This window comes from Coenobita brevimanus, chromosome 61 (genome assembly GCF_032717465.1).
Source record: "Coenobita brevimanus isolate Jiangsu-jjx chromosome 61, ASM3271746v2, whole genome shotgun sequence".
Lineage (NCBI taxonomy): Eukaryota > Metazoa > Arthropoda > Malacostraca > Decapoda > Coenobitidae > Coenobita > Coenobita brevimanus.
This window is the reverse complement of record NC_137014.1, coordinates 40,511,012-40,635,910: the sequence shown is the minus strand read 5'-3', so window position 1 is coordinate 40,635,910 and position 124,899 is coordinate 40,511,012. Positions and strand designations below refer to the sequence as shown.

Genomic DNA, 124,899 nt, shown 5'->3' with positions numbered 1-124,899 from the left:
GGAGAGGTATATGAGAAAGGGGGTTGTGAGTTGGGGGCAGGGCAGTGAAATGGCGGGGGACAGGGAGACATGGAGGCGATTTGCTTGTGGACACCCCGTATGGGATTGAGGCGTCTGGCAACAGATAGGTAGATAGATAGATAGATATAATGTGTATATATATATATATATATATATATATATATATATATATATATACACATATATACAGTACCCTCGTATCCAACACGCGTTTGTCCAGCACGGAGAGCAAAAAATGAGTACGATTTAAGTACTGTAAAACAGGTGCATCAGCATAACACGGACGGAGCTCCGAGAAGTGGGCAAAATCTGCAGAGTTCGCCTCTAGCACGTTCATCCCTGGTCCAACACGCTCATCCGTGACGCTGACAGCCAATCAAAACTTCCGATCAAGTAGCCTCCCCCGCCCGCTATCGTGACGTGATCGTGATGCTGCCCAATTAAATACGCTTCTGCTCTCACGTGATGTTTTGTTTAAATTTCTCCCGCCACAGCGCCACTCAGTCGCATAATTCACATTGGACGGTGCTTTTTTCTTGCTGCATTTTCTGCCCTTGCTACTGCATTTTACCCTGCTCATGATGCCTAGGAAGCCTTCTGAGAACCCCAAGAAGCGGCAGCACCTCCCTCAGGCCACCAAGCTAGAATTCATCGAGAGGCAGAAGAAAGAGGAGAGGAATTTCAAAGGATGTATGAGGGAGGTTGAGGAGGAGCAGCAGCCATTATCCACTAGTGATGCCAGCAGCCATCCTCCAGGGACCCAGTAGGACTACCTACAGCCTCGGATACCACCTTCCATTCCCAGCAAGCCCACCAACACTATCCTAAAAGGTTAGTTATCATTCATAGTACAGAACCATTTATTATAATTACTGTAGTACCAATATATGTATAGGTACATGGTACGTACTTAGGGTGACTTTTCCTAGAGTTGCTGACATAATTCATTTTTCCCCATAAGCTCTCTTGTTTGTCCAACACGTTCTTGGTCCAACACGGGACCCACGCATGACAATATTACCATGTTGGATGCGAGGGTACTGTATATACCTATATATATATATATATCATCATCATCATCATCAGCCATTACAGTTGCACTGTTGAACAAAGGCCTCCCCCAACCTTAACCACGAATTCCTTGAGTGAGCCAATCTTTGCCATGTTTTCCCTGCAAATTTCTCTATCTCATCCCTCCACCTCCTGTCTGGCCTTTTTCTACCACACTTACAATCTCTTGGTGTCCGGTCAGTCAACCTCTTGTTCCATCGATTATCCCTTACTCTTGCTACATGGACTGCCTACTTCCATTTCTGTTCTTTTATAACTTCTATAATATCTTTGACTTTAGTCTGCTCTCTCACCCAAGTTGATCTTTTCCTGTCTCTTAAAGATATTCCCAACACTGGGCTTTCCATTGCTCTCTAAGAACAAATTAATTTATTTTCCATCGATTTTGTCAGGTTATATGTCTCACAACAATACGTCATAGCTGAAATTACACATTCATTATATACTTTTCGTTTTATACAAATTGGCAAGCTGCTTTTCATAATGTCCCTATGTTTACCAAAGGCTTTTCATCCAATTGTAACATGTCTTTTTATTTCGCTATCATTATCTTTCATTAATTTTAGTATTTGTTCCAGGTAATTGTACTCCTCAACTCCTTCAAGAATTTCTCCACTTATTCTGACGACGCTCTTTGGTGTTTGTGGATTAAACGTTACTTTAGTTTTACTCCGGATTAAACATTACTTTAGTTTTACTCCGGTTCATCTTTAGCCCTACTTTGAGACTTTCTCTGTTCAGGTCATTTAACATTTCTTGCAATCTCTTTGCTGTTTCTGAGATTAGGACAATGTCATCTGCAAATCTTAAATGGTTTAGCTTTTCTCCATATATATATATATATATATACAGTAAGACCTCACTACAACGGACTAACTGGGGCCCAAACCATTCCAAAAAATGCGAAATTCCAATAAAAGCAACATCCGGACTTCCCCCCATTAAATCAGACCTTTTCCAATATATCAGACATTATTCCAGATTGCAAGAACAGTTTTTAAACTGTTTTGACTACCAATGCAGTACTGTACTGTGTTATAACTTCACTACAGTAATCAAATGGTATAATATATATAATAATATTGTACCATACACTGAGAAACATGTCTTTTATTTACCTTATTGTGGTGAACATAGCTGAAGTGGTCAGGCAGTCCGGACTGCTTCTGGCTTTATCGAACTTTTTCTGATATGTAGGAATTTAGTCCGGTAGCTCCTCGAGTCCAATAAAAGCAAATTCTGGTCTACTGAAGTCAATTATATCGAGGTTTTACTATATATATATATATATACTGTATGTATATATATATATATATATATACAGTTACCACAAATTGACTTAGGACCTCCCCCCACAAGGAATTAAAAAAACACAGAAATCATAGTATATCACAATGTTAATGCTATTCATTGATATGAAATCATGATTTTCAGAACCAGTTGGATGCATTTTGGCATGGAATCACTTAGATCTCTAAAGTAATCTAAGGACATTTCTTTGCACCAAACATTTGTCAGTTCAGTCTTGAGGTTGTCCAGATTGGGTGTCTTCTTCTTTGCCATGATCTTCTTCATCTTCACCCTGCAGTTTTCTATCGAATTTAGATCCGGACTGTTGCCAGGCCAGTTGAGGACGTCAATCTGATTATCCTGAAGTCATTTTGTCGCCCTTCTTGACTTGTGATATGGAGCTGAATCGTGCATGAAAAAGTCACACCCATAAAGAGCACAAAAGTTTAATACATCATCTTTCAGAACTTGAATGTACCAGCCACCATTCATCATCAAGTTCTTAGGAAGAAGGTAGAGGCCTCCCTTTCCCATTTCACCTGAGAAACACCCCCATACCATTACTGACTGTGGGTACTTAACAGTCGGCACCGTGTAAACAAGGTCATGTCGACTACAGGAGGCAGGGCGACGAACCTTGGCAGAACGTACCAGCAACACTTGAAATGTGCCTTCATTGGAAAACAAAACTTTTCTCCACTCATCAGTGCGCATACTTCTTGGCAAACTGAATGCACTGCTTCTTCATGCGGTCAGTAAGAAGCGGTTTCTTGGCTGCGGTGTGGCTTGGAAATCCCAGCTCTTTCTGCAAACAGTGTTGGATAGTTTGAATTGTGACGTCTTGTAACAGCTGGGGATGCATTCTCTTCAAATGTGCTGCTGTCAGTCGAGGATTCATGATTACTTCCCTCTTCAGAAACATATCTGTACCTCTGGAAGTCGTCCTCTTCTTTCCACTGCCGTGCTTGTGCTCTGGTATGACATCAGGTGGCAGGCCACGCGCTGCAGCAAGAATCTTCAAGACGGTCAACTTTGCGCGTCCAGTACATTCGCAAATCATGTTGAAAGGGACATTATCCTGCTTCCATGCAATTATATGGACCTTCAATCCCCTGAGCAGTACTTTCCAGGCATGACAACTCGACTCTAGGAAAATAACAGGGCAAACAGTAATGCAAACGAAAAAAGTGGGAGGTGCAAGCTTGGAGCGACGGGAACATATACTCCCACTCTTGCTTCTGGGCAAGCACTGACATGCTGAGTGTTTCACGACCTCCCGCCAATACCAGAGGAGTTGCCAGTTACTTCTTGCCCAAAAAATTCACTTGGTAGAGGTGGAAACACAAAGCAAAGATAGACACCTCTCCCATTGCAATTCTGTGTGTGTACATCCTAAGTCAATTTGCGGTGGGTGTATACACATATATACAGTATAAATATATATATAACTCTACATGAACAAGCACTACATTTTGTTTTTGCAGGAAGGGCAAGAAAAGAAGTGCAGAAAACTTCCACCCATGCCTCTCATTCTCTCCACAAATCAATATACAAGTTGCAAGAGGAGTTGATCATAAGTTTACTGGTGCATTGGGACCCTTACCACCACTGTAAATCCTCACTATATTTGATGGTAAGTTTCAAAATATTACAAATTTATCCATACAACTGGTACTGTACACTGGAGGAAACATGCAAATCAGCTTTGCAGGTTACAATGGAATTTTAACAAGGACTTTCATAATTTACTGGCAAAAATATATATATATAGATATATATATATATATATATATATATATACACACACACACACATATATATATATATATATATATAATAAAATAAAATTACAAAAATAAAAAAGTAGCAATACAGAACGTTTCACAAATATATCCACACATCTAGTAACGTATGATGGAAGAAATTGAAATACAAGCTTGTAGGCAGCAATGGAACTTTGACAAACTATTTTTTTTTTTCTCTCCAAATTACTAATGACTTCAAGGCTTTTTAACATGTCAACTAGGTTTTATTGAGGACCTACATGGTAAAGCCAAGATTATGGGGACTTAAAAGGTGAGTGAATCGGAAGTGTGGCTCATTCAATTAGGCAAACTTTGGTTAGAAACATCATTTGATGCTTTTCTAGCTTTCTGGACCCTACGTCACAGCACCTCGGGATGGGAAAGGAAATCTGGACAACAATGCCGCTGCTGCTAATGATGCCGACTTTGTGGATCATACCTCCAAGGCACAAATACTCCCGGCTCATTGCATTTGCCACTTACCACAGTATATACAGGTTGTCCTCACTTTAATGCCCTCATTCTGACTTTTATCTTATTCTTCCTATTTCGAGACTAGTAAATTATATTCAGCTTAAGATAGATTTCAAACTGGGTGTTAGATATAGCCTTTATTAGGCCCTTTACTTTAATGATATCTTTTTCCTACTATTCTTGACATCTTTGGGCGAGTTCATTTGGATCAGGAGAAACTTTTCAAACTGAGGGTGTTAGATACTAACCCCTTCACTACTAGGGTGTTCTCGTATGCTTAATTAAACCATCTAGGGAAAGCAAAAATAACATCAGACACATGTACTCAAACTGAAGGAGTTATATCTAGGAAGTATTCTTCACCAAAACTTGTTCTACATATGATAATGTAATTATGAGGGAAATGGTACTGGAATTTTATTAGGAAATTTTCCTGCTAATTTAAAAGAAAAAAAAATCTGAAAATCTACTTATAATGAGAATTTACTGTAACATATGATGGTAAATTAACCTTTTCAAGCTGATGATGTACAGGCATTTATTTAATTTTTACTGTTACCAGAAAACATTATTTGGGTAAGGTGAGCCCTCTGGTAGTGAAGAGGTTAGTTATGGCTACATATAACTCCTCCAGCTCAAAAATTCTCTCAAAAGCTAAATAAAATGACTACAGGTACCAGGGATAAATCAAGAACACACACCATCAGACTGAAAGGGTTAATTTGTAAGAATAAAAATTGCAGATCTGTCCTATTTTATTAGAAAAGTTTATGCTTTCCTATGATTAGTAAACTGAACAGAGCTGCAAATAATCACCACACTGCTGAGTAACTAATGCCCATATTAGATTCATGAGCTGAACATTTCAATCTGGTGAAATACATTTTTTGTCATTCTTGATATTATCAGATGGTTTTACCGTGTTCAGTTTAAGGGGGGTGTCCAGTATTGATGGGGTAATAAATTCTGTATGTAATACCCCAAGTTTGAAATGTCTCTCCATTCATAATCTAACCCAGTGTTGACCCATGAGGTGCATAGGAGTCTGGGGCTAGGCAAGTTGGTCCTGACACTTAAGATGTGGGTGACCAGCCTCACTCATCCCTGAGTGGTATTATGTGTGCAATATGCTCCAACCATCCCCTGGATATAAACCTGCACAGGCTCAATCCAACTGGAGCACCTTAATTGCCCACTAATCCACCAATGCCATAATTTGGTTCTATGGTTACCACCCAGCATTGTAAATGGTTTCCTGGTGTACAGGACACCATTTGGCTTGTCATTCAGTGTAGAGTCACCCATAGACAGAAGGAAGAGGAAAGAATGAAGGAAAGAAAGATCTCTCCTACGCTGAATAAAATAATTTGAAGGTGTCAAATTTAAAATGAAAAATACATCACAGAAGTGAGATTAAACTGCTTTACACCTAGTTGCTATAAAAATTATATGCACAGATGAACAATATATTGTATCCCCCATATCATAATTATCCATCCATCCATCATATAATAATTATTTTGATCATTAATGAAAAGGCTTTATATGGTTCAGAAGAAAACAGCAATCATCCATGAAAATTATGTCAATACTTTCCACCAAAACAGTTCCATTCTTCATTAGCATTATAGTAACAATCAATTCAATGCTGAAAGAGAATGTCCTATAAAATCAGATAAATAAAATGAATTTGCCAAATGAACAACATTATCAGTAATAAATTGAAAAGTGAAGTACATGGACTGAATATGGTACTTTTTCAGTTAATGGCTAACACAATGAAGAACAAAATCATTCACTGATTATGTGCAGCTGAATTACAGTATTACTCTCACCAGGGACTTAATTATTTATTTAGAAAAACTATCCTCCACAAAGTAAAGTAAAGAACACCACGAGGGGCTGGACTGCAAAGTACATTTAACTCCTTTAGTATAGCGATGTCCCTTTCACAGTATATTATTCCTGCTACAGTACCACCAAACACGTTTATCTGGTTCAGGAGAGGCCTCTCATAATTAAAAAGTTTAGAAAGTTTCCACTAACCCTTTCAGGACTGTGACACACTTTTTAAAACTTCATTGCTGCTACTATCAGATGGTTTTATATCAGCATAAAAAAGACCTCTAACATAAAGAAGTTAACGAATCAAGAGGCAAATCATACAAGTAAGCAAAAAGCACATCAAGCACAAAGTGAAGAATCACTGTTAAAGAACTAAACAAAGCACAAAATTAATCATTTTGATGCTATGGATGCACTTAATAATGAAGTGTTCATCTGGAAAAGGCACCAAAGCCACGATTAGACACAGTCTGTATTATACCATACCTTCTATGATATTATTTTCTGCTGTAAAATCCAAGAGTCAATAACAGAACAATTATTCATTACAAGCAATGACGGTTAAATGGTAAAAGAAATGGTTCAGTGACCAACATGACGTAGGTTTAATCCTAGACTGGGACTGGGAATAGTTTGATTGTATGAATTTCACTAAAGCAAATATTATTTATATTTCACATGACCCAATGACACGTTATAAAAACAAATAAAAAGTGGTATTAACATTAAAGTGGTGACATGTAAAGCTATATCACACTGGACCGCTGGGCCTTCGGTAGACTAGCAGAGTGTTCTTCCTTAAAGTCACTATCTTTGATGCCTTTTTGCCAAGAAGTCCACAGTATTTAAAAAAAAAAAATTGCCTAGTAAGATTACACTGGTCATCATCATCATCATCATCCAGACCTCCTTTCTCACCCTACAGCATGGTAACGAATAGCAATGTCCAGACAGCCAGAGTTTGCTCAGTCCAATGGGCCACGCTTATATTCACTCATCATTCAAGCCCCCGGGATCCTGGCTCTATCTGATATGCCAAAAACTTTCACCACATTCTGCAGCTTCACATAAACATATCCTATAGTCAATCCAGACAATGTCATGTTAAAAAGGGGTGCCAAATCCCTGATCGTGCACTTCTTCTCACAACATTCATCCTGCCAGCTCAATCTCTTGTCAGTCCCCGAGCCTCACCAACTTCCATAACTGTATTCCTCACACACACATCAACTATACCCCTCCACCTTCTCCTTGGCCTACCTCGCCTCCTCCCTCCTTCAAATTCGCTCAGATATAACTTTTTCACCACTCTATCATAATCTACTCTCTCCACATAACCATACCATCTCAGCACTCTCTCTTCAATTCTGGTGTCCACAGACTTCCTCACCCCCCATCTTACACAAATCATATTATTTCATATCCTACCCACTTTCTGTACTCCACATAAATTCCTCAGCAGTCCCATCTCCACTGCTCTCATTCCTGACTTTTCATCTTCATGCCACATGAAAAAGCATGATTTTTTGGAACACATCCCTGACCTACAGTATAATGAGGACAGCCTGTATATTTATTTGGGTCTCCTGTTTGCTTCCCACCCTGTTTTATGATTCTTCATCAACGCACCAACAGCTTTTGTATTTAGCTCTTGCCACTGACAGATAATTATATTTATCCTAGATCTCTGACAGCGAAAGAGATAATGCCAGATGAATTTGTTACGAGAGATCCTAGTGGTCAAAGACTGTTCTGCTCCGCAAAGAGAAATCTTTGCAGTCAAAATGTTAGAAATCAGGAAATATGTGATGGAAGAGTGCTGCAACTATGAATAAGCAAGAAATCTGTGTACTTAGAAACAACACTGTCAAACCCTGCATGAATTATTGCCACAAATGCTACACTGTAACAGCTGAGATGCAATTCATGAACTTTCTTATATTACCTATATATCACATGATATTAACATCTATTGGTGGAGTAAATTATAGGTACAGGTGAATGTTCAGCAGCACCAGTGAATGTATCCAGACACTGTTCATTCCACAGCAGGTGTTTTGTGTTCAGACAGCGTACTAATAAACAAGTGGTTTGTTCAGGAATTTCAACGATGTGTTCACACGTTGTGCTAGTGAGGTACTCAATAAAAACAGTACCATTACCCTCCTTAATGCACTGAAACCCTTCACACACTGAAACCCAGGATGATCTCAACCCATCTACCTATAATCAGATACATCAGTCTCATAAGGGGTGACCACAAACAAACTGCCTCCATATCACCCAGTCCCCTGCCATTTTGCTGCCTACCCCCCAACTTACACCCATCTTTCTCATATACCCTTCTATTCCATCTCTCTATCTCATCCTTGGTCTCCCCCTCCCTTGTCCCTCCTCTAATTCACTCACATACACTCTCCTTGCTGGTCTCTCACTCTCCACAGGATGATGATTTCTTTTAATACTGTTCTAAATATTCCCTTTTATTTTTAACTGTATATTATATTCTATAATATCATCAGAAGAAAATAATTTTGCATTAACATGTAATCTTTAGTCATCGTATACAGACCATGAAATCTGAAGAAACATACACTGATTAGGTAAAAAGTCATCAAACCTGAGGGTAATGGTACTCACTGTGAAGCATGCCAATGTTTGTAGTGCTGGTATACTGCTGCTACAGTCTGTATGAATGATGATGTGGTAGAAGCTGGTACACTTGTAGGTTGTGGTGGTGCTGTGTGCGAGAGTGTAGGTTCGTGTGGTGTTGCTGTGACTGACAGGTTCAGTTATGCCACAGCCAAAACTCCAAAGGGTAATCTTTAAGTGGGATCAGGTGCCTCCATAACAATAATGTTAACAGTCATGTCCTGTGATGAAATAAAGGTACAAGTCCCTGCTTATACAAACTCATCTAAAAATGAAATTATAAATTCACTTGTATAAAGAAAGTATTGTAGATAATGTATTTACATTACATAAGTTCATGCTATACAGATGAAAATAAATATTTTGTAAAAAATGACATGTATTTTCTATGAAAATATTTATGAAGTTTATGAAATGGAAGAAAGCTGTATTTCAAAATACAGTTACCGGTGATATCAAACCTAACCTACACGACTGTAAGGAGGTAAAGCCGGGAGCTGGATGAGTGTGAGGCAGCCTAAGAACCTCCTGTCCCTTGTAGGGCTCAGACACACTTGTCCAAAACATATGAGTGACAAGAAAAAATAAGACATAGGATTCCATTGAAGGTTCAGGCTCTACATGCATTAGGACTAATCCTTTGCTTAGTTTCTCTTCATCAATCACATTTCATGCAAATGTGTTCATGCCCTCATCCGGCCATATCCCCTTGACCACCGTGTTAGGGCACATGAGTTACGTAGGTCCGTGGTGTGGGCCTCGTCACACACCAGGCCAATTATACACTGGCATTGTCAACATAGCAGTGCCGTGTCACAGTGTATACATGCAGCAAATAGTATCTAAAGTATTGCAGCTTCATTCTGAGGTGTAACAAAATCTTGGTATTAATTATATAAAATTAGGCATGTGCTGTGGTTAATGTTTGTACATATGTAAATTGTATGTACTTTGCTTGCATACAGTATATTCTGTGTGTAAGTACTACTGGATATGCATATTAACAACTGTGAATGAAACATATTCCATCTAATGAAAGATTCCATGGGTATCCTCTAAATTCCTTAGTCTCTAAAAGCTAGAGAATTTTGTGACATAGTACATGCAATGATCCAGTAACTGTATGACTACGAGCATAAACACTTTACACTTACATTACTGACCAAGCTGCCAAGGCAACCAACTCACTTAGGCAGCAAACATACAGTAAGAAAATATAGATTTTACACACAAGCCACCAAAGTCTGGAGCTTCACAATATAAATAGTGAAAATTTGGACTATATATACAAATACAGGCAGACTGCACACCTGCAACATGATATGCAAACAAACAATTTTCATAAATCACTGTTCAGGAATCAATGTCTACAATAACTTATTCCAACATGAACCCAAAGTGACGTTATCTGGAGGTAGTATAAGCACCCAACCCTCTCTCTGGTTCCATGCACCTCAAAACAGACTTAATGAAATGGCTGTGATGAAAGTATGTAAGGCATGATTAAGGTTTGCTACAGCCTTCCACTGTAATACATTAATAATGTTTGGGTTGGTAGTATATGTCATCATCATCATCATCATCATCATCCAGACCCCCTTTCCCACCCTAGGACAGGGTGAGGAGTAGCAATGTCAAGACAGCGCAAGTCTGCCCAATCCAATGGGCTACATTTCCATTCACTGGTCATTCAAGCCCCTGGAATCCTGGCTCTATCTGATACATCAAAAACTTCCACCACATTTTGTAGCTTCACATAAATGTATCTGATAGTCAATCAAAACACTGTCACGTTAAAAAGGGGTGCCAATACCCTGACCATGCACTTCTTCTGACAATATTCATCCAGCCAGCTCGATCTCTTGTCAGTACCTTGGCCTCACCGACTTCCACTCCAGTCTTCCTCACACACTCATCTACCATAACCCTCCATCTTCTCCTTGGCCTTCCTTGCCTCCTCCCTCCTTCAAATTCACTCAGATATACCTTTTTCACCACTCTATTGTTATCCATGCTCTCCACATTACCATACCATCTCAGTACTCTCTTCGATTCTGGTGTCCACAGACTTCCTCACTCTGCATCTCTCACTATATCATATTATTTCATATCCTATCCACTCTCTGTACTCCACATACATTCCTCAGCAGTCCCATCTTCACTGCTATCACTCTTGATTTTCATTTTCACGCCACACCATAGTCTCACACCCATTTGCTAAAGTTGGCACTAATGCTCCTTCATGTAAGCTTCATGCAGCTGCAACACTCAAGCCTCTGTTTCTTTCGAGGCCTTCAAGGCACCAGCTACTTTCCTTCCTTGTGTCATGCTACTTTCCACTTCGTTTGCACATTTTCCTCTCTTTTCTAATACTGTACCCAGGTATTTGAACTCTCACCAATTCCAGTCTCCTTCCATTCACTGTAACATCATACTGGGAGTCACCTTCTCTCTCAATTACCATCACTTTACTCTTTTCTACATTTACTCTAAAGGCACGACACTCACAAACATCAGCAAAACTCTGCATTACTCTACTAAGTTCTTGTCCAGTATTTGAAAGTAGTACTGCATCATCAACATACAACAAATTTGCAATATTCCAACCATCTCCATTCATTACCAATGCCATCCCTCTCTCCATTACTCATGTTTTCACTTCGCTCATCACCCCATCCACAAATACATTGAACAACCATGGGGATATCACGCAACCTTGTCACACGTCCGCAATGATCATGAATCATTCACTCAGATGCCCATTTACCATTACACATGTCTCACTACCATCATAAAAACTCTTGACAGCACCTAGCGGCTTACCATCTACACCATACATGTGCAAAACCTTCTACAATCTTTCTCTGTCTACTTAGTCGAATGCTTTTTCCAGATCCATAAATGCCATATACACCTTATTGTCCTCACAAGCCATCTCCACTATCTGTCTCACTGCAAATATTTGATCCACACATGTGGATGTATGGTAGTATATGTACCCAGTTTATATCCCAATAATATAAAAATAGAAATTGATTTTTTTTTTAATTATCCTCATGATCTAAATGAGAATACTGTACTGTACTCAGAAAGGCAAAAACAAGCACTTACAAACTACAAATGAATGCTCACATACTCAGGGACTGCCAGTCATGCTGAGCTCTAAGACACCAATTCACATATTAATGATATAAATGATTTTCCTATTTATACACTGATTCTTGTACTTACACCTTTGATATTAAAGCATACTATTTCCAAGATTGTATGAGTTTATAGTGATTACACAGGAAACATCTGAGAATATCTTGAAAAACTTCAATAAGAAATATCTACATATTGCATAGTTTGCAGCTTCTGCAAAATTACTTTACATCTCTTCTATGCCTCAGCAAGTTCTTTAGTAATAACCCATGGATTGCACAATTACCTTTTTTTATCCCACCCAGTGGTGCGCAGAGAATGAAGGAAATTTTTTTTTTCAAGTTTTTGTTTTTAAAAACTTGAAGATAAACATCCAGGGCATCATCTGGTAACAAAAAACAATTTTTTTTTTTTCTCTCTCTCTCTGTCTTTGCGTAGGGCAATGCGTAAGTTTACGTAGGGAAGTACAGTAGTAAAAAAAGAAAAAAAAAGTTTTTGTTTATTATAAACTTGAAGTTATACATCCAGGGCATCATCTGGTGAAAAGAAAAAAATCACTCTCTCTTTGTCTTTGCGCAGCGCCATGCGTAAGTTTGCGCAGGGGTCGAGTTGTTTACCGTTATGCATGGCCAGCACAGCCTGAGCTGTGGCTTGCAATGCGACATTACCCAGCCTGAGCCGTGACTCGCAATCCACGGGTTAAATTACCATATTATCATGACGAACAAATACATACACTGAACTACCATTTCAAAGTTAATTTCCTTAAAATACTGCAGATAATAACGGAAAATCTTCTCAATCTGATCTAAAGGTACAGACAACATATGAAGTAAACCAGGGCATAAAGCAGGTAAGATTACTAAAGTAGCCTAGGCACTTTCTCTGTTATGGTCAATGACTATCAAAGTCTTGGTGGAAAAGAGATGTCATGAGATACTGCTTGACTAATGGAAGAGACATGTCATGAGATACTGTTTAATTGACTGATCTAAACACAGCACAGCATTCATACGATGGAAAATGCCAAATGATGAATTCACACTGAAATCTGTTGTTGGTGAGTGAGAGTCATGCAGATGATACATTTCCTGCAGTGTGGTAGACCAAGGACAACCTAGCAATTTAGGTCTACATTTACCTGTCTTGCCAAGGAATGTGCTATATATCTGAATGTTTATGCGTCAGATTTAGCGATGAGAGGATGCAACAGGATCCAATTCAAAACACTGTATCATCAAAATTCAAGTGTATAACACTATCCAAACCATTACAGTAAATCTAGACCCAAAATTTCAGTTTTCCTGTCTTTATAATGAGGTCTCCACCAGGAAGTAGGGAACTGAGAGAGGGCTGAATACTGGGAGGGTCTCATGTCTCATAAGAAAAGTATTTACATGTTACACAATCTCAGATCTCCAGCTGCCATGACATACAAATTATTCTCCATTTGACAACTTTAGATATTAATGAGCATCTCTCAATTACTAAAAAAGTTCCTAATCTAATTAACTGAAGGTAACCTTAGTGCAGAATCAACATACCTTTGTATCCTATATACACCTAAAAAATAGCTAGAGTGAAAATAATTACATCTAAGCTCAGGTTCCCTCTTAATATCATTCTTTACATATATGATTAAACTGTCATCAGATTTTTAAAACTTGTACTCTTAATAAAAATGCTTCCTTTCAGAATTACCATCCCTTGATCACATGAGATTCATTTCATAAGTCAGCTTAACATCAAAAGTGGTAGTACCGGTATTTATTCAGTTTAATTAGGTCAATCCTTAAGAAGATTTTGGCAAACAACACTCACTCTGAGTGATTACATAACATGTATCAATTATTTATTGTGTGGGATATTCTGGACACAACCTTTCTAAATTCTGACAACTATTGCATCTTGAAGTATCAAAGGCACATCTACCCTTAAATAATGTCCGGATAAGTGCAGACTCATAATAGTAAAAATAATACGGTATTGCTCACAGCATAATAATTACACGGCAGAAACATGTACAAGATTATGGCACTATGACTAGATAAAAAAATTTGCACAAGATCTACCGTGTAACATCAAAATTTTCCCAAAACGAGATATTGAGTTAGGCGCAGCAGACATGCTATTATTATTAAACACTGACCTGAATTTGCAGAGTGAAGCAAAACAGATGTGCTTATATTCAAAACTGAACTGAGTTTTGTGTGTGAAGTGCAGACATATCCAACTTCTGCACTACACTGACAGGGTGAGTGAGGTGCCAACCTATTCTAGTACTGCACTCACCAGATGTGGTGGGTGAGATGCAAACAAATACAAGCTCTGCATTTTCATAGGAGATGATTATGGTGAAATGGAGTGGGTAAAGTTAGAGATGTACTGACTTGATCTGTTGCACCATGACACTTTTTGGATGGAGCGTGGGGTTGTCCTGGTAGCAACGAGAACAATAACCCCCAGTTGAGTAACTACCATAAAATTTGCACTCCCTTGTCAGGCAAGGGTGGCAGGGGCTCTCAGATCGCTCTCCACCTCTTAAACTGCATTCATCCACAGGAGTAAACTTGTCTGTATTCTGGCTGGCCATGGTGGTAGTAGTGGTGGTCGTGGGCATCTTGACCCCTCCTAATGCCTCTCTGCTGCTTTCACAGGTTGCTATGGCTGTAGTTGCTTTTGCCATGTTGTAACTGGGGACGGATGCCACATCATTGTAGAAAGTGGAGTTTGAGAGGTAGAGAGTACTATCCTTCTTGCTAGAAAGGGGCTGGTGAACTGGGATCTTGGAGGCATCCGACACTGATGTAGCATCCAACTCAGTATAAAACTTTGATCTGCCAGCTCCATAGTGAGGCCCATCACAAGCTCTTTGATGCTGTGGCTTGGGGGAGCCAGGACCTGTCCATGTTTGCCGTTTATACTCCTGTTCCTGTTCACGCTGCTTGGCAAAACAGGCTGAGCACATGTAAGAAGTGAGTGCAGTGCCATACATAGAGCAGCCAGGATTGATGCACTGAACAGGCCCTTCTGCCTCCACCTGTCTTTCCAGTTGCTCCCGCTCCAGCTGCCGTACTTCTTCTTCTTGGCGGCGGCGTACTTCCAAGTCCTTCTCAAACCTCCGACGAGCATTGTTCAGGTAATTACGCACCATCTCCTCCTGATAGGCATGCCGTTTTTCAGTGTGGATTTCTGCAGCTAAAATATAGCTTTGGTGTGTAGACACTTTGGGTCCACGTCCATTCTTTCCCAGACCACAACCCTTGCCATAATCATCCTTCTTCTTAAATGACCCTGTCCGGCCCAGCTTCGACAGTGTGCCCAGGTTTTTCTTAATCTTTTTGGACATGGTCTTGCCAATGCTACCAAACTGCTTAGCCACAGTCTGCAACTGCTTTGATGCCTTGCTCTTAACAGGGAAGATGGCTGCCACTCCATCAGTGTAAGGAGGCCCTTCATCAGAGTCAAAGCTAGATTCTGATGATTTCTTCTCAATTTCTGGGTGATAATTCTCTGGGGATTCTACTTCCTCTGTCCCCTGACATGCTTCCAGGTATGACAGTGGAATACTGACCTGCCAAAATAAGAACTGTTCAGTATAAACAACGCTGAAATGACTACAACAATTTTATACACAGTGACAAAAGCAGTCCCTTCCCTGGGTCCTCCCCTGCACAAACAGATAGGGTGTGCGTGCATGCACGCACGCACACACACGCACACACACACGCGCACACACACACACATGGCAAGGTAATCAATGAGACTAAGGCATTCTAACCACTAGACTTTCAGGTACCTGACACGACACAATAACATAACAGACAATTAACATACCTGAACAACATCTAAATACTCATTAAGAAGCCCAATTTTGTCATGTGTAGTGATGGTAAGCTTGTTTATGACGGTCTCGTTTATATCATCACGACCCCATACGAAGTCCTCGCCTGGGTCAATGACAAATTGGATGGGCAGCAGATCATGGCAACAATCAGTCAGGGGAATCACCGCTGGTGAGAAATAAAAAAAAAAATGCTTTCAGAATACTGCAGCTTGAGTTTGTCCACCTTAACTTTGTGGAGGTTTTAATCCATTTGTGGTTTAATTGCCTCTGCTAAATGGCAGATTATGACAATATGACTCAATTTCTATTGCACTTCTCTGTAACTCGAGTTATGTACTTGCTTTAATCTCTTGCAATATTGTAGCATTAAAAATGGAGAAATGACAATATTAGCCCAAGTTAAAGTGAACAAATTACTATACAGCTAGGTGGAAGGAAAGTGCCAAAAGAGAAGATCAATGAACAATCAATCAAGTCTACTTTTAACAGCATAAGCCTAAAATATTTCATGTATGTAAGTACAGTATATGTGTGTTCTGAAATGACACAAATGAATAATAAACTGTACCAGAAAAGATGTCAGGCACTGCAGTGAACATCTGAAATTACTTCAGTAATCTACTGATCTAAAACCTTCACTTACCAACCACAGACTGCTCCAACTAACCTGGGAGGCTGGAGGGGGAACAGTCTGCTTCCATCACTACCAGGGCAGAAAAATGAGCTGCATCATATGTGAGGAGCAGTGGGGATCTCTGGCACTCTCTTGGCGGACACTCCAAAGGTAGATACACCCCACCAAATGGGATTGGGGCTAAAGGCTCTCCACTTACATCCTGAAATATCAAACAAGACTGTGTATCAGTAAACAAGTACAGTCAATCTTCGTATAACGCAGTATTGTATAACACAGATTTGTACTTATGCAGTCACCTATAATGTGACCAACAAATATAAACTGCAGTCACAAACAGATATACCGCAGCAAGCTGTCAGGCACTGGAGCTCAGACGGTCCACCGAAAGTCAAATGTCACACATGATGACGTTAGGCGAGCAGTGCACTGTGACTGGTTGCATGACGTATATCCATATGTACCTCCATTGGCTGCTGGGGGTGTCCTCCATTGATTTTTGGTTGACAGTGACTAAAGAGAATGGGGTCTGGGAGTGCCAGGAACAGTGAGTGTGGCCAGCAGAGCCAGTCAGGTTAGTGAACCTTTCTTATGTATTCTTAATATCCTCGGTATGGGCACCTGAATGAATGTCCGTAGAATGTTTTTTTAATAGTTTGGGTAGGATCTGGGGTGAAAAGGGCAACTTTGGAAAACATCCAGTCTAGGTTAACCCTTTATAATGGAAACACACGGAACGTATAACGTGGAAAAGTATAGTGCGGCGCGTTGTCAGTCTATGTTAGCTGTGTTATAGGAGGGATGATTGAACTGAAAGCAAAGTTTTCTAATGAAAACCAAGTTTTCTTCTGGCACAGATCTAAGAAACGCATGCACACAAGCACGCATGCACGCACACACACTGGCAGAGTACAATTCAGAGTTTAAGAGCATTACTACATAGAATGGAGGAGAAATTGGAAAGAATCATACTAACTGGAGATTTTAATACAAATATAAATTGGAATACTTTAGATATAATAAGCCATGAAAGCTGTTGGGACCAAAAGCTCCTGGATCTCGTGCAGGAGTTTTTCTTAACGCAACATGTAAGGGACCGGAAAGCACCAGAAAAAAGAGGACTTGATGTTCCCTCAGTACTAGAGCTTATATTCACTAGGCAAGAAAACGATATTGACAATTTAATGTATCACCTTCCATTCGGCAAAAGCGACCATGCAGTACTAAATTGCGACATCAGAATTGCATAAGACATAGTTAACACCAATGAAAGTTACAAAAAGAGCCTAAATTATTATTAAAAAAAAAAAAAAAAACTAACATGATCTAAAGAAGTACTTCTTAGAAGCAGATTGGGTAAAGGAGCTAAGAGGACAAGACTTAAATTTTATATATAAAAAATTTGGTGAACTTTATGAAATAGGAGTCCAGAAGTACATTCCACAGCACAAAGAAGCAGAAAAGAAAATACAAAAATGGTTTAATACAGAAAGTAAAAAATCAAAAGAAAAGAGAGATTTGTTGTGGAACAGATATAGAAGACACAATAGTGAGAGGACACATAACAACTATAAACAGGCAAGAAACAATTATACAAGAATAAGGAAGGAAGCCCAAAGACAGTTTGAGGAGGATATCATAAATAAAAGTAGTGATCAACCAAAGCTATTTTACAGTTACATCAGAAGCAAAACCAAAGTAAAAGATAAAATACAATCCATTACGGACGAGGGGATCACCTATACACAAGAGAAGGATATTTGTGAAGCACTAAATAAGAATTTCCAATCGGTTTTTACAGAAGAAAATAATTCTGAGGGATGATATGGAACATGCATGCCCACACATATTACCAGATATACAATATATCAGAAAAAGAAATACAGGTGGAGTTAATTAAATTAGACAGAGGAAAGCAAATGGTCCTGATGAAACTTCATGTTGGGTGCTACATGAATGTGCAAAGAAGTAAACCATTATATTTAATATTCAAGGAATCCTTGAGACAAGATAAACTACCTGATATTTGGAAGAAAGCAAACACTGTTCCCTTATTCAAGAAAGGTAACAAAATCCACTCAACTACCGACCAGTATCACTAACCAGTGTTGTAAGCAAGATATTAAAAAGGCTGATAAGAAAAGTTTGGGTAAATCATCTACAAGAACACAATATGATAACAAAAAGACAGTTCGGTTTCAGAAAGGGAAAATCGCTTGTTACTAATCTGTTGAGCTACTATGACAGAGTAACAGAAACATTACAGGAAAGAGAAGGATCGGTGGACAGAATCTATTTAGATTTCAAGAAAGCATTTGACAGAGTACAGCACCAAAGATTTTTATGGAAACTGTACCATCAAGGAGGAATCCAAGGCAAACTGTATTGTTGGATGCAAGATTTTCCACCCCCCAAAAATGGAAATGAAAACAGTACTAAGGGGAAATTGCTCATCATGAAGGGAAGTGACTAGCAGAGTTCCACAGGGCTCAGTGCTGGCACCAATTATGTTTTTAGTGTATATAAATGACACAGACAGCAACACTGGAAATGAAAGCTATCTAAATATGTTTGCTGATGTTGCAAAAATACAAAGGAGAATTACTAACACAGACACTTGTAAAGAGCTACAAGAAGAATTAAATAAACTTCAGGAATGGAGCAATATATGGCAAATGGAATTCATTGTGGACAAGTGTCATGAAATCAAATTTGGTGAAAGTGGAAAAAGACCTGATTGGGATTATAAGTTAGGAAGTAAAGCCATACACATGTCAGAACGAGAGAAGGACCTAAGTGTGATTATCTATAACAGACTATCTCCGGCTAACCACATCAGTGAGAAGGTATGGAACATGTATACACTGCTAGCAAATATGAGAGTAGCATTCACATACATAAATGAAGACATGCTAAGGAAGATAATAACATCAATCATCAGACCAACCCTGGAGTATGCATCAGTAGTCTGGAGTCCTCATCTCAAAAAACACATAGATAAGACTGAAAAAGTTCTGTGGGCCACTACAAGATGAGTACCAAGCTTAAGGGATCTAAGCTACAAAGAAAGACTAGAAAAGCTGAATCTACCTACACAACAGGAGAGAAGGAAAAGAGAAGACATGATTATGCTATATAAATACATATCAGGGAAGGAGAAAACAGACATAAATAATTACATAACCTATGGGGATGCATCAGCAAGAAGACACTGCAAAAAACTGCATAAAAAGATGTGATAAAGATGTAAGGTAATTTAGTTTCCCAAATAGGGCAACTGATCAATGGAAAGCACTACCGAATGAAACAGTGTGTGCAAAAACAATTCATAAATTTAAGGATATGTACGATAAAAATGGTTTAAGACATGGGACAGTACGAGCTTGACTCATTCCTGTAAGATACAATTAGGTAAGAACACACACACACACACACACACACACACACACACACACACCGCTTGCTGGTGCAGTGGTAATGTTCTCGCTTGCCAACTGGTGGACGGGAGTTCGCGCCTCGCTCAGTTTGCGAAAAGTTTCACTGACGAAGTGGGTGGTTACTGTCCCCCTTGAGCAAGGGGATGGGTGTGTGCATGTGTGAAGGTCACAGCCTTGCCCTTAGATTGGACTATATGAGCTCTCAGCTCCCTTCCGGGAGGGTAAAAACTGACGATCACAACCAACAAGTGATCCTGACCGACCTGGTGAATTACACACACACCGCTCGCTGGTTCAGTGGTGACGTTCTCGCCTGCCATCTGGTGGATGGGAATTTGTGCCTCGCTCGTGTTGCGAAAAGCTTCACTGATGAAGGGGGTGGTTAGTGTCCCCCTTGAGCAAGGGGATGAGTGTGTAACTGTGTGAAGGTCACATGCCTTGCCCTTAAACTGGACTATATGAATCCTCAGCTCTCTTCCAGGAGGGTAAAAGCTGATGATCACGCCCCCATCATGTGATCCTGACCGACCCGGTGAATTTCACACACACACACACACACACACACACACACACACACACACACAGAATGTTGGCTAAGGGCAATCATGCATTACTATTATTATATCTATCTATTTATAGCCATACACCTTAATCCCACAATAGGTGGCCACAAGAAAATCACCTCAATGTCTCCATGTCCCCTGCCATTTCTCTGCCCTTACCCAACTTACACCCTCATCTTTCATACACTGTACCTCTCTATGCCATCCCTCCATTTCATCCTCAGTCTCCCCCTCCCTCTTCCCCCTCTCCACCTCAATCAAATACACTCTCCTTGTTAGTCTCTCACTCTCTATCCTCTCCACATGGCCAAAACACCTCAGTGTATTTCTCACTTCGCTTTCTATCACATCAGCTTTCACACCACAATACTCTTTCACTTCCTCATTTTTCAGTCTGTCTCTCATGTAATTCCACATGCTCAACTCATTTTCATTGCTCTCACTCTTGTGTCCTTCCAACAAGCTCCAAGCTTCACTTCTATATGTTAGAGTGAAGATCACAATACAATCATACAGCAACTTTTTTTACTTCCATGCTCACTACCCTATTTCTAATTACTGCTTTCAATGAACCAGCAACCTTTCTTCCCTGATGAACCCTTTCTAGCACTTGATCCTCTAAACTTCCATCCTTACTCATCACACTACTCAAAAACTTAAATGCACTGACATTTTCCATTTTCTCACAACCCAGCCTCACTACAGTATGCATTCAATGACTCCATTTTTCTCAAAGACCACAACTTTCCTCTTCCCTACATTCATTCATTCCATTTCTTACATACTCTCCCAAACTCATTCACTAAGCCTTGCAGTTCCCCTTCATCTTCACTTAATAATACAGTATCCTCTGCAAACAACAGAACAGGATGTTTCCAAATGCTGCTGTCTATCCTTAGGGCTGCTACAACATTCACTGCCCTACCTTTCATATCTTTTATAATTCCACCCACATACACACTGAACAACCTTGGTGACATGACACATCCCTGTGTGTACAGTGTCAAGTGCACAAAATGGATGGGAGGGAAACACAAGAAAAAACTAAAGTTTCTTTTTTCTACCATACTGTATCAAACAACATAGAGCCCAAATTCAGAAAGAATGTATAAAAATGTCATTGTTTTTTTCTCTGACAATGGGCTTTGTGTAGTCTCAATCTTATGAGAAACTCTTTCCTGTGTTTCCCTTCCATCCAATTAATCCAAATAAAAGTGTGTCTACCTTGAGAGTGAGGTCAGCCACAACAATGATGGGTCTTCGTAGGACATGAGCTAATGCAAGTACGTGGATCTCCTCAAGGCTCTCATACACACGCCCTACACATTCTTCACTATCACCACTGCTGAATCTGAAATATTGACATCAACAATGTCATTCTGGCTTTTTTCCACCTAACCCCTTCATACGAGTTTTGTCCTAAGATGAGTAACACTGTCTGAAGGCTTCAAGTTACTGTAACTTCAGATCACATATACTGGAACACTTACTAAAATATTACCCCAACTTTAGCTGCAGAAATATGTACTTTATTGCCAGCTAAACCAATTGTTAGATGTCATATAAATTTTCTTCTGGTTTCACCCTGAGAAATGTATTTAGCTGAAGAGAGTCTCTTTACCAAAAGGGGTCTGAAAGAACACCTACTCACCACTCCCATCAGATGATGTGGTATTTACTTCAAGTCTAATAAATGGCATATTTATTCAGCTTAAGAGAGAGAGATATGAATGATGGGGCAAATGTACTATAACCTAAACTGGTATGTCATAATATACAGTACAAAGAATCTACAAAAGGCAGATGATCTGAATACATCAAAAACAAGGTAGATCTCTATTTTCACAATAACCTTACTTTTCTTTCTCCATCCTGGTTCACAAATGCAGTTTTATCAGATATTGTATGTGAAAGATAATCCATCCCTCCATCATCCAATCCTACATTGCCCCATATGGAGCACAGGAGCCCGGGGCTAGGCAGTTAAAAAAAAAAAAAAAAAAAAAAAAAAAAAAAAAAATTCAGCCCTCTTTATGCTTTACCCACACAAGTAGATTCCACTAACAAAGTTAAAACTGACTTTAAATGCGTTATAGATACACCTCAGTTGCTCAACATTCTCCCTCAGAATAATTACCCAAAAGCTTTGTATCTCACTGATAAATGAAAATACATAAATAAATGCCCACAGGTTCTGGTACCACACTGATATATGAAAAAACAAATTACTGCAGTACTACTACTGAATGATAATGCAAATTAACCCATTCAGCCCAACAACAATTATGTTTTATTCCTGCTGCTGGAAGATGATTTTCACCCGTGGATTGCAAGCCACAGCTCAGGCTGGGTGGCGTCGCATTGTGAGCCATAGCTCAGGCTGGGTAGCGTCACATTGCGAGCCACAGCTCAGGCTGGGTAGCGTTGCATTGTGAGCCACAGCTCAGGCTGGGTAGCGTCGCATTGTGAGCCACAGCTCAGGCTGGGTAGCGTCACATTGCGAGCCACAGCTCAGGCTGTGCTGGCCATGCATCACTGTAAACTACTCCACCCCTACGCAAACTTACACAGGGCGCTACGAAAAGACGTAGAGATATTTTTTTTCTTTTCACCAGATGATGCCCTGGATGTTTATCTTCAAGGTAATAATAAACAAAAACATTTTTTTTTTTTTTTCACTACTCCTCTATGTAAACTTCCGCATGGCCCGACACAAAGACAGTTTTTTTTTTCTTTCTTTCTTTTTTATTACCTAATGATGCCCTGGATGTTTATCTTCAAGCTAATAATAAACAAAAACTAAAAAAAAAAAAAATCTTCATTTTTTTTGTGTGTGCATTACAGGGTGGGATCAAAAAAGGTAAATGCGCAATCCATGGGTTCATCATCTTAAGAGAGCATCATAGCAGTTAAGGAATTTAAGAAAGGTATATATAGCCCCTCTCATCTGAAGTGTCTCTCCACTGCTGATTCAAATCATCTGGAGATAATAAAAATAAGCAAAAAATAATTTACTGAAGTGAAGAGGTTACAGAATAACCACTTCCAATCAAAATGAATATCTCACCCATTACTGAGTCTCTTGTTGGCTGCTGATGTATCCACCTTTGATCCCCCTCCAGTGGCTTGGCACTTGGCCTTCTGTCCACTGTCCATCTCACACCCACCTCCACCAACAGCTCCACCATTCCCATCCTGGCCTCCCCTTGGGGCACTTGAGGCTAGACGCAGTACATTGGCCCATTCACTTTCCCATTCCTCTCTGCTGTATACCAGCCCTGTAGGAAAAGATTATAGCTCTAAGCCACTTCCTAAGCTTTTTGGCATCGCAACCTATTCTGATGCCAATGGGACACCTCTTCATGGTAGCACCACATCCCAAAGGATCTCCTGGAGCCAAACTGTTCCAACTATCTCATCCAAGTAGGCACCTCACCCACAAGGACAACAGCCAAGGTGCACATCTCCTACTGGATACCTGATGAGGACGATAGGTTCCCCCATTGCTCTGGTGTTCCACCTCAGTGACACCACGAGCAACCCAAAAAACAACAGCAGCAGCAACCTACTCTTCTTCTTCTTCTTTCTTAAATGAACTGCATTTTATAATGTCTATATTTAAGTTACATGAAAGTTTTTCAAGAGACTGATATTAGAGAAACAAAAGATGTAAAGAAACATGGTACCAGTGTGACAAAGCTCAATGAGGTTATACTCTCAAAACACCACTACCATAAAGAGTTAGCAGTAACTGCAGTGAATAATAAGCTACAAATTTCTAGAATACACAAGAACAAGAGATAACAAAACTTTTTTCTCACCAGTTTCCCTGTTCTGTTGTGTAACTTGCCAGCGCCACCGTCGCCAAAGAGGCCGACTAAACTGACTGCGAGTAAGAAATTCATGAAGGGCCTTTCTCAGTGTCAAAAGCCGATCATGAAACCCCCACATTCCTGCAATGATAATAAAAATACTGATGCTTGGGTTCCTTTTCCACAATTATTGTTTCTCATCTCAATCAACACTCACTTCTGCTTTGCAGTACAGTTACATACAAAACTAAGACAAGCTAGCAGATCTTTCATCACTAAACATTGGTTCTTTATTTATGAAATCAACAAATCCAGAGATGGTTGGAAGAATTTTACAAGAAGGGTTTGGCACCTGCTTTTTTTTTTTCCCCCTCTCAATTGTGATACCTGTTGGATTGATTCTAGATGAGAGGTAATATAAAGTGTGGATGTTTAAGCCTGTGTGGTGGAGTAAGGATTTCAGTGACATGAAGAAAGAGTGAACGAGTACCGTATGTTGCCCATTTAACTGGGGAGACTTTTGCTAGTGATCTTCCATCATGTATTTTCTTGCTCTCTGGACCCTACTTCACCCAATTCTTTGTTAGGAAAAGAAGTAAGGATGATGAAATTCGTATACTTACACACTACACTGATGACTCAACTTTTCTTAATTGAAGACACCACTGAGTCATTTCTATATTCAATCACCCCTACTGTCCATTTTAAGTTCCTTCAATATACAAAGAAAAAGGAGTCATGTTGTAGTACTGAAGAACAGTGAATTTCAATTCTCCACCACATTCACTGAATGTAACAATACCTCATTTATGCTACATACGCACCAAACACAGCTTTATCATTCCTAAAAAACACTTTCTGTATGCATTCCACAAATTCTCTAAATCCATATGATCACAATTCTTTGACTAACTCATCGCTCTAGCTGAGATGAGTTCATGAGGCTGAGGGTAATCAGAGATTTGGGAACTAATCTCAAAAACTGTCCCTTGCTGGTGCTGTATGAGACTGATTAATGGCTAATACTTAAGGCAAGTTTTTATATTTCAAAGAATATTAGTATTTTCAGTGAATAACCCATTTAATGTGAGGATGCTGCATTATGGACATAATTCCAAATGCAAGCACTCTTTCAACTCTGTATCTTGAGCTTTCTCAAACTTTGCTTAGAATGTAAACATCATAAAATAAGCAAACTCAAAGCTTTGTGTGCTAGGCAGGTTGGCTTTAAATTCCTCTATTTCTCAAACAGTTTGTCATGCAATTTTGGTCCTTATGAAATACTTTAGCAAAGTATGCCCAGTTGTGAAATGTTAAGGAAAATACTGTATATCAATTTACCAATTACTAAGAGCAATATGCCACAGTTTACCACCACAAAGAATACTGTACCTAGTGAGGCAGCATGAAGAAGGCAGTTGCCATCACCCGTTGTTGCAAGGGGCCAAAGTCGCTGTGATGCTCCAATCAGTGCCCACCAGTTAAGTCTGCCAGCACTTTCCAGAGAAACCAGTGTTGATGTTTCTATAAGATCACGCTCCAAAAATGCTCGAAATTCATCTGCAAAAGAGTAAAACTTACGGCTTCCTAAAAAACTTGAACACTATGTCTGTGTAAATCCCATAATTTTAATGAAACCAGATAAAATATTTCTAGTGAGAAAGGGAGTAATGTTGTTCAACATACATTCAATCCACACACAAAAAATGAGGCCATTCTTCCTCTTATGGAATCTACATATTAATGGATGGCCATATTACAGCTGAAGCTTTGTATAGACTGGTAGCTAATCCATATGCCAAAAGCAGCTAATTACTTCACAACAGTTGCTGGAAATTGTTGGGGGAAAAGAAATCTTAAATGTTTTAGAATATTTGTAACAATGTTAGTTTGTAAATTGACTGAATGTCTCCAGCCTGAGAATGATGATATGTGTGCCTAGTTACCAAACTCAGTACCCACATTTCAATATCATGATAACCATCTGGGTGAATGATAGCCCTTCCCCTCACAAAAAAAGTGAGCCCAAAAGGGCTTGCCTGTGCATACATAGCCAGATAATTTAAACTGTATGAGACTGCCTCACAGCACATCCTTAGCAGTGCTTGGATGATATAATAATTTCCAGCCACCTCTCAGATTTGAACCATGGTACAACTCTCCTTTGACTCAAGTGCCAACCAGACACTGTATCTCGTGTACATGATGTTAGTGAACAAAACTATACAAACCTGGAAACACTGAAAATGATTAAGGATAAGGAACAAAAACTCATACAGAAAAGAGACGAATTGTACTTACAAGTATGCAAAAGGAAACAAGCCTGATGAAACTCTGAGAATCAGATATCCACCATAAGAGGGATTATGACAATCATGATATGCAGCTGCCAATCACTCACTGGCATGGTAAACAAGCTCGAATATTGGTAACATCACAAAATTGCAAAACAAAAGTTTGAAGTGAGACCCTGCAGTGAAATGGCACTATTCTAGTTACATATGTGGCAGTCTACATTTTTACGTTAATACATGATGGATACGACGGTAATGCAGTAGTTCTATTCAATTACCATGTTTTCAAATAAGAATACTATATCACCATATACTGTATAGAAAATATAGTCCCCCGCCCCCCCCAAAAAAAGGCAGTGTGTTCCCAATTACTGTAAGCTGCTTCAATGTACTGTAAACACTACAGTACAGAGCAAGTAAAGCTAGTTTTACCATTTATAATACCTCATAACTTTATACTGTAGTCCCCAACACCGGTAAGAGGACAACAGCATGACATTTCTGAAACACAGGAGCTTACGCATGCCGTAAATTACAGCCTTTTTTTTTTTTTTTTTTTTTTTTTTTTTTTTTTTAAAGGCATGAAATTGCATACAAAGGGTAGAAGCCTGCAAAACTGTTCCATCTAAGAAAAAATAAAAACAATTGAACACAATCAAATTCAAGATCCGATCACTTCGAGATTCCTGGACACATTACGTTTAAAAGACTGATGGTCAAAGGCAGTAGGAAATACTGACAGAGGGTGACAGTTCCAGCATTGACCTGTTGCACATATGAAGGACTGGGAGTAACAGTTAACTCTTTCATCAGAGAGCTGATAAAAAAAGGATGAAGTTTGCTGTAGACAGGTGCTCTGCCTTCCTTAGTGGAGCAGGGATGCAAACAAACAGTTCAGAGGAACAGTGAGCAATGAAGCAGTTATACATAGAAAACAGAAAAAGATGCAACAGTGCGTTAAATAGACAAGAAGTTGAAGGGAGCAAGTAGGAGTAAAGTCAATGAGAAGGAATGCATTTGATTCCACCTTGTTAAGAAGAGTATGTGGGGAGCCACTCCACACATTAGAGTTGTACTCACTAAACACATGGTTAGATAAAACCCTTGTATAAAGTTGGTATAATACTCTCCACCTTGCTCTGGGGGTAAAAACATGAATTTTACAGCTTCTCCAGTGCTTCATTCTTCCCTCTGTCATGAACCTCTCTCACCTCCCTCCTGCACTTCCACCATGCCCCAGTAGCAACAAGTGACAGGCGCAATGTGCACTGACTTCCAGCTAATGTAAAACATTATATTCTTCCCCTCTTCAAAATAAAATGACACTTTGCAAACAAAATATAAAAATAATGGAACTAGTATCCTGACTATATTTACAGTATGTGATGAAATAATACATTTGTCTCGAGATTTTGGCAGACCTGTATGATTATTCCTTAGAACGCAATACAGGATATGCATTAGGTATAGCCTACAAACAAGACAATATATAAATACACAGTCAAGCTATAAGCATCAACCTCAGGATAAAATATAATCATCATACAGCTCTGGCATTCTGACTTCTCTCATTGAACTACCCTCGACACTTAGGCCACTTGAAGGAGTCTGTACTGTTATGGGGGTTCTGGATTTTCCCTCACACATATCTCATCACTGTCAGTAGCACAAAAATTTGAGTCATAATATTTCTTTATATATGACACATTTCTCTTGACTTCACTCCCATAAGCAATTCTTATGCTTGCTTCCCCTCCTTTCGTTGATATGATCTCACCTGGATCAGGGCAAAAGTTTTGTGTTTATCTGCTTTAGCCTGCCTTATTAATACCTTGTCACCTGGCTTCAGTGACTGCTCTGTTGTATGTATCCTGTCACTGACATACATCTTCCCTGTCATCTTATTAAACCAGTCTTCTTCCGTAACTGCCTCACCCTGAACTTCCCTATCGGGTCATACTTCTGGTAGTTTGGTTCTCGTTTCTTGTCTGAACATCATCTCAAATGGGGTGACCCCTGGAGATGCCTGGAGTGTTGACCTGTATGCTATTATAAACTTCAACAATTCCTGCTGCCAATCTTTACCTTTGACCTGCACTACTCATAAGGCTTTTAATATTGTGCAGTTCTGTCTTCCTACCTCTCCATTTGCCTGTGGCCACAGGGGTGGTGTTTTCCTACATTCAGTACCACTTTCCTCAAGGAAAGCCTCAAACTCCTCAGATATTAATTGAGTCCACTGTCTGTTCTTGGCAAATTGGATGCACCAAACCTGGCAAAGATTGGCAAAGTACTTCAATTACCATCACAACTGTTATTGACTTCATAATTACAACGTCAAAAAACCTGTTACAATAGTCTATTACAACAAGCTAATGTTCCCCTGATGGCAGTGTGCCTAGCACGTCTGCCCAACAGTCTTGCCATGGTCCACTGGGTGGTATGACTCTAAACACTGGCTCTGGTGCAGGGTAGTCACCCACATCTTGACAACCAAGGCATGTCTTACATTTGTTCTCTGTTTCTACATCCATCTTAGGCCACAAGACCTTGGTCCAAAACCAGTATTTTGTCTTTACCACCCCCTGGCGACCTTCACGGGCCAGCTCTAATATCCTGCCTCTTAACCCCTCAAGACCAATGCCACACGACAGTGCTTTTGCATAATTTGACACGCCAGCCTATCCCGCACGATCGATAAAAACACACAAAAAAACGGGGGAGGGTAACTCTGTCCCTTTGGTGACGTATATGGGACCAGACCAATGAGAGCTAGAGTGTCTGGGGTGGTATGGCGTGACTGGCCCCCTAAGGTAGGGGAGAAGGAACCCCCCCTCCACCACCGTCACCTTACCTGTAACCCTCAGCCCCAATGCGTCATCTCCACATTGTCCCCTCCCAACCAACCATAACCCAACATACCCCCTACAGCAATGTGTGTGCATAGCATCCCTTCTCCCCTCTCCCTCCTCCCCCCTCCAGCCATACTCACTCCACATTCATTTTTCACCTGGCTTGTTTTGTTGCTATGGGCTTATGCCACACTGACATTTCATGCTTAGGGAATGCTTCACATTGACATTAATTATGTATATATAATTATTTACCGTAAAGTATGCATTTTTCTGTACATTTTCTATTTTTGCCCATGGGGGATTGGTAACTTTTTTGCAGCTTTGATGGGCGATTGTGCGATAACTATTTGGTCAACCTGGCTGAATCATACATTTTCAGGTGTGTAAATTCAGTCTCTTGAAATGTAGAAGAAAAATTTTTACCTTGGCGAGAGTCAAAAAATTGACCCTGTTTTGTGGCTGGAGGGACAGACTTGATGAGCAAATTGCATATTTTAGGGGTTAACCTTTGTGGAATCACACTCTGGTTGCCCTGTAACAAAATCTCCCCATTCTTCTCTAACCAGGAAGAATGCAGTAGCCTTGTTACTGACTCATTTTCCAGTTTTAACACTAGCCTCTACCTACTGCATCTCATCTTTAACCAATTCTCGCTCAACCTCTCTTGCCATCAGGGCAATTGATATATGGCTTTCCACCACTGCACGACCATAATCATATACAGTCATCCCTTAACATCCGCAGTTTTAACATACAATACACGGTTTAGAATATCTGCGGATGGCTACAGAAAAAAAAATATATACAGTATATCTTGCTGAACCCTGCTGACACTGTAACATTATTCCATCCACAATTCGTGGCTGTTTTAGTACAATAATGGCATTATCCAGTGAATGAAATACACTTTAACACTCTTCCTTTTGGAGGGAGCTAGGATGAGCACAGTAGTCAGAAGAGGCCATGCAGGAGTACACTATTCATTATTTTTAACTTTTAGTGTTCTTGTACTAAATAAAGTAGCTGTTTAGTGTTCTTGTATTACATAAAGTGGTTGTAAACATGCACATAGGGTTTTTCTTTAGTTATAAAAGGAAATGGGGGGTCCAGAGGTGTTTTTAAGGGGGGGCAAAAGATATCCACGGATTTTTAACATTCGCGGGTGTCTCTGTTACCTAACCCCAGCAGATGTTAAGAGATGACTGTACCTCACCACTATTCCTCTGCTCACGTGTAGTCAACCTGGACAATACATCAGCAATATTACTTGCTTCGTGGCTATACACCATCTGAAAATCATTTGCCTGCATCCTGAGAACCCACCTTTCAATTCTTGCTGATGGCTTTGACCTAGTTGAAAATATGAATTCGTGATCTATGGTCTGTTTCTAACTCAAATTTTCTTCCAAACACACTTAAGTTAAATCTCCCACAAGCCCACATTAGTCCCAGTGCTTTCTTTTCTGCCTGACTACCTATGCTCAACTTCTGACTTCTGGATGCATATGATATAATCCTGCAACTCTCATTTTGCCGCTGAATAAGAACTGCCTCCAGACCAGTTGATGATGCACCAGTTACAATTCTTGTCCTACAGTCTGCTTAAAATTGGCTGGCATTTCTGTGAATGTGATGCACCCCTTCAATTCTGAAAAGCTTCTTGCCTACACCTCACCCCACTCAAAGTGTGCATTTTTCCTAGTCAGTTTCTGGATTGGCTCCATTACTGATAACAAAATTTGGTATGAATTTTGCAACTGCACTAAACCCAAAAAAGACTTTACTTTGCCTGTGTTCTTTGGAACAAGGTCATGAAATTAACCAGACAAACTTTGGGCCTACTGAGGAGAAAATTGGAGCATTTCTTTACTGGTGATAGGAGTCAGAGTCAGGGTCAAGACTTTTGTACTGATTCCGACTCTGACCCTGGCATCATCATAATTGCTTCTGACTCCGACTCTGACTCCAACTCCACAGCCCTGCCTCAAGTTCCACTTACATTATTCACATGATATGACCATACATGTAAAAGATGTAGAATTTCTGCAATAGTTTTACATAAAATAGTTTTCCCTGGTCCATCAACAACTACAAATTCAGCCATACAACACTGCTTGTTCACATCACATCGAACCCCAGCAGCAAATGTTCCTAATGTTGGCAGAAGTCTGGTACTACCAAAGGTATACAATTTCTAAGCACCCCTTCAGGATTTACATTTCACTATACGAGATTAAAACCATTCCCAGGTGTCTCTACCCATTATGTTTACTGTGGCTCCTGAATCAAAAAGGATGCCCTCAACAATAATTCCCCCAATTTCAAATGCAATCACCCCAAATCTCTGCTGGAGCCTTAAATCTGTCATGGAAAAATACGAACTCGAAGTCCCCTTCCGTGAGCTGGTTGTACTCATTTTCAATTACGTGTATGTTGGCTGTCCCTTTTTTCCCACACTGGTGTTCCCTGTAAGGATCATATCCTCCCTGAGTGCAACACAATCTTCTGAAATGGCCCATCTTGCCACACAGGTTGCACCTTCGTCCTCTTGCTGGACAAGACTCATGCTAAGCAAAGTGACCAATTCCTCCAAAACAATAACACTCCATGCCTCAGTGACTCGACTCCAGTCACTAACCTCTGTGATTACAAAGTCTCTGTGTGGATTACACCTCTGCAGAGCCTTCTCGTTCCCAACTGCATATTCACCCATGTCTGTTTGGTCTGGATACAGATTACCTTCCAGCAGATTCTTCCCCTGTCCAGCTGAATCTACTCCTGTTTCAGCATCAGTCATCATCACATTGACATGGCTCCCATTTTCTCCCAATACCTCCAACTGCTAGTCCACTGCTTCCTGTGCTCTCACCATCTGCTGCAGTTTCTGAAGTGTCGCATCACCTTCAATTTCCAAAAACTTTTTTTCTCAATTTTGGCAAGTAACACTAGTCTGTTACTTGGTCCCTGATATACTCATCCACTTTGTCCCCAAAATCACACATGGCACTGCACTGCCTCAGTCTGCAAACATACTGGCCAAGTGTCTCTGTACCTGACTGGCTCAGCTGTCTAAAAACATGTTTCTCAAACACTGTTAGCTTTGGGCATGAAATAACCATCCAGCACCATAACTGTGTCCTAATGCTATTTTATATCAACCCTACCATTCACAACACAATATATTTCTTGAACAAGCAACAAGTGGCAGATGCAATGCAAACCGACTTCCTGCTATTATAAGACACTACAGTAAGAGTTATTTAAATGAAGTTTCTCAATATTTCACTTATGGGATGTACAATGCAAGGTCAAAAATATAAAATACATAATAGCAACTTTCATGAGCCTGTAATCAGTGTGCCATGACCAGAAGTTTATCAATAATCCTCTGCCAATGGTGCCTTGTCTCCTATATTTCATACTCCTCCTAAAATGACAGTGTATTTTCTGTTCTCACACTCCTTTTTGTGCTTCATATTTGTCACACAAACAGGGTTCACAGAACACCCAGCACTGTCCCCACAAGCAAAGGAGTGTCAGAGAACTTCTGCTCATGCCTGTGCATCGGTGGTGGCAGTAAAAGACAAATAATTCAATATCAAACAAAACTAGATGGGTATTTCATCATGCAGCTATGTCGGGTGAAAAAGGCTGAAGGTTAGGTATACAGACTCAACAGTGTAACCCTTGTTTACCCACAAGTAGGTGTTTGCCACAATGTCTGTTCATGCTACTCTCAGGATATATGGCAGGGGTGGGGAACCTTTCTCCTATTAAGGGCCATTAGGATATTTTTAACATCATTTGCGGGCCATACAAAATTATTGACTTAAAATCAACTTAGTCCAGTACATAATATATATATATATAATAATTTGGTTTTACGCCAGGTATCCCCGAAGGGCTAAGGCGTTGCCCCTGGGTAGAGGACTTTTGGACTGGAGCATGTAGCATTTTATGACCAGATGCCCTTCCTGATGTCTACCAATGACCCTTGGGTGGATTTGATCCTCCGACCCTTCGGTCAGAGTGGAGCGCTCTAACCCACTGAGCCACGGCTGCTACAATATATATATATATATATATATATATATATATACAGTACTGTATATACAGTACCCTTGCGTCAAACACAGTAATATTATCACGCATGGGTCCCGTGTTGGACCTAAAACGTGTTGGACAACAACAGAGCTTATGGGGAAAAATGAATTATGTCAGCAACCCTAGGAAAAGTCACCCTAAATACCTACCATATACCTACACATATATTGGTACTACTGTTATTATAATAAATGGTTCTGTACTATGAATGATAACTAACCTTTTAGGATAGTCCTGGTGGACTAGGAATGGAAGGTGATATCCGAGGCTGTAGGTAGTTCCTGTACACCAGGAAACCATTTATTACGATGGGTGGTAACCACATAACCAAATTATGGCGCTTGGTGGTTTACTGGGCAATTAACCCTTCATTAGTCATGTTGGGTGTTTTGGCACCCATTTTATTTTTAAAAGCTTATACTGTATTTCCTAGCCAGTAAATCGAATATTTTTCACCTTTCCAGTACTCGCCTGATTCAGCAAGGGGAGAGAGAACGTGGACTGGTTTAGTCCTGCCTCTGCTGTAGTAAGAGACAGAAAGAGAGGTACTTTCTTCCCCCCCGGGATGTCCAGTCACCCTACCAGACTAACCATTTAGATTATATTGTGACACAGATTGTTATTTTATCTTATTTTTGCATATTGTTTATCACATAACTGATAAAAAAAAAATAGCTAAACTGTATTGTTCCATGGTGTTTACCTGATAAATGAGATTTGAATCCATATGCTTTCTTTTTTTTTTTTACTAATTTTATAATTAATTGCAATTGATTATTTAAAATTAATAAACACCAGCTACAAGATATTCAATTTGATCATTAGTGATTGCAGAGATATACTGAAGTGGCAGTATGAAAATACTTTTAAGATAGTAATACTACATGTATTTTTGTACTGGGCTGTTGTAACACCCCACCGGACTAATGATTTTGAATACCCCACAGGACCAATGAAGGGTTAAGACGCTCCAATTGGATTGAGCCTGTGCAGGTTTATATCCAAGGAGTGGTTGGGGTTCACTGCTCACGTAATGCCAATCACGGATGAATGAGGCTGGTCACTCTTATCTTAAATGTCAGGACCAACTTGCCTAGCCTCAGGCTCCTACGCTCCTCATGGGGTGGCATAGGATTGGAGGATGGATGGATGAACAAATGAATAAAATCCTCAAAATGTTGAACTTCGCTGCATATGCATTGGCAATCTACACTAAGTAACTCATTAGATACCGTAACTGTAAACTGCCACACAACACTGTGGGGAAGAAAGGACTCTACTGACAGCCATGTTTGACTTACCTGAGTATATGCTTAGATCAGGCAAAGTAAAAGTAAAAACTGGAGTCTCAATAAAGAACGGGGTGCGACTGGCATCTATTGCTTCCCAGATCTCCTGGGCAAACTCAGAGCGAGCCTTAGAGACGAGATTCACATTGTCTGTTGCCTTGGAAATCCCACGACTCAGCTTCTTATCTGTAACCAAGTGCTGGCATGAGTGCTGTGTAGGTAGGAGGGACCTAGTTTTGACATTAATATTACAGGAATATCTGTACAGTACCGTACTGGTTTACTATGAGCATGCAAACATAGGTAATAATGTTACACTATGTTATGGCACTCCCAAGAGGTTAGATGACTACACATCACTGCACAAACTAACTATGGTCCATCTATTTTATGAAGAGCATTGGGACATTGTCCCTCTTGGGAATTTCCTAGGCTGCCTCCCTGCCAAACACGTACACCTCTCTGTCTCATGTCAGCTATTTACTACTTCTAAATGAAGTTTATTTACAGTATATATGTATATATTTATTTCTAATAAGGCTATATAGTATTATAAATGCCTCTTTTTTCTTTTGATAACAACTGCTTTTTATAAATACCACAACACTTGGAAACGTTGCTTTCCAACGTTGCCACACTTGTAAGGGTAGAGTGAACATGTTAATCCAGGTCATTTCCACTTGGCCGCCACCTGAGATGGATGCTCTTACTCCTGCCACTTGCTCTAGTGTGCTCCACAGTAGAGAAAAAGAACTTATTTACAACGTAATAAGTATTTTTTAAAAGAGAAGGCAAGCAGAGAACCTATAACTGTTCCCTCAAAAGCTGTTATAAACCACAAATAAACATAACACTTTAAGGAGAAAATCACAGTCATAATAAAAAATAATGTTAGAGAGACAGACAGACATACAGACAGAAACAGAGAGTAGGGGGAATGGTCATGGAGAAAGGGAATGAATAAGAGCACAACAAGGCAGACAGACAGTCAGTCTGGAGGCTTTTCCTCAAATTCTAAAAATTCATAAAACTGTATAGACTTATAGTAATAAATCTATAAAAAACGCAATTGCTATATGCAGAGAGAGAGAGAGAGAGAGAGAGAGAGAGAGAGAGTGGTGTGCTGGGAGGGAGAGTTGTCAATAGCGCCTTGTTTCTAATCCGATTAAGTTGCCCAGTACAAAGTATGGCAACACTGTGGGACGAGGACTCCCCAAGAGGGACAACGCCCAAATGCTCTTCAGAAAATAGACGGACCATAATTATTTCAAAAATATTTAAAACTCATTGTGTCTTCCAAGTACTGTGGTAATACAAGATATTACTGTACTACAACTTCTTAATTTAATGGTACGGTACTTATATAAACATTACCAGCTACTCACAATAGTCATACTCTTCCAGGTCTACTGCCTCTGTCTTCTTCAGCATTGGCTTTGCAGGGGAACAAGGAGCAGAAAGAGAAGCAGGTCCAGCTCCAGCCAGAGACACAGTCACTGACACATCTGGCCGGAGAATTCTGTCCACTTCATCATCTCCCGCATACTTCCTCTCTCCTCGGCTGCTCCTTTTCATTTCTTCCGCTGGTGCTGAATGTAGGTCTTTGCTTGACTTTTCTCTCTGACGTACCTCTTGGCAGTCACAAGTGCAACTGTTATTTTCCCAGCCACTTGGAACACTAACCGGGTAATCCTGACTAATACCAGTCTGAGTTCGAACAGACTTAGAATCTCTTAAATGAGTGTCTAAAAGAGCTGAGGTGGTGTCTGGTAAACTGACGGTGATGGTTGAAGGCACGGTTGAGGGTGAGTGTATTGAGGAGGACTCTAAGGAGGAAGAATTATAGGTTGTGTTCGTTGTTGTTGTTGTAGTTGTAGTTGTGGTTGTAGTGGTGGTGGCATGTGCTGATGGGAGAGGTATCTGGGAACCTAAATTGTTGATCGAGGATGCAGAGTAGTCATCTAAGTATAAGTTATTATTCTTGTTGGTATTATTGTTGTTGGAATTATTGACAGTAATGATGCAACTTCGGTTAACAGTGATTACGGAAGGACTGGAAGTGTGTGGGAGGGAGGAAGCTCGGGTGAAGTGTTCGTGTGTTGGAGGAGTTTTGTGCCCCTCCTGTAAGCTAGCTGATGTGCCCCGAACCTTCTCTATGAGGAGAGCATTTTTCGCATTCCCACTCTGTGACTTTGATGAGGATTTACTGATACCAGGCACTAATGGCGTGGGAGCTGGGGTGCAAAAATCAGATCCAGGACACTTCTGTATTGGAGGAAGGCTGCTAACTCTTGCTGCAGTGGCAGTTTTCTGATGGTATGGTGGTTCAGACAATATGGTGGCCACAGGAAGAATTTCCTGAGAAACTGGTGGTAAAACCGGAGCTACCATCTGTCCATTCTTAGGTAAAGCTCCTGCAGCCTTCCTTGCTCTCGGAGGTGGAAGCGGAGCAAGCTTGGATGTGGCAACTGGCAGCCTCCCATCAGCAATGAGGCGAGTGTCAGAGCCAGGCTTGTGATCAAAGATGGGCTTGGGGGCAACTGGAGGTTTGATACACCCACTGAGTTTGGAGGGAGCAGATCGCACCGGCCCTGAGTGATGGAAGGGACTGGCCCCTCTTAGCACCGAATACATGTGTACACCTTCCTCTACATCCCAGTTCACACCTGAAATTGAAACAACTGTGCATTAATGTATCAGCGTACAATTTATCTAATACTATGCGCCAATGCTCTGCAACCATTCTTATTTCATGGCACATTATTCAAGTTGTTATTCTTGCAGAATACTTAATAAACATTTGTCATGATAACTGACAGAATTCCATTAAGTTATTTTTACTTTTGCTAACAAATTATTAAAGGAAACCACAAACGCTAGTTGTACAGTGCTGCGTATTTAAAGTAACATACTAAGTTTTTTAGTGCATGGAATTTACAAAACTAGGAAATGAAGATTATTTTGAGTGCATGCAAGGATATGCATTTGCTTATTACACATGGGATAACTTCTCAAAATGATGTACCTCCTCAGATGATAAACTGCAGTTTTACCAAGAATGGTTACTAACTGAACTCTTATAACACTGGTATTTCGAGAGCCAAGTAATATCAGTAAAGTGCGCTTTGTGAGCGTGTGATGAGCGAGTGAGCACCACGTTATCACAAAATCCCTGATATATCATTTCTTCATGATGGTAGCTGAACAATGAAAAATATACTGGAATGAAAGACATTCTCTCATATACACCCACAGAGACACAGAAACACACACATACACTCCCTTGGAAAACACAAGATTCCAAGGGGTTCCTATGCCTTTATGGGTGAGTTTCCAGTTGATAACAAAGCAACAAAGCTTACTGATCGAATGTATCACAAGCAGAAAGAATTTCAGCTCTACTTCGCATAGGAGTAGTGTTATTAGCTTCTGCTTATCGTTACAGGCGGGTCAGGCCGGGTCGTGTTGGGCCACTAATTTCTAAACTTAAGTGAGAGTAAACATTGCTTGCTTGCTCACAGTTATAATTTTCATTGAAATTTTCTGTACTAAATATAAATCAAAATGTTCTTCCCAAGAAATAAATATATGTGATACTTTCACTGAAAATTAGTAAGAAACTTTTGTCTTTTTTGAGGAACACAGTTTCTTACTGTTTACTGTTTAAGGTTACTTCACTGTGTTATGATCAATCTTGATATCCTGACATTTCTCTTGTGCCATTAAGGACAGAAAATGGACTGATGTTTTGGCAGCTGCAGCAAAGGATCAACAAGCCAGTTACACTAGTTTATATACACAACCAAGGTTTTTATTACAATATTCCTTAAAAGTCAACAGCTTAATATCAGGGTAAACTCTATTAATAACAGTACTAAAACAAACCAGCAGCCAAGGGTCCTACAGGTGTAAAAGTTCCAGGGGCCAAGGTGCACCACAATGAAAGACTGAGGCATGCACTCCAAAACATTTTACCCATGCCTAAATGAGATTTCCTGGCAATAGTTTTGTACATAACCTACTCATAGTACAGAAATGTGTGAAAATGAATGATAAATTCTAATACATCCGTTTATTTCCAATAACAACTTACGCAACCTACATTCAATTATAAAATTATTTACTTCTCGTAATTGTTATAATTGTTTTAAAGACGCGGAGGGTAATGCACAACAGCACACCAGGATGCTTTTGGCAGCACAATGGTTGTGGAACATTGCTGTAGATTACTGTATACAATATTATGGTACAGACAGTACACTGGTATGAAAAATAGTTCTGCAACACAGAAGTACTGTACTGTAAACTAATGTCCAATCAATTAAGTCCAGATACAGTGAGCCTACATAAGGTGAGCTGGCAAGATGCGATTCACAACTCACTTTGAAGGATCTGTCGGGCAAGGATGGGATCCGCTTGAGTGTGGGAGATAAATTCTGTCACTTTCTCTCCCTCCATCCTGCACCTGCATTAAATACAATACATTAAAGTCCAGAACAAAGGGAAAAGTAACACTTCCATATGAACATAAACATACAAACATCCATCCATGCATCCATCATCCAATCCTATGTCACCCCATAAGGAGCGTAGGAACCCAGGGCTAGGCAAGTTGGTCCTGACATTTAAGATGAAAGTGACCAGCTTCACTCATCCTTGAGCGGCATTACGTGAGCAATAAACCCCAACCACCTCTTGGATATGAACCTACACAGGCTCAATCTGACTGGAGTGCCTTAATTACCCACTACACCACCAGGCGCCATAATTTGGTTATATGGTTACCACCCAGCATGGTAAATGGTTTCCTGGTGTACAGGAAACCATTTGGCTTGTCACTCAGTATAAAGTCACTCATAGGCAGATGGAAGTGGAAAGAATGAAGGAAAGAAAAACAGAATAGGGAGTGTAAAGTCACCCGTAGGCAGAAGGAATAATAAAAGTAATGTGAGTATAAGTGGCTGGGTGAAGGAGGGAGATAAGGGAGGAAAAGATCAGTAGGCTGGAAGTAGTGAAAGCAATGAAGAAAGTCAAGATAGGGAAAGCCCCAGGAATTGATGGAGTGTGTGGTGAAATGCTTAAGAACGGGGGAGGATACCCAGTAGCAGTAGAATGGATATGGAAGATGTGCAGACTGGCCTGGGAGGATGGTAGAGTCCCAGAGGATTGGAAGTCAGATATAATAATTCCCCTGTACAAAGGAAAGGGGGAAAAAGAAGTGTGTGATAATCATAGAGGTATTTGGCTTCTTAGTGTGTAATAGGAAAACTATATGGTAGGATACTTACTGACCAAGTTAGGAATATAACAGAGAAATTAGTCTGAGAAGAACAAGAAGGTTCTAGGAAAGGAAGAGGTTGTGTAGATCAGATATTCATTCTTAGGTCTATAGTGGAAAAGTTTCTAGAGAAGGGAAAGAAGTTGTATGCAGCCTTCATGGATTTGGAGAAAGCATATGACAGGGTGGATAGACAAGGATTGTGGAAAGTATTAAGAATATATGGAGTAAATGGGAAGTTGCTGAGGGTGCTAAGGCTGCAGCGAGCGTGGACAGTGAACTGAGTGAATTTTTCTGTCTGAATGTTGGACTGAAATAGGGATGTGTCATGTCCTCATGGTTAATCAATCTGTATATAGATGGGGTTATTAAAACATATACAAGGTAGGGCAGTGGATGTTGAAGCAACCCTAATAAGAGAGGGCAGTGTTTGGAAACTCCCTGTACTGTTTTTTGCAGATGATACTGTATTGTTAAGTGAAGACGAAGGGGAACTGCAAGGCTTGGTGAATGAGTTTGGGAGTGTGTGTAAGAAATGAAAATTAAAGGTGAATGTAGGGAAGAGTAAAATTATGGTCTTTGAGAGAAGTAAAGTCACTGGATGTACAGTGAGGCTGAATCAGGAGGAAATGGAAAATGTGAGTGCGTTTTGGTACTTATGTCGTGTGATGAGTAAGGATGGAAGTTTAGAGGATGAAGTGCTTGAAAGGGTACAACAGGGAAGAAGGGTTGCTGGTTCTTTGAAAGCTGTGATAAGGAACAGGGAAGTGAGGATGGAAGTAAAAAAGTCCCTGCATGATAGTATTGAGATACCGTACCAACTCTCACATGTCAAGAGTGAGAACACTGGAAATGAGTTATCTGAGAGGAGGATGTGGAGTTACAGCGAGAGACAGACCGACAAAATTTAATGAGGAAGTGAAGAAGCGCAGTTGTGTGGATGTGATAGTGTTAGGAGAAATACACTGAGGTGGTATGGCCATGTGGAGAGGATGGAGGGTGAGAGACTAACAAGGAGTGTATGCGAATGCAGTGGAGGCCGAGCATGAGATGGAGGGAGGGAGTAGAGAGGTATACCGGTATAAGAAAGAGGGGTGTGAGCTGGAAGCAAGGCAGTGAGATGGCACTGGATAGGGCGACATGGAGGCAATTTGTTTGTGGCCACCCCTTACGGGATTGAGGCGTCTGGCAATAGACAGATATATAGATGTTTTGTAACCTATACACAATGCAGGCACCAATCTCTTATTTTTCTAGTCAGCTATAAACAAGATTTTCTTCTTTGAACATACAAACACAAAGTACTGATGTTTCTATTAGCTTCATCAAGAACTATGAGAAAGGATGCAGTAATATCACTACTTTGTTCACCTCAATAATGAGCAATTTCCAATGTACATATAAATATACTGCACAACATACATAACTTCTAACAGTTACAACAAAATCGACCAAACCAAATACACCACAGGTGTTATATATCATACTCTCATTGCATCACTGTGAGAAATCGGTGTATGTTAAAAATAGGTTACACACACTCACTGATGTAAGGGAGCAGAGGATGTTTCCGGACTTAAAATGCGTTTTATAACTTTGACAACACATCAGACCACTATCTGTCTTTCGCATCCTTTAAAATTGTACTCAGTTCGGGGCATATTCAAATAACAACCTTGGAATTACATCCAAAATAACATTTTTATAGGCGTCAGAAAATCAAAAACTCATCTCTAAAAATAGACCGTCATATAGTCAGGTTTAAGACTCAGCTAATAACTGAGTAACTTACCTTCGCTTATGAGTAAGGCAAGGCTTGAAGCACCCTCTAAGATTATATCTAGGTCATCGTTGGTGCAGGTACACTGGTCAGACGCCACAGTCGCCTCCATCAGCTGATTCGCGCCTGTCAGCCATGTTATGCTTTACGCTAGTCTACATTTTTATGACATTTCAAACAAGTAATTATACACATCTTTATTATCTTCTTAGTACATAAACAAGTCATTTTTGTGAGACATATAATAGAGAAAATTATCCTCTTGCATTAATATTTTTCTTTTTACAAAGAACAATGAGCAGAATGTGAGTTACAGACAATTGGGTCTGTTCCTACAATACTCTTACTCGAGATGCATTATTTATTCTCTTCATCTAGGTGTCTCGGAGGAGTGCAACTGAGTTAACAGTTACCCGAATGATATTCTATTTCTATAAGATGGTTTAGGAAAAGAATCACTGAATACCGAACTACGATAACAGGCGACACAAATTATGTGCAACAAGCACAGGCAACAAGCAACTATCGCTCTGCATGCTATTTTCTATCTTAAGCGTGGAATGGATTTTGAGACTAGCATGTAAATTAAAAAAAATAGGATTTCTTAATAAATATTTATTTTAAAGGCACAAATGTATGCTAGAGGGAATCTTTTTTTTTTTTTTCTTATGAAACATAACTCCCTGCCAAGGTGAATGCATCGAAGCATGAATCCGGCAATGAGTATCCTACTGTATGGTGGTAAACAGAGAAACACCTGTAATGGGAAAAGATACTCTTTCAGAGTTTACGATGGGCAACATCAACAAAGATACATCCCAGGAAAGCTAGGGCAGGAACAATGCTACCCGTGTAGCCTATTCTTCGGGCGGCTTACAGGACGATTAAAAAATGACGGGAGTGCAAGATCGGAAAGAACTTTTGCGCATCTCTTCCAAGCCAACTTACTTAAATTAAGGCCTCTTTTAGATCATGCAGGCTTCCAGGGAAAAGTATAATGTTTACCTATGATATTAACAATTGGGTTATGCATATACACATAGGCTAACTAGAGGGTGGCCAAATTATTAGAACCACCTACCCCTTAAAAGCACAACCTAACTCTACAAATTAGTAGACTTAGAGCACAACTTTTCATTGATAACGTACAGTACTCTTTTTTTTTTTTTTTTTTTTTTTTTTTTGTATGTGCAGATTCCAGAGGATCCATACACACCAACAAAGATGTCTTGACAATACTTCAATTGAGTTAACATTAATATGCTTTACCCATTTTCCCCTACACCACTCAGTGGAAACAAAGTAAGATTTGCGTTTGAATCCAAGTGCACTGTACCTTACGATGGACTGATTGAGTGTAAAATGATACACAATGAAATTATATACAAGAATGAAGGTGGCAGGTCATACCACACACCTTCAACAAACAGAGAACTGCACATATCAAAGTGAAAATAGGATCCATGACTTTGGATTTTTTTCGAGGGGGGGGGGTTACAATACATACCGTTTGGTCTTCCTTTGCACTTAAGAAGCTGACAAAGGTACGAAAGGGAGTGCCGAAGTAGGCCAAGGGAAGGGAAGGCAGTGGGGAAGGAAAACTCTACTGACCTCTATATATTGCTGTGCTGGCAGGATTAGGTTAGTGGTTTGTATCTGAAGATGTAAGGAACACTCCAGAAATTTCGACATGTGTTTTTGATTCTGTAATGCTAGGTGTTTCAGGGTCGGCTTCCCGTCCCTCTAACGCCTAGTGTGTAGCTGGGTTCTCTTTCTAGACCGGTCGAGCTTTGACAAATAGGAGAGAGGCAGGACACAAAAACTCAAGGCAACAACCTTACATGTGCATTACTAAATTCTACAGTGGAACGGGTAGATCTCACGAATACAGATACATTGGACAATTATAATTCTTAGGCCTAGACATGAGTTATTAGTATCGCGCAGGATACTATACTCATGTCAAGGTCGGGTAAGATGAATAGCACTTAGAGCAGAGGTTTATATACTATTATTGCAGGAAGTCCAAGTTATATATATGTAGAGTGGGTGGTACTATTTCACTGTTGGTCCCGAGGGCTGCGGTCCCCGGTGTTTGGAGACGCCGTCAGGAGGGGCCTGTGGTGTCAGCCTACATCGGGGTCCGTCAGGCGAGTCCTCTCCGGATCCGGCTGCAGGGAGAAGAGCCCGGTGGAAGTCGCGAGGCCTCTCCAGTACTCCTCCAGGCTGGGGGCTCCCTCTGGGTCGTAGGTTGATGAACAGCAGTCAGCACCTGATGGAGGAGCAGCTACCAGCTGTCTCCTGCCGTAGGGCCCAGCTACTGGCCGTGGCCTTCTGGGGGCGCGGCTGCAGGCCATCGCTAAGGCCCAGCTACTGGCCGTGGCCTGGGGGAAGGAGCGGCTACAGGCTGACTCAGGGGCACCAGAGCGGCTACAGGCCGTCTCCTGATGAAGGCGGGAGCGGCTACAGGCCGTCTCCTAATTCCCTCTGGAGCGGCTACAGGCTGTCTCCTGCAGGAGGGTTGAGTGGCTACAGGCCGTCTCTCGAGGGGCACCTTCAGAGCAGCTACAGGCCGTCTCCTGATAAAGACGGGAGTGACTACAGGCCGTCTCCTGATTCCCTCTGGAGTGGCTACAGGCTGTCTCCTGCAGGAGGGTTGAGTGGCTACAGGCCATCTCGTTTGGGGCACCTTCAGAGCGGCTACAGGATGTCTCCAGTCGGAGGCGGGAGCATCTACAGGCCTTCTCCTGTTTTCCTCCAGAGCGGCTGCAGGCCATCTCCTGTAGGAGGGTTGAGCGGCTACCGGCCATCTCAGGGGTGGTGACTGGAGCTGGAGTTACAGCTCCACCCCGAAGTTGGTTGGGGACAGCTTGCCCGAAAGGTAGTCTTGTATTCCTGCTATGGTGGCGGCGGGTGAGCTCCAGGTCATAGGGGCGCGCAGCCCGGGCAGACTTATGTCGTTGTCGCCCTGAGTCCCGGCGCGCTGTCGGTGCTCCTTGGTGGGCTCCTTCTGGGGGTGTTAGGTCGTCCTCTGTGGCACTATACTGCATTTTAGATTCTCTGTGTTTTTACCTGAGGAATTAGTTCTTGTCATTATTAATAATATTGTCTAATGTTTATGAAATGATTGGTGGTAGGTAGGGGCACTCACCATCCACTCACTTGATGTAGTGCTGCTCTCAGGCGTCTGCCCTTTCCTCTCCTCCATCCTTCTTTCCTTCCATCCTCTTCTGTCTTTCCTTCATTCTTTCCTCATTCTTCTGCCTACGGGTGACTTTATACTCCCTCTTCTGTCGTTCTTTCCTTCATTCTTTCCTCTTCCTTCTGCCAGTGGGTGACTAAATTAAGTGACAATCCAAATGGTTTCCTGTACACCAGGAAACCATTTACTAGCTGGGTGGTAACCATATAACCAAATTATGGCACCTAATGGTTTAGTGGGTAATTACAGTGCTCCAATCGGATTGAGCCAGTGAAGGTTTATATCCAAGGGATGGTTGGGGTTTATTGCTCACGTATTGCCACTCAGGGATGAGTGAGGCTGGTCACTCTCATCTTAAATGTCAGGACCAACTTGCCTAGCCCCGGGCTCCTAATCTCCTCATGGGGCAACGTAGGATTGGATGATGGATGGATGGATGGTCTATGAAATGATAACAATAGAGGGCATGATAACAGCAGACGACGACATGACACCCCCAGGAGGCAACAACAGAGGGGTAGATGCAGTGTACGGGGTGTCTGTGCCATATAAGCACAAGTCCTGGGTAGCAGCGTGCCCCTACTCCCCGGAACCGACCCGACCCGTACACCTCAGCCTGGGCGCACTACCTTCTCACCAGCCCAGCCTGCATCAGGATTGGGGTGGAGCTGAATCCTACACTCCTTACAGCCCCACAGAGACGGCCTCAAGCTGCTCCACTTTAGAGACGGCCTTAAGCCGCTTCACTTTAGAGACGGCCTCAAGCCACTCCACACCCGAGACAGCTGCCTGCCGCTCCACTAACGAGACGGCCTCAAGGTGCTCCACAAATGAGACGGCCTCCAGCCACTCCACAAACGAGTCGGCCTCAAGCCGTTTCACTAACGAGATGGCCTCAAGCAGCTCCTCCACTAACAAGACGGCCTCAAGCCGCTCAACTATTGAGATGGCCTCAAGCCGCTCCACAAGGATTACCTGCAGAGTCGGTAGTTGTCCGGAGGACAAAACACAGCCAACGGCTTCCAGCTGTGCCCACAGACAAGAGACGGCCTCTAGCTGCTCTACGCCCGCACATCGTCCTCCTGTATCCACCTGCCATAGTACCAGCCTCCAGCCAGGGAGTCCATTACTGACAGCCTGGTGGCAGGGCCTTATAGTGTCACTGGGGCTATTCTCCCTGCAGCCGGGCCCTGAGGAGGACCTGCCCCTGACGGACCTCTCCCCAGAATGACACCGCAGCCCCCTCCTGACAGCGAAGCATCCCGGAGTGGACCGCAGCCCCTGGGTCTCCGAAAGTGCCCTCAGCTCCCTGGGGAAAGAACCACCTAACTCCCAGTCGAGGCGACGTGGATCCTCTACCCAGCGGCTCAGAAGGCATCTAGAGGAATTGTTTGGCCCCTTCCACACAAGCCAGACCTCTGTCCCCAGCCCCCAGCACCTGGGGCCTTTCATCACGCCCACGGGGGACGACCTCAACCTCCCTGGACTGTAAAGTGATTCAGGTTAGTAACAGTACGAGAATACATAGTGAAAGTGCCAACAGTGAAACCATTAAGTGACCGTGACCAGACAGTGACTTGAAGTGCAGTGTGATAGAAGTAAGGCTCCCGTACCCGAAGTAGTGATATTAAGATTCAACAACCCCCACCTCTTTTTTTTTTTGCACTTGTACCAACCTAGATTCTCACCTCCCGCCCGCTCTGTGTGCTCCCTGCAACAAAGTCAAGTCAGTGTCCCCCCCCAGTGATCATCACGAGGTTGGACTTACGGACTCTCAGGCAACCCATAGCCAGTGTTCCTGAACTGTACCACCCTATACTGTGAACTGTATCACCCCGTACTGTGAACTATACTATGGACTGTTTGGACTGTACCACTCTGCACTGTGAACTGTACTGTGAATTGTACTCCCCTGAATCGCAAACTGTGTCAAGTATCCTGCCAGATACGCTCACTCCCATTCAGCAGCCCCAGAATTGATGAGTCAATAATATTGTGAGAAATCCTATTGCTCTTGTAAACCCTTAGTGAATATACGTGTATAGTGTTGCCTTGAGTTTTTATGCCCTGTTCCCCCTGTATCTGTTGTATCGCCCAGGTCTTGAAAAGAACCCAATACTAGACCAGGCGTTCTTACGATGGGAAGCCGCCCTAAAAACACCTAGCACAACAGCTTACGTAAATGCATTATTGCGTGATAAAATGTGTGTTCTCTCCTAGGCACACCAGAATAAGCATACTGCATGAGAAAATGAGTTCTCTCCTAGGCTGTGGAATAGTCTGTGCTGTGATAGTGGTAGAATCGGGGGTATTTAAAGGGTCTGCCCCTCCTAAGTTCTGGGAACAAGAGTGACGGAAAGTCAGTGACGGGCAGGGAGTAGCAAGGGTGTGTAGAACTGGGGTTGCCCACTAACCTGTCTCTCCCTAAAGTCTCCCCATGGAGACTATAGATTCATGGAATTTCACATGGATATGTGTCTTATAGTGAACTGGTCCCTTTTGATAGGCAGAATGCTGTCTTATTTGATTTCTTTCGAAAATAATATAGTAAAAATTTTTCCAGAGATTTCAATAAGGCCTATGCAAGGAATCTGAAGGGCCCAGGTTATGTGTCCTCTATGCGTTTTCCTTAGGGCCTGGGCACATTTGACCCCAAACATGTGGTCATCAAGAGGAAACGAGGCTCAGGGTTCCGTTCAATGTTCAGACTCAAATATTGAAGCAGCTCTAAACCAATCCTTTGTTTCATCTAGTCGATCACATGTTTGAGTCATGGGTGACTGGGCCCTTATGTCCACCTTTAAAAGAAAAGATGGGGAGAGGGGGGGCTAAGGACCATGGTCCACTGTGCAGTTAAAATATATAGTGTCATGGCCCACTGCTCAGCTTATGTAAGCAACAGAGAAACAGAAACAGCAAGCTAAGAACAGTGTTCTAACAAATATTTCAATTCAATTACGTTACTATGGTGGATGCAACAAGTGCAGGTGTTTCAATGTGGTGGCCAAAGTCACACGCTTGCTACGGAGATAGCCCCTCCATATTACTGCAGACCTTTTCCAGTGACGTCTCAGAAATCACGTGGTTCTGTTTACGACTTCATTTTGGACAACAAACTCCTCGAAGTAATGGCTGTCCAGACAGGGCTGTCAGAGACTGAACTGTTAGATATATGCAGAAATCTGGATCAATGCCACCAAGCATGGAAAAGATCTATAGACCCTATAGGGCCTCTACTTTTCCACATGACGTCATAGGTCATGTGACTTTTGTTTACGAAGCCATACTGGACAGCAAACTGTCGGACGTCTAGAGAGAGAATTGCAGATTCCGCATTGGTATTCCGCTGTTGTGCCTTTGACTGTAAGACATGGCAAGGTGGAAGTAGAGTAAACTTCTGCCGGTTTCCAGTCAATGAGGAAAGGCAACAGATGATGGCTGCCGTGAAGATGGAGAATTGGCAGGCAATGGCCTACACCCGTCTCTGTAGCAGGCATTTCATATCAGGTGAGCCATCCCCCACCTCCATCCCCCCACTACCACCCAACCATCTCACACACACCCCACCCCACCCACAAACCCCCACCACCCTCCCACTGCCACCCCAACTCCCTGACCGCCACCCCGACCCCCCGCTGCCACCCCCACCCCACCAGTCCCCCACCACCCCTCACTCCCACCCCCAACAACCCCCAACCCCTCACTTTTGAACCCCCACCCCCCACACCCCAACTCCCCTCCACAAGCCCCCTAGCCCCCCAAAATACCCCCCACCACCCAACCCCCTTCCCCTCCAACCAAACCCCATCCCACCCCTTACCACCCATCCCCATCCGTCCCCCACACCCCCATCCCACAAACCAACCCTAATCCCACCCCCCACAGCATTTCAAACCCCCCACTCCCTCCACCTCCTTCCCCCACTCCCACGCCCCCATCCTCCATTCATTCATCAGCTACTCGATTCCCAGTCAGTGTACACAATCCCTCCCCCCTTGGCCCCACGTCAATAATTTACTAATTACCATGACAGTTTACATGTACCGTATGTCAGTTCCAGCTAGATATATTACACACATTTACCTTGAGAGATGCCCTGGTGAACTTTCACGGGGTGTTTTCACCAAATAGTGATAAAGATCACCATATCTGAGATCTGGTTTTGGTCTCCCGTACTTGAAATGTGTGAATTTCTTCTTAGATATGGTGTAAGCGTCCAGCCTCAAACACTTTATCTTGTTCCTGTATAGATCTTTGGTGGCGTTGATCCAGATTTCTGCATAAATTAGACAGTTCAATCTCCGACAGCCCTGTCTGGACAGCCATTACTGCTAGGAGTTTGCAGTCCAATATTGAGTTGTAAACAAAACCAGGACCAAAACCACGTGATTTCTGTGACGTCACTGGAAAAGGTTGTAACCATCCACTAACTGTAAATAACTGTATTTGGTCAAGATGTGTGGCAACACTCACTATCATCTTTTGTTGTATAAGTACTCTTTATACCTTTACAACATTAAATATTTCAATCAACCGTTGCTTTATATTGATTTTTTTCTTCCTTGTTGCAGTGCCTGTCGTGCGTTTATTTACCACCCCAAAACAGGAAGAACCTATTCGGTAAGTTGCTTCTGTTGCTTGAAGTAAAGCGTATGTTTACCACAATTTTTGGACTGAATTTCAGATTATCAGGTTTGTATGGATTGAAGCTGTATGGTTTGCAATTAGAAGTGCCGATTCGGTAACGCGTGCCGATTACTGTAAATAACTGCCGAATCGGTATTTAGTCGTCGTACTCCGTGAACTTGAGTGATTCCTGGACGGTGCCCAAAATCTTCCAACTGGAGACTTTCTGGGGACTGTCAGCATTATTTCCTCCATCAGTCACCTTCGTGCTATTTGTGAATCGGTTATTTAATCAGTTTCATGTATTATGATTAGAGTTTCGTGAAGTTCTTTTTCCAGTGTTGTGGGTGTTCCGGCGTATTTTTCTGTGCAATTTTGGTGGGATTCAGCAATTCAATATTTGTTTTATCTAGCTGTGATAATCCAGTCAGGACAGAAGCAGTCAACGTACAGACTACATCACTTATATGTACTGGCTTTGGTGTGTTTCTGTTGATGATACTTGCAAGGTTTTAATGTGGTAAATGAGATTTTCCCAAAGGCATGGATTTTTTTTTTTTTTTTTTTTTTTTAATTCTTTACCAAACGGGTAAATGAGCATTTCACAGTTTATGTGTTGTTATTCCTGGATTACCACAGCTACTGGGGAGTTTTATAAGTTTACCTCTGAAAGCTGTAAATGAGGATTTAGAATGCATAAATATTCCACCGACGTCTGCCAGTAGCCGGCAATACTGTATTTAACGTTCCTAATGCGCATTTTTAAATTTGAAAGCTGGCTGTCAAATGCAAGTGAGGTTAGGTTGGATTAGGTTTAGTTTGGTTAGGTTAGGTTTGGTTGAATCATTGAATTTCCCATAGCTTTAACATGGAATACACTGAAGTGCCCAGTTGGACCAATGGTTGGTAAACAACACAGCCAGTCGGAGAGATCATTGGTAAACATTGTCGCGGGCAATCTGGCCACTTCCTTAAATACCCCAAAATTAGTATATTTTGTCTTTTTCTAATCACTTTTTACAGTCATAATGAAACAGTTAACTGTGTTTCTTATGTACTAGAATTACTTACTGTGAGATCATGAGTTCGTTATAGGTGGGATTGCCGCGCCCATTTGGTACAGTAAAGAATTATTATTAATATATTTTTTCTCATGTTCATCATTCAGGACAAAGTCAAAGGGAGCTCGCATTTGATTTGAATGTTTATTTTTGTAAATGTATTTAGAGTACAGTACTTATACAAGAAAAGAAGGTGATGGGTCTTGCCATATACCTTCTTCAGCAATTATAGTTGTATACAGTTAGTGGTTAGAAAATCATGGGTATAGTCACATGCCCTCTAGTAAATATTAGCTACGGTATACTATTTGTTATAAAATGTAACGGAATGTTTAATTTACAAATGTTGACAATTTTAGTGCAAGGATTCAGTTTAATAATCAGGTAATTCATTTATGACACTCAGATGCTGTGTAAATGACATATGCGATACAAAGTGCAATAAGGTTAGGTTATTTACACCAGTGGTGTTGTTCTCTGGTATCAACAGGTTGATTTGGCTCCAAAACTTTTTAATCTCCAAATCGTAATGGCCAGGTTTGGTTACATAAGGTTAGGTTGGCTTAATTTAGGTTTTAAGTTAGGTTTGGTTAGGTTGTTAGGTTAGATTAGGTTATGTTAACTGGGATGAAATGACCGGCATTTCATTGAATCGACCCAAGAGCCATCAGTGGCAGTCACACATTTTGCGTTTCTTTGAAAAATTGGTGAGGTTTTCAGGTGTCAGCCCTTTCCTCTCCTTCCTACCTATTCTGTCTTTCATTACTTCATTCTTATCTCATCCTTCTGCCTACTGATGGCTTTGCACTCTCTATTCTGTCTTTCTTTCCTTCATTCTTTCCTCCTCCTCCTGTCTATGGATGACTCTACACTGAGTGACAAGCCAAATGGTTTCCTGTACACCAAGAAGCCATTTACTATGCTGGTTGGTAACCATATAACCAAGTTATGGTGCCTGGTGGTTTATTGGGTAATTACAGCGCTCCAATCGAATTTAGCCGGTGAAGGTTTATATCCAAGGGGTGGTTGGGGTTTATTGCTCACGTAATGCAAATCAGGGATGAGTGAGGCTGGTCACTCTCATCTTAAATGTCAGGACCAACTTGCCTAGCCGCGAGCTCCTACACTTCTCATGGGGCAATGTAGGATAGGGTGATGGATGGATGGATTATCATTAGTACTGTACCGTGTCTTCTAAATCATGCATTTTAACAACTTTTTAAATGCATCACCATGATCATTAAGTTATAGTTTATTGATAAAAAAAGTACAGTTGTAAATTTTATGCTTGAGCACTCCAACACCCTCACCATTATTCCAAATAGATACAACTTAGATTCAGTATTAGTAATAACATAACCCACATGAGCTCTTATTAAGATGAGCAGGCTAGGTGAGTAACAAAAATGCTTTCTATTGTTAGGTAATGAAAGTGAAATGTTCATAGTGGCAATCTTTTATTCATTTATTTTTTTTCAGCAGGAAGGTTTGGTTAGGTACTTCCAGCTGCCATGGCAGATAATTTTTATAAAAGATTTGTGGGCTGTGCTGTACTATCATTTTCCAAGCATAAAGCCACAAATTTTCTGTAGACTGAAGTGTTGAGTGGGGATAAGGTTATCGTGCTAAAATACAGTAGTGGCATCATTAAATTCAGAAAGAGTTGTTCTAAATTAGAACTGGGCAGCCATCCCATAAAAGAGGGTATGGTATCAGAATAGAGTTGTGATCTAGAGTAGGTCTATGTAGTTCTGTAATTGCATGGATCAACATTTTAGTGTACCTGATTGTGTGGTAGCTGTGATATGTAATTAGAAATACCTTTTTTCCACATTTTCTCTAAAATCACTCTGTTTTACAATGTAGCTACTGGTCAAGGTATTCACCATTGAATGTGTAGGACAAATGCATATGGAGGATCCTAATGTTAAAGTATGGTATTGGTATGATACAGTGTTTGATTTTTAGTCAGCAAATGAAAATGGATAATGGTTTTGCTCTTACTTGGTATGCAGTTTCTAAATGCATCTTCTTAACCATGTGTCATGTGTGCTCTTTTTGTCTCCAGCTTGGATGCAATATTTAAGTGTTCCCATTAAGAAAATATTTGGAGACAAAAATCCTTAATGATTGATACTTTCAGTTTTCTCACCATGGCATGCATTGCCTATACTATCTGCCACTGTATTATAGTTCCCTGTGTTGTGGTTTGCTGATTAGCTCCTTCTTGTTTCAATGCATTTACTGATTAGCAACTTCTTGTTCAAATGCATTATCAGTCCTTTGTTTTTTTCTAGATGTTGGGGCAAGGAGTGTGGAGATGGTAAGTCGTCTGGATCAGATTTACCGAAGTATCCTCCTGACAAAGTTCTTCGTGCGAGGATGGGGCAAGCCAGAGAACCTGCGTCGCATCTTTGCCTTCCGCAAGATCCTGTCCAATCGCGAAACATGCCAGCATCTAGTCAGCAAGGACCATCCAGTCACCATCACAAAGGTTTACTATAATGTGGGCTTAGTTTGGAACAGACATTGCACAACTAAGAGGAGATTGAAAGAATTTTTGTATTTATTAAATAGCTGAATTATCGGCATTATGCCTCAAATACAGGTACACCACTGATTTTCCTGTACCCGTGGCTCCTGGTGATCACACGTCACATAGACTGTTTCAGTGATAATTGAACAAAGACTAACATTGGTCATGTGTAATAATTCAACAATGCACCTCTAACCCAATAATTATACACCTCCCGCCTCTCTAAAGCACCATGAAGCCTGATTCATTATCATGCTACCAGACAAGTCCACTCCTGTCACTCCAGTGCTGTTGAAACTCTTCCATCATCACTCAATCATGCTCAAAACTCTTACCATCTTTCATAGTTCTCCAAATATTCATTTAGTTCTTTGAATCATTGTCTGCATAGAATTTCAGTATTTTTACAAAGTGTTTGTAGATATGGGGTTTTATAATTGTGAATCTTATTGTGTATAACTTTGAATTAACATAATCTGAAGTGTTTTATTTTAATAATCGATTGTTATTTTACTGTTTTGTGTGATTTCTGTATCAGTGTCTCCTGTTGAAACAAATATTTGCTTTACTAGCACATTTTCCTTTGTCCTTCCATGGTCGTGTGATTATTACCAAATGTACCATTATTACTGAACATTGTTTTTGTGCAATACTGTTTAGGTGTAATTTTTATGTAGCTAATGCACATTTTAGTCTCCACATTGTGAGGTTGGTTGTAATCGATGGGGGGGGGGGTCTTGGGGTGTGAAACCCCTAGTTAGGTTTCAGTAGGATTAAGACATTTGCTGATAGTGGGAGGTTAAACTGTGCCAGGTGGTGTACAGTAAGGAAATGTACCTGTAGTACTTTACATTGGATTCTCAATTATCCATCATAATTCAGCCAGAGCCATGTTGGATAATGCATTTTTTCAGATAATGCAGTACAACCCCCACCAGCCCCTCTATGAGAGGCATAACTGCAATGAAGACCCTGTAATGTACTGTATAACTTTTTGAACATGAAAAAAAAAAAAAAAGTTTTTCTGATAAACAGATGGTAGGTGGGGGCGCTCACCATCCACTCACTCAATATAGAGCCGCTGTCGGGTGTCTGCCCTTTCCTCTCCTCCATCCTTCTTTCCTTCCATCCTCTTCTGTTTTTCTTTCCTTCATTCTTTCCTTGTCCTTCTGCTTACAGGTGACTTTACACTCCATCTTCTGTCTTTCTTTCCTTCATTCTTTCCTCTTCCTTGTGCCTGTGGGTGACTCTACACTGAGTGACAAGCCAAATGGTTTCCTGTACACCAGGAAACCATTTATTATGCTGGGTAGTAACTATATAACCAAATTTTGGTGCCTGGTGGTTTAGTGGGTAATTATTGCGCTCCAATCATATTGAGCCGGTGAAGGTTTATATCCAAGGGGTGGTTGGTGTTGATTGCTTATGTAATGCCACTCAGGGATGAGTGAGGCTGGTCACTCTCATCTTAAATGTCGGGACCAACTGCCTAGCCCCGGGCTCCTACGCTCCTCATGGGGCAATGTTGGACTGGATGATGGATGGATGGATGGAGTACAATAGAGTATATTACAGTAAAATGTACGGCTTCTATACACTGTATTCATCATACTTTACACTGTAAAAGATTTGGTTGATATTCATGTGTGGTTAGGGGCATGCTGTTGGTTAATGCTGTAAAAAACAAAGACTGTACTGTAATGCATTACTTCAGCCAGATTTTTGCTTGTTGAATATTGGTGTTTCGTATCATTTATCAAGGGTCCAGCATGCTTGTATGCATCAACCTTGGTCACTTAGTGATGGCTCTCCATGCGGCTCAATCTTTGGCAGCCTCCCTATTCAGTCCCATATCCCTGAAGTTAGACTTTGTGACTTCTACCCAGCTGTTTCTTTGGTTTGCATCTTGCAGCCGTACCCCTGACATTAACTCTTCACCATTTGCACCCAGTTGTCATCCTCCATCCTTTCAGCATGCCCAAACCATCTTAATCAACCCCTTCTCATCACAACACCAATACATTCAAGTCCCATCTCTCCCATCTCTTTAATGGTCCCATCTCTTTAATTGTAACCCCACCCCCCAAGGCCTCATTTGTTGGTTAACTTTGTACCAGATAGGCCTAATCAGAAGTTTCCTGTAATACCTGAAAACAGTAATGGTATGCAGATGGGCTCTATAGTAGTCTGTAGTAGTAACAAGTATAAAAAACATTAACCACCGTTTTCTCAGTCACCTCGGCCTGCACACCTGAGGTCGTCTGCTAGCTCCCGAGAACGATTTGGTTTTCTTAGTGACGTTTCCGAGGCCTGCAACACGGTCATTATTGGAACAGTCAGGTGGAAGCACCCGACTGTTAATCGAGCAGGGTACACCGTCCGAGCTCGGCAGGCTGCTGTAAAATTTATGTTTATTTTTAAAAATAATATATGAAAATACGTCTGGTATGTACTGGGTAAAGTCAGTACATAGTATTTCGATGTTTTGGTGCAGAGTATTGTTAAAAATTTGTACTCTCAAATGTTTTACAAGACTATGGTGCAGCCACAATAATACTAGCTATCGTCAACAAACCAGCTCCATTGTCTGCCTTGGCTGTAAGTCACCATTGCAGGCGGTTGGAAAAAGTAATTTGTACCAATTGTACATTCAGATATATGCTTAAAACAATACCAAATCATGTTTCCTGCCTTAATTAAGATGCCTTAAACCATTGGTAATGGTAAATGTTCTGGGTGAGTGACCTTGACTCCTCTTGCTGACCAATCATTCAAAACACACTTTTAAAATTATTTTGGCCACGCAAAACACTACCCAAAATATAATATACCTATATTTATGCAAAATTAAATATGATTGGTCCCTATTTGGTAGTAAAGTACTGCTTACTACCACAGGCAGGCCTGGTCAGTATTGCCAGCTCAGTGCTGGTCACTCAGGCGCTAGGTTCCAAGGCTCGGGCGCTCGCACCCGAGAAATTCATTGACTGAGAAAACCAATCTCAGTTATCGGGTGCTGGCGTCCGAGGCTCGGGAGCGGGTGCCCGATTTGGGTGCTTAGGCGACTGAGAAAACGGCTGTAAATGTATGAAGATGATGGGATGGCACTGCACCCAAATTCCACTGAAAAATGATCAGTAAAATGACAAGTAATCCCATCGTTACATTTTTTTTTTTTTTTCTATGGTGTATTTTTGTGTATTGCATGGTTTGTTAATAGTTATACCATTATCATGATGCTGTTTGGATGCACTTATGGTACACCATAATGGCACTTTCGAGGAGGAAATAAAAAGATGTAGGGATGGGATTATATACTTGTCATTTTACTGCGTTAACCTTGTTCTGATGGTTTTTGATATAGTGCCATCCGTACATCTTCATACATTTTATGTTTTTTATACAGCACTGTACAGTATTTGTTTTACTGATTTTTAAAAGACTCTGTGTAAGAAAGCTCTTGTGGATTTTGTAAGTTATTCAGCTTAAGAGTGTCTTAGTAGTAGGTAAGGGATTAATGAAGTCTGTGACTAACTCACTTAACTTTGAAAAGTCTCCCAAGCTGAATTTAATTTCTGGAGAAAGTAATTGAAAAGGAGCACTGAGAGAGTGCATCACCCATGCCTTGCAGTTGGTCTATGACCAAACTTTTCATCTTGACTTTTGACTGATTGTTCTCAAAGTTGAAATACTGTACTTCATCCTTGAATGACCATGAACCCCTCCACCAAGTTTGGTTCAGATTTGATAAAAAAATCTTGAAGATGACTTCATCCTGTGAACTTGACCTATGTCCTATTGATCTCAAAGTTGGACAATTTAATCAATGTCTGATTCCAAATTGGTCCACCAAGTTTAATCCAAATTGAACAGCAACCTTTCGAGTTAAAGGTTTGAAAGTTTTATGCTGTCCAGTGACCTTAAATTTTGACTGATTGTGCTCAGAATTTAAACACTACAGTATTTACCCTGCTTAATCCCGACTTGTTGCCTTTGACCATTTTCAGGCAATATCTACCATGTTTCTGACCCATTGGAGAATGAAACTCCTATGTGAAATAAACCAAAGTAATGGATGTAGCCATTTTGGAGCTAGTGGGGTCTAAGAAGAATATGAAGAAATCATTGATTTTTGTCTTGTTTTTTTAGAAAGTTAGTGTTACGTTTTCGCTCCATTGAGGGATGTTTAGGTCATGAAGATTAAGGTTAGATTCTTTAAAACATTTGATACGTACTGTACAGTACATCTGTGTTCTGGAGTTACTGAAGATTATACTTGTTAAAGCTTATGGGCATATTGGCATCATCCCTGCATAGCATGTCTACCAACACTTTGATAGTAACAGCAAACCTGGGCTCATCGGAATGTGAACCTGGTAGGCTACAGGGGAGAGGTGCCCTTCTTATGCAGTCATTCATCCTTACTGCAGTACTTAAATAAATACCCATTGCTTGTTGATTGATTAATCTGAAGTATCAAAAGCCTTGATAATTGCACTACCAGTAATTATAAGTGAGTCCAGTTGTCAGTACTGTACTGTAAAGTATTGTAAACAATGTGCACTCCAGTCGGACTGAGCTTGTGTAGGTTTATATCCAAGGCATGGTTTGGGTTTATTGCTCACTTAATGCCACTCAGGGATGAGTGAGGCTGGTCACTCCCATCATAAACGTCTGGGCCAACTTGCCTAGCCCTGGGCTCCAGCGCTTCTCATGGGGCAACGTAGGATTGGATGATGGTTGGTGAAGAATAAAGTAATAGTCAGTCCCTTGTTACCCTATTTATCATAGTAGGACCTGAGGCTAGGTTATCGTAGTATTGCAGTGTCTTTTTCTCTCTCTCTCTCTCTCTCTCTCCGTAATGATTAGTTTGTGTGTGGTGAAATTTTAAAGATGAGGATTGTGAAGAAGTCTATGGTTAGTTTTTCAGTTGCACATGTGTGAGTAGATTGCAGTAAAATGTGGTACCTGGTAACTTTGAAGTCCTATACTGGGGGGGCAAGGTTTACAATGGAAGAGTTAAGAAGTAGAATGGGATTGGAGTGTATTGATGTTGTGATGAGGAGAGTTAGATTGAGATGGCTTGGGTGTGTGGAGAGGATGGGGGATGATAATTGGGTGCAGAAAGTGAGAAGTGTTGATGTTGGGGATAGGGTAGCGAGAGGCAGATAAAAAAGACCTGAGATGAGGTCATTGAGTGTGACATCAGGGATAAGTGACTAAATAGAGAAGCTGTCAGAGATCGAGCAGCATGGAGAGCCACTATTAGGTGACCAATGCCGATGCATGCAAGCACACTGGAGCCTTTAGAAACAAAATGAAACGATACTGTATAAAAACTAGTGGTAGATTTGGGTGCTTTCCTTCTCAGTCACACACACACACTTGGTTTGAAAAATTCTTTTAGTTTTTGGTTTTGACAACCTACCATTTGTAGTGGTAGAATTGTGTGTGGGCTCCATCCATCCATCATCCAATCCTATGTTTCCCCATGAGGAGCATAGGAGTCTGGGGCTAGGCAAGTTGGTCCTGACATTTAAGATGAAAGTGACCAGCCTCACTCATCCTTGAGTGGCATTACATGAGCAATAAACCCTAACCACTCTTTGGATAAAAACCTATGCAGGCTCAATCTGACTGGAGCACCTCAATTGCCCACTCAACTACCAGGCGCCGATTGCCTGCTTAACCACCAGGTGCTATAATTTGGTTATACGGTTACCACCCAGCATGGTAAATGGTTTCTTAATGTACAGGAAACCATTTGGCTTGTCACTTAGTGTAGAGTCACCCATAGGTAGAAAGAAGAGGAAAGAGTGAAGGAAAGAAAGACAGAGGAGGAAGCGCAAAGTCGCCCTTCTGTCTTTGTTTCCTTTACTCTTTCTTCTTTCTGCCTGTGGGTGACAAGCCAAATGGTTTCCTGTATACCAGGAAACCATGTACCACACTGCGTGGTAACCATATAACCAAATTATGGTGCCTGGTGGTTGAGTGAGCAATTAAGGTGTTGTGTACGCTCCATCTTTAAAATTAAGATGGACTGAATATAGTTTTGGTTTAGTCCAACTTATGTGTGATACCTGTATGTGATTCATAATACTGTACATGTATAAGCACTGCAACATACAGCATTGAACTTTAGTATGTGATGCTGAAGGATGAAGTGAGAATAGGCCTATGCATTTGTCCACAAGAGGGTTACAGCAATAGTATAAAAATAATAGTACATTACTCCGTTCATTAAATACTGTACCTCGAAATTTAGTACAGTACTCCATACATTAAATATTGTACCTCGGCATTTAGTACAGTACTCCATACATTAAATACTGTACCTAGGCATTTAGGATTCTTACCTAACAGCAATTTGCTGGGGTATAGCATTTTTTTTTCTTGCATTTTGTCAGTGAAAGATTATCCCTTTATATTAAGCTAATGGTCCCACTCCATATTGAGGAGGAATAATAGTTATGGAATTTATTTTGCATGATAAGGCATATAACTTGTATATTTAGTTTGTATTTTTTTATTGAAGGTTTGTGTAAAGCATATCTATAAAAGAAAAAGAAAATGGGTAGGACTAAGGTAGTTCTAGCCTTGATGCAGTGGTTCTCACTCTCATACTCTTTCTTTGTTTCTAGATAACATCTTACCTCGTTATAAGGTGGAAAAACAAGGTAGGGATGATGATGATGATGATGATGATTCCTTCAGGAAGTGGATGGAGGTGACCATCTAGTGTGGCAGGGGGAGTTTGTGTCACCATTTGTGGACCATTTGCCGGGTCTCCTGCCACGAGAAAGCCAAGTGGCACAGTTTCAGATGCTTTTACCCAAGTCCTGGCACTCTCCACTCAAACCCACCTGTCTTCATCTGGCTGGCACTGGTGACCATGTGAGTCCTTCGGGCAAATAGCTGTTACAGCCAGTCTTTTTATATCATATATATTGGAAGTGTTGAGTTGAGGACTAGGCTTTTGTAATCAAGATTATTGAAGCAGTAGGAGACCACCTCATGTCCTAGGGAGCTTTAGATGACAGAAAAATTTCTGGCCACCTTTGAGATTTTAACCATGGGGAGTAAGTTCATTCCCTCATCTGAAACCATGCACAAAGGTGTCAAAGAAACCATTCAGTCTTCTATAACAATACATTTAGGTTAATCCTTCAGTACTGTGATATTTTTCTAACTTACTATCTTCCTTCTCAGGGTTTCTGGCGGCGGAAGATGCTGATGGCGAAGCCTTTGTTGGATGAAGGAAGAATTGCATCCATCTTGTTGGAAAATCCATTTTATGGCTGCCGCAAGCCCAAGGACCAAGTGTAAGTACGGTATAGCAATTAGATGTGTTTGTGTACAGTAATCTCTTGATTTTCCAGACGGCCATTACCTAGACAATCCATTACCTGGACGCTGTGATCTGGCTTGTCAAAACCATTATACGCACATTTTTTCTTAATATCCAGACAAAATGCATGCATCCAAGTAGATATTATGGTCACACGAACAATTTGTGCCTGCCAGGGGTGGAATATCCCAGTGGCGTTGCCCTGTCTGGCTGGGTAGTTCACCCAATGTCCATTAGAGACCTTCTCGTTCTCGGTCGTTCCCAGTTCCTGTTCGACAAGAGTGTAGTAAACAGCTCCTCTCAGACAGATGTTATGGCGGTGCACATGGTGTTTTTTGTGGTTGTTCCTAACCTGCCAGGGGTGGAATATCCCAGTGGCGTTGCCTTGTATGGCTGGGTAGTTCACCCAGTGTCCATTAGAGACCTCGTTCTCGGTCGTTCCCAGTTCCTGTTCGACAACAGTGTAGTAAACAGCTCCTCTCAGACAGATGTTATGGCGGTGCACATGGTGTTTTTTGTGGTTGTTCCTAACCTGCTTCAGGCCTTGCTATTCCTTGCATGTCTCTTTGTTGGGTTTGTTATGATGGCCCTTGCACCAGGGAAAAGGAAGAAGGTATTGCTGCCTCTTTAGAAGAGGGAGATCATGGGTAAGATTGATGCGGAATGATCTAATTGTGAGTGTTGACACTGATTTTAGTTTACTGTGCTGTACGATGATTTTATTCTATTTTACCATGATTTTAGTCCATTTTACTATTATATTTTGTGTTCTCACAGCATATTTCTTGTGTAGCCAGTTTTTTCATGTTTTCATGTCACTGGAGGGTATGATGGCCCTGCAGTGGTGATTGCTTGTCTGTGGTTGATGGGTCTGCTTGACCATGGTAATTGCTTGTCTGTGGTTGATAGTTCTGCGTGACCATGGTAATTGCTTGGCTGTGGTTTATAGATGTGCATGACCAGATAGTGTTAAACAACAGGAACAAGTGTTGTACATTGTACTTTAGTGGCCTTTTACACTGGCATTCAAAGTTAGGTTATGTATGAATAGGACCCAGGAGAGAAGTCCATTATCCGGATGGAACCATTACTTTGGTTCTGTTGTGTCAGTTTTCGAGGGATTACTGTATACTGCTTGTCCATTTTCACTGTATGTGTGTATGCTGTGTGTGGCTGAATATGCTTCTGCTTGTTTGTAGGGCAGCAATTCTTAATAATATCTTTAGTCTGTTTGAGGGTATTAAGCACCTTTACTTTGTTAAAAATATGGTCAGCTTACCTGTAATCCAGCAATTTGGTTAACAACATGCCAAATGTTATGGAAAATCATGTTATGAAAGACACAGAACCTATGGAAAAAATGGAATTTGGTTGGCACCTTCTCTCGTCTCACCCCTGCTGGCCCGATGTCATTGAAGACACTGAACCTTTGGAAAAAATGGAATTTGATTGGCATCTTCTCTGGGCTTACCCCTGTTGGCTTCCCCTAAACCTACCCTAATCATCCCCAGATTGACATAAAAGTACCAATCATTCATAAATACAGTATATAAGCCAATGACATCTTGGTAAATACATGTATAATCACACTTTTTATACTTAAAAGGAACTGTGATGGTAGATGGACTTGGTGTGGAGGAGGAGGAAGAAGTAAGAGAGGAAGGAGGAAGAGGTGAATGGTTGACCTCTGAGTGATGACATGCTGCATATTATGGGAAGAAGGGGCATGCAATGCCCGGGAATGCCACACAGTATTCGGCCATGTTTGGACTCGCATTACGTGTTAGGTGCATTTTGAAAAGATGAGAGCCTGACCAGCAGCCATTATGAAAAAACTTGTTATACGCAGGCTGGATGTACAGTGAAATGTGCACAGCACTTGTTCATTTGACTTTAGGATGTACTGTACGTGGTCAGCTGTTCAGTTTGTGACATTGTTACACTGTACATGTTTTTCAGAGTACATAAAGATCCCCATGTCTGTCGGCTTGAGACTTTCACCCTTGGCTGTTATACATTTTGCAAGTATTGGTTTAGGAGATGAAAAAGAAAAAAAAATTCTGCCCCAAATTGGAGGACTGTGATATGACTACTTATAATAGAAATATTCATTGATAGAAAATTAGCTGGGGAGTCTCATGTAACCAAGTTTGGGAGCTAGCCATGCATACAGTGTACCATGAGCCCATGGCTATCTCCCATCCCAGAATGTGCCTTGGGTCAGTGACTCATTTTTGTTTTTGTTTTTGAAGGCTCCAACATGCTTGCATGCATCAGCCTTGGCCACCTAATGGCAGCTCTCTATGCTGCTTGATCTCTGGCAGCTTTCTCACTTCGGCCCTTAACCCTGAGGTCACACTCAGTGACCTCGTCCCAGGTCTTTTTCGGTCTGCCTCTCACTACCCCACCCCCAACATTAACACTTCTCACATTCTGCATCCAGTTATCATTCTCCATCCCTTCCACATGCCCAAACCATCTCCATCTACCTCTCCTCATCACAACACCAATACACTCCAGTCCCATCCTACCTTTCAACACTTCCAACGTAAACCTAGCCCCCCCCAGGCCATGCGCTCAAGGACACACTGCACATCCTCCTTTTGAAGCATTCTGCAGTTTCTGTACCTTTTTTTTTTTTTTTTTTTTTCCTGGATATTTAGTAGTTGCAGTCATGACAGGACCTTGCATAGCCTTGCTTCATTTAGCAGTCTGATTTTTTTTTTTTTTTTTTTTTTTTTAAATGCCATGTATTGTAGTCAAGCATTGTTTGCCTATATATTCTCAACTTACTTGCTAGTAGATGCTGGAAGGGGACTGACATCTTCACCCTGCAGTCAATGGGTTCACATTTCAAATGATGTAGAGCTGCAGCTGCTATCTACTAGTGCATACTAGTTACCATACATATAACATCATAATTACATAACAGCTTCTTGTAAACATTTCATATTACTGGTGGAACTATGCACTGGTATTGTATCGGAAGATAATATGAAAAGTGAGTCGAATTTGATGTATGTTTTTAATTCTGCACAGGCGGTCCAGTTTGCACAATGTATCTGACCTGTTTGTGATGGGTGGCTGCTTGGTGCTCGAGTCCCTTGCCATCTTCCATTGGTGTGAACGCATGGGCTTTGGGCCACTTGGCATCACTGGCATCTCTATGGGTGGACATGTGAGTTATTATTTATTAATGTTTAAGAAGTACAGTAGTTACTTAGTTACTCTATTAGTCCCTTCATGTAGAGGGCCTGTTTTTATTTCTGCTCTAATTGCCACCTTCCAGTCAGCTTATTTGCTATAGGGGAGACGTATTAAACTAAAAGGATGAGATGTAGCTTCCATTAAGTCCTCCATTACAAGACATCTCCCTTGAGTTAAATTGTCTTATATTAACATGAATTTAATTGGCATCATATTGAAGGGGTTAATAGTAATTGGAGAAAACTGTAAGATTCAGGGAGGTTGTGAATGGAGCTACTTGTATTTTAGTAATTATTAATGGTGCTTAGGGTTTGGGTTTTTAGGCTGGCATTCAGAAATGAGGACCAGAATACTTTTACGTAAGAGACAACCACTGCTGTCAGTTATTGCTGTAGTTATTGCCCACCTTTTACAAGGCAAGGCGATATAGTTTTTGGTCATTGTGTGTGTATGTATCTCCAAATATCTTGGAAAGTTGTGGACAAATTTTCACCAAACCTTCAGGCAATATCAACCATGTGGATGTGCAGAAACCTATTACTCCTGCTGAGTATTTGATCAAAGAAGACCAAATGTCAGCTGCCATATATTTTTACCTGTGCCTAAGAGGTTATGTTTTACCCTGTGTTGGTTTGTTTGTTTATTTGTCCATCTGTTAGCAGGATTACTCAAAAAGTTATAAATGGATTTTGATGAAGTTTTGTGGAAGGGTGGGCCATGGAGCAAGGAAGAAATGATTAAATTTTGGGCTGGATCCAGATCTGGATCTGGAGTATCCCTCACAATATCTCCAAAAGTTGTCAGTGAATTTCAATGAAATTTTGTGGAAAGGTGGGCCATGGACCAAGAAAGAATTGATCAAATTTTGTGGTGGATCTGGATTCAGATCTGGGATTACCGAAAAAGTTATGAATGGATTTGGGTGAAATTTTTTCGGTTGGGTAATTGTGGCTCTCCAATCGGATTGAGCTGGTGAAGGTTTATATCCAACGGGTGGTTGGGGTTATTGCGCACGTAATGCCACTGAGGGATGAGTGAGTGTTTCAATTATTTTATGATGCAATGAGCAGCTAGAAATAAATTATTGTACTGCTTCTAACTGTGGATGTTCCTTCGTTCCTTTCTTCCTCTTCTGTCTTTCATTTCTTCTTTTTTTCCTCTTCCTTCTGCATATGGGTGACTCTACACTGAGTGACAAGCGAAATGGTTTCCTGTATACCAGGAAACCATTTACCACACTGGGTGATAATGATATAAGCAAACTATGACACCTGGTGGTTTAGTGGATAATTAAGGCGTCCCAGCCAGATTGAGCCTGTGTTGGTTTATAATAAAACCTTCTGCCTTTGGGTGACTGTACACTGAGTGACAAACCAAATGGTTTTCTGTACACTGGAAAACCATTTACTAGGATGGGTGGTAACCATATAACCAAATTATGGCACCTTATTGTTTAGTTGGTAATTAAGGTGCCCCAGTTGGATTGAGCCTGTGCAGGTTTACATCCAAGAGGTGGTTAGGGTTTATTGCTCACGTAATGCCACTCAGGGATGAGTGAGGCTGGTCACCCTCATCTTAAATGTCAGGACCAGCTTGCTTAGCCCCAGTCTCCTGCGCTCCTCATGGGGCAACATAGGATTGGATGATGGGTGGATGGATGGGAATCAGGGAAAGATGAAGATGATGATGATGACGATGATGATGATGACGATGATGATGATGATGATGATGATGATGATGATGGACTCAGCAAATCCAGAGGTAGTTTGAAGCTTAAAAAAAAAAAAAAAAAAAAAATGGGTACTGGAACATATTGTTTCCAAATTTTACTGTGAGAGTCTGGGAGTGATTTTAACTTAAATTGTAGAAAATTCTGATTGCGTTCAATACTAACACCTTTCATTTGAATAATTTCTGTGTTGTCCCAGATAAAAAGTATGGAGCAGAATTTTGATATATATTCTAAAATAAAAATTTGCAATTGGTGATAATGAGACTGTCCCTCCCAGATGGCCTCCCTGGCAGCCACCAATTGGCACAAACCCCTGCCACTGGTGCCATGCTTGTCCTGGAGTACAGCATCAGGAGTGTTCACTCAGGTCAGTCAGTAAGTGTGTATGTTTGCTCAGTTGGTGGTGGAGTGTCGTATCACTGATTCTCACTCCCCTACCTCCTCCCGAACAGATGGACTCCGGTGACAGTAGACCTAGTTTGGAATGGAAGTGAAATGTGGGCAGGTGGTTTGTGGTTTGTGTACTCATGCTTGGAGTAATGTTTGAATGTGTACCAAAAGTGGTGTCATAACTAAGTGTATCTCTGATGTTAGCTGTAACAATAGCTTGGCAGCTGTCAGGATTAAAATTAGTGTGTGAAATTGTAGGTTTATTTTCCTATACTTACAGCTGCAGAAGAAGATACTTGGCTGCCATAGGCTAGGTTTAGATTATGGTATTAATTTATTGAGAAAAATTTTAGTTCATTTAGAGAGCAAGTTTTGATGTATGTACCATAATTACTCCCACCACAAAAAGTATTGCAATACTCCATATTTTTTGTGACAGCTATTATATGACGAAAAGCATGATAAAGTATTACTAACTTCTCAGTAAATATCTGATGGCCCAGGCTTTATTGTGTATGACTTTTTGGCATGGGATTAGACAGACTCTGAAAGTTTTCTACTCTATAGTCTTGCATGCAGAGCTTCTTCATGGTTTATGTTAGGTGGGACATGAGGTGTCCTGAGATTTAAGGTCCTTTTTCACGTATGACCAAGCTTTTTCAGTTGGAATCAGGTCTTAGCTGTTCTTCAGCCATTACTTACTGTATAGTGAATATTGTCCATCCATCCATCATCCAGTTACTGAAAAATATTCGAGCATGTTTTTGGACCAATGACATGGTGCACCATCATTCATAAAGATGTTACCATGAATGTCATAAACTCCATGCAAATGCTTTCAAGCACCTGCAATTACTGATCACTGTTCATTGTAACATTCTGTGGGAGGAAATACAAGCTACTTCTCCCCATAACATCACTAAAAGAACCCCAGGTCATAAAATAGTTTGGGTGTTTCATAGTTTTCATGGTACAGTTTAACCTTACTATAATGGTCTAATTGGGGCCCAAGCCATTATGAAAAAAGCGAAATTCCGATAAAAGCGACATCTGGATTTCGCCCTGCTATCCTGGACTTTTTTTGATATATTGGACATTAGTCATGATAGCACCAAAGGTTTTTGAACTATTTTCACTACCATTGCAGTGCTGTGCAGTATTGTACATTGACTACAATAATCAGATGGTATAATATATTGTAATACTGTACTGTACACTGATTAACATGTCTTTTATGTACCTTATTATGGTGAACATAGCTGAAGTGGTCAGGCAGTCTAGACTGCTTCTGGCTTTATCAGACTTTTTCACGTCTAAAAATTTAGTCCGGTAGCTCCTTGATTCCGATACAAGTGAATTCCGGTCTATTGAAGTCTGTTATATCGAGGTTTTACTGTATACTGGGGATTATCCCTGCCGACTTCATGGATACCTTCCCTTAGCATCATTAACTTTAGCACATTGGAATGAGCTCTTATCACACCATATGATTTGTTCACTGCTGTGGTGCCCAAGGGGAATATATGTGAGCATGTCCAAGCTGAGCCATTGCATTTTTTCTGACATTATGGCAACAGTCCAGTTCATCTCATTTTGGAGATGATGTTGAATGATGTGGTGTGATACATTCCCATGATATCAGAGTGGTTTCTTTGTAACTCTGTTACAGTCATGCCAGGGACTAGAGTATTTCTTACCTCAGAAGATTATGTGGCCTAAGAAATCTTGTGTGGCCGACCAGAACCCAGATTTGTGACCCCCAGTCTGCAGTGTTAGATTTGCAGTCTGACAGTTTCTTTAACAGGGACCTTTTCTTTTTTTAAATTGAGGATTCCGACACCATGATCATGTGACATGCTTTTCCCAGGCATCTTATACAAGGACTGGGAAAAACTAGTGGGGGATCCACAAAAAATAGTTTAAAAACCAGGGCCCCTATTCAAAAACGTTCCTAGGAAAGTCCTAAGAACTGCTCTCAGCTGGGACTGTGTCCTGGGAATCGATTCATAAACACTACCTAGGACGTACATGGCAATTCCTACGCAGGAATTTTCCCAAGTCCCAGACTTAGGAAAAATGCTAACTGTAGCAATATTTTTTTTCGAAAATGCAGTTTTTGGCCAAGATAGAGAGATATATTATTTAGTAAAATACTCTAAGTCATAAAATGGTTATAGAAATAATGTAGGTGGATTTCTTGATGAATGTAAGTATCTATTTTCCAGTTACATTTTCTTTTTTCTGTGGACGCTAGGCTATCGTGTATTGTAAACATACAGACGACGCGGGAGCATTCAACCTCGTTTGGCAACATATTCAGTACAGAAATGGAGACAATGGACATAATCTTCAACAGCACAACTAACATTCTTTTAAGTCCACTTTCACCGAGTATCCTAGCATCATGCACTGACCCTGGCCACTTGGCCAAACAGTTAATAATTCTGTACTTGGCATCAAAAACAACTTGTACATTAATGTTATGATACCGCTTTCTTTTCACATATTCTTCTTCAAACTCTTTTGGGGCTATTATTCTCATATGTGTCCCATCAATTGCTCCAACCACCCCTGGGAAGCCAGCAATCTCCATAAATTCGATTTTTTTCCTCTGTAGTTCTTGTGGGTCTGAGGTTAACTTCAATAAACTACACATTATTTCACGTCTGTAGAACACATTTAATGTCTGTGATATAACTCTGCTGACTGTAGGCTCTGAGGGTCCCAAATCATCACTGCTGCATAGTTGCATTTTACCTGTGGCCAAATATCTCAACAAAATGATCACTTTCATCTCCGGGGTGAGTGCCTGGTTCCTCTCAGATGGACTTTGCAGGACATCTCTTACCAAGTCAGTAACAAAAATAATTCCTGCACGATCCAAACGGTATCTGCTTATCAGTTCTGCATCACTTAATTCATTCAACACGTCCCTACGTGGGCGAAAACTTCTCTGCTGACGCCTCGGAGCTTGTTGTTGTTCAGCCATTTTCAGGTCCTAGGAATATTCCTAAGTCGTAAGTCACCTCCCTGGCTACACCTAAAATCTCCGTGTCTTAGGACCAGTCCTAGGACGTGGGAGCGTTTATAAACAAGTCCTGCGACTTGGGATCAGTTCCTACGACTTGCGACTAGTTCCTAGGTCCCAGGACCTTTTATGCATACGGGCCCAGGTGGGCAGGGCTGGAAACAGTGCACATGCACTCTCCTGTGATGGGAAATTCATGAGTACTAAAGGCTTGTAGCAGTTATTGTGTGACAGTGGTTCTAGGAGAGTCACCAGATGTGGTCAAACACTAATCATTAAAATTCAGAAGCAGAAAAAAAAAGAAGTCAAAACTTTCCACTTCTTTTGCATGTTTTCCTCTCTTTTCTATCACTGTACCCAGGTATTTGAGCTCTCACCAATTCCAGTCTCTCTCCATTCACTGTAACATCGCAGTGGGAGTCACCTTCTCTCTCAAGAACCATCACTTTTCTCTTTTCTATATTTACTCTCAAGACATGACGCTCACAAACATCAGCAAAACTCTGCACTAGTCTACCAAGTTCTTGTCTGGTATTTGCAGGTAGTACTGCATCATCAGCACACAACAAATTTGAGGTATTCCATCCGTCACCGTTCATTACCAATGCCATCCTCCTCTCCCCCTCTGCTTAATCTCCCCCCCCCCCCACCATCCTCCTCTACTTAATTCTTTTGAAATAATGTTTCCAGTAAGTTGATTCTCAAAAGTTCTTTTGAAAAAATGGTTTCAAGAATGCTCCCCCATTATCCCTGCTTGTCATATGAGGCAGTTAAAAGGGTTGGTGGTGGGTTAGTGCCCCACCCTGTAAAACGAACTAACTAAACAAGTGAACAAAGCACCTCGGACCAGGACGGACCATACGTTGACGACCAAGGAACGGACAAAGGACATTCCAAGGATGGGAACTTGGAATGTGAGAGGAGTGAATGATGAAGTGAAACAGAGTGAGATTGTTCAGGTGCTTGAGGATGCAAGAGTGGATACATGTGGATTGACTGAAACTAAATGGAAAGGTGAAAGAGCGAGAGAATGGGAATATGGTTTAGGAATATGTGCGGGAACTAATGAGAATGATAGGGCAAGAGAGGGAGTATGTCTGATGATAAGCAAGAAGTGGAAGGAGACTTTAAAAGAGCATGGAACAGTGGGTGCAAGGATTGTATGGATGAGGATGAAAGTAGGTACACAAGCTCGGGCGATTGTATGTGCGTATGAGCCAACAGAGGACCGAGTGACAAGAGTGAAAGATGAATTTTGGGCGAGTGTAGAAGCATGCATAGATAAGTTTGAGAGGAGCAAGTGAGTGTTTTTGATTGGAGACATGAATGGCAAAGTTGGGAATGTATGAGTGGATGGAATGGTTGGTCAGTGGGGTATGCCAGCTGAAGTAGATGGGAATGGTAGTATTTTGGTGGACATCTGTGCTAGTAAGAGGTTGGCAATAGCCAACACGTTTTTCCTGCATAAGATGATCCACAGGTATGCATGGAGAGTCATGACGAGGATGGACGGTGAACTTGTTGAACGAAAGGCAATGATAGTTTATGTGTGTGTGTGGATGAGCAAATGAGTAGACAGGTGTTGGATGCAAGAGTGTGGAGAGGGTGAGGGAGTGGAATCTCTGACCATCATTTAGTGATGGCCAAGGTAAGGCTGCAAAGAAAATGGGTGAAGAGATGAAGGGAAAGACAGAGGAAAGAGCTCCTGTGAAAAGAGTGGAGAAGTTGCAAGAGAGTGAGAAAATGGCAAAGTATAAGAGCATAGTGGATTAAAGATTGGGAAGGTATGAGTTAGAGCACATGGAAGAGGTGGAAGAAGTATCCAAGATATTCACGGAAGAGATTGGTGCGGCGTGTGAGGTGGTTTGTGGAGTGAGGAGAAGATGCAGGGGTGTGCAAGGGTCAGCATGGAGGAATAATGAGGTGAAACAAAAGAAGAAGGCATATAGTGACTGACCAGCAAGTATAGGTAGGGGAGAAGATGAGAGAGAGAGAAGAGAGAGGTATATGTGAGCAGGAGAAGGGAGGTGAAGAGATTGGTAAAGGAGAGTAAGAAGAGAGCGGATGAAGTGTTTGGCAGGAATCTGAGTATGAAATGGAGGGAGAGTAAGACATTGTTTTGGAAGGAGGTAAAGAAAGTAAGTCAGTGTGAAAGGGGAAACAGTAGGGGAGTGAAAGATAGGAATAATAGTGTTGGTGGAGAAGAGATAGAAAATGAGGAGATGGAAGGAGCACTTTGAGGAGTTGTTGAATGTAGAGAGTGACAGCAATGTGGGTATAGGTGGTTAGGGAATGGCTGGGAGAAGAAGAGATGAGAGGAGGGAGGAAGAGATCAGTAGGGCAGAAGTAGTTGAAGCAGTGAAGAAGATCAAGATGGGAAAGGTCCCAGGAATTGATGGAGTGTGTGGTGAAATGCTGAAGTATGGGGGTGAGATTGTTGTGGGGTGGATATGGAAGTTGTGTAGATTGGCTTGGGAAGAGGGAAGGGTTCCAGAGGACTGGAAATCGGGTATAATTATTCCTTTATACAAAGGAAAAGGGGAGAGAGAAGTATGTGGTAACCATTGGGGTATTTTCCTTCTTAGTGTGATTGGAAAAATATATGGTAGTATACTTATTGATAGGGTTAGGCATATAACAGAGGAGCTAGTTGGAGAAGAGCAAAGGGGATTTACGAAGGGAAAAGGGTGTGTAGATCAGATATTTGTTCTAAGATGTTTAATGGAGAAGTATCTAGAGAAGGGAAAGAAAGTGTATGCTGCCTTCTTGGACTTGGAGAATGCATATGACAGAGTAGATAGGCAAGGCATGTGGAAGGTTTTAAAAATATATGGAGTGGATGGGAAATTGTTGAGTGCTATGAAAAGTATGTACAAGGGAGTTAGGGCTACGGTGTGGGGGGATGGTGAGCTGAGTGAGTGCTTTGATCTAAATGTGGGACTGAAACAGATATATGTGGTGTCTCCATGCCTGTTTAATATATTCATGGATGGGATTATAAAGGAGGTGCAAGGTAGGGCAGTGGATGTGGGGGTGACTCTAATGAATGAGGGTGAGGTGTGGAAGATTCTGGTGGTGTTGTTTGCTGATGAGACAGTATTGTTGAGTGAAGATGAATGGGAGTTGCAAAGTTAGGGCATATAGTGACTGACTAGCAAGTAGAGGTAGGAGAGAAGATGAGAGAAGAGAGAGGTATATGTGAGCAGGAGAAGGGAGGTGAAGAGATTGGTAAAGGAGAGCAAGAAGAGAGCGGATGAAGTGTTTGGCAGGAATCTGAGTGTGAAATGGAGGGAGAGTAAGACATTGTTTTGAAAGGAGGTAAAGAAAGTAAGTCAGTGTGAAAGGGGAAACAGTAGGGGAGTGAAAGATAGGAATAATAGTGTTGGTGGAGAAGAGATAGAAAATGAGGAGATGGAAGGAGCACTTTGAGGAGTTGTTGAATGTAGAGAGTGACAGCAGTGTGGGTATAGGTGGTTAGGGAATGGCTGGGAGAAGAAGAGATGAGAGGAGGGAGGAAGAGATCAGTAGGGCAGAAGTAGTTGAAGCAGTGAAGAAGATCAAGATGGGAAAGGTCCCAGGAATTGATGGAGTGTGTGGTGAAATGCTGAAGTATGGGGGTGAGATTGTTGTGGGGTGGATATGGAAGTTGTGTAGATTGGCTTGGGAAGAGGGAAGGGTTCCAGAGGACTGGAAATCGGGTATAATTATTCCTTTATACAAAGGAAAAGGGGAGAGAGAAGTACAGTATGTGGTAACCATTGGGGTATTTGCCTTCTTAGTGTGATTGGAAAAATATATGGTTGTGTACTTATTGATAGGGTTAGGCATATAACAGAGGAGCTAGTTGGAGAAGAGCAAAGGGGATTTACGAAGGGAAAAGGGTGTGTAGATCAGATATTTGTTCTAAGATGTTTAATGGAGAAGTATCTAGAGAAGGGAAAGAAAGTGTATGCTGCCTTCATGGACTTGGAGAATGCATATGACAGAGTAGATAGGCAAGGCATGTGGAAGGTTTTAAAAATATATGGAGTGGATGGGAAATTGTTGAGTGCTATGAAAGGTATGTACGAGGGAGTTAGGGCTACGGTGTGAGAAGATGGTGAGCTGAGTGAGTGCTTTGATCTAAATGTGGGACTGAAACAGGGATGTGTGATGTCACCATGCCTGTTTAATATATTCATGGATGGGATTATAAAGGAGGTGCAGGGTAGGGCAGTGGATGTGGGGGTGACTCTAATGAATGAGGGTGAGGTGTGGAAGATTCTGGTGGTGTTGTTTGCTGATGAGACAGTATTGTTGGGTGAAGATGAATGGGAGTTGCAAGGTTTGGGGAATGAATTTGGGACAGTGTGTAAGAAGAGAAATCTGAAAGTTAATGTAAATGAGTAAAGTTATGGTATTTGAGAGGAATGAAGTCACAGAATACACAGTGAGGTTGGATGGTGATGATATGGAGAATGTGAGTGCATTCAAGTACTTGGGTAGTGTGATGAGTAAGGATGGAAGTTTTGGAGATGAAGTACTTGAAAGGGTATAGCAGGGAAGGAAGGTTGTTGGTTCACTGAAAGCAGTGATGAGCAATAGGGAGGTGAGTATGGAAGTCAAGAAGTCACTGAATGATAGTATTGTGATCCGTACCCTGACGTGTGGAAGCGAGGCGTGGACCTTGCTAGAGGGGAACAAATCAAGAGTGAGAGCAGTGGAAATGTTTTACCTGAGAGGAGCATGTGGAGTGACATGGAGGGACAAGTTGACGAATGAAGAAGTGAAAGAACGTTGTGGGGTGGATGTGGATGTGAATGAGAGAATTAGGAGAAATACACTGAGGTGGTTTGGACATATGGAGAGAAAGGAGAATGAAAGACTGACTAAGAGGGTGTATGTAGGTGAAGTGGGAGGAGGGAGAGGGAGGGGGAGACCTAGGATGAAGTGGGGGGATGGAGTTGAGAGGTATATGAAGAGGGGGAGTGAGCTGGGAGGAGGGCAGTCAAATGGTGGGTGGCAGAGTGACTTGGAGGCGTTTTGTCTGTGGCCACCCTTTGCGGGATTAGAGCGTCGGGCTATAAATAGATAGGATTTTAGGAATAGCTTTGTATTGGAAAGAGCCCCACATTAAGACCTGTATGGTGCAAGTCTTTGACATTTATTTATTATTTCCCCAAAGGGGTAATGAAGGATTGGCTATTACTATGTTTGTCTTTTAAAGTTTGTGTTTAGTTGCCTGTCAGTGTTAACAGATGTTTTGGAAAGCTTCAGCCTGAGGTTGTTTTTTCCATAAGGTAGAGCAGTACAGTAATGGGATTTACTAGAATTAGATGCAGCCTGTTAACTGTTAAAAATTGCCGAAGGGTATAGGACTCCCTTTCTTCAGGAAATTCTGTTAAAAGAGAAACACTGGTTATGACACACACTAATACTGTACTACCTGTCATTGCTTTACTGCACTCTGCTTAATGTAATACCTGAGGGTAGATTGAAGCATTGAGTCATAAGAATGCCCACAGATGGCATCAGTAGCTGCTTCCAGCTGGCATAAGCCCTTTGCAGCCGTGCCCTGTCTCTCTTGGACCACTGCATCTCAGTGCTTCACACAGGTATCTGCAGAGCTGTCCCTCACATCCTGTTTTCCACATAAAATAATTTTATCCCCAAATTTATTTGTTTATTAAAAAACATGTAAGTATAGCATAGTATCATTCTTGCAAACTATGGCACTGTATCTTTACGTTTTGTTGTCAAGGTCATTGCAGTTTTTCAGTTTATGATTTGAAACTATGATCAAGAACAGTTCTGTATATATGGCTTATCAGGCAGCCATCATCCACCCACTTTTTGTAGTGCCGCCTACTTCTTTTTTTTTTTGCCTTTCTCATTCTTTTTCTCTCTCCTCCTCTCATCATAATTCTTCCAACCTTCCTGTTGCTTGTATTACTCATCTTTCCACTTCAGGTGGCTCTATACTTGAGTGTCAAACATGGTGGTTTCCTGTAATCCAGGAAATGATTTTCAACACTGGGTGGTAACCATATAACCAAGTAACGTGGTGATGTGGAGCCTACTATGTGTCCTTGTTAGCTGGGTGGAAAGAGACAAATGCACCGTTCGTCTGGGAACCAAACCCTCAAACTCTTCTCTGTACCTCGCAATGGTGAGACCCAGTGTGCTGTAAGGGAACATCAGTTTACTGAATGGAACAACCCTGCAGGAAGGACTGCTTTCTTGTGGCTGATAGGTCTGCTTAGCCAGAGAAACTAGGGTTACTCAACAACAACAACAACTGGATCTTGTCATGTAAACACAAGAGCAGTTTTCACTTAAAATACCATTGTAACATACAGAATGTTACAGGTACAGTTTTACAGTTGGGATGAGCATTGAAAGGTCAGGGTTCATACAGCTCAGTGCAATATTTATATCAACATCATTTCTTGAAATAACATGGAATTTTAACATGCAACTCATAAATATTCATGGCGCTCAGTCACAACAAAAATGTTAAAAGATCTGTTTTTGCCACGAATATGAATTTTTAATATTTGGGAAGATAATTTTCATGCTGGAACAAATCTTCCTCATAAAACAGTTTTCATTTAACCCAGTGGCTATTAAGAACACTTAATAGTGTTATTTGAGCAGTCACTATAAATATAAAGAAATAATTTTACCATCATCAAACCCAGTTTTGTATGTAAATAGACTGAGCTTGTTCACAAGTTTCATCAACACGTTGCTTAGTGATATCACATGATACATCCTCATCCAGTCAACTAACTCAAGCAGTCTTTTGATTATATGGTAATTTTTCCATTACGATTCCAGTAAGAATTCAGTATTTAGCTTATGCCTGCTGAAGCTCAACCCTGTTAGATCGGGTAATGTGTCTACTTTGCATTAAGTTATTCTCTTGGTAATTTGATTGAAACTGGGATATTTTTACTATAGTGGGACTGCATTACAATACAATTTGGGGGTCATAAGTGATTTAAATATCTACAGATCAAGTGTGTAGGGAAGTAAAGAATAAGGGATACCAGTTAAGAGAAGTGCAGTATGAGGTCTGTCCAAAAAGAAATGAAACTTTTTAAATAGTGTACCAACTAGCTGACGTAGTGTGATCGCGACAGGAGCACTGTATAGCAGCAACTTTGAGGCTTAGTCTAGCACTAGCTGCATCACACTGCATCACTTAGTCATCGAGGTACACACGCTTGAGTGAACGTGTGGTTGGTGCACTTGGCAATCTGTTGCAAGTTTAACAATGAAGGAACTTGAAGAGCAACATGTTTGTGTGAAGTTCTGCTTCATATTGGGAAAGACTTTTACCTAGACTTCAATGTTGCAACAGGCATATGAGGAAGGGTGTTTGAGTCAAATGCAGTGTCACAAGTGGTTCCAGCAGTGCTACTCGGGAAGAATGTCCACTGCAGACGATCCCAATCTGGACTCAAGAGATGGTGATCACATTGAGAAAGCGCGTCCTGTGATCCATGAAAATCATCACCTGACTCTTTGTGAAGCTTCCAAAGAAGTAGGATTCTGTAAAAGTTTGTGCCACACAATTTTAACCAAAAAACTGAAGATGCATTGTGTTGCTGCAAAATTTGTGCCACATCTGCCGACAGATGAGCAAAAAGAGAACTGTGCCACAGTCAGTCAGGAGCTGTATAATTGTTCTAATGCAGATGAAAACTTTGTGAAAATGCCATAACAGGTGATGAAGCATGGGTGTATAGGTACGATGTCAAAACAAAAAGGCAGTCATTGCAGTGGGTTGGAATATTGTTACCGTGACCAAGTAAAGCACATTAGAGTCACTCAAATGTGAAGGTGATGTTGGTTGTCTTTTTATTATTGGAAGGGCATTGTTCTTCGTGAGTTTGTTCCACATGGTAAGACAGCCAGTAAAGAGTTTTACTTGGATATCCTGAAGCATTTGAGGGAGGCTGTGCAAATGAAGAGGCCTGAGGCATGGACAAACAAAACCTGGATGCTGCACCATGACAATGCACCTGCCCATGCTTCGCACCTTATCTGTGATTTTTTGGTGAAGCATAAGACTACTCTATTCCCCCAGCCACTCTTACTCTCCAGATTTGGTCCCTATAACTTTCTTTTTGTTCCAAAGTTGAAATTCACCCTGAAAGGTCACTGATTTCAGCCAATAGAAGAAAATCTGACTAGTGCATTAAACACATGTTCAGTCAAGCATTTGTACCTTGATGACTAAGTGACATAGTGTGATGCAGCTAGTGTTAGACTAAAGATCAAAGTTGCTGCTACACAGCGCTCCCATCACAGTCATGCTACACTGGCTAATTGGTACACTTTTTAAAAAGTTGGGTGTCTTTCTGAACAGACCTTGTATTATTTCTTCCCAAATGCCAGACAATGTAGTTGTGTCTCTGATGTCCCCCCCCCCCTTTTTTTTTTTTTTTACTCTCTCTCTCTCTCTCTCTCTCCAGGGTGTGCTGAGTGGTGCTATTAACTGGGAGATGCTCAAGAATCAATATTTTTCCAATGCAGTCTTTCGGGAGGAACTCTTCAAAATGATTCACAGTCCTGAAGGGGTTAGTATTGGCAATGGGAGTTGTTGGCAGCAGCAGTTGGAATGAGAATGGCAATCTATATGCTTAGGCCCTAGTCTGGGGTGTCTGAGAGTGTGATGAAGTCACATTATGAGTCATATGTTTTCTGGAGTACAATATGCAAAATTTTTTCACTTTAAACTGCAACAGTGCCTCGCATAGTTTCAGTGTTGTTAACGTCTTCACCTTGATGCCATCATATAATGAATGATGTCTATATGTAAATAGTTAAATTTATTACATTTTTGTAAGCATATTCTCTGATGGCCCCTTTTTAAAAATTTTAAATATAAATGACCATAATACTTGCCATACTTAACCACATACAGTACAGTAGACCCTCAATTTATGCAGTACCAAATTGCACTAAACATGTTTCATGTGGAAAGATAAATCCTGACCTGGTCCAGTAAGTGTGTGTGTGTGTGGGGGGGGGGTGACAGTTTGCATGGGAAAATGTCAGAAGTCAGCCCCTGTCCATGACACCATTTGAAGGTTGTGCCTGGTGACATATGCCAACATAGTGCCAGCTATGGCCATCATTCATGTGCACTCTTTGCCCTCCTACCTCTCATTCTCCCCATTGTCTGTGTCAGCCAGCCTTGAACCCGGGCATCCCCACTTGCGTTTAAATCTCTGTCTGTCGTAGTGCCATGTATATATCTAGTTCAGTGCTCTTTGATTTGTTATGGCTTCCTGCTCTTCTGCTGCACCCATCAGTGCTGCTGGAGAGAGGCCTTGTTGTGTGCCTTTCTCTCTCAAGAGGAAAAGAGAGATTCTTCATGAACTTGTTGCTTAGGAGTGCGTGGTTGACATTGCAAAGCAGTTTCATATAAACATGAGAGTGCACACAGTGCGAAAATGCTGTGAAAAGATCGAACATGGATTCAAGTTAGGAGGTGATTACGACACAGGAAGATGTACCTGTGTGAGAGATTGTGTTACAGAAAACAGTGAAAGTGCTTTATAAGTCTGATTGTGCTTGGAAGGAAGTGAATATGGCAGTGGACATTTATATCATTCACCAAAAGGATACTGAAATTTCCAGGAAAGTTGCACAAGTGATGAAATTTGAAAATCCTCCCCCCCTTCTCTGCAAGCAATGGCTACATTGCAAGCTTCTCTGCAAGCAGTGGCTACATTGCATGATTATGTAAGCACAATGAACTGCGCCATGCATGGGTATGTGGTCTTGACCAAGGTTTTCCCTGCATCCTGTAGGAAAATGGTAGAGGACGGAAGTTACAGATTAGATCGGGTGTTCATTGTGGAGGAAACTGGTCTTTCTTAGAAATATCATCCCTTTTCCACCTAACTGACTTGGGAGGAAAACATGGCATGTGGGTACAAGGCCCCCGGAGAGCACCTTACCATACTGTTATCCAGTACTGCCACAGGCAAATGTAAGGAAAAACCTTTTAGTGATTGATAAGTTTGCATGGGCAGTGCAGCATGAAAATTTAGATCAGTTTGGTGTTCATTGGGTGCATAATGCCAAGAGGTGGGCTAGTTTGTTGTGTTTGCTGAAGTGGTTTGATAATATTTTTGTCTCTACAGCAGAGAGAGACTGCAGAGAGAAAAATCTCATTATTAAATTGACCCTGGGTGTGGATAATTGTCTGGGCCATCCGCAGTATCCTGTTGACTGTCACCCAGCTGTTGAAGTTGTTTTCCTACCACCTAATATCACTAGTGTTGTTCAGCCTATTGACCAAGAGGTCATCGCTGCCAACACCTATAAAGCGATGAGAGAGGCAACTGACCGGGGGACTGGGGTGGCAGCAATGGCATCAGAGGGCTGGGCAGGCCTTGAGGTTGGCTTACCAGCACCTCTGGCAGTAAACCCGAAAGGAACGACAATAAAACATTTTAGAAAGCATTGAATATTAAGGATGCCCTAAAAAAAAAAAAAAAAAAAAAAAAAGTTGCTGCCTGGGATGATGTTTGCAAGGAGGTTTTTCAGCACAGGTGGTGGAAGCTGCTAGCTCATATTTACCCCACTGTGTCAGCAACGTCAGTCATGACGTGCTGCACCAGGGAATAGAGGTGGCCCAGGAAGTGAAGAGGAAGGGGTTTGCTGCCATCACCAGTGATGACATCCTTCATGTTATCAATGCTGCTGTCCTCAAAAAGTTTGAGGAGGAGGAGGAATGCCTGGCACCTGAGGCCACATAGCAGCATTAACATCAGCCTAGCGACAGCATGTTGAGTAGCCAACTCGTCAGCAGCTGAGCCTGGAGTTAGCAATTGCTGATCGATGCAGGGACACCCAAATGATGGTGATGCACAACACAGAGAAGCTACAGTCCCCCCAGAGTGAAATGGACCACATCTTATGGGAGCAGAGGAAGCAGCATGTGAAGAAAATTAAGGAGTCATCCCAAACACTCATCATCACCCTGACCCTCATCATCCCACCCCCAGTCCGAATGTCTGCCCCATCATCTCAGGTTCCCCAACCCAGCACCCCTGAGAAAGCTTGACTCCCCACAGCCTTCTGATGACGACAATTGGGGAAGCAACTTTGAGGGGTTCCAGGCCTAATCTTAGCCCAAGAGTGGTGAGAGGCATTTCTCATTCTCCCTTCTGTAGCCCTTCAGCCTTGGATACCCCCTTCCCCGACACAAATATCACTTTGTTCCTTGTTATGGTAGATGATCAATACTTATTTACCACTTTGTACACTATAATTTATTTTATCTATTTTGTTTTTTCAATGCCTAGTGATGCTCCTAGAGGTTGTATGTGCACTTCAGTGTATGTTTGGTATGATCAAGAGAGAGAAAATTGGTTACACTAGTGGCTCTATCTCCCTTTAAATGACTAAATGCATGTCAAAATACCAGGCATGGGTAGGGGATGGATACGTCATGGATGGTGGGTAGTTTTTCACTAGTGTGGCCGAGACAGTAATTAATCTAAGTTTTTGTTGGTACTGTGGGTTGCTTTTGTTTGTTGGCTTGTTTGGAGCCAGAAAAGTATCTTGGATTAGAGTGACCCTTAGCAGTCCATGGCTAAAAGTGTTTTTTTCAAGAGGCCAAAAGGGTGTAACACCAGACATGAATTTTAATTTACCAAATTGCTTTTTCAAGAGGGCAAAAAGGCGGTAACACCAGACATGAATTTTAATATACCAGTTTCAGTTATTTCACACACAGAAAGTTACCTCTCAGCTTACTGTCACATGCAGCACTGTTTGTTGCATACTTGCACTGTTATATGGCAATAGCAATGGTCTTTTGATGGCTTTATGCAAGTGAGAAGGTTAAGTAAAGAGCACAAAAGAGATGATCACAGATGTGGGATATGTGAGCAAGATGGGGTCTTCAAAGGGGTAATGCAAATGAGTCCTCATGCATGGAGGTCTGAGATGGGGGTTCCTCACTTGTATACACAGGGCAGCCATTTTGGGTCGGACGTCTGACTGTCAGTTCATGTGCATCACCTTTTCTGCACGAGACTTTTGTAAGTAGGCATCACAAATATAATTCCAGTGAATTCACCATCATTTTGCCATCGTTATTCTGAAACTGGGTCTAAGTTTTTGTTCATCTTTCAAGCGATTATTCACGTAGCGAACAAACATATAGCAAGGCTTGACCATGTAGTATCTGTGTACTGATGTATATTTATAGCTATATGCAATAGTTGTCTAGCTGTTTTAGGCTGTTTTTATTCTTATACCACCGCCTGATGTTATTTCAGCATAGTAGACTTAATGCCTTAATTCAGTATTTTCTGTTTTCGTTTTTAATCGTTTTCGTTTTCGTTTTCGTTTTTAAAGGCTCCAACATGCTTGCATGTGTCGGCCTTGGTCACCTAATGGCGGCTCTCCATGCTGCACGATCCATTGCAGCCTCCCTGTTCAGTCCCTTAACCCTAAGGTCACACTTAATGACCTCGTCCCATGTCTTTCTCGGTCTACCCCTCATAACCCTACCCCCAATATTAACACTTCTCACCTTCCTCACCCAACTATCATCCCCCATCCTCTCCACATGTCCAAACCACCTCAATCTACCTCTCCTCATCACAACACCAATACACTCCAGTCCCATCCTACCTCTCAACTCTTCCATTGTAAACCCAGCCCCTCCAGGCCTTGGACGCAGGGACGCACTGCACATCCACCTAATCATTGTCATTTCTGTACGTCTGAGCCGGCGAATGTCTTCCTCCTTCACTGCCCAGGTCTCACTGCCATACAGCATTACACTCCTAACACACGCTGCATACAAAGACCCCTTAGCACGTAGGGAGAGCCCCCTCAATGTCAGGAGAGGCAAGAGCTCCCTGAACTTCTTCCAACCACTTCTCACCCTAGCCACAGAGCTAGCTCCAGCCCCACCTCCAGCACACAACATGTCTCCTAAATAACAAAACTCTTCCACACACTCAAGAGATTCACCAGCAAGTTCAATTCTTTCACATCTGACGATCTCCACCTGCTCACCCCGGCACGCCGTACACATAAAATCAGCATTATCTCGCAGTCTACCTCTGATACCACTACATCTCTTATGCACCCATTTATCACACACACCGCACAAGATGGAATTACTTCCCACTCCCTCGTGGCAAACTGCACATGGCCACTCTCCCTCGTCTTTGACAGTACCGCCACCAACCCTAGATATCATCACTTTTGTTTTATCTGCATTTACCCTTAAACCCTTTTGCCCCATACCATCTCTCCACTTCCTAAACCTTTCCTCCGCCTCCCTTTCATTCTCTGCAATCAACACCAAATCATCAGCATACAACAACTCCCACGGGAGTCCGTTTCTAAAGTCACGTGAAAGGGCTTCAAGTACCATGATAAACAACATGGGACTCAAGACTGACCCCTGATGCACACCAACATTCACGGAAAACTCATCACTCAAATCTCCATTCACTCTCACCTGGGTGTGAGCACCCACATACATGGCCATAACCACCCTAACCAGCCACTCCTCCAAGCCAAGCTTTCTCATTGCCCACTTCACCACCTCTCTAGGGACTCTGTCAAAGGCCTTTTCCAAATCAACAAAAACAAAATAAAGATCCCTTCTCCTACCAATATATTTTTCCTGAAGCTGTCGAACAATGAATATGGCATCAAACCATGTTAAGTTTTGCAGTATATATTGTAATTTGACCCTTTTTTTTTTTTTTTAATCATTATTGAGCTGAAAGGCATTTGTATTTATTTGTTTTGGTGTGGTGGGTGAGGGCATCCACTATTCACTCACCTGCTGTAGTACTACCTCCAGGTGGTTTTACAGAATGACAGGTCAGATGGTTTCTTGTAGCCCAGGAACCCTCTTATGACAAGGGTAGTAACCATACACCGGTAACAAACAGATGCCTGATGATCTTGTGAGGTGAGGTGCTCCAATCAGATGTGGCCAAAACCAGGGTTTACATTAAGGAATGGTTGAGGTTTGTTGCTCAAGTAATGCCATGCAGGGATTAGTGACTGGTCACTCTTGCTGTAAATATTAGAAAGAGTAGCTTAATTCTAGGCCCCTATGCTGGGAATGAGGCAATAAAGGATTGGATGATGGATAGATAAATGAATTCTGGAAATGCACTGCTTCAGTGGTATAGTCTCACCAATCTAAAACCAAGGTTTGGGTGGAGTCCAGCCGGGGATTTCCCAGTGGAAACACGTGACAGAAGCTTAAATCTCCCTCCAATGGATCAATTCCCAGTATGGGCCTGGATGTTGCCGCTCGTGAGTGTTTTAACTTATTTATATCTATTAAGAAAATAGCGTATGTTCTACTGATTGCTTCAAATTATATTATAAATGTAATTGTTACATTACTTACCCAACTTAGAACTACCGTGAAAGTCGGTAAAAGTAACTACATTTTTTTCAGCAACACTGTAAAATATGTATGCCACGTTTCTTTATTGATGTACAAGAGCCATATGCATCACAAGTTTACCTTCCTTTGATATGCTAGAATAATTACGTTTATATTGTATTAGTATGTGTGTACCTATCTGTGATGCCTATTACACATATAACAGAATTTACTCATCGCTCGTTTAGGAAGTATGGCATGGCTGCACCCAGCGCCAGACCCCACCCAAACCTTTGTTTTAAATTGGTGCGACTATAGCTTCAGTGGTGTGTGGTATGTTGGTAGATCAGTCATCTCTAGGGTTTGAGGGATTTAAATCGAGGTATATAGTTCTTAACCTGCAGGCATGAAGAGGCTTCTAGGTAACTAATGAAATCATCTTGCATTATGCAGAGTTAAATAGATCTCATCCTCTAAGGCATAAGGGTTAATTAAGAAATCTTCCTTTCAACAGGACTTTCCTGTTTACCATGAAGTAGGACAGAAGTTTGCACGAGACTTCCCTGGCAGTCTTTCCCATGTGGAGCAGTTGATGGAGGAAGGTACACAGGATGTAAAGGGGCAAAGTCAGAAAGGCAGGAGCTTACACATAAGAGGAAATTCTAACAAAAATATTCTTGAGACACTTGGGTTATCCAAGTCTAAATTAAGTAAACAAAGAATAAAAACAGACAGTGTTTTGACAGGGTACCATCAGGCAAAGTCAGGTGTTTCAAACCCAGTTCGGGAGCTGACACCAGTAGGGTCCCGATTAAAAACACAAACAGAACAGGCTGGAACTAAGTCTGGACCAAAAAGAGCTCACTCAGAACAGGTAGCAGCTGATTCTGGGCATGTAGCTCAGGCAGGACAAATGCAAGCTCAGATGGGGCAAGGAAGAACTCAGGCCAACATGATGGGTACTAAACCAAGCCAGGTGAAAAATCAGGAAAAGAAAAATGGAAGGACTTTGAAGTTTGAGCCATACATGAAGGTGCGTGATGCTCTGACCTGGGAGGCAGTTCAGTTCATGCGGGGCATCATGGACGAGTGTACACACCTCGGCAACTTTAGTGTTCCTGTTGACCCTTCGCTTATCATCATTGTTGCTGCTCAGAATGATGGGTGAGTAGTTTAGAGAACTGTTTTCAGTAATGATGGGGATCTGTGATAGCAGTTAGCTTGTAAATCCCTGAGGTCAATTGACTGGAATGATAAATCACAGTGTATATATGTTTGTGCAGCTTTGATGAACAGGAAACTAATTTTCATGGATTTTTCTTATATTTACCTTACTGATTAGATGATGTGTATATGTATGATGAAACCATTTAGCTAGGAAACTGGCAGATACATTGTGTGCATTATAATGCTGTGTTAATATAAATTTGCATTTTGAAATAAATAAAATCTTCCATAATGTTAGTCTAGAAAAGTTCACATGACTGCTAAGTGAGTACAATACTTATGCATAATGGTACTTAAGGAAATAAGAATTTTGTTTTTCTTGCGAAATTGCCTTCATTGTGTTGATAGTACTGTTAGATTTAATATTGTAATACTGGGAAGGGTGATGACCCAGGTATATTGTGCTTGTTATAGTGCTTGAAAAATATTTATTTTCATGGGTCAGTCAGGTGCCCCATGTTTGTCATGGTGCGTGATACTCAGTCATATGACTTCAGAAATGAACTACCATGGGAGACGTTATACTCAGATGCTGATGACTTGGTGCTGATTGCAGAGAATGAAAGGGAGGGAGAGGAAAGATTTAGAAAGTGGAGAGATGGAATGGGGCACAAGGGTTTGAGAAAGTAAACTTAGATAAAACAAAAGTGATGATATCCAGGGCTGGTGGCAATACTGTCAAAGCAGAGGGACTGTGGGAGGTGCAGTTTTCCACAAAGATATGGGAAGAAACTTCATTTTGTGGAGTGTTTGTGATATGTGGGTGCATAAAAAATGTAGTGGTATTAGAGGTAGGCTGTGGAATAATGAAGATTTTGTGTGTGTGGTGCATTGGGGAGAATATTTAGAGATTGAGAGACATGAAAGGATTGATCTTGCCAGATAGTCTGTTGAGTGCATGCAGGAGTTTTGTTATTTGGGGGATATGTTATGCACTGTAGATGAGGCTGAGCAACCTCTGTGGCTAGTGTAAGGAGTGGTTAGAGTAGGTTCAGGGAACCATTGCCCCTCTTAACATTGAAAGGGCTCTTTCCTCCATGTTAAAGGATCCTTGTATTCGGCACTTGTTTATGTGCATTGCTGTACAGTAGTGAGACCTGGTCAGTAAATGAAGAGGATATTTGTAGGCTCATACATACAGAAATGATAATGATTAGATGGATGTTTATTGTGTCCTTGAATGTGGCTTGGAAGGGGCTAGGATTGCAATTGAAGAGTTGAGAGCAAGGATGGGACTTGAATGTATTGCTGATGTGATATGGAGGGGTAGATTGAGGAGGTTTGGGCATGATGAGAGGATGGAAGAACACCATTAGGTGTGGAAGGTAAAAAGTGTGAACATCGAGGGTACAGTTGCAAGAGGCAGACCAAAAAAGACCTGCGATGAGGTCATAGTTTGTGACCTCAGGGATAAGGGATTGAATAATGAGGCAGCCAGAGATTGAGGAAAGTGGAGAGCTGCCATTAAGTGACCAAGGCTGATGCATGCAAGTATGTTGGAGCCTGTATACTGTGAATGATTGAGCCAGTGAAGGTTTATATCCAAGGGGTGGTTGGGTTGATTGCTCATGTAATGCCACTCAGGGATGAGTGAGGCTGGTCACTCTCATCTTAAATGTCAGGACCAACTGCCTAGCCCCGGGCTTCTACGCTCCTCATGGGGCAATGTAGGATTGGATGGTGGATGGATATGATACGATACAACGATATGAGTATGAACATGAAAGGTGGATGTGTTGTACTCTTATAGTTTAGTGGTTAGTATAAAAAAGGGATTGAATCTTCACAACATAAGAATTTATACTAGTTGCCTATTTACTTTTATCTTGATTACATATTTACCCTGATGCCTACAGATACATGCCACGTGATGGAATCATACCCCTGACTCAGCTGTGGCCAGGCAGCGAACTTCGGTTTCTCCCCACTGGCCATGTTTCGGCATATCTTTTCAACCACCAGGTCTTCAGGCAAGCCATCAGGGACTCATTTGACAGGATGACTGAAAAATACTACAGTGAGGAGACTAGGGCTCAGGAAGGGTAACCATTTTAGAATTATATGTTTATACGATATGTAACACTGATAAATGATTGATTACCTTGCCTTAAGCTTGGTTTAATGATCACATCAACTTTACACTTGTTATCACTTTAAAGATCAGTTAATTGACACCGTGATTGCTGAGTGGTTATTCTGGGTGTCTTCAGTGTTTCATATGTATTGTTGCCATTTTTTGTATGAAAAACCTTAAAGTGGCTAATAAGAAGTCTGAGTCATCTACAGTTTTCATTTTCTGTGTATAAATAAACAAGCCAGAAATGCATATGCATGTCAAAAGTACTGTATTCCACTATAATGGTGTTTGCATCATTATAAGAACTGTGATAGTGTAGAAGGATGAACTGTCACAGTGTCCTTGAACATTTTTCCATTGAATCCATGTTATACATGGTATGCTTTTTTTTTTTTTTTTCTTCTTCTTCCTCTATAGGTTGATTTTTGAGCAGTGCATCCCAGTCATTCAATACGGGAAATCTGTGGAAATGAGGAAAATTTACATAAAGGTAGGATCACCTGTATAGTTGCCATACTAATGCCTTCACTCTGGTGACATAATGTTTAGTATGACCAGATTACTTTATTCGGCCTTGGAGAGACTCCTTATGGAGTGTTTAGGTCCAGCCTTCAATAACCCCTTCATTCTTAGGGTGCTTTCCTGTATGAAATAAATTTATAAGGTAGTAACAAGAATAAAAAATAAATTGTCATTGGATTGAAGGGGTAAAGCAAGGCTGCAGTTTCAGTGAAAAAAGGGTAAAATGGTATTTATGGTAGTGCCTTGCAAGTGTCCACCATAACCCCTTCAGTCCAGTAATGTTTTTTTTAACATTTTTTTCTTGTTATCTCCTGATGATTTTATTCCCCTTATGATAGATATAACAGATTCAAGAGGTAAGATATAACCTTCATGAATCCCCTTCCCTATGTGATGTCTGTGCAAAGCTGAATAGATTTATTTAATGGTACAAAGAATAGTAGAAAAATCATGTGTTGTCAGATTGAAGGAATTAAGTAAGTTATTCTAGTTACCCAATGAATACTGTACTTGTGTTTTGTTTTCTTAGTTTGGTTTGCAGAACTAGAAATTATGTGAAAGCGCCTAGTTGCCTTTTGCAGGCAGTGCTTCAGCATTTATAATTCCAATAATTTAATAAGTTTCATTAGTAAACTTAGGGCTTTGGTTGCTTACTTTGTGGTAGCAAATGATAGATTTGAAATAATCTGAACTGTGTGAACTCTTGAATCTGGGTTGTAATTTGCAGTATGCACAGTTGACCAGTCATGCACAATGGTTGTCATCATTGCTCTCTCCATCTTTTGTCATGTACTGTAGCGATATGCCACAGTTTTCTAAAGAAGACTCTTAGTTTAATGAAATGTTACTTATAAAAAGTGTTTTGGGTGTGCAACAATCTGTATTGATAAGTTTTCACATCAAAGGTTAGTTCTTGGTGTATAGTCAGTAGAGAGTAGTTGAGTTTACATTCAAAATATTCCTGTAGATGTAATAATTTTATAGTTTTGCTACTTTTATATAAAAGCTTATTGTATACCAGAGATGATAATCGAGAATAAGATAGCTCTAGCGATATGAAACAATGTTATATTACCATGATGAGACAGATGATTAAATGAATATTAGCATGAACAAAATAGAGCATACTGTGTATGCTTGGCATTGAACCGTTAAAACTTATTGAGGAAGGGTAGATTGAGGTGGTTTGAGTGTGTTGAAATGATGGAGGAAGACAATTTGGTGTGTAAGGTGAGAAGTGTGAACATTGAGGGTAGAGATGCAAGAGGCATACCAAAAAAAAAAAGACCTAATACGAGGTATTGAGTCTGACCTCAAGGATAAGGGACTGAATAGGGAGGCTGCCAGTTTGGGCAGCTTGGAGAGCCACCATTAGGTTATCAAGGCTGACACATGCAAGCATGTTGGCGCCTTTGTGAATGATGTGATACGATACAATTCGACAGTACAGTATTTGATTGACAACTTTTATGCATCACAGTTGAAGAGTCTCAAGAATGTAGTAACATGGCAAGGCTGTAGTAATTGCAATAGTGTGGTGGAAGTATCCCTGATTGCTCAGATATGGATATACTTCATAGTCAAGATCAGTATGCATGTGCACAAAACTTCGTGTATACAGTAGAGTACAGTACGCTTGAATTTTGAATGTAGCCAGTTGATATTGCATAGTGTGATGTATCTGGGCTTCAGGTGTAGTGGTTGTCTATGCTTCTTTGTAAGGTTGACTATGAACCCACATCTGTAGGTACTATGCACTGCCAAAGGGGTTACACACAAAAATATTGACTATGTTGACAGCTATTTTGCTACAGTTTATTATAATGCCAGGCTTATTTTTTCTTGGCTTGCTTCACAATGCAGAATTCTAGTAACAGGTGTAGCTCATTATTGCTGTCAGCTAGCTAGGTGTACCTGAAGTGTCAAATCATTGCTTAGCACTCATCTGTGACTAAGAGAGACAAATATATGTCCACTGTGAATAATTTTATTGTGGTGCTGAGCAATTAGCTTTCTCAGAGTTATGTACCATTTTATTGTAAATAGGAGCACAAGTTCCTGCTATGTAGCATTACTATCCTATAACATTTAAATATGTTTTGAATTGAGCTTTGTACATTTAAGCCTGTAAAGTAAAATTTTTAATGGCTCTTCTTGTTTTTTGTGTAATTGAAATACAACACCACTAAGTACTGTATGTTCATTTAATCATTAAGCAGAGTCTTAAATGGTTTGCCTTATATCTTTTCATAACTGAAGACCAGAACTCTAGAGAGGGGAGAGATGAAGCAGAGGTATTGAGTGGAAACTGCCTCTGCTATGTTAGAGACTTTTTAAGTTGATAGGAAAGGAAGTTACAGAGGATGGTAGAGGATATTGACAATGAATGTGAGAAAGGAATAATTTTGAAAGTGAATGGGGGTAAGAGCAGAATAGTGGTGTGTGAAAGAAGCAAAGATTTTCAACGTAGTATAAGGCCAAAGGATTCGTGAGTGTAGAATGTGGAGATGCTTAACCTCCTTCAACCTGAGGATTTATTTTACTTAGTTGAAATGATAGTTTTTGAATTGGAAGGGTTACATATGGCTTTAATCGGCCCTTTTATTGCAGAAGTCATTGAATAAAATCAGATGATGGTAATGTGATGAAAAAGCAATTACTGGACATAGTCAGAATATAGTGGCTAAACAGACACTGTAGTGAACAAAGATGGCAGTACAACTGATGAACTGATTTTAAAAATGCAGCAAAGAAGGTTGTGCTTGGTGGACACAAAATAAGTGACTTGTGTGGAATGAAATTAGCTCAGAAATGCATGTGACATGATTTTGAGGGATAGATAACTAAGTTTTGAGAAATGAAGCATTGAAAGTGGTCATGGAAAATATACCTGAATATGGTTTGTGTTAAGTGCAGCTAGAGTGTTTAGGAGAGTAAGGTACAGGAATGAGATTAGATAGCATAAACAAGAGGATATTGTGGGAGTGTGCATAAGGAAAAGCTTGAAGGTAAAATTGGAAGAGGCAGACCTTGTCATATGAATAAGAGGGAGTGCAGTGTATTAGTGAAAGGGAAAGTAGAGGAAGAGGAGCTTTTGAGAGGTATGAGAGGATGAAATAGGCTGCAGGTGGTTTTCCAATGGCCATTCCCTGTCTGAGGGTTTGCAGGAGGAAGCAATAGTGATGGTACATAAGAAATGGTGTGATACGGGAAAATTCATTACTGTGAAGGTTCTTTTGCTGAGTTGCCCTTATGTCTTGTCAGGTAGTAGATAAATAGAAAGACAAGTGTAATCACAGCCGTTTACCATTGCAAAGCTACCTGAGATAGGCATTATTAAAAAGTGAAGAATGTTTTGAAAAAATTGGATGATTGAATGAATGTGTGGTTTATTTCATAGGGCACTCTCTTGAATGTTAGAGTGCTTTTCTGTTCCTAGATTTCTTCCATCCATCACTCAATCCTATGTTGCCCCATGAGGAGCGTAGTAGCCCGGGACTAGGCAAGTAGGTCCTGACATTTAAGATGAGTAACCAGCCTCACTTATCCCGGAGTGACATTATGTGAGCAGTAAACCCCAACCACCCATTGAATATAAACCTACACAGGCTCAGTCCAATTAAAGGGCCTTAATTACCCACTAACCCACCAGGTGCTATAAGATGGTTATATGGTTACCACCCAGCATAGTAAATGGTTTCCTGGTGTACAGAAAACCATTTGCCTTGCCACACAGTATAGAGTCACCCATAGACAGAAGGAAGAGGAAAGAATGAAGGAAAGAAAGACAGAAGAGAAAGGAAGAGAGGAAAGGGCAGTCACCTGAGAGCAGCACTATATTGAGTGAGTGGATGGTGAATGCCCCCACCTACAACTAAATTATATAGTTACTGTACAGTATATTAATATCAGTATCTTTCCTCTTCTGTCTTTCTTTCCTTCATTCTTTCTTCTTCCTTCTGTCTGCGGGTGACTTTGCAATCTCCCGTCTGTCTGTCTTTCATTCATTCTTTCCCCTTCCTTCTGCCTATGGTTGACTCTACATTGAGTGACAAGCCAAATGGTTTCCTGTACACCAGGAAACCATTTACTATGCTGGGTGGTAACCATATAACCAAATTATGGCACCTGGTGGTTTAGTGAGTAATTAAGGTGCTCCAATCAGATTGAGACAGTGCAGGTTTATATCCAAGGGGAGGTTGGGGTTTATTGCTTACATAATGCCACTCAGGGATGAGTGAGGCTGGTCATTCTCATCTTAAATGTCAGGACCAACTTGCCTAGTCCTGGGTTCCTACACTCCTCTATGGGGCAACATAGGATTGGGTGATGGATGGATGGATATAACTACAGCATATCATGACTCATCAGTTCAAAATCAGTTATTGGTACCTGTTGTTGCCAATAGAATGACAGTTTACACTGAATATTCTCGTGTAGAGAGCTCTACTATGTTGCTGTAGGTGTTACTGTCAGTTTCATGTTATCGTAACTGATATTAACTTATTTGTACAGTTTGATGCAGGAAACCCATTTTCTTTGTAATGAATTAAAAACACTTATTATGACTGATTTATGTGAACAAAGAATAAGTTTTATTGTGATGGCAGCATCTAGGATATAATTTTCATATTCTTTGTAGGCATTTTTGTACCTCGGTCCCAGGATTCTTTAACCCCTTCAGTCAGATTATATATTTAAAAAAAAAAAAAAAAAAAAAAAAAAAAAAGCAGACATTGAGCCAAGGAAAAATTAAACCTTAGATGTAGTAATCCCCCCCCCCCTCCCTATGTGCCATAAAAGCAAATGATGGGATTACAGCATCCATATACCAGTTAATTTGAAATGAAATTCCTTTCAGTTTGAAAATGATTTAGCTTAATGAACTTCCCTATCATACTCAAACATTTTTCCCACCATCCACTCACTTGATGTACTGCTGCTCTCGGGTGTCTGCCCTCCTCCCCTCCATCTATCTTTCCATCCATCCTCTTCTGTCTTTCTTTCCTTCATTCTTTCCTCGTCCTTCTGCCTACGGGTGACTTGACACTCCCCCTTCTGTCTTTCTTTCCATCTTTCTTTCCTCTTCCTTCTCCCTATGGGTAACTCTACACTGAGTGACAAGCCAAACGGTTTCCTGTACACCAGGAAACCATTTACTATGCTGGGTGGTAACCATATAACCAAATTTTGGCATCTGGCGGTTTAGTGAGTAATTACGGTGCTCCAATCAGATTGAGCTGGTGAAGGTTTATATCCAAGGGGTGGTTGGGGCTTATTGCTCACATAATGCCACTCAGTGATGAGTGAGGCTGGTCAGTATCATCTTAAATGTCAGGACCAACTTGCCTAGCCCTGGGCCCCTATGCTCCTCATGGGGATGATGAATGAATTAACTGTTGTCATATAAGTCCATTTGCCATTATTTCATTTGCTTGCAACTCTTAAGGTAGCCAGGCCTTGATTTATTCAACTTTGTAACTTTAATCTGAAACATAAAGTATCCCAGGTACCTCAGAATTTTTCATTGATTGTCTTGTTATATGATTTACTCATTAATATGGATATGACTTGTGGTAGGTGGGGGTGCTCACCATCCACTCACTCGATGTAGCGCTGCTCTCAGATAGCAACCCTTTCATCTCTTCCTTCCTCTTAAGTCCTTGTTTCCTTCATTCTTTCCTCTTCCTTCTGTCTGTGGGTGACTCTACACTGAGTGACAAGCCAAATGGTTTTCTCTACTCCAGAAAACTATTTATCCCACTGGTTTGTAACCATGTAACCAAACTATGGCCTCTGGTGGTTTAATGGGTAATTAAGGTGCTCCAGCCAGATTGAGCCTGTGTCAGTTTATATCCATGGGTTGGTTGGGGTTTATTGCTCACAATTTGCCACTCAGGGATGAGTGGGGCTGGTCATTCTCATCTTAAATGTCAGGACCAACTTGCCTAGCCCTGGGTTCCTATGCTCCTCATGGGGCAGCACAGGATTATATGATGTGTGTACAGTATGTATGTACAGTATTTACTGAAATTACATTTTTTTTTCTTTTACCTTAGATGAACGTTTTTATTCAGCTTAAACTATCTTGTTAGATATGTAACACTAAATAACTTTTTTCTTTTTTTAACGTCAGTACATTGTGAAACAGTTTTTGGTTTTATATACTGTAAATAATGATATAATTATGAAATTTTTTGTTGCTAGTTAATAATGTCATCAATTTCTGCTTGCAGGCTCTATTCTGTGGATGTCAGTTTTCTCTTGCGGTATGAATAGGACTCTTAGTTAATGACATATTTCCATATTAGGTACAAGTAAAGTAAAGCTCTTTGTTGGTGATGAGATTTTGAGGTGCCAGTAAAAAGTGCATACAGTAAACTCTAAAAATATCTGGCATAATTCAGCCAAGCCCTATGCCGGTCAAAGTAAAATGCCAGATATTGCATAGTACCCCCATCAGCTCAATATTCATTGTCGAGTCGAATATTGCGTTACTATCCATCTCAAACTTCTATAAAAACTTTCCCATGAGTAAAAGATGAAAATTAAGCATAAAATACAATAAAGTAATGATACAATACATAAGTACAGAGCCAATTGGCTACAATTTATGAGCCTGTTAATACACCTCAACATCAGATATTGCATAGATACGCCGGTTATGTCGCATTTTGGCGTCGGATATTACATAATTTCGCCAGATACTGCTTTAATAGAGCTGAGTCAGCAGCGCCAGATATTGCAGTGGGCCAGATGATGTGAGAGTGGATAATTGAGAATTTACTGTGCAGTACTTTTGTATGATAAAAGATTATTATCTGTTTGAAGCATAAAACACTGAATTTTATTAGCCAAGATAGTTACATAATGTTTAACAACTTTAAAACTGAAATGCCAGAGGTTTGCTGAACATGTGTAAGCATTTCATTTTGTAAATTATCTATCAGAAAAACAGTGAGCAGCATCATGTCTGCCAGTTACATTGAGGAGAACCAGTGCTGTCACTTAGAATGGGAGTACTAGCAATTTATGTTGAAATGGTTATTTTACAGCTAAGTTTTGCATTAAACATTTTTAAATATGAGATATATTGGTATATTTGATGACAACAAGTGTATGCATCTCAGAGCCTTGGTAGTGGAAGTTTGTGATGAATTTTCTGTTGAAAATGGTAAAGTGCATTGCTTCATTCTTAAAATTTAAGACTCTTTGGCACTGATGATCTCCAGTCGTACTTTATCATATAGGTACACTGTTCATTACCACATTAAGCATTTACAGTATAATCCATGCAAGCTCTTTCATGCCAGTGACATACTTTATATTTTGCATGTGCATTTCCAGAACTTTATTCAACTTGAGATAGACTTTTCACACTGGAGGGGCTAGATATAGCCTTCATTAACTCTTTCACTGCCATGGGGCTCTCCTGAGCTCAATAAAATTGTCTGGTGAGGAATACTACTTCATGTGATTCAAAAGGTTACTGTGATTTTGTTAACAAGCCCTCTAATTGGCTCTGACCCAGTTTACACGGTTGAAAGAAAAAGTTTAGTGAAGTCCTACTCTTGTATCATCAGTGTGATTGAGAGTTTTATGTACTGTAGTAGATACATAACACCAAGTATGGAATTCCCAAGTGCCATAACCAAGAGAATGAACTTGTATTATTCAGTCATGTACTATACTTTTTGAATTTCTTACAGCAATTACACTACACAGAGCAGAGATGCATAAGATAGTATAAGAATATTGAGAATCCCATTGTGATATGTGTAAAATGTATTTCATAGCAGTTTACAGTATGTGCTGCATACGTCTGTTTAACCACTTCACTCAGATGATGTATTATTTCATTTTATTCTTGCTGTCTTCCAACCCATATAATTTGTATTCAGAGAAGGATTGATCTTTTGAACTGAGAGGTTAAACAGAGGCATCCTTAACCCCTTCATTACCAGGGAGTCACTTGTAAGTTGAATGAAATCATCTGGAGATTGCAAGAATCAGCTTACCAATGCATCACCATCATAGTTAGTGGTTCAGTTGTGTTGAAGTTCATATATGACACCATGATGCTGCAAGTAGATTCAAGATACATGAAGTAATGTACAGTGCTAGCATGAATTAAATCCATAAATGATGGTAAAAGATCTTTATTTCTATTTTGGATTTACTGTATTTTATGTATACAGTACTATGTATGTACACTGTTTACATTTATTTTTTGTCATTCATGCTTTGTTAAATTCATTTAATCTTTATGCTGTTAACTCCTTCAGCAGGGGATGTTTTTCAGAGTTTGTTCCTGCTGACAGATGGTCAGGAAAGATTTGTTTTTATGTTTAACCTTCAGTAACCCCTTTTCCCCAGATGTCTCCCCACAATTGAAGAAAATTAACTGGATAGAGCAAGAATATTTTAAGAAAGAAAAGTACAGTATGTCGTCTCATTAACTCTCCTCCTCCTACTGACTCCCTTCAACCTCTGTCTCTTCGCCGCAGTGTTGCATCCTTATCTCTTTTGTATCGCTACTTCAATGGTCACTGCTTCTCTGAACTGTCTGCTTGCATTCCTTCACCTCTACGACGGGCACGCAGCACCTGCCTAGCAGCAAACTCTCATCCCTTTTCTGTCCAGTTCTCTAATGCAAGAGTTAACTGTTACTCCCATTCCTTCATTTATGCAACAGATCAACTCTGGAACTGTCTCCCTCTGTATTTATTTCCTGTTAGCTATGATCTCCAGTCTTTCAAACGCAGTGTGTCCAGGCATCTCGAAATGATCAGATCTTGAATTTGGCTTTCTCTTGTATTTTGTTTTTCTCTTGGAAGGAACAGTTATTGCAGGCTCGTGGCCTTTGGTTCCTTCTTCCTAGCATTAAAAAAAAATATATATGTAAGAGTTTGCTTAGTTTTGGGTTTCTTTTTCAAATTGTGCATCATATCTGGACAGCTGGTGTTTTATTGAGGTAAGGCATTCCAGCCAGATGTGACCTATAAGGCTTTACATCTGTGGGCTGGTCAAGGTTCAATGCTTATGCGATACCACCTGAGGGCAAGGGAATTTTCACTTGCCCTAAATGTTGAATAGCCTAGACTCTTACCCCTGTGCACCTTTTGGGGCATTACAGGATTGGATGGTAGATAGATAGGTAGATAATGAGAAGGAAGTATAAGGCAGCCAATATGTGGTTATGTGGTTGTAGTGAGTGAAGCTTTGAGAGTAAGTAATGACAAAACCAGTGCACATCCTGAGCTGTGGCATATGGAGCATATGTTCTGTGATGTGGACATGTGTATTGTTAACCTGTAATAAACAGTTTTGTGGTTGACATTGAGTTTTAATTATATGCCATAATTTAATGATGTTTTTATACAGTAGTCTTATGAGTGCATATCGGTGATGTGAAGATTTTAAGACTACTTCTTTTAATACTAGTGTAAAATATCGTTGACGTCATCATCATCATCATCATCATTATCAAGACTATATCTCACATATAATGTATGTGGGGGAGGGAAGATCCAGCAAGAGGAAGAGAGAGACAAAAGCGTAGGCAAAGGAATGACTTGCTGTTGATGATGATGATCAATGAATAGGAAACTCTTATCCATTTACCCATATGGAACAGTATTCCAGTTAAGCCTGTGTCCCATATTCAAGTTCATCTTTGAGAGCGGCCCTGATCACCACGATCTTAACATTGAGGTACGATCTTGGTGAAATGCCACGATCATACCTCAAATGGTAGACCTAAATGGCCATTTCACGACTCAGTCACATTAGTGCTAAGACTCACAAAGACATTGTTACGACATTCCACAACACCCTACAGAAGCGTCATGTTATCCTGATGATGCACTACAATCATCCCTCAAGCCCCTGTCACACACAAGTGACTGAAAGTCCGATATCGGCGTGACTCAAGGTCGTGTCTTAGTTGGCTCCCACGCCTTCTGACTGGCCCCGAATCTGCTCTGCTCACAACTGCCTCATGACTGCGTCACGACTGCCTCACGACTGGTCGTGCTGTCCTCAAGAACACGACAAGATTGTGAGGCGACGGAGCTATGAGTCTTCAAATTTGAAATTTAACGGATTTTTGTCAGCCACACCCGTGACACGACTGCCCACGAATGCAACACGACTGCGTGATGTGTTTGGGGGATGCACCCCGACACCCCCATGAGCCACCCAAGACCGACCCATGGGGCGGGGCATCACACGTGGACCGCCAATGACACCCAGCATGGGATGGGGCATCACACCTGGACCACCAATGACACCCAGCGTGGAGCAGGGCATTACACCTGGACCACCAATTACACCCAGCGCATCACCCTGGACCTCTCCTGTGCCCCACACACTGTCAAAAACAAGAGACTGCTCACGACACGCAGTCGTAACGTTGTTTTCTTTTTTCAGTGACAGCATCACAACAAGCAACAACCGCATCACGACGCATCCGATTGAGCTAAGACTGCGTCACAACTGACGTACGACACTCCCTACTGCAACACAACTGTGACATGACTTTTGACAAGTCGTCAGGCGGCCACGATTTTTTAAAGCGTTAAAAAATCATGAGGCGCAACGAGTCGTTCCAGCAGCTCACGAGCTCCCTAAAGAATCCAGGCTTTGGCGGTGAATCAAAGGATGATTGACGAAAAAATGCATTACGACCGTGACTCGTGTCGCGGTCGGCCCTTGAGTCGCATGTGTGTGATGGGCTCCAGTTAAAAAATGATGATCTCTCTGACTCCATGTCACGCTAAGACATTGCCACGACACACTACGACAAGCTGCAACAAGCTATGACACGCTATGGAACCGCTAAGTTACCACTAAGATTATCAGGACACATGACAATACATGACGATGACCGGGATCTTTGGTGTGAGGCTATATATAGGAGGGTGGGGTTTAGGAAGGTATCAGTGTGTCGTAGCTGGTCTTCGGGATCCGAACTCCAAGTTATTGCTATGACACTTCAAGTCACACCTACGAGAAGCTACAACCTACGACAAGGTAAGACAAGCTAAGACACGCTAAGTCACAGCTAAGATAAATGGCATTACTGTCACGACATGTCACGTTCTCTTCCTTGTCGGCGCCCACGCTGACAATTTTTGAACATTTCAAAAATTGTTGTAGCGCCAAGAACCACGAAGAAAGACCAAGTTCTCCACGTCAGCTCTACGTCATTGTTAACTCACGCCTCGTTACTCATGACAACATGTGACGACACACGAAGACATGAAGATCGTGGCGTGGCGTGGGAAAGTTCGTGACAGTGGGACATAGGCTTTACTGTCACATGGTTATATGTATATATAAATAACGTTTCACTTAATGACAGTACCAGTATTGATGGTGAATTTGTCAGGTCGAAGATAGTGATGGTGTCAGTAATGGTTGTAATAGTGACTAACAATGACAGTAGCGATAATGATGATGGTAGCAATAATGGCAATAGAATAATAAATACCAGTAATAGTAATTGCGGTAAGGAAGTCATGGCCACATTAATAAAGGATCTCAGCCGTTGTGTACAATAAATTGTAGTAGTTAATTATTATGAATCTGTTTTAGACTTTCAGCCATATATTTCACATTATTCACTTTGGGTGTGAAGTGCTTGATATCTTGGTGGGACAGGATGCTTTGTAGGATCTCTTTATTATTTATTTTACATATTACACATGATTGTTTTCTCATGTTATTTTTATTGTAACACTGACAACTGTTGTTGCTGAGTATCCCTGGTCTGTTTGGCCGCGCAGACGCATCAATTGCAGGCAAATAGTTGCTCCTGGAGGGCCATCCCTTGCTGTGAACTGATGTTCCCCTGCTGGAGACAGCATTTTGGTGGGCCATCCCATGCAGTGAACCGATATCCCTTTGCAGCAGACAGTGCCTCACCACAGCGAGGTGTGAGGACGGGTGCGGAGGTTTGTTTCCTGGATGGACCCCACATTTGCATCATTCCATCCCGTTAACAAGGGCACCATAGCAGGCTCCACATCACTCCAATATGTGATTACTGAATATGGTTACCACCCAGCAATGTAAGTGATTTCCTGGGTTACAAGAAACCATTGGGCTTGCCACTCAGTATAGGTTCACTGAGAGGCAGCACTATATTGAACGAGAGGATGGGAACCCTCACCTGCCACCCACAACAACATAGTTTGCATCCATAACAAGGTAAGAGGATGTTGAACTGTAACAATGCTAAGTTGGTAAGAAAATTTTAAGACATCTTGTGTTATAGAATACAAACCGCTGATTAAGATAAATGCATAAATAAACGATCCTATGCCTAGCTGCTTCATGTTTAAGACGATGACTGATAATGATGACTGAGGGTAGCACTAATGACAGCTTGGTAATTATGATAAAGAAGACGGGTGGGATATATTTTTGATGGTGATAGTACAGTGTACTGTAATAATGGTGGATGATATTGACGGTCAATGTGATGATGCCAGTATTAATGATGGTTAGGTATTTATGATGAAGACAATGTACTTTCAACAGTGATAGTAATATGATGATGATAATGGCGGGTAAAGCAACAAAAATGATGGTTGATGAAATGGAGATGATGCCATTGATAATGGCAGTAGAAAAAGGATTAACCATTTCTCTGATGATGTATTTAATATTATTTATTCACCACCAACAGATAATTTCAGACAGCTAAGGTGAGAGCTCTTGCAATGAAGGGCTAGTGAGGGCCACATCTAACCCCTCCCGCTCAAAAGCTCTCTCTTAAACTGAATTAAATCATCTGGAGTTAGCAAGAATAAAATAACCTTAAATCTTTATAACAGAGTTACTATTAACATTTGCAGCCAAAATTGAATGAGGGGAAGGGAAGTTCGTAAGGATCGGGTGGGGGCTACATGGCAAGTCTTCGTCATGTCACCTTTTTTTGGCATTTCTTTTTGCTATTATGTTCACAGTTGTAATGCTAGGTGTTTTAGGCTCGACTTCTCGTTCCTAGAACACCTAACGTGTAGCGGGGTCCTCTTTCTAGACCAGGGCTTAGTACAAATAAGAGAGAGGCAGGACACTAAAACTCCAGACATTAACATTAACACGTGTATTGCTGTCAGACAAGGGACAACAGCAGATGTTACAACACAACATTATATTTTGGTCAATTACAAACACTTATAACTAGGTAATCAGTATTTCGCAGGATACTATGGTAGTATGCACTTGAAATGACACTCGAGGCGGAGTGTACGTGGAGAAGTTAGTGGTGCGGCTCACTAGGGGAGGGCGTCAGGCACAGGCGGAGGGTATTGGTAGCGCGTTCAACTTACAAGCTCCGCGGGGTGGGTGTTTCTCTGATTTCAATACAGTCCGAGGTTTCTGTGCGCGTGGAGGAGTTAGAGATAAGGCTCACTAGGGGAGGGTGTAAGGCACTGGGGTCTAATTGTATTTATGGTAGTATGAGGCTGAGGTTATTGATAGCGTGTTCGATTTATTATTTCCTGAGAGCAAGGGGGCTCTTTGTAAATTATTAATACAAACTCCACGGCTTGGGTATTTCTCTTATTACAATATGAGGGGTGTTGCACATGGGTCTTATTTACTATCACTTAGATTCTGCATGGGTTATTCACTGTTCCTCCCTGTCGTATATTAGACCATTATTCCAATTTCACGTTAACACTTGGTCTGGTACTATGAATGCATTTTATCGCCTTGTCACTGTCACACTACACTAAGGGCGCAATCACTGTCTCATAAGTCACTGGGAGGAGGGTGCGGTGGGGAGACACGCCGGCGACCGTTCTGCCGGGACAGGAGCACCGCCAGGTGAGGTCGTGCCGAGAGGGCACGGGACTACACGCAGGGGCGTCTTTTCTCGTCTGGGGCTGCAGGTGGCGAAGGGGCCCGTGGTTTCCGGGCTAGGAACAGGAGTATGGCCCTCAGGATTGGGGCCGAACAATTCCCTGAACCTCTCATTCAGGTCTTGGCCGGAGGTAGAGGTCCTCCGCCGTCGGGGCATATGGAGGTCCCGCCCAGGTATTCTGAGGAGGGCCTGGAGTCCCCGAGGGCTGCGGCCCCCAGAGCCAGGCAGCACCGTCAGGGAGGGGCTGCGGCACCGGTCTAAGTCGGGGTCCGTCAGGTGGGTCTTCTCCAGGGCCAGTCGTAGGGAGCATAGGCCGGGGGAGGCTATAGGGCCTCTCCAGTACTCTCCTACGTCCTCTGCGTCGGGGGTCAGGACACTCGGCTCACGCTGGGGTGGCTGGGCTGCTCTCGGCTGCTTCCGGCTGTGGGGCCCGGCTACTGGCCGTGGCTTCCCAGGGGCTCGGCCATAGGGCGCCGAGGCCCGGCTACTGGCCATGCCCTGAGAGGGGGGGATGGTTACCAGCGCACCTCGGGATACCTTCGGAGCGGCTACCGGACGTCTGACGAAGGTGGGAGTGACTACAGGCCGACTCTTTCAGCTGGTACGAGGAACGGCTATAGGCCTACTCAAGGGCAATGCCTTCGGAGTGGCTACCGGCTGTCTGACGAAAATAGGAGCGGCTACAGGCCGACTCCTACAGGAGGGGTGTAGAGCGGCTACAGGCCGACTCAGGGGCAACGCCTTCGGAGCGACTACCCGCCGTCTGACGAAGGTGGGAGTGGCTACAGGCCGAGTCTTTCGGGAGGGGGTGTGGAGCGACTACAGGCCTTCTCCGGAAGGACACCTTCTGACGAAGGCGGGAGCGACTACAGGCAGTCTCCTTATTACCCTTAGTTCGGCTACTGGCCGATTCCTTAGCTAGGGGTGGGCGGCTACTGGCCGTCCCAAGATGGAAGACACCTTCGGAGAGGCTACTGGCACACTCCTGAAGAAGGCGGGAGAGGCTACAGGCCGACTTCTTAGGGGCGCTGGTATGAGCTGGACAGACAGCTCCACCCCGAGATGATTTGGTGGACCCTCGCCCGGAAGGTAGTGCAGGATTCCTGCTATGGCGACGGCAGGAGGGCTCCGAGTCATAAGGCCGTACGGCCCGGGCCTAGGTCTCTTGACCTAGGCCCGGGCTGACTTGTGCCGTTGTCGCGCCGAGTGTCAGTGTGCTGCTGCTGCTCCTCCGTGGGGTCCTTGTGGGGGTGTCTGGGAGTTTCCGGGGGCACTATGGTGAATCACTGGTGGAGGTGATTGGACACTATGCTGTATTTCAACAGTATATTATAAAAAAAACTGCATACCTAGGTTCCACTGCTACCTGTGTATTTAGCTGCTTTGTTATTTTCCGTAGCTCTGCAATACTGAAGTTGTGATATTTTGGAAAACATTGCCTACCATGCACACAAAGAACACTGCCTTACTAATCCAAGTTCTCGTTCCCTTACCCATCCACCTCTGAAAAACTCAATTCACCAACATGATTCACTGCTAACTTTAAAGTTACCTATCTATCTGTTTGTCTACGTATCTGTAACCATAACCTTAATCCTAGAAGGGACGGTCACAAAGGAATAATCTCCATGTCTCCCTGTCCTCTGCCATCAGGCTGCCCTTTCTCCAACTCACACACCCCTCTCTCACATAGCCTACCTGTAGATGTTTTAACATTTTCTCTGTAATTTCCAATACCAGTTGGTTTAAAAAATGCATTATTTTGGAAACAATCCCTTACTTATTTAGTGCATAGCCTGTATACTAATCCTACCGCCCTTTCTCTCAGCCATTAAAATGTGAATTGCTGGAAAAAAAGAAATGATGTTTTTGGAACACACCTCTTTCTTACAATGACGACTGCCTTACAAATCCTACCGCTCTTCCACTCACTCCTACGCATCCTCACCTTTCCCCTTCCCCTTACCCCTGCCTACCCTTACCTTTCCCCTTCTCCTCAAACTTGGCATCTCCCTGCCCCTCATCCTCACCCCTCATCCTCATCCGTACCCTCTCCATCACATTCACCCATACCTACCCTTACTTTTATTTTCACCTTTCCCTTTCTCTCCATCCTCACCATCACCTCTACCCTTACCCTCATCCATACCATCCCTCTCCCACTCATCCTCACCCTCACCCTTCCCTCTCTTATGCCCACCCTTATTCTTACACTCACCCCCACACGTGCCCTCATCCTCCATCTCTTCCCCTTCCCCTCAACTTCCCCTCATCCTCCTGCTCACCCTACACACACACACACACACACACACACACACACACACACACACACACACACACACACGTGTTCCCTCATCCTTCATCTCGTCCCCTTCCCCTCAATCTCCACTCACCTTCCTGCCTACCCTACACACACACACACACACACACACACACACACACACACACACACACAAACCTAACACCAACACAATGAGTCACTGATAATAAAAACTGAAATTGAATCCCTGTGCTGATATATCCCGCCACTGATCCATTACCCCACCGTAAAAAAGCGAGTAAATAGCCATCGCCATTAATGAACGTGTCAGATTTTATACGGAAGCATAAAACTTTGTAATTAGAGTGTCCCCATTACTGGCGTATTGGTAAACGATAATGGGAATATAAGTATCGGTCAATTATCATAATATGTGAAATTCATGAAGCGCTCCAATGAATTAATTTGTGTTACTGATTGATTTTATGACATCCGATGATTTTTGTTACTGCACAAAATAGTGAAAATCCGCCATTATTTCGGAAAATATATATATCACCATAATGGCAATGCAGAACCAGAAATCTTGTGCATCTTAAACGGTCGCACGCTTAAATTGCAGAGGGAAAAGCAACCCCAAATTTTTTAAATAATTTCTGAAGAACTTTACCAAGGCAGACCATGTCTGGCCTCTCTTTATCGTTGCTAACATTATTCTCATATATGGGATACAGGCAGGTCAAAACTAATAGCCACAGGCGTTCCGTAAATTCCCACCTTTTGGCGATTTGATCACTTGATTTCGATGACGTAGATTTCGGCGATTTGATCCCTTCACTTCGATGACGTAAATTTCGTTTATTTCTGCTACTACCGGACAATTTTTCCCAAGCATGAGAGAGACTTCGAGCTGGGGGTGTTAGATAATGCCTTTATTATCCCCTTGAATAAAGTCGTCCGGAAGTGGCAAGGATAAAATAGAGAGAGAGAGAGAGAGAGAGAGAGAGAAGTTTGAAGCATAGCCATGAGACAATCCTTCAGTCTGGTGTACTTTCATCAACTGTTCTCCCCTGGGGAGGGGGGAGAAGAGAATACTTCCCCAGTATCCCTGCTTGTCGTAAGAGGCAACTAAAAGGGGCCCTTTTGTTTTCAACCTTTCTCCTTCCTGTCCGCTTCTCTTCTGTCCACACTCTCTTCTAAATATTTCCGTCTTTCTTTTGGTCTTTATTTTCCGTCTACTCCTATCATGGTGGACATTCGGTTTCATAGCACTGATAGTTAAAGGACTTCCTACACTAATTCAACACTCCACCACTTCGGCGTTAGAACATCCTCAATGTCACTATCACTTCAACGGCAAAACCACCTCCTTTTCTCTCTCTGCCATTACCATTCTCTGCCTAAGAGCCATATGGCCTTTGTTACCTGGCGCTAGAATATCAGTTAGTCTCAATCAATCCTCGACTGCTACTACATTCCCGTCCAGTTTGCTCTGTTCATGTTGTTCGATGGCAATTTTTTTTTTTCGTGTGTGAGTGAGTGAGTGTGTGTGTGTGTGTGTGTGTGTGTGTGTGTGTGTGTGTGTGTGTGTGTGTGTGTGTAATTCACCGGGTCGGTCAGGATCACTTGATGGTCGTGATCGTCAGCATTTACCCTTCCGGAAGGGAGCTGAGAGCTCATATAGTCCGATCTAAGGGCAAGGCTGTGACCTTCACACACGCACACACCCGTCCCCTTGCTCAGGGGGGACAGTAACCATCCACTTCGTCAGTGAAACTTTTCGCAACCTGAGCGAGGCGCGAACTCCCGTCCACCAGTTGGGAAGCGGGAACGTTATCACTCCACTGCACCAGCGAGCGGTGTGTGTGTGTGTGTGTGTGTGTGTGTGTGTGTGTGTGTGTGTGTGTGTGTGTGTGTGTGTGTGTGTGTGTGTGTGTGTGTGTGCAAACCTTTACGGGAACTCTCTCTCTCTCTCTCTCTCTCCGACCTTATCGCTAGTTCGCTATAAAAATCTGCGTTTACCCTGCCAATCTCTTTCTGCATTTACGTTCCCTGCATAACTAAACTGCACGCATATATTAATACGAGCACACACACACACACACACACACACACACACACACACACACACACACACACACACACACTTAACAATATTACTCACCAACACATTTCTCTGCCTCTCTGTCTTTATGTTGGTTTTATTAAACCTGGGAATAAACTTGGACTATACTAACGTCGAACTTTAAGTAAAAGATAAATAAAAACGAAATAAATAAATAAATAAAATGATAATAATAATAACAACAATAATAACAATACCTAATAATAACAATAAAATCGTATGTCGATAGCAAGAATGAAGTATAAAATGCTGTCCTGGAACTGAATGAATGAACCCCTTCACTGAAGTGACGTGATTTTCATTTTAATCAGATTCTCACCAGTCGACTTTCAAAGATTTTGTTCAACTGTAGTAGTAAAGAAGTAGGTTAAGGATTTATCAAGCTCTCGTAGTTGATACTGTTTCCTGCAGGCTGAATAAAATCGACTGTAGATAGCAAGAGTAAAATACGTAAAGAGATGCAGTGGGAGAAAATGTCTCAGTTCCTTTAACCAGGTGACTTTTTTTTTTTTTTTTTTTGCTACCACCAATCTATTTTATTCAGGTTAGGATGGTCTTGTATGTGTGAAAAGGTTAAGGAAGACTGTGTGGATAACCCCTAAAATTAGAAGTTTTTTTTAAAATTGAGCCAAATCGTCGAAATAATAATAATTACATATATATATATATATATATATATATTAGCGATTAAGCTGAAAAGAAAAAAACGTCCCTGGGTAGCAAGAGAACAATACAAATGCTGTCCTGTTAGTGAACGGGTTAGTAATAGTACTGCAGTAACTGCAACCCCAGGTTCATGTGCAACTGAGCCCGCTGGGCTGCAGGATTAAGGTGCCCATCTCCTGCAGTCCACCGTCCTCCTTTCGGGGGATAGGGAAGTAAATGAGTGACGTTTGTATAACCAGGCAGTCGAGTCGCCCGGTTATGTCTGTACCACCACATGATGGCGTCTCTCGTACACCAGGGAATGGGTTATATGCTACAAGTGCTTGTCTGTTTGTTTATACCCCCTCTCTCTTTTCTTTTCACCTAGCAGTACAACTGAGGATCTGGATACGACGTTGACCGCTGTAGGTCGTATTCTAGAGGAAGATTAGGACTTAGCAAAAATTAACTCTCTGCTTTAATGACCCTCGTGTAGTCGATAGGGATAATTTTTTTTTTTTTATCTTTTGATATGGGTGCACTTCTGATTCTTTCTTCTTATATTTTCATTTTTTCTTACTTGTTTATTTATTCATATAGGCTATACAGTTATTTATTTATCTACCTATTTATTGATGTTTATATGTATGTATGTATGTACGTATGTAACTATGTATGCATGTAAGTATTAATTTATTTATTTTTAGGATGCCAGAGGATGCTGTACAAGTGATATGGTCGGTTCGGTTTCATCTGACTGAGCTGTGTCACTCTCACAACTTGAGGGCGAAGGCGCGGTTGCATGAAATTCGACCGCCCTGAGATACGAGGTAGGAACGAGTGTCCTTGGTTACTAGTCAAATCAACCCACCAGTCTGATTAACCTACTCATGGCCTCCAACCGGGCTGAGAGGGGTTAGAGATCTTTGCCATGTTCGAGTAAACGCACTATAGAAAGCCAAGTACTCAAATTAATCCATTTTTTGCACTTCGGTATCTTATTCAGGCTAACAACAGGTAATTTTTGCCCAAGGCGATAACATCTACAGTATATCTTATCACTTAAATTGCAATAGGTTTCCCATCAGATAAAAATTTTTCGTCTGGCGGTAAAAAAAAAAAAATATTAAAATGGTGCGACGGTAGCAGGAGAGAGAGAGAGAGAGCGTGGAGGCGAAGCTGCTAAATCATTTCGTCATCTGTTAAAAGGCCTTCAGTTTGAGAAGTGTCTCCTGTGCTGAATAAAATTGTCCATAGATCACAAGAATTAAAAAAAAAAAAAAAAAAGAGAACCTTAACGGAACACTTCCAGTCGCGGTGGCTGCGTGGTCAGCGTTGTTGACGGCAAAACTGCTGACCCATTAGTGCCAGGGTTCGAATCCTGGTGCGAGCAGCTGGCGTCACTCGACTCAGGTGTCCATCCACCCTTTGTGGGTAACACCTAGGGGCGGTAAATGAGGTAATTTGGATGATGCAGTGACCTTGCAGCGCAGGATAATGAGTGAATAACCATCACAGGCTCAAAGGCCTATGTCGCAGAGATGAGCACGGCTGCTAAGCGCCTCATGGCATCTGCCTCCCTGTCCCCCCCACCTTACCGTACCATTTCAGAAAGTCCTACCAAAGCTCAAGAAGATCGTAGAAAGACATCATTTAAAATAATAATAATAATAATAATAATAATAATAATAATAATAACAACAACAACAACAATAATAATAATAATGATAATAATAATAAGTATAAGTATAAGTATGATTAAAATGAAACAGGTCCTCAGGTGAATTTGTTAATTATTTTTGCGCCCACTAAATAGAGCTGGCAAATGCGAGAGAGTCCGTTTGGAAAGCACAACTGGATTGCATTGAAAGAGTTATTGCCTCTGTTAAATATGCATGCTGCTACTCCCTCTCCCCCCCCCCCTTTCTCTCTCTCTCTCTCTCTCTCTCTCTCTCTCTCTCTCTCTCTCTCCAGAACAGATACGAGAATGATAATTTCGCCGTTTTAATTTTCCAGGCATCAGTACTGAGCCATAACATTCGAAATACTTTACCCAGCTCAAATATCCAATGATAGAAGGGTAATTAAAATAAAAAACATTGCTTATTACTATAGCTCTTTCAACTTGGGCCTGGTTTTCGTCCTTTTTCAGCTTATTTCACGTAGCTTAGCGGCATAAATAAGACAGTACTATGGTCTCTGGATATTTGTTCATAGCACTTCTTTATGAGTAGCATCACCTTCTAGTGTTAATCCACTGCTGCAAGTTAGGATTCGAGAGGAAGGGATGGCAATTTTAGGCCAAGGTAGATCAGACGAAAATATTAAAAAAAGCTTACTCAGCTATATTCTTTTTGGTATAAGAGAGTTCGTAACATTTCTTCTCTGGAGACTTATTTTGCATAGTTCACTTTTTTTATGTGTTTTTAATATCGACACAGTTTGGGCGCATACCAATTGAGAGGATGGGCGTTTAGGCGATAACAATCCCGAAGGTAAAAGTGCTACAAAGTTTTCTAAGGCAAAGCGAATTTTATTTATATATATATATATATATATATATATATATATATATATATATATATATATATATATATATATATATATGTGTGTGTGTGTGTGTGTGTGTGTGTGTGTGTTTAGATAAATAACACACAAGAAAAGATAAAACGGTATTAGGCAACATAAATGACTAGGGAAGAGGTGCTACGTAGTCTTTTGTTCCAGCGACTTAATATCATGAACCATCAAACACTCCTCGAAGACACTTCCTAAAGGCTTCTCGCCGTGTTAACCCAGTTAGCAGGGGTGGAGCGTTATTAAGCGGCGGGTAGGCTAATTCCAAAAGAGTCCCTCAAGCGCCCAGCTCCACCAACTATCTTCTTCATATCTGTACGAACCGCGAGACAAGCCCTCCAGCAGCGTCAGGCGATGTTGACACTTGACAGGCAATCCCAGCACGCGGCTGGAAACTCAATTATTCTCCCCGAGTCTTCCCCTGCCCACTCTTCCCCCTCCCCCCACCCTTCCCCCCTGTCTCTCACACCAGTAATCAACCCTCAACAAAAATGCAACACCAACACGCAGAATCACTAGCAAAGCTTAATTCGAAACTGTTTTTTGAGAGCCGAGAAAAATTTCGGACGCACTCAGTTCCCGCCAAAATATTACTCGCCGTCCTTTATAAACTGCTGGTGTACTTAATTTAGCCTGTAATTTACTAGTCTCGTGTGACGTCGGAAACATACTACCCCACCCTCGGCCAACTTTTTTTTTTTTTTAAATTCGCATTAGGTCATTCATTACGCTGAGGCTTTAAAAAGGGAGGACCGAAAATTTTGTATCTACGTTATGGTAAACCTCATTTTGTGTTTGCCGTTTTAATCTTTTTCGGTTTATGACCCGTGATAGCGAAATTAATCATCTCATGGTCGAAACAGATTTATTATTCTGTTCCAGTTAACGCCAAACGACTGTACTAAATTCAGAATGAGTTATAGGAGCCTGACTATATTAAAAAAAAAAATCCATTACATCCAGCTGCAGTTATTCAAGTATCTTATGCTACGAATCAAAATGAACCCTTCCAGTACGATAACCATCTTGATATGCTTACCTGCAGGCAATTTCATGCAACTTAGAGAAGACCTTTCTTCTACACCTGGATTAACCCCGGACCCCTGTGATAGGATAATAGATAGACTGATATATAGATAAATAGGCAGATAGATAGATAGACAAATAGACTGGTTGATTGACAGGCAGAATGAAAGGGTGCTTGACTTTTTTCCCCCGTATTTTAGGTGACCTAGGGGACTTCTTTAGCACCTTTTTGTTAGCGATTCACTTTCCATATTACACCCTATCAATATCGTTTTGATGGTAACATGATTTGCATCAGAACAAGAGGATATTGAGGTGAAATGTGCAGACGTAATCGCTAAGGATGAGGCGTTACGAAATCTCCAAAGGCTGCTGAAATACAATACTCACGACGCTCTCTCTTTCTCTCTCTCGCTCTCTCTCTCTCTCTCTCTCTCTCTCTCTCATCTCCAAAGGCTGCTGAAATACAATACTCACTACGCGCTCTCTCTCTCTCTCTCTCTCTCTCTCTCTCTCTCTCTCTCTCTCTCTCTCTCTCTCTCTCTCTCTCTCTCTCTCTCGAGCCTTTCCTTGTTTTTAGGGTCATGTGTGGGTGTCAGATATATTTTTTTTTTTTTTAGAGACATTATAGTTTGAAAAGATGTCAAAATTTTCCTCCTCACATCCATATCACCCCCATCTCGCTATCCTTGTCCCTCCTCACTCCTCCTCCCCTTTCTTCACCCTTCCTCACCCCTCTTCTTCCACCCTTGCTCCTCCCCTCTCTCCCATCTCCGCTTTCCCTCCTGCCCTTCATCCATCCTGTACACCGCCATTCCTCCTTTCAGTTACTTTCCAAACATCTCCTTCTCCTCCATCCATCCACTTTTTCACTCCCACCCCTCCATCCCTCCACTTTGTCTCCCTTTCCCATCCATCCTTCCACTTTTCTTTCTCCCCTTCCCCTTCATCCCTTTATTTTGTTCCTTCCCTTTCCTTCCATCCCTCCTTTTACTTCTCCCCCCTCCCCTTCATTCCCCTGCTTTTTTCTCCCTCTCCTCTTCTGCTCCCCCTCCCTCTCCATCCTTCCTCTTTTTTCTCTCTCCCTCCCCTTCTTTCTAACTTTTTTTCCCCCTCCCCTCCATTCTTCACTTTTTTCTCCTCCCTCCCCTCCACCCCTCCACTTTCTTCTCTCCTTCTCCTCCATCTTTCTACTTTTTCTCTCCTTCCCTTTCATCCCTCCATTTTTTTTTTTCCCTTTTCCCCCCCATCCCTCCACTTTTTCCTCCCCTCCTTTCTACCCCTCCGCTTTCTTTTTCCCTTCACCTCAGTCACTTCACCTTCCACTTTTTGCTCTTCCTCCCCTCCATCTCTCCACTTTTTCCTTCCACTCCCGACTTCTCTCCCTCTCCTCTCCTCCCTCAACATCTCCCTTTCCCACCATCCATCCCGTCCGTCCCCCTGTCTTCCTTCACTCTTCCCCTCGTTTCCACCCCTCCCTCTTTCTCTGTTCATCTATCTATCTATCTATCTATCTATCCGTCTGTCTATCTATTTATCTATCTATTTCCCTGTCCTTCTTCACTCTTTCCTCTCATCCTGTCCCCTTACCCTTGCTGTTTTCCATCACCCTCTCCCACCTTTCTCCCTCTGCCCCCCTTTTTCCCTCCTCACCTTTCGCCCTCTCCCTGCTTCTCTCCCTCCACACCTTACTCCCTCTCCCTCCCCCTACCCCTCCTCACCTTTTGCCCTCTCCCTGCTTCTTTCCCTCCGCACCTTTCTCCCTCTCCCTCCCCCTACCCCTCCCCGTACATCAGGCCAGGTAATCTTGACTTGGGATTGACTCTGTGTGTTTTGCCAAGTCTCTAGTATTATAATGCAATCTACATAAGAATGAGCACCGTGTTTTATAGTTTGTACCGTATGTATGTTTTTTATGTATTGTGTGGTCCAGTGTTGTTGATGATAGTGGTGATGGTGGTGATGATGATGATGATGATGATATGACGGAGACATATTTGACTGTTTATTTCTTGATAGTGTATTTGAGTGCTCATGTGGTAGTGATGATTATGACACTAGTGATGATGATAGCGATAATGACGGTAAATACAGTGCTTATGGTAGTCATGATAATGATGTTGCTATTGCTGCTGCTGCTGTTGATGATTATGATGACAATGGAAGTGATGATCATGGAGGTGATGGTGATAGAAATTATAATATGGGTACTGATGATGATGATGATGATGATGACGACGACGACGACAACAACAACAACAATGATGATGGTGATGATAAAGATGTTGATGTTAAATGTGCTAAAAACAATGTCAAGCACGTTATATCTCAGAATCAGTCGCCCTCATTCACGATAAAGCTCCTGTTTGAGTGCATTCTTAGTCATGCAAGCTTTGTCTTACCGGGCGTCACGATGGCCGGGGTAAGAATCCGTAGATCCAACAAGATTTAACGATAAAATCTCAGTACAGTTAATTATTGTCAGAAAAAAATATTATGTGGATGTATTTTCTTAACCCTTTCAGTCTGATGAGACATGTTATATTTTATTCTTGATGCCCATCGATAAACTGATGCACCTTGAGAGAAATGTTTGAAATTCGAAGGGAAAGTTTTTTAATATAGCCCAAATAAACTCCTTCACTACACGAGGTCTACCCTAAGCTGTCTCTAATTGACCCTATGCTGTAAAAAAGAAAAAGAAAATATCGTAATGATGGAGTTAAATTAGATAAAAATATTCACACGATTCTAACCAATTTTTACTATCAACAAGCCTCCATTTCATCAGTAATTGTCAGGAATAATATTAGGTCGATATATTTTCCACTATAATATTCACCCTGGTTTGGTTGAGACGAGTTGAGCAGCCGTACGAGTGAAGGTAAAAGCATAAACAAACAATTCTGTCCACAAAATTAGCTCAGTAAAGGTTATGAGTATGGGATCTCAGGAAAAAAAAAAAGTCGCTGAATTGAAGGCATTAACCTTTCTTAAGGCAGGAGTTTCCCTCAGCTGCATCAAATCATCCAGTTGCAACAAGAAAAACGAGAAAAAGTTTAATCGTACTGAAGGAATTAACCCGCCTGCTTGGATAATCTTTTTATTTTTTTCGTTTTCGTTCTTTTTTCTGTCCCATTTTTTCTACCCTTAAACGATTTTGTCCAGCTTAGGAGTGACTCTCAACTGGAGGAGTTAGATGCATCCTTCATTAACCCTCTTTAAGACAAGAAGCTGAAGACAAAAAGCTGAATAAAATCGTCTGGAGGCAGCTAGAATAAAGACAAATTTCGCCACCTGCTGAAGGGCATAAATTGAGATCCCGCCATTTCGGACATCCAGTAGGAAAAAAAAAAAAAATAATAGAAAAGGACTTGGACGTGATGAATTTGTGATGAGTCCAGTCAGCTTTTGGGGATGAACTGTGTCGCTTCTGTTTGTGTATCGGCTTTGTGTTTGTGAGAGTTTTTTCTGTGGTTTTGTGTTTGCGTTAGATCGCTCTTGTTGGCCTTGTGTTTCTGTGATTTTTTTTTGTTCGTTTTGCGTTATTGTGCGTTTTTTTTTTTGGTGTGTGTGGTTTTGTGTTTGTGTTAGATTAGGTTTGTTAACTTTGTGTTTCTGTGAGTTATTATTCGCTGGTTTTGAGCTTATTTGAGTTGCTTTTTTTAAAAAGTTTAGTGTTTATGTGAATTGATTTTTTGCTGGGATTCTGTTTTTGAGCGTTTTATTTTTTTTTAGTTGACTTTGTGTTTGTGTGACTTAATTTTCTTGCTGGTTTTGAGCTTTTGTGAGTTGGAGGTTTGGTGGGTTTGTATTTGCGTGAGAGTGTTTGTGTTGGTTTTCTCTGAGACTGCGTTCGAGTTTTGATTATTTTTTTTGGTTTGGGGTTTTTGTGAGCTGGGTTTTGTTGGTTGTGCGTTTATATGAGTGTGTATGTCGAAACTGGTTTGTGTGTGTGTGTGTGTGTGTGTGCGTGTGTGTAAAAGAGTGTGCTTTCACTCCTTTTTTTCACTGTTCTCTCTCTCTCTCTCTCTCTCTCTCTCTCTCTCTCTCTCTCTCTCTCTCTCTCTCTCACTTTTCTGTTATCTTTCAATCTGTGTATCTCAGTCTTGCTTCTTTCTCTCGTGATGCCTGTCACTCTCTTATCTTTAAAAATTCCTTATCTTCCCGTTACCTCTTTTTTATCTTCCCTCGCATCTGTCTTGACGATTCTCTCTCTCTCTCTCTCTCTCTCTCTCTCTCTCTCTCTCTCTCTCTCTCTCTCACAGGCTGCTCCACACAGCTTTAACCCTCTGTGAGCTACGAGTGAAGCCTCCAAACTCCCTCTCTTCTCACCCCCTCCCCTTTATCTCCCCTCCACCTTTCCCTTTCCACTTTCCTCCCTTCACTTCCTCTCCCCTCCCCTCCCCTCCTCTTCCCGCTTCACTTCCTTTTCATTCTTTCCCTTCCCATTCTTCCGTATTCCTTTCCTGTCTTTCTGTCCCTTTTCTGCGTCCTTGTTTATCACTTCCATTAATCTCATCTCCTCATCCCTTCTCTCTTCCCATCTTTTCATCTCATCTCTCTCTCCTCTTTCCTTCTCCCCCCTCTCTCTTCTCTTTCCTTCTCCCTTCCTTTCCCCCGTCTCGTCTTCCTATTTCCCTACTCCCTTCTTTTCCACCTTCTCATCTCCCCTCCCCTCTCTCTTCATCTCATCTCCCCTTTTTTCTACCCACCTCTGTTACATTCATCCCTTCTCCCACTTCTGTTCCTCGTCTCTCCTCTCTTCTCCCCAGCACCCCCCACTCCTCTTCATTCTCCTCTCTTTCTCCCTTTCCTTGCATCTCTCAACTATCCCATCTATCCTGCATCCCCTCTCTTGCCTTTCCTTCCCCTCTCTCTCCCTCCTCTCTTCCCTCTTCTCTCTGTTTCTCGCCATTTCTATCCCACTGTTTGACCATGCTTGCTTTTGTCATCTCTCTCTCTCTCTCTCTCTCTCTCTCTCTCTCACCCCATAACGCCTCCCCTCTTTTCCCCCTCACAACCCTTCCACATTTTTTCCTCCTTTCCCCTCCCTCCATCATTTCTTCTCTCCTTTTCCTCTCCTTCCCCTCCTCCCATCCATCTCTCTTCCATCCCTTTTCTTCCACCGTTATCACCCCTTCTTCTCTAGCAGTCTCTCTTAACCTTTTCCTCCTTCCTTTTCCTCTGTCTTTCCTCCTTCCTTATTTATTTTTTCCCTGCTCTTCTTCCTTCTTTTTCTTTTCTTCCCTCTCCCCTCATTCACTTCTCTTTCCTCCCCCTTCCTTCCTCTTCTCATCTCGTTCCTTTCTTTTCTCTCCCTTTCCTTTTACCTTCTTCCCTTTTCCTTCCCATTCCTCTCCTCTTTTTCCCCTTTCCTTCGTTTTTCCCTCTCCTTCTTCCCTCTTCCTTTTTTCTCTTTCCATCTTTCCATTACCCTCTTACTGCCTTTCCACCCTGTTCCTTCCTATTCCCCTCTCCATCTTCCCTCTTTCATCCTTCCTTTCTTGTCTCTTCCCTCCCTCTCGCCCTTTTACTCTCTTTTCCTCATATTCCTTTCCCTTCTCTTTCCATTCTTCCCTTCTCTCTCTCTCTCTCTCTCTCTCTTTGTCTGTCTGTCTGTCTGTCTGTCTGTCTGTCTCTCTCTCTCTCTCTCTCTCTCTCTCTCTCTCTCTCTCCCCAATCCCTCCCCCATCTTCTTGACTGAATCTGCCCTAAGGTGGAAGAGCCAGCACGACGCTTCTCTTCATATCCCTTCCTCCCACACACCCCTCTTTCTCTGCCTACCTATCTATCAGTCAATCTATCTATCTATCTATTTATCTCGTGTATATATAAATTTCACGTGACTAGCCTACACACACTTCTTTACAGGATGACATCTGTACTAAACATGTTCAAGTCGAGTTTTGCGGCTCCCGAAGGAAAATAATAAACAGCTGATCTCCAACTCCGTAATTTTCTGCCATATTCTTGCTACCATCGGACGATTTTATTCGGCCTAGGAACGTGGGAATTCATGAAAGAACCCTACAATTCTCAAATTCTATCCCAGGGCAAATACAATCGTCTGGAGCAAGCAAGAGTACAGCAAAATCTAAGCCCTCAGTTCGAAGTGGACAAGATTAGGTGTGGGAGGCACTTTCTCACATTCATTTCGCTTATTTACTTTATTTTATTGTTTTTATCGGGACACGGAGGCGCCAGGTATATGAGAGTGCAGCGTGCTTAGTTTCTCGTGCTTCGTCTGCCTCTTGTTCTGCTTGGACAATGTTTTGAAATTTGTCTTTGCCGCGCTCATAGCTGGAATCCTACAACACCGATTTTCACAGGTTGTATTACCCCTGTTCTACCTCAACGCCTGCCATTTCCTCTGCCCATCGCTCTCACCCGTCTCCACCCCCCCCCCCATCCCGAACACCCGCCTTCGCCAACTAACCCCGGTCCATGCCACCCACCCACCCGTTCATCTCCATCTACCCAACTCATCCCACATACCCGTCTCCACCCACTCCACTAATCCCACCCACCCGTCTTCACCCACCCTACCAATCCTGCCCACCCGTCTTCACCCACCCTACCAATCCTGCCCACCCGTCTTCACCCACTTCGTCTTTTCCAGCCACCCATCACCATCCCCTTCACCCACCCCGTCCACCCGTTTCCACCCACTCCATTCATCTCGCCCACCGTCTTCACCCACTTCGTCCATCTTGCTCACCCGCCTTCACCCGCCCCTCCCATCCCACCCACCCCACCCTTTTTCAACCCCCAACCTCGAGCTTTGAAAACATTAATGCGATAGGTTTTTTTTTTATTTTATTCTTTAGGCTGCTGGAACTGTAGAGGTTAGATATAGTAGTAATTAATCTCTTCAGCAAAAAAAAAAAAAAATAAATAAAAATCCTCGCAAAATTAATGCATTAAACTGGAGACAGCAAAAATAAGAAAAAAAAAAAAAAGACTGAAGGGGTTATGAGAAGCCTATTCCCATGAACCCCCTTATATTATATTCTTGTTTCCGTCAGACGATTTTATTCAGCTCAGGAAAATTCTCTGCGCAGGGAAGGGGTTAAAAACAGTTCTCACTAACCCTTTCAGGACGATGACGCAATGCATATTTTCTTACCGATGTTGCTAGACGTTTCTGTCCACCACAAGAAAGAACCCATTCGGTGTAAGAGGCTTTTCCATGGCCGATGAAATTCGTCTGAAAGGCGCAGGAGTAGGTAAACAATGACATCGTACTGAAGGAGTTAATTTACCTACAGTTCTTTCCATTTTATCTGCTAACATCTTTCGTTTAATTTTGTTTTCCTCTTTCCCGTTTCTCCTCTTGCCTTTCCCCCTTCCCGCTTTTCCTCCTGCCCCTCCCCCCTTCCTCCCCTTTCCCCCTTACTTCCTTGTCATCTCCTCTTCCTCCTTCCCCCCCCTCCCCCTCCTCTTCACCCTTCCACCTCTTCCCTTCCTCCCTTCTTGTCTTGCTATTCTTGTCACGTTTATAATTTTCCCTATAAAAAAACATCTTTGAAAGAACTAATAGGTTTCTTCGAGTCTGATTTCCTTTGTACTTCTTTGCACGCCCCTTTCTCTTCTTCCCTTCCTCATCCTGCTCTCTCTCCTCCTGCTCCTCCCTCTGACCCTTCCTTTTGTCGCCTTTTTCCCTCCTTCTCCTCTCCATCCTCCTCCTCCACTCTCCACTCGTCTCTCCCTGCGGCTGAGGAGAGTGAGAGGAGACAGAGGAGGGGGTACTATCACTCCACTCACTCCTGCTCACTCTCAGTCTCACTCTTAGCCTCACTCTTACTGTCTCCTACTTACCCGTGCATACTATCATCCTTAGTAACTCTCATCCTCAGTCTTACTAACTCTTACTTGCTCTTACTCATTCTTATCCAGCTCTCATCCTCATGTATACTTACTCCCGCCAATTCTCATCTTACAGATTCTCATCTTTACTCTCTGCCTGACTTTTGCTGACTCCTACCTAGTGTCATCTTTACTTCTACTTATTTTCATCCTTACTCTCTTCTTTACTTCTTTTATTCCTACTTTTTCTCATCCTTACTCTTATTCACTAATATCCTTATTGTCATCATCACTCTTACTTCCACTTACTCTCATACTCACCCTTACTCACTCTCTTCTTCACCCGCGTTCTCCACTTGCTATCATTCTTCACTCACTCGCACTCCTACTGTTTACTTAGCCACACTTTCACTCACACTCACTCTTTACCTTAGCTCTACACTTATTTTTTTGTTCTTCATTCACTTTCACTTTTGCCTTCTCTCACTCATCAGTCACTCTTACTCTCCAGTCACTTTCACTCTGACTCTGCTTTCACTCATCCCCTTCACTCCTTTGCACTCTCATTCATTGTCACCTGTCACCTTTCATTCACTTTCATTCTCATTTTCTCTTGAGTCACGTTTTCCTCTTCCTTCACTCTCTTCCTCGTTCCCCCTCACGCTCATCTTCCTCTCCACGTTCACCCTCACTAACCCAACTTAACCCAGTCTAGCCTCACCTAACCTAACCTAATCTAACCTTACGTAATCTGCCCTTGCCTAACCTATTCTAACTTATTTACTCATTGCCCCTGCTTTCAGTTTTATTTTTCACACCGTATTCTTCTTTTTTTTTCTTCTTCCTCCTCCTCCTCCTCCTCCTCTTCCTTCCCTTCATTCCATCCTTATCCTCACTCTCATCCTTCCTCCTTCCTTCCTTCTATCAGTTTCCCTCTCTTGCACCTTGCAAATCCACTCCACATTTTCCGCCTTCCGGTCTCCCTGTTTTTCCATTTCCTCCTCTCCTCTCTTTCTTTTCTGTTTCTTTCCTTATTCTCACCTACATCCTTCCATCACACTTTCACAAACTTCTTTCGGCCTGTCCCTCTCAACTCTAAATCCAGCTTACATTTTCTGTCCTATTTTCCTTTCTTTCTTTCTTTTTCTCTCTCTCTTTTTTTTTTTTTTTGTCAAGTTCCTTCATTATTCCTACCTTCAGCTTCCATCACCTGTATCGCATAGTTTTCCCCTTTTTTTTTTTTTTTTTTTTAAACTCTGTTTATATTTCAGAGTCCAGTTTAAATTTACTGTTTTCCAATCTTTCTTCCTTCCTCTTCTCTATCCTTGACGGTTTCCTCACTCCTCCTCTCGCCCTCCCCTATATTATCTTCATCTTTTCTTAGCCTCTCTGCCTCATTTCTATATCTGGGTCATATTTTCCTTCCTCTGGTCTTTCCCTCTTGTCATTTTTTCCTTTCATCTTTTGTGCTTCGCTATTTCTTCTTTCTGTTACCTTTCTTCCTGTGTTCCTTTTTACCCTTATGTCTCGTCTACCTATATTCTCTCTCTCTCTCTCTCTCTCTCTCTCTTTTCCGGTACCCCTTCTTCCTCATTTTCCTCTTCTCTCTCTCAAAATTCCCTCCCCTTCTCACCTCCTGCTCTTCTCCCTCAATTTTCTCTCCCCTTCCCATTTCCGTTCTTGCCATCCCTTTCCTAAGAGAGAGAGAGAGAGAGAGGTGGGGGATGAGGAGTAGGGGGGTGAGGCTAGGCGTTGAGCTGGCAGGGGAGATATGACACACAGGCGGTAAAATGCTTTGGTAAACACGGCTGTCTGACTGGTAGGGCCCGCAGGGAAAGGGGGAGGGGAGGGGAGGGGAGAGGAGGAGAGGGGAGGGAAGAGAGGGGAGAGTTAAGGTTGGGGAGAGAGGGAAGAGATGGGAAAGAGGGAAGGTAGGGAAGGATGTGGGATTGGGAGGGGAGGAAAAGAGGGCAAGCGGGGGGAGGGGAGGGATGGGAAGGAATGAAGGAAGGGAGTGGGGGAGTGGAAGGTGGAAGCTGGATAAGATATGGGGTGTGAGGTGGGGTGGGGAGGGGGTTTGGAAAGGGTTGGGGTGGGATGGGGGACGTGAGGGGTGAAATGGGAAGGAGGAGGGGGGGGGACAGAATATCTCCTGTTGTTGAATATGTGATGAGGAGGGTGGAGAGAGAGAGAGAGAGAGAGAGAGAGAGAGAGAGAGAGAGAGAGAAGGAAGGGAGGAGGGAATGGGGGACAGGAGGAAAATGGTATGTGCCCAGGGAAGGGAAGGTGTAGAGGCAGTTAGCGGAGGTAGATTATGAGGAGGAGAGGGATGGAGGGAGGTAGGAGGAAAATACCATTTGATAGGGAAGGGAAGAGGAGTGGAAAGGATATGTGATTTGGAGGAAAGGAGGGAGGTGGTTATGTGGTGGGGAGGAGAGGAGGGTAAGGAGAGGTTATGCGGAGGAAAGGTAGAGGGAGAGGGAAGAACTATGAAGGAGGAGGGAAAAGGTGGGGGCAGATGATGTGGGGATCGGAGGGAAGGGTATGTGATAGGGAGGTGGGGAGGGAATGGTGGGTGTAAAGGCAGGGAGGGGAGGAGGGAAGAGGGACAAGAAGAGACGGTAGGGGTCTCGGGAAGGGGTGGGGGGAAGGAGAAGGGGATGGGAGGGAAGAGGAGGGAGGGGGTGGAGTATGTGTTGATGGGGGTTTGGGGTAATACTAATAACACTAAACAAATACCCAACGAGTGTGAAGAAAGAATAAAGAAAAAAAAACCTCTCCCGTCCACCTCACTCTCCGGTGTAACTAAAAAAGCACAAAAACATATATATATATATACATATATGTATATATATACAATAATCGTACTGAAAGGCTAAGTGTGACCTAAACAAAAATGAACAAGTGAGGAAGATTATGTTATGGAGCTAACGAACCTCACGGGAAACGACCATTAACCCAAACAGGGAATCGGAGTAGAAAATTAGTGATCGATAGAGAGTTGTATAATGTGTCCAGAAGCTCCTCCTCCTGTTTGCTACCTGCTGACACTTCCCGGCTCCTATGACTCACTCCCAGCTGGATATAATCTGGCTTTAGCTGGATTAGGAGACTTGAGTTGAGGCGATCATTAGAAGGTTAATTAAAGTAATCGTGCGTAAATCATTGCTGAATATCACTAGAAATTTTGTGGTGATAGAAAGAAAAAAAGAAAAATCCTGATACTGTAGGGGTTAAGGGTGAGTTCTACAGTAGACCCTTTCGCGACGAAACGTCCTTCCTAAGATGAGTAAAATCGTCTAGTGTTTGTAGGAATACAACGGAATGAATGCTGGAGGAGTAATCTATCTATCTATCTATCTATCTATCTATATACATGAGAGAGAGAGAGAGAGAGAGAGAGAGAGAGAGAGAGAGAGAGAGAGAGAGAGAGAGAGAGAGAGAGAGAGAGAGAGAGAGAGAAATAAACGAAGGGAGAAAAGTGACGGGAGGAAGGAGAAGAGAAGAGGAATGGTGATGGAGTGGCAGTCGAGTGTATGGATATTTCAGCTGCTGTATACATACATCTGTTCTTTACGAGGGTCCTCTGCTACGATGGCTCCAGATTCACAAACTTACAATCATTTTTCTTTTTTTTTTTTTTCGGAGGATGTTCGGGGAGAATGCAGAATTTCACCACGTCTCTTTTTCTCCCGGAACTGATTACGCCAATAAATAAATAAAGAGTTAGATAAATAAATAAAGTAATCAATAAATAAAGCAGATACTAGTTATGAGAGAAATTTTTTTGCCGGGTTATTTCTTTTTCCAGGAGCAATGTGAAATAAGCTGCAAAGGGACTGAAGTCTGGGTCAAGTTAAAGTAAAAAGAGTATAGTGGTAGTTGTAGTGTCAAGGCCATCTGAATGTGAACGCGGTGGACTGCAGGCTAAAGTTACCCTTCTTCTGCAGCCCACCATCCTCCTATCAGGGTACAGGGAAGGATGAAGTGAAGTTTACAGGGAGGGGCTGGAGGGACGTTTGCAGGGAGGGGAAGGAGAGGCGTTTGTGTAACCGGTCAGCTCTTCCATCCGGTCTTGTCGGTGCCACCACGTGAAGGCGTCCCTCCCCAGCACCATGTCGCCTCAAAAAGTATATGGATCACTTGAAGAAAATGTTAAGATGTAATGGCATAATCAATCGCTAGGGAGACAATGCTACGAATCCTTATAGAGCCACTTGAAATACTTCCCTTTAGCTTGAGCGAAACAAAATGAGTCCATAACAACGAAGAGCTTAATCAGGAATATTAAACAGGGTGCATGTAAAGGCTTTTCGTCTCATCAGCTCACTCCTCTCTCTCTCTCTCTCTCTCTCTCTCTTTCTCACTCTCGAACTGAAACGATCTTGGTTTTGATTTTTTTGTATTTTATTATTAAGGTGAGAATATTGCAGAAGGGAGGAAGGAAAGAGACGGCGATTACCAGAATGGGCGTGAAACGAGGGGAATAAAGACAGGGAATGACGATGCTCTTAGTAAATGAGAGAGAGAGAGAGAGAGAGAGAGAGAGAGAGAGAGAGAGAGAGAGAGAGAGAGAGAGAAAGAGAGAGAGAGAGAGAGAGAGAGAGAGAGAGAGAGGGGGGGAGGGAGGGGTGCAAGAAAAAAAGAAAGCGAAAGCAAAACACAGGTAGTAGTAGTAGGACGCAGCGACTAGATAGTGAAAAGGTTGGTACGGGCAAGTAAGAAGCTTTAAGAGAGCAGCAAGTGACAGCAGGGAATGGACTGTAAAAGGAAGAATGGCGGGAGTGTACGGAGAGATAGGACAGACAGGTAAGCGATGGCAAGGTGACGGGAGAGACAGAGAGAGGGGGGATAATATGTATGGGGAGGAGGAGTTAAGAAGGAGGAGTGGGAGGAGGAGAGGTTCAGGAGGATGGAATGCAAGGTGGTGGAAGGGGAAGGTGAAGTCATGGGCTGTAGTAAGCTGTGGGAAAGGGTGGGTTGGGTTGGATAAAAATTGAATACATAAGATTACACAGAAACTATAGTTAAAAGGAGGCCTATTGATCCATAGCAAGGTATATCTATCTATTTGTCTATCCGTCAATCTGTGTGTGTGTGTGTGTGTGTGTGTGTGTGTGTGTGTGTGTGTGTGTGTGTGTGTGTGTGTGTGTGTGTGTGTGTGTGTGTGTGTGTGCAGGATGGTTTATATAAAGCATTTCTCTGTCACTCCCCCAGGGCATTTTTCGTGTGTTGCTGGGACGGCTGGATCAGAGTCATCAGTGTCTACTCTGCATCATTTATTAATTTCCTACCCCTACTGCCACACCCACGCCCACACCAGCAGAGTGAGCCGTCTCAGTACCACATACCGCCAAGTGAGTTTCTACTGAAGCGCTATTTACCGACCAACTCTGTATCTATCTATCTACCTACCTGTCTCTCTGTCTATCTATCTGTCTATCTGTCTGTCTTTCTGTCCGTCAATCAATCAATCTATCTATCTATCTATACTGTATTAATAGGATAGGTAGAGGGATACAGACAGATAGACAGATGGAGATAAATTGACAAAGAGGCATATAGACTGACAGACAGATGAAGATAAACTAACATACTACAGACAGAGATGTATGCATTGATATACAGACAGATAGATCCAGACAGACTGATAGACAAACATTCAAACATACAGGCAAACTGACAGACAGACAGCTAGCTAGATAAATGGTTATGTGGATGTGTCTCACCTTTCCCATGTCTCTCTCTCTCTCTCTCTCTCTCTCTCTCTCTCTCTCTCTCTCTCTCTCTCTCTTCGCAATCTCCTCACGTTTCCTGGGCCTGCTCTCATGATTTTTGCACTTTTCAACATTCACCCTGATTTTCCTCAGATAGAGCAGCTTCCCTCACTAAATTCACCACTTTTACGATATACTTCCTCTGCAACATACCACCCTTGCAATATACCAGCCATGCAATACACCAGCCTTAAAATATACCAGCTTTGCAATGTACCATCTATGCAGCAAATCCCCTTAACGATATACCAGCTTTACAATGTGCCATCTATGTATTAAGTCTTCTTTGCAAATATATCAGCTTTGCAATATACCATCTGTGCACTAATTCTTCATTGCCATATGCCATACATGCAGTACATCTCTCGCAATATACCAGAATTGCAAAATATCACGTCTTCCCTCAACCACTCCACTCAGATTAGTACTTCTCTCTCTCTCTCTCTCTCTCTCTCTCTCTCATATTTACGCCTGATGACCCCAGCACCAGCACTGAAGTAATCCAATCTCTTCTGCAAACTGTGTGTCATTGAGAAAGAGGGTGAGTGCAAGAAGGGAAATGAAATGTGTGTGTGTATGTGTGTGTGTGTGTGTGTGTGTGTGTGTGTGTGAAACTTTCTACAGTGAGATATCTTGACTGAGTGACTGATGCGAGACTAAGTGTGGAAAATGGAGTGGTAGGTAAGAAAAAAAAATTGAACAGCACTATTAGTATAAGTAACTATATACCGTTTTTTCATTACCTTTGCCTGAATTTGCCATTTCTCCATCTTCAGTGCTGAGTTATAACAAGAGGTAAACAATAGTATATGATGCTAGTCACGAATAGGTGTTATGGAAAGGATGTAGAGCCGTAACATGATCTTCTTCTGCCACTGAGCTGCGTGAAATGTGACAAAAGGACGAAAATCTGAGCCAGATTAAGGTGAAAATAAAGGAAAGTAGACGTGATGATTAAGCCACATTTTTTGCCGTTGCAGACATGGCCACGTATGGCTTAAAAGTTGCAAATATACTGTCGTTACTTGGCCTGAAATTACCGCCTCTCGATCTTGAATGCTGCGTTGTATCAGTGGATGAACAACAGAACATGGTGGTAGTTCTGAAGAAATGCTATGGAAAGGATGTAGACCCATATTATTGTCTTTTCCTTTCAATGAGCTGCGTGAATTAAGCTGTGAAAGGAGTCAAGTTTAGGCCAAGTTAATGTGAAAGAACTGTATTTTGGTGTCCTTTTACTGCTGGGATATGAAATGCGAAGAGTCTGATGTAT

At 41.8% G+C, this 124,899-nt stretch overlaps 2 protein-coding genes across 2 annotated transcripts; one reads left to right on the top strand and one right to left on the bottom strand.

Annotated features, from left to right (window-relative positions):
• Window positions 1-14,676: 14,676 nt before the first annotated feature.
• On the bottom strand, window positions 14,677-42,253 carry LOC145403666 (uncharacterized). Its single transcript, XM_080275357.1, has 11 exons — window positions 42,208-42,253; window positions 39,520-39,602; window positions 36,523-37,803; window positions 35,150-35,323; window positions 25,988-26,155; window positions 24,605-24,736; window positions 23,851-24,061; window positions 22,008-22,134; window positions 16,817-16,985; window positions 16,140-16,315; window positions 14,677-15,876 (listed from the first exon to the last, which is right to left on the bottom strand). Exons 2-11 carry the CDS (start codon window positions 39,593-39,595, stop codon window positions 14,677-14,679), a joined length of 3,714 nt encoding a protein of 1,237 aa, XP_080131483.1. The 5' UTR covers window positions 39,596-39,602; window positions 42,208-42,253.
• Window positions 42,254-50,228: 7,975 nt separating this feature from the next.
• LOC145403665 (protein ABHD18) lies at window positions 50,229-87,156 on the top strand. The gene is made up of 10 exons (XM_080275356.1): window positions 50,229-50,306; window positions 53,382-53,578; window positions 60,335-60,514; window positions 60,830-60,942; window positions 64,008-64,146; window positions 66,185-66,274; window positions 74,830-74,919; window positions 77,788-77,892; window positions 84,220-84,869; window positions 86,789-87,156. Exons 2-10 carry the CDS (start codon window positions 53,405-53,407, stop codon window positions 86,976-86,978), a joined length of 1,731 nt encoding a protein of 576 aa, XP_080131482.1. The 5' UTR covers window positions 50,229-50,306; window positions 53,382-53,404; the 3' UTR covers window positions 86,979-87,156.
• The last annotated feature ends 37,743 nt before the right edge of the window (window positions 87,157-124,899 follow it).

What these genes read in the sequence shown, in the direction of transcription:
- LOC145403666 (XM_080275357.1), bottom strand. Translation starts at nt 39,595, where the DNA reads ATGGAGGGAGAGAAAGTGACAGAATTTATCTCCCACACTCAAGCGGAT. An exon ending in ACAACAGAACAGGGAAACTG is followed by an intron (nt 24,062 to 24,604) that starts GTGAGAAAAAAG and finishes CTTTTCCTACAG; the next exon opens with GGCTGGTATACAGCAGAGAG. An exon ending in AGTATTTAGATGTTGTTCAG is followed by an intron (nt 15,877 to 16,139) that starts GTATGTTAATTG and finishes TTATTTTGGCAG; the next exon opens with GTCAGTATTCCACTGTCATA.
- LOC145403665 (XM_080275356.1), top strand. Translation starts at nt 53,405, where the DNA reads ATGGTAAGTCGTCTGGATCAGATTTACCGAAGTATCCTCCTGACAAAG. An exon ending in GCATCTCTATGGGTGGACAT is followed by an intron (nt 64,147 to 66,184) that starts GTGAGTTATTAT and finishes TGTCCCTCCCAG; the next exon opens with ATGGCCTCCCTGGCAGCCAC. An exon ending in CATCTCAGTGCTTCACACAG is followed by an intron (nt 74,920 to 77,787) that starts GTATCTGCAGAG and finishes CTCTCTCTCCAG; the next exon opens with GGTGTGCTGAGTGGTGCTAT.